A 144,179-nucleotide genomic window follows, 5' to 3' on the forward strand; every position below is an offset into this window, starting at 1 on the left:
GGACAGGGAGAGAGAGATGGGGGACAGGGAGAGAGAGATGGGGGACAGGGAGAGAGAGAGATGGGGGACAGGGAGAGAGAGAGGGACAGGGAGGGGGGACAGGGAGAGAGAGATGGGGGACAGGGATAGAGAGAGGGACAGGGAGGGGGGACAGGGAGAGAGAGGGAGGGGGCAGGGAGGGGGGACAGGGAGAGAGAGGGAGGGGAGACAGAGGGGGGACAGTGAGACAGAGGGGGCAGGGAGAGAGAGGGGGGACAGTGAGACAGAGGGGGCAGGGAGAGAGAGGGGGGACAGGGAGACAGAGGGGGGAGGGAGAGAGAGGGGGGACAGGGAGACAGAGGGGGAGGGAGAGAGAGGGGGGACAGGGAGACAGAGGGGGAGGGAGAGGGAGGGGGGCAGGGAGACAGAGGGGGCAGGGAGAGAGAGGAGGGAGAGAGAGGGGGGACAGGGAGACAGAGGGGGGAGGGAGAGAGAGGGGGGACAGGAAGACAGAGGGGGGGGAGAGGAGGGCAGGGAGAGGGAGGGGGCAGAGAGGGGGGTCAGGGTCTGGTTAGCGACAGTGCTCAGCTCACTCACTTGGATGGTCCGGGGGGGGGCTCACAGTCAGCGGCTTCCCGGTGAGTGTCACAAGCTTGCCCAGGCAGGCATGCTGGATGGAACAGTGTGCGGATCTCCCCTCGGAGGATGGAACGGCAGCGGCCATTGGAGGACATCTGTCCCCGCCCACCACCAGCGTGACCGTGACCTATCACAGTAGCCAAAGGAAGTTCTCCAAGGCTCTGTGCTACAGGTGGTGGGCGGGCCATCAACAGTAAAAAGCCGCCCTCAGGACTCAGGAGGAGGAGATACAGAAGACGCTCTCTGGCTGCTCTCTCTCTCTCTCTCTCTCTCCCTGCTGCTGTGGCTGGAGGCGGAGGTGGGTGCAACCAGTTAGGCAATGTTTATTGCCGCGGCTGTGTGTCTTTACTTCATTCCGGGACACTGTATTGTCCCGGAATGAAGGTGCCCGGGACACAGGTATCAATTAAGGGACAATCCCGGGCAATCCGGGACACGTGGGCACCCTAATTGGGGCTCATATTTGAAGAGATCTAAAGGTGCAGAAATTGGGTCTGATCTGAAGTATGCATATGAAGGTGCATATGAAATCTGAAGGTGCAGAAATTGGGCCTGATCAGAGTCCTAAAGTTACAGAAATTGGGTCTGATCTGAGGTGTGAAGGAGCAGAAATTAGGTCTGATCTGAACTGTAAAAGGTGCAAGCATCGAGGCTCATATGAGATCGGAAGCTGCAGAAACTGGGCCTAATCTGAGATCTGTAGGTGCAGAATTTGAGCCAATTTTGAGTTTTGAAGGTACAGACATTGAGTCTGATCTGAGGTGTTAAGGTACAAAAGCTGGGCCTGATCTGAGGTGTAACGTTGGGCTTGATCTGAGATATGAAGGTGCAGAAATTGTGGCTGATCTGAGGTGTGAATGTACAAAAATTGGGGCTGTGCTTAGGTGTAAAGGTGCAGACATTGGGTCTGATCTCTGGTGTGAAGGTGCAGAAATTGGGGCTCATCTGAGGTGCGAAGGTGCAGAAGTTGGGCCTGATTAGGGGTGTGAAGGTGCAGAAATTGGGGCTGATGTGAGTTCTGAAGGTGCAGAAGTTGGGCCTGATCTGAGTTCTGAAGGTGCAGAAGTTGGGGCTGATCTGAGGTGTGATGGTGCAGAAGTTGGGTCTGATCTGAGGTGTGAAGGTGCAGAAGTTGGGCCTGATCTGAGGTGTGAAGGTGCAGAAGTTGGGCCTGATCTAAGGTGTGATGGTGCAGAAGTTGGGTCTGATCTGAGGTGTGAAGGTGCAGAAGTTGTGCCTGATCTGATGTGTGAAGGGGCAGAAATCGGGGCTGACCTGAAGTGTGATGAAGTGAGTGCATGAATTGGGGCTCACATTAGAGCTTAAGGTACAGGATTTGCACTGCTCTGAGGTGTGTAGGCAGGGCCTCCATCAGAAGGGGTACAGGCATTACACCCGTAAGGGGCCCGCATATCTCCAGGGGCCCCGCCATTGCCCACCCGGACAATCGACTTGTTGCCAAGAGCACCACGCCAGCAACCTCCCCCCAATTATCAGCTGAGAAGGAGAGGAAAGAGGAAATGTGCAGATCAACGTGGCAGCACCACAACAACCCCTCCCCCCCCCCCCCACGCATCAGCTGAGGAGGAAAAGGAGACGAAAGAGGAAACGTGCAGCTGAGGAGGAGAAGGAGAGCACATAACTCCCCTCCCCCCTTATCAGCTGGCAGCTGAAGAGGAGGAGAGGAAACATGAAGGGATCACCCCCCTGCTTATTGGCTGGCTATTTTCTGCTTCTCCATCCCTGCGGAGGCAGAGCCTAATGATTTGCAATGATTTGCTTGGACTGTGATTGGTCAAGACAGGACCAGGGGGAGTGGCAAGCTCGTCGACAGTGACTCCAACAACAGATCAGAGAGTGCAGCATGGAGGGTAAGTCACAAATATTTTCATGTGTCCTGCTGACTGTGCCTTCATGTGCTGTTTATCTTCTTCTTGGATGGGACACCCTAAGACCCCTTTCACACTGTGCTGCCACCATCATCAGCGATAAGGCAGCCCTATTTTTAGCGCCGCTTTACCGTCGTTTTAGCGTGGCTAAATCTGCTCGCAAGCAGCGGTGGAGGAGCAGTGAGTTCACCACTTCTTCACCACTCCAAACAAGCTGCTAGCAGGACTTTTTGTAACGTCCTGCCAGAGCACCGCTCCAGTGTGAAAGCCCTTGGGCTTTCATACTGGAGTGAATGGAGCCACTTTTTTCAGGCGCTATTTTTGTTAGCGCTGTAGCACCTGAAAAAAGCCTGCAGTGTAAAAGGGGTCTTAAGCCCCATACGCATTATCCGATTTTCTGCTGGTTTTTCTCTTCAGATTTACCAAAACCATGTAGTGCAAGGGCCTGCCTGATTGCACAAAAATTTTAACTCTTAAGGTTTCACTTCATATTATATGGTTTTGGTAAATCTGAAGGAAGAAATCAGCAGAAAATCTGATAGTGTGTATGGGGCTTTAGGCTGACTAGCTGCCTATAATTAATTTGCATTGTGAAAATGGATGACTGTGGGTGCAAATGAGTTACATTTCGGAGAGCCCGCTGCCCGCCTCTTCACTATGTAACTCTCATCCCCATTCACAGTCATCCTCATCCATTTTCACAATGCAGCTCAATCATCTTCATCCGCACCCAGCATCTACTCCATCCCTCCAGTCTCCACAACACACGCATCCCCACCCACGCCGAGCACCATTCATCCCTCCAGTCTCCACAACGCACGCATCCCCACCCACGCCGAGCACCATTCCTCCCTCCAGTCTCCACAACGCACGCATCCCCACCCACGTCGAGCACCATCCATCCCTCCAGTATCCACAACGCAAGCAGCAGCGCTTTGCAGTGGATTTAACCCTTTCTCGGCCACTAGTGAGGAGGTAAAAGCGCCCGTTAGCGGCGGAATAACGCCGCAAATTTGACAGTAAAGCACCGCTAAAAATAGCGGTGCTTTACCGGCAGCGCACCCACCACCCCAGTGTAAAAGGGTCCTTACTGTTAAATATTGAACGCACTGATGACTTTTAATCCACTTTTCATATATTAAGGTGTAAGAGTGCTAAATTAAAAGTGGGTGCACCGAAGAACTTGTGGGATGGTCAGTGGGCCGATTCAATGGGACGACCAGTGGGCGGGCCCTGGAGAATATATAAAAAACAGTGCAGCGCTTAATGTATAACACGTGACTGAATGTAGTGAAACAATAAATCAGGGAAAGAAACGTTCAAAGTTAATGTTTTCAAAAAGTAAAACATCAATAATAAACAATACACATGTGCATAATGTGCAATAAACAAAAAATGGGCTATTGAACCAAAAAAGGATAAAAAAAAACTTTTAGAAGGAAAAAAATATTGTTTAAACTACAGCTTAGTGCTGTGAAGCACAACCTAGTGATTAAGTGAGAAAAACAAACAACAAAATTGAAAAATAAATCAAAACAAATCCCATGCTTTGGATAAATGAAGTGATTTACAAGGCCTCATAAATGTGAAGATATAAGTTCATTGGGTAGAACGTGAATGGAACTTTAAAGATGAACGTGAATGAAGCTTTAAAATTGGTCCCAGGTGTCACTGGTGTAGGTGCTTGACCACGTAAATTCTTTCACTCTACAGTTTAAGTAAGTAATAAAGGCTTACCAGAGCCACCTTTAGTGTGCGCAAATACGAACTCCCCAAATGTTGGGATCGGACAAGATCGTTCCTCCGACACTCCTCGTGTAGATGGATGACTCGAATCACCTTTCCGGATAGGAAGGTAAAAAATGACCCACACCTTCGGGTGCTCCTTGAACGTCGTCCGTTCCGGTCCGTTCGAGAAAAGTTGGCGTGTCACCAAATGGATGAGAAAGAAAAAAACGCCCAATCGTGTAATAAAGTCTAAAATATATGTACTTTATTTTCCAACCAAATAGGCGTTGAAAGATACAAGTGACTCAATGGAGTCGTATAAAATTGAACGAAAAAAAATTGCTAGCAAAAATGTAAAATAAAGCGGATAAAATTAGCACGAGATGTAGACGTATCTACCCGACGATCGTTTCGTCACAAATTGACGTCATCAGGGGTACGCCCACACCCTCGTGCTTAAGGTTTAAATAGCCTATGGGTGAGGTAGGGAGCCCTGCCATAGGTGCAGACCAAAACGTCCGTGCTTGATGGGATTAACCCACAAATGACCAGTCCCTTCGGAATGGTTACCACACATGGAAAAGAAGGAAAAGGGAAAAAAACGGTCAACGACCAGTTAATTCCAATGAAGTTTGGGTACCATCATAACTAAATGGTGGGACTCAAATGTACAATAGACTAGTAAAGGTGACCACTGAAAAAAGCAAACAATGAATTCTGTGATAAATCACCTTTGTTTGACAGATGGCCAAATACAATAATGATGGCTGTCTCACTGTGTGTATGTCTCAAAAAGGTTCAAAAATATACGAAAAGTATATGTGTGCAATACATGCGTATAAATTGCCATACAAAGAGATAGAGGAGAATGACCATAATATTGGGGCGGGGGCCTAAACAGCATTAGCTGCCCTCCATCACCCTTAGTCCAGTTAAAGAAATACATGGATGAGACATAACCAACAGGTTTAGAAAGAACATTACAATCACTCTATTATCATAAATACAGTCTCCATAAAAAATCATATAAACTACCTAGAAAACATTGCTACACAAATACAAATAATAATAGTGAAAATGGTATATAAGACACAGACTGAATACAAAATCAGTATAAAAAGGAAAAAAGGGGACTTTAAATCAACTATTGTTAATAAAACAATTAATGTCCCACTCGACGTTGAGCCCCCCAGGGATATGTGTCCCTAATTTGTGGATCCAGTTTGTTTCTGCCCTAGAAATAGTGCGCTTAGCGTTACTGCCGCGCCAGTGTGGGGTATATTTTTCTAAGGCCAGAAAGGTGGTACCTCTTGGATCCCGATTGTGTTTAAGATCGTAATGTTTACTAACGTTGTGTTTGTCAAATCCTTTACAAATGTTAGTAATATGTTCCCCCAGGCGCACATGTAACATGCGTACTGTGCGTCCCAGAGAATGTTGGGGGTCAGCTCCAGGGGGCCCAGGCCTAAAGCTGTGTAAGGGGCCCCAAAATTTCTGATGGCTGCCCTGTGTGTAGGTGAAAAAAAATGGTGGGGGTAGCCTTGGCAATGCTATCTGCATTTGGATCTATTTATGTGTGTTCATTTCTTATTATTCAGGTAGATTACAGGCAGCATGTACTTTATAAAAATACCTTTTCGTGATTGAGCGTGTGAAGTTGACATTTATTTTTTATGTAGCCGGCACTCTCAATTTCTTTGAAAACATTTTTTGGCACACCATGCTCAAAAGATTGCCTACCCCTGGTTAAGTGGTTAAACTGACATAATTTACAGACAAGAACTAAATGTTACAATGTTTCTCTATATCTCCACCTAAGCCATGTTGTAATAAACTTGGCAGGCTGCCTGTTTTTTTGTTTTTTTGACAGCTGTCAGCTGTGAGCAGAGAACTCTCTGCACTGAATCCAGGAAATTATGTTTTAAAGAGGAAATGCAGTCTGCTCATACATTTGAAATACAAACATCTTTGCCATTCTGAAGCTTCCCTCCAACCACTTTGCATATTTTATATATACTGTGATTCTGTACTTTCCAAATATGGTGCAGGAAATCTTCCTCCACTGAGTCTGTCTGCAACCATTTTAACTGTGGGCAGCTGAAGCTGCTGCCTGTTCACTTCCTGGATTTCCATAGACACACAGAGGCACACCTCCAGCTCTGCAGCCCTGTAGCTTTCATTGGCACTCTTATGACTCATCCTCCCTTCCTGGCAAACTTTCAAGAGAGAGTTGTGCATGATCTCATAAACCTAGGCTTTTTACCAGACTAGAAACAGAAAGCGGGCCGGGAGTTAGGTATTTACTGGCAGAAAAAAAGTTTTACTATCCAAAGTTAAAACAACAAGGGCAGAAGATTTAATAGATGGAAAGTTGAAAAAATGACTAAGGCTCGGTTCACACAGTAGGCGGCACGACATGCAGCGCCGCGACCTGCCGCGACCTCAGCGGCGACTTGCAAAACGACTTCTGTATAGAAGTCAATGCAAGTCGCCCGAAGTCGCGGCAAAAGTAGTACAGGAACCTTTTTTCTAAGTCGGAGCAACTTGAGTCGCTCCTATTAGAACGGTTCCGTAGTACAGAACGGGGCGCGACTTGTCAGGCGGCGAAGTCGCCTGGACAAGTCGCCCCTGTGTGAACCGAGCCTAAATGTCCACCTTAAGTTCGTGAGGAAGGTTGAATCGCGATCTTGATTCTTTAACGATTAGTCGTGCAGCTCTAATGCCTATGCTCATAAAAATGCAATAGGGTTGATTTGTTAAAGGCAAATGTGCACATTGCAAGTAGAGTTGCTCCAAAGCTTAGTAACTTGGGGGAATCTCTGCTGACTTCCATCATCCAATCATGTGCAAGCAAAAATGCTTTTTTTTATTTTTCCTTGTATGTGATTGGATATTCAGTGCAAAGTGAAGCGCCACCTTATTTACTAAGCTATTGAGCACCTGCACTTGCAGATTGCAAATCTATTTGACTTTAGTAAATAAACCCCAATGCAATGGAATGAAAATGCATATTTATGCACACGCAGTGAGTTTTCATGTGCAGTATGGTGTGAAAGGACTAAGGTACAACACAGACAGTTCTTATTTCAGTTTCTTCAATGCATCTAGATTGTGTTCAGTTTTATTTAAAAGGACATGTGCTGAGTAAGATCACATTGCAGTGCTGCTGTCAGCTGAGGCTGAGTCTTTGTGTACGGAAGTAGCATGGTGATTGGCTCTATGTAACATGTGATCTCGTGTAATGTTCATGAAACGAAACTCAAGCTAGAGAAGAGGAAATGAATAACATTCAGAAACACGGTGCAACCTTTGTCTGAATACCAGTCTTTAAAAAGGGGTCTGACAAGCCAGACGTGCGCATCGCTGTTGCTGATAGCAAGACAAGTAACGATTTGATAGATGTAAGTTGCAATTTCTATTTACTTATGTATGATTTTTAGATGCACTGATATTAGTAGGAATTAGAATAGGGTACAGGTACACATAGTGGGGGCAATTCACTAAAGCATTTTACGACAAGGACCGTGTTAGAAACTTCTGAACCAAAATGATAAAAGCTATTCTATTTCTGATGCATGTGACAAATTCAGGAAGTTGTTATGTGTGACATGTTTACATTCTGGTGTTATGGCTGCGACAAATTTGTTCAAGGATTGCCCACACCAGCCACTGTATTCCAACTCTGCGGCTGGTGTGCAATGCGGCGCTGCCGAGATCAGAGCAGTGTTTCTTTTTTTTTTTTGCCAGGAAATTACAAAGTAATATAAGCAAACAAAAAATAAAATAAAATATTATAAAAAAAATTTTTTTATATATTAATCTTTATTAAATTTTTCACAATTTATACAGACATCCTTTTAGTCATTTTAAAAATAACACAAAGTTACCAATAATCCAATACAAGTTCCTTCCGTTCAAGAGTCTGAGATTTAAGGAAGGGGGGAGTCATGTATATGTATCCATACTCCAATAATAAATAAAAAAATGAGAACAATATCTAAACAATACCATAACACCCCAACATCCCTCCTCAACTATTTTTCACTTCCTTAATTTTTCCTATTTAATTAACCCCCCCCCTCCTTTCCTCCCTTTCTATCCCTTCATCCCCCCTCCCCTCCCCTCCAGTGTTGTATTTATACTTTTGCCCTTCCATGTGTTTCTCTTCTTTGCTTTTCACCTTTCCCTTTAGAACTAATTTCTTAAAGTGATTCCAATACCCTTATCCCTCTCCTCCCTGCTCCCTCCCACCTCCCCCCCCCCCCCCACCTCATCCTCTTCCTTTGGTTATTGTAGTTTATACTGGGGTATGCATCTCCTCTATCCAATCTCGCCAGTTTTTATTAAACTCTTTTAAGTTATTTCGTTTTGCGTATACTGCTCTCTCCTTACATAGGTATTCATTTACAGCTCTCACCCAATCTTCTACTGTAGGGGGCTAGGTTTGATTGCCATCTCCTAGCGATCATCCTCCTGGCTTGAAATAAACATCTTAGGCCGCGTACACACGGGCGGACTGTTCGCCCAACTTTGTCCGCTGAACAGTGTTTGGGCGGACAGTCCGCTCGTGTGTGGGCTTTCAGCGGACAGTTTCAGCGGACAGTTTGACGAACAAGGATTTTCGGAATTTCCGAAAAACTGTCCGCTGAAACCTTGTTTCAGCGAACAGTCCGCTCGTGTGTAGGCTTGTTCGTCAAACTAAGTTCCGTGCATGCTCAGAAAGGATTTACACGCCAAAAATTATAATGCAGTGTATAGGACGTCGTATTTTTCGTCCCGTCGTACGTGCCGTTCACGTCATCGCGCACGGTTTCAGCAAACTGTTCGTTCGTCGTGTGTGGCCATGTCCATCCATGCTAATTTTGAGCGGACTGTTTGCCGAAACTGTTTGACGGACAAAGTTGGGCGAACAGTCCCCGCGTGTGTACGCGGCCTTAGAATTACAATGGTTACTCCCTTTCTCTCTGCTCTCTCATTTCTGTATCCTAAAATACACACCACAGCATTTAATTCTATCGCGGTCCCGAAAATTCTACTTAATGTCTCTACTACTTCTGTCCAATATCGGAATAATTTAGGACACTTCCAGAGCATGTGTATTAAGTTTCCCATCCCCCCACACCTAGGACAGCTGTCGTCTGCTCTTTTACCAAATCTAAATAGTCTCTGGGGAGTGTAATATGCTCTGTTAATCACCATCAGGTGTGATATCTTATGGGGGGGGGGGAAACCGAAATCTTTGGGCATGCCTCTAGAATCGTTTTCCACTGTGACTGTGTTATATTACCTATGTCTAGCTCCCATTTCTCCTTCTCAACCCTACTTTTCCTCTCACAATTAATCTGTTTATCTAACTGGGAGTAGAATTTAGATATTAATCCTTTGGTGGGTCCTGCTTGCGCTACCAGTTGTATCAACGGCAATTCTTCCCATACCAATAATACGTTTCCAAACTGGGTCTTTAGGGCATGTCTCACTTGTATATATGCATAGAATGAGTTTTGTGGTATCTTGAATTCTTTTTGCAGTTCTTCAAAGGTTTTAATACCCCTGCCTCCATATAAATGGTTCAACCTTTCAATACCACATTTTTCCCATTCTAAGATTTTACCAACCCGCCATAATTCTTGTAGCTTCTTATTATTCCAAAGAGGTGTGTACTTTGTTATTTCCCTATATCCCATTTTTTTTTTAACCATATCCCATATCTTTAACATCATTTTTACTGTAGGACATCTATACTGAAATGATTCTGCTTCCAAGGTCTCAATCAGCATCCTATGTGGGGAGCCTGTTAAGACAAGTCTCCCATTTGGGGTTCCTCCATTCACCACTTCGATTCCCCCTAGCTGTTGTAATTGTGATGACCAGAAATAACACTCCGGGTACGGGACTGCGAAGCCTCCTTCCTCTACCGGTAGCTGAAGCATCCGCAATCGCAATCTGGCCTGTCCTCCCTTCCATATTAATTCCCTGAACAACATCTCGATCTTATTGAACCAACTTCTATTAATCCATATTGGGGTATTATGCAGTATATATAGAAGTTGGGGCATCCAGATCATTTTTATCAGATTACATCTGCCAGCCACCGATAGAGGAAGTCGCTTCCATATAGCAATTTTTTGTTTAAACTTAACTAATAATGGGGCTAAATTATGACTTATAAATTGCTTGGGATCCTTTGTCAGAATAATTCCAAGGTATTTCAACTTGTCCACTATTGACATTTGGGGGACTCCCAGGGCTGTTTGTTGATCAACTGGGTCCATAGGGAGACATTCCGACTTTTCCCAATTAATCTCCAGCCCTGTGAAACCACCAAACTCCTGCACTATTCCTATTGCTTTTATCAATGAGTGTCTCATATCACCCAGAAATAACAGAATATCATCTGCATAAAGCGCAATTTTTTCCTCCCCAGTTTTTCTCAAAAAACCAACTATCTCCCGATTTGCTCTAATTGCACAGGCCAAGGGCTCTATAGCAAGGGCGAAGAGTAGGGGTGACAATGGACACCCCTGCCTCGTTCCTCTCCCCAACTCTATTTTATCGGAAAGCTCATTATTGATTTTTAGTCTTGCACTAGGTTTATCATATAACATCCTAATCCAACCGATAAAGGAGGGACCCAAACCAAATTTCTCCAATACTTTCCACATGTATCCCCATTCTACACTGTCAAATGCTTTTGTTACATCTAGTGCCACAACTGCTCCCGAGGTGTCATTATCTGTTGGGATCTGTAAATTCAAAAAGGCTCTCCTAATATTCATGCTGGTTGACCTATTGGCTATGAACCCTGTTTGGGCCATGTGCACTAATCTTGCTATAACTCGGTTAAGCCTAGTTGCTAATACCTTAGCCAGTATCTTTGCATCAGTGCACAGGAGAGAAATTGGTCTGTACGCTGCTACATATAATGGATCTTTGCCTTCCTTGTACAGCAAGATTATAACTGCCTCCATCATTGATAGGGGCAATTTACCCTCCCCACTTACTCCTCTTAGTGTCTCCAGAAGTTCAGGAAGCAGTATCTCGCCATAGTTTTTATATACTTCAATCGGCAGCCCGTCCGGTCCGGGCGATTTTTGGTTTGACATGCTTGCGACTGCTTCCTGAAGTTCTTTCAAAGTTATTGGGGCTTCCAATTCTTCTCTTTCTTCTTGTTTCAAACATGGTACCTCTAAGTAACCTAGAAATGTCTCCATCTGCTCATCCATCCCCACTTTCTGTGCAGTGTATAATTTTTTATAGTATTCTCTAAATGCTTGACATATACTCCCAGTTTCCGTTGTAACCTCCCCCTCCATTGTTCTAATCACCGGTATTGAAGATGGACCAGAATTACTCTTCACCAATTGTGCTAACATTTTTCCCATACTTTCCCCTTCTACAAAAGAGACTTGACGATAGAACATACGTTGTAACTCCGCTTTTTTCAAAGTCATTAACCTAAATTCTTCTTGTTTATCTAGCCAAATTTTTTCTTTTCCCAGGGTAGGGTCACTAATATAGTCCCTTTCAGCCTCTAACACTTCTCTCCCTATTCTTGCCTCCTGCTCTCTCGACTTTCTATTAATTTTTGCTATAGATTGAATCAGGAGACCCCTCAAAAATGCTTTCAGAGCATCCCATAATATCCCTGATGTTACTGTACCTCGGTTGTTTTTTAAAAATTCTTTTAGTTCCACCTGGATTCTCTCTGGGCCTTCTTCTGTCTCTTTTTTTATTAGTTCTAACCAAAACGGGTTCAATTTCCATACCTTCTGTCCCCTTCGTTCACTCATTTTTAAAGTTACTATCACTGGGGAATGATCTGATATCCCCCTGGGCTGATATTCAATCTTTTCCACCAACTGTAGGGCCAGGTCATTCCCCAGTATCATATCTATTCTGGACAACGTGGAGTGCGAGGCCGAACGGCAGCTATACTGCCTGGCTCCAGGATTCCCCGTTCTCCATAAGTCCAGTAGTCCTACTTCTTCCATGTACTGACCCAGCCTCCCATGCCCAGCCGGTTCCACCAGTATCTTTTCTGGAAATCTATCCATTTTAGTATCTAAAACTGTGTTGAAATCCCCTACTATTATAATAGGAATTCCATCTACCCCCAGTAAAAATTCATATAATTTAAACAGCACTTCCATTTTGAATGGTGGGGGGATATAGATATTTGCCAACACACATTCTCTGTTCTCAATTAAACAATGTAAAAATATATATTTACCCTTTTCATCTTGGCTGACCCGCTTACAGGCAAAATTCAACCCTGTTCTTACCATGACACTCACCCCTCTACTATATGGCGAGTATACAGAGTGATATTGATATTGATATTTTCTATTCTGCAGCCGATGTATTGTATCTCTAATTAAGTGAGTCTCCTGCAGACAGACCAACCCAGCTCCATATCCCTCCATCATGGAAAACACCGCTTTTTGTTTCACCTGTGTCCCCAGGCCCCTCACATTCCAGGAGCCTATCTTAATTTTCCCATCCTGCATTCACAGAGTATACAAACAGAAAAGGAAAAAAAAAGGAGAGAGGCAGAGATAACGAGGCGGGGAGTATTTCTAAAAAAGACAGAGATTAAAATCTCCTTATACCCCAGTTCCTTCCATCTCCCCCCTACCTTCTTTATTAAAGTGGTTTTGTACAGAAAATTGCAAGTTCGTCTTATTCAAATGGCTTTGGAACATAGATGCAGTTATGACCATTGAAATAAAATAATATGCAGTATTTACCTTTTATTTTTAATGTTTATGCCGACTTCTGGGCTCTCCTCCCGTGGGAGTAGGCGTGTTTATCGGCTTCGCAATGGTCCCTGGGAACTTTTTTAGCTATTTCCCAGGAATCCATGGGGGACACAGTCAAGCCGAAATTGCCATTTTGAAAGTGGGCAGGCAGCTCTATCAGCCATTGCCACTATAGCATAGGAGACAAAAGGAAGGAAAACAAAGAGGACACTCAATGAGCATGTGCGAGATGGAGCAGTGGATGCTGGGAGCTCAGTGTCATCGCATCCAGGAAGTAAATGCCTGTGGGCTTCAAACGCCCACAGTGAAAATGGAAACCGCCGGACTGCTTTTTTAAAAGATTTCCTTAGCAATGAAATCGTCACGCCGGGGGTTAAAAAGACGCTGATCGTGGCTGCAAAGACCCGGTAGGAATCGCCCAACAGTGACACAGGTAAAAAAAAAAAAAAAACGGCAGTGGAATCCCGCTTTAAATTATACCAAACTTCCAAAACCTTGATCCCCACTGAAATAACATATTTACTAACCATCACCGCTATTTCATCTATTATATATCTCCTAATGTGAGTTATGCTGTATAATTGTTTATTACAATTTTTCCCCGTGTAAACGATAAGTTTTCCTTGTTTTTTACTTCCCAATATTTTGTGTCTTTTCTTTATTTGAGTTATCTCCTGAACCCCATTCATTAATGCAAACACATTTTTTTTTCCCCCAACCTCCCCCATGTTTTTCCCTCCCCTGAGATTCTGACCCCCTTGTACAATATATTCCCCATTTCCCTTGCTTTCCGTAACAACACCACTTTATCTTTATAATTAAGTAATTTCATCAGTAATGGCCTAGGGCGACCCCCCTCAAGTGGAATTCTAAAGGGCACTCTGTGCGCCCTCTCTATGGAAAACGTTGTTGAGAATGAGTCCCTTCCAAACAAATCAATTAATAAATGTTCCATAAACTCAGTGGGGTTTACACCCTCGCTTTTTTCAGGAAGGCCCACTATACGCACATTGTCCCTCCGGAGTCTATTTTCCATTTCATCCATTCTTGTTCTATATCTAGTAAACTGCTCCTTCAAGCTTTCTAGTTCTTTAGTTAGGAAGGTTGTATCATCTTCTAATCTACTAGTCCTTATCTCAAGTTCTGCCGTCCTCTCCACCACTTTCTGTAAGTCTTGCCTTACCACCAGTAGATCCTCCTTCACTCCCTTCATTTGATTACACAGTTCTTTCAATGAGATGTTACATGCATTTACGGCCAATAACACATTCTTGATAGTTGGCTCTTTTTCTAACGGAAGAGGGTCACCTGTTGTAATCTCTATATTCTGTTCCCCTGCACCCGCATTCTTATTAACTGAACATTTTGCCACTGCTCCGGCCTGCGTATTAATATTAATGTTTGACTGTCCCATGCTTTTCCTTTTAGGCATTACCCCTTGCTGCCCCTTTGTCTGCCCCCTTTTTGGAGGGGTCTGAGATGACTGTACAGGGTTATGAGCAAATCAGACTGTTGCGTGCTTTTTTCCCCCCTTTCCTTTGCAGAGCGCAGGTGCTGCATCTTTCTTTCTCTTTCCTTTTCTCACCCCTTTCCTCCCCCTTCTCTTTGGGTGGTTCCTTCTCTATTTATCCTATTCCAATCTTCAGAACGATCCTAGATATCGTATTTAATAAATTTTTAACATTATAACTCAACCGCCCATCACTCAGTCAAAAGTTTAATGCAATATTAGCCGTATCTTATACCCAGTTCTCCAGTATTCACTTCATGTATCGCAATGACTTCCTGTTTTATTGCTTCACAACCGGCACTTATTTGCACGCACTAATTCAAAAATCAGTTGGTTTTTAGGACTGCCACCATCCCTCAATAGATCAATTAGTGCAACACTGATCTTGCCTTATAGCCAGTCCACAGGTACTCAATTCCAATATCACAGACTTCCTGGTTTCGCTGACCACAAGCGCCCGCCTTTACAGCAGGTAGTTAATTGCATATGCTACTCGGGTTACCATTCATTCATCTTAATGTGCAATACGAAGCAATGCAATCCAGAGAGGAAAAAGAAAAAAAGAGCTAAGAGTCCTCCTCACCCCCGGCCAGCGCTCCTATTAGCTTATTGCCAGTTTTCAGACATCACTATGTCCACAATTTACGTTGCCAGACCTCCGCCTGCTATCCCCCTCACACCTCCGTCTTCTTCCCCCCTCCCGCAACACAGCCGCTTACCTCCTTCCTCCTATCGCGGCTTGCGGGCGGGCGGGAGAGCTTCTTGATGTCCACTGTGTGCGGAGTTATTCGGCAGGGCTCGGAGGCTCGAGGGCATTCGGCGTTGGTCGGGGGTGCTCGTATGTCTTCGGCCGTATTCGCTGGGGTTCGGAACCCGGAAGTAAGCGGAGATCCCCGAAGGCTCGGCTCGGCTCGATAATACGGTCGTATGCCGTCACTCCTCCTCCCATCCGGCTTCGGTGAATAGCTCCAGCCCTCCTCACACTGCGTCCAGCCGTAACATTAACCACACCACGCTCTCCTCATGGGGTCTGGGAGGAGGTTACACACGGCGTCTCACATCTCTCACTCCACCTTACACATCCGGTCACGCCCCCCGTTCATTAAAAAAAATATTATAAAATTACAAAGAAGAAGCTATAAAAAGCAATCTGATGGCACAAGTGCCAATATGTGTTCCTTTTAACATTTCAAAAGGTACCAGTAGCAAAATAATATCTAACTTTGGAGATATTACTGTTTAGTCTCAAAGCATGGAAGAATAATGTACTAAGGTAATGTCCATAGTATTACAGTGGTTGTAAACCATTTACAACTACTTTTTACTACAGGCAAGCCTATAATAAGGCTTACCTGTAGCTACACTGGATATCTCCTAAACCTGCACGTCGGCATGTGCCAACGTCATCAACACATGTGCACTGAAGCAATAGCAGTATGTGTCGTTGCTTCAGTTAGACTGTGCCATTAACGGCGGCTCCCACAGGAGTGACATAATTGTGGCTCCAGCCAATCACAGCTGCGATACCCAGAAGTAACTCCGGGGAGAAATGTCGCCAGCTGTGTACGGGCAGCGCAGCGGGGGCTTTGATCTGAGGTAAGTAATTCATAATGAGTTAGTATGCTATGCATACTAGCTCATTATGCCTTTGTCTTGCAGGTTTTTTTTTTTTTTAGGGTTTACAACCACTTTAAGATTGCTTTAGTAAGGCATGTATAACAGGATGCTCATGGCATTAAATAGGTGAGGGGAAAAAAAAAATCGAATTAAAATCAACTCTTGCATACCTTGTCAAGCGTTGGCACTGTGCCAGAATAGACTCATATACAGGCAGTCCCTGAGTTACAAACATTCAACTTACATATGTCTCATACTGACGAATGTACGGAGACAACAGGGAGTGAGAAGATCTACACCTAGAAAGGGAAATTTACTCCTGTAAGCTTTATCACCAATCCTTGGTTTCCACAACAACCCAAAATTTTCAAAATCCAATTGTCATAGGGATAGAAAGTGAGGTGAAATCTTCTGAACAGGAACACAGACAGCAACAGGGGTGTTAACCCTTCCTTATACTATTCAATAAACGTAAAAAAATAATTTTTGCCTAGAGTTATACTCAAAAAATTTACCTGTTCAAGTTTACATACAAATTCAACTTTATAACAAACCTATAGAACCTGCTTGTTTGTTTTCCAGGGACTGCCTGTAACAATTACATGAATCTGTCATAATTTGCGCCATTTGTTGCACAGATCGGAGACAGATTTGTAATGAGTGTCTATGATGCTCTTTATGAATTCCAGGGATTTGCTGTAACCAGTAGCAACCATTCTATAGTAAGGTTAGTGAAGCATAAGGTTGCCACCAGCCTAAGGACTAAGGACTCAGACTATTGAGTTAGAAAATGTACATGTGTTTTTCTAAAAAGGGCATCATGCATTTTTAGAGCATTTTAAATGCATTGCGATAAGATGTAGCACAACACAAGACCAGGGCGGACTGACCATTTACGCTCTCGGGCGCTGCCCGAGGGCCCAGGCCAATAGGGCGCCCCATCAGGATGTCCAGCCTCAGTAAAACCAGGGACAATATGTAAAAAATCAGTTTTTTTACATCTGTCCCTAAAAAGGTCCCTTACTGATATACTTTTGATGTAAATATTCTGAGATTATAGCTGCTCCGCCTCTCCACTGCCTCCTCAGCCAATGGGAACACAGTGTACCTGCCCCTTTCTGCAGTGCGGCCTATTTGAGATATGAGCAGGAGATGCCGACAGCCGGAGGAGAGGAGAGGGGGAAGGGGACAGCCTCTAGTCTGATACAAGGTAAGCTAACTGAGCTGAATGTATACTTATCAATGATTTACCCTGGTGAGCAGGAGGGAGGGGGTGGCTGTGTTTCCTCTAGCATGGCTCCTCCTGTCTCTGAAGCAGTTAGATCGATTTTCTGTGTGAGAAGTGCACTGCTTCTGGAAGAAGGACATGCCCTGAATGTCTCCCTCAATCTCCACTACACCTTCCTACTCATTACCTGCCCACCTGTACACAGGCACAGTCCCCGCTCCAGTGGCATAGTGTGGGAAGGCCAGGGGGGCCGTTGCCCCGGGTGCAACATTTAAAGGGGAGCAGCGGCAGGTTACCTGCAGCTCTTCTCCTGCGCTGCGCACTCTAGGAGACTGTGAGCTCTTCCTCTTTGCTATGAGGAAGAAGTTGCGGTGCAGTCCTGGCTTAGGCTCCCGCGGTGACACTGACACTGCAGTGAGTAACTAAACACTGAAGACCATCCATGATGATCCCAGGGATTGTGACCGTGCGGAGACTGAGGGGAAGGAGGAGGACAGGCGACCCACTAGGCATCCTCTCCATTACATGCCACTCCCCAAACACGAGGTCCAGGATCCCGCTCGTGCGACGTGCTGTCCATCCACTTAGCCCGCCCCACAGCCTGGTCTTCTGCCGTCACTTCTCCTGAGTCCTGCCTCTGCCTGTCAGTGTGCTGTTATGTGGCCCGGCACTCTGACCCTACACCAACCATGCCAGGACTGGAGGAAACTCAGGCCAGGAGGAAGAGGATGAGGCATCATCCACACAGACAGAAGCCCCTCCTCATCGACAGCCTGCACAGACACTGAGTACTACCCTAAAGAGGAAAGCTATGTATGGGATGGTGGCAGCTGGAGGGGAGGTGGCTGAGCTTTGAACTGGAATCTGTGGGAAAGAGAGCTTTGTATTGGGGGGTGTACACAGCACACCCCCCTCAACCTTGCACACCGCACACAGGGCACCCCCTCAACCCTACACAGTGCACCCTCTCAACCCTGCACACCGCACACAAAGCACCCCCCTCAACCCTGCACGCTGCAAACAACGCACCGACCTCAGCCCTGCATGCCACACACAGCACACCCCCTCAACCCTGCACGCCACACACACAGCATACCCCCTCAACCCTGCACACTGTACACAGCGCACCCCCTCAACCCTACACGCTGCACACAGCACACCCCCTTTAACGCAGCACACAGCGCACCCCCCTCAACCCTGCACTCCATACACAGCATACCTCTGAACCCTGCATTCCATATACTGCGCACCTCTGAACTCTGCATTCCGTACACAGTGCATCTCTGAACCCTGCATTCCATACAAAGCGCACCCCTCAACCTTGCACTCCATACACAGCACATCCTTCAACCCTCATTGCTAATAATTAGTTTTACTTCTTCTTTTTGTCTATTAGTTGGTCCTGTCACGTCCACAGTCTGTGGTGTGCAGGCAGTGAGATGATGTGCTGTAACCTCTAGCAATCAATCAGTGAGCTGTAATGATGTGCTGCAAAGTCTAGCAACCAATTTGGAAGCATTAATAATGTGCAGTAACCTCTAGCAATCAGTGAACAGTAATGATTTGCTGTAATCTCTAGCAAGCAATCAGTGAGAAATAATAATTTGCAGTAACCTCTGGCAACCAATCAGTTTTTAGTAATGATGTGTAGTAACCTCTAGCAACCAATGGGTAAGGAGCAATTATGTGCAGTATCGTCTAGCAACCAATCGGTGAGCAATAATAATGTGTGTAGTGGACAGTGTAGGAATCATGTAGTGTAGTGGTCAGTATTGGAATCAGGTGGGTCAGTGTAGTGGACAGTGTAGAAATCAGGTAGGTAAGTGTAGGAATCAGGTAGGTCAGTGTAATGGTCAGTATAGGAATCAGGTAGTTCAGTGTAGTGGTCAGTATACAAATCAGGTAGGTCAGTGTAGGAATCAGGTAGGTTAGTGTAGTGGTCAGTATAGGAATCAGGTAGGTTAGTTTAGTGGTCAGTGTAGGAATCAGGTAGGTCAGTGTAGGAATCGGGTAGGTCAGTGTAGTGGTCAGTATAGGAATCAGGTAGGTTAGTATAGTGGTCTGGTAGGTCAGTGTAGTGGTCAGTATAGGAGTCAAGCAGGTTAGTATAGTGGTCAGGTAGGTTGGTGTAGGAATCAAGTTGTTCAGTACTACTGTACTAATGGAAGGGACTCAGGGAGTTGTAAAAGTCCGTGGGTTAGGTGGAGCAAATTTCTTCCCCTGCCAACCCACGCTATTCCACTGCCCCCCACCCTTGCATTACTACTTCCTGTGTCTGTGAGCTGCTGGTGCTCTACAAGTCCCAGCATGCCAAGAGATGGAGGCAGCAGCAGTGTGTTCCATCAGGCAGATTTTTGGGTGAAAAGTGCTGATGTGTGTATAGTGTGTATATGTATACTGTATTTATGTGTGTGTGTCTGTGTGTATACTGTGCATGTGTCTGTCTGTGTGTATACTGTGCATATGTATGCCTGTGTGTATACTGTGCATGCGTCTGTGTGTAGTGTGCATGTGGGTGTACTGTGCATGTGTGCATCTGTGTATATACTGTGCATGCGTGTGTCTGTGTGTACTGTGCATGCGTGTGTCTATGTGTATTGTGCATGCGTGTGTCTGTGTGTACTGTGCATGTGTGTCTGTACTGTGCATGCGTGCATCTGTATGTATACTATGCATGCGTGTGTGTACTGTGCATGCATGCATGTGTGTACTTGGCATGCGTGTGCCTGTGTGTGTACTGTGCATGCGTCGGTCTGGGTGTATACCGTGCATGTGTGTGTGTATACTGTGCATGCATATGTGTGTGTGCTGTGCATGCATGTGTGTACTGTGCGTGTGTACCATGCGTGTGTGTGTACTGTGTAAATGTATACTGTATGATCCATGTGTGCCCACTGCCGGTCAACAGAAGTCGATCTAACAATCCTGTACCCATGAAAAATGCCCTTGTTGCCATTCGGAGGCAGCTAAATGGGGAAAACTGCTAAGCTCAACCTCGGATCAGGCACCAGGGCAGGTCTGGGTGCACACCTGTGCAGTGATACCATGGCACACATCAAGCATGACTTTTATTCATTTGCCACACTGCCCGATCTGAGGCCAACCACAGGAGTTCACTGGCTGCCTCTACGACTGCACATGCGCAGTTCAGAGCCTGAAACATGTGGATTTTATTTTTTAAAAGCCTTTTCCCGCCAGCTGCCTCCCACACCAAGCACTAAAGTGCAAAGGTGTGTAAGGGGATACTGATGGAAGGTGACACTCTGGGGTCTGTGCTGTAGGGTGACGCTCTGGGGGCTGTGCCATAGGGTGGGGCTCTGCTGTAGGGTGGCACACGTGGGGCTCTGCCATAAGGTGGCACTCTGGGGGCTCTGTCATAGGGTGGGACACTGCAGACACTTTGATGTAAGAGAGGACTCTGATGTGAGCTTGGCACTCATCCTGACTGCTGCAATCTATATGTTGTTTTGTTTGTTACTTACTCCTGACACACATACTCTGTACATTATACTGTACATAGACCTGACCAAGGTGTTCATTGCCTTAACAGTTGCTGGTTTTAATTAAGTTCTTCTCTAAAGTTGCCTCAGTAAGACAAAAATATCCTTTTTTTGTGCATAAAAAACATTGACATTTTAAAAACAAATGATCCTGACTGTGATTTATTTGTGTCTGTGAGATTATCAGTCTCTAGACAGATAATTAGAATTTTATGGGTACAAAGTCTGTGGTATGTTTGCATTGTATACAGCAGGTACAGATTCTGTTCAATCCTCCTTTAAGATTCTCCCACTGGCCATGCCCATTGTTCACCATGGTGATCTATGCATGCCGCAAGTCATCATCTCCCTAGTAGGGGTCCCAGTGCAGTATTTTGCCCAGGGGCCAATGAGGTTGTTAAAGTGGCACTGCCCATGAGAGTCTCCTGGTGCCTTTACTGGGTCACCAGCTCTAAGTCTCCTGCCACTCTGCATGTCACCTAGCTTGGTGCCTCTCCCCTAAAAAAGATGGCTGCTGCGTGGCGGCCATCTGTAAGCCTGGGGGCCCCACAATCTTCTATTGCCCGGGGGGGCCCATAAGTTGTCAGTCCGCCCCTGCTATTTCGTAAAAGCCTTTCACCAGTACAGGTACCAACACGTGCAACATCAACCAGATTAAAGTAGTTCTTACTACTGCCACGTTCAGAATCCACCTCTATGGCTGAAACAAATTCTAAAAGAATTACCACTCCAGCAAACTGGCAGTAAATAAGACCTACAGAGGGATGGGTGTGTTGTGTGGTCATTACTTTATTAATGTGTTTGTGTTTTACATTCACAGCCAGGGTCATAAATCATTTTTCCTGGGGGGGGGGGGGGTTTGCTCTCTCAAACTGCAAGAGTGACACAAGATAGTGCCCCTTGCACCTGCTTAGTAAAAGGTTGGCTACGGGACTGTAGTTTAAAAGCAGTGGGCCTGTGTGCAGGATCATAAGAACCCTGCCTTTGAACATTGGGCGTGGCGTAAAGGGACTCAGAGTTCAGGGGTCAGTTGTAAGCGAGGCAGATTTCAGGGGTCAGTAGTTAGTGAGGCAGAGGGCAGATTTTGCCAACAGTGGGAGCTTAAAGGGGGACGATTAAACAGAATCTGTGCCTAGGTGCTGTAAATTTTGCACACATTTACCACAATCCTTACATTAGGATCCCTAGAGCTCCCCTTCTTTACACTAGAGCCCTCAGAGACACCCCGTCCCCTTACATCAGGGTCCCCAGCGCCAGCTTTCTTACATTGGAGTCCCCTGAACTCCCTTTCCTTACATCAGGATCCCCAGAGACACCTCCTTTACATCAGGGTTCCCAAAGCCCTCCTCCTTACATCACAGCCCACAGCTGCAAGTGAAAGCTGTAAGGCAGGGCACTGGCAGCAGGTCTGCAGGAGGAATTTTCCCCCTTCTTGTCTGAATGCTGGGGTGGAGCAAGCACTTGGTTGGTTGCTAGGACACTGGGCAGTCCTAACAATAAACTAATAGAGGTGACAGCGGCTAGAGGGAGGCAGAGTTGCAGTGGCGGGCAGAGTAATATAATGCATCATGAGGTCTGTGAGATGGAGGTGCTATGGGAGAGTTTAATAATATCCTTGCATCTCCCTGGTGTCGCCCCTGTGCGCTGTTGACAAGCAGTGCAAAAGCATTTGGCACTTACACAGGACACACTGGGTGGGGTTAACCCCCCCTGACCCCCCCACCCTTATCTATTCCTCTGTTTACAGCATAGGTTGCTAGGACGAAGGCTCCTTATGCCCTAGCAACCAATGAGGCAACTCACAATGAACTGACAGTCGGTAGAGCCTGATGGGAAACTCTGAGAAACTAGCTCCTCATCGGGTCGGCTTTACCTGTGATTGGCAGTGAGCAGATCCATAGCTGCTATTCAGTCCAAAAGCAGCTTTGGAATCTGCCCACTGCCACCCGCTGTCAATCACAGGCAGGGCGAACCTGATGTGGAAATAGTCTCAAAGTTCCCCATCAGGCTTCCCCACTTGACAACTCAAATTCACAATGCTGCACCTGTTGTGGTGTGAAGCCTGAAGCCTGATGAGAACTCTGAGTCTAGTCCTCTATCAGGCCCACCCTGCCTGTGATTGACCGCAGACAGCAGTGGGTAGATTCCAGAGCCTTCATTAGACTAAATAGCAGCTATGCATCTACCCACTGCCTGCTCTGTCAAGCAGTAAAGCAGACCTAATAGGGAACTAGTCTCTCAGTTCCCCTTCAGGCTAAGCCCAGCTCTAGTTTAAACTCCTTGGTCATGCCTTGTCAGTGTGACGGACGCAGTTGTCAGGAAAGGAGGGAGTACACTGAGGAAGGAGGTTTCAGTATGGACACTCCCCCCTCAGTGCTGACATGGACAGATTCACACATTTGGCTCTGGCATCTACATACCTCCCAACATTTTGAGATGGGAATGAGGGACACCTACTAGCAAACGTATGTAGGCATAGGACATGCCCCCCGACACACCCCCTTAACCTCCCTGGCGGTATGATTATTTCAGATTTTAGGTGCTGAAAGCAGTACAATTATTTTGCATGGAAATTTGGCGTTTTATATTGTAGTCCTGTAATTCTTAGGAATAACTCACTTAAATCTGTCCAAACCAGAGTCTAGCAGACATCCCGGGTATGATAAAGTTTGAAAAATGAAATCATAAATTATAATATAATAAATAATTATAAATAATTATACCAAATAATAATATAATAATAATAAAAATTATTCAATAATGTAATCAAATCAAAAACACTGAAATTTGCTCAGTTGCAGAATTGTCACTGTCATTACTTTTCAGTATTTGATGACGGATCTCCCCACAAATCACTATCGCTCAATTTTGTGAGTGATTCTAATTTATTATCGCTGTTTTCTAGCTGGTCTAAAATCATTTTTGATGTAAAGGGACAGTTTGGGTTGCTATGGACAATCTCCAGTTTCCAGGCATAAAGAACAGTTTTTATAATATAAAACTGCATGCAGGACACTGGGCAGATGACTAGGGACAAAGGGGATGTGAAATAATTCCATACAGCAATGTAATCTGTAAGATTACATTATACTGTATGTAATGTGTATGTTTTACTTTTTGAATTTGGTGCCTTTCTCTGTCCCCGTGCGTCGCAACGCTAGCATGGAACGGAGCCCGGCGATGTGATGAATCGAGTGGAGGACGAGCCGCTCACAGTGCGGGGAGACGTCGCTGGATCCAGGGGACAAAGTAAGTAACCTCTTCCTGGATCCAGCGATGCGATCCTGAGTCTGGCTTGGGGTTACCACTTTTGGTTCTGAATTTTTACCCCGAGCAAGACTCGGAAATACCGCCAGGGGGGTTAAAGGAGAATCAACCAAAAAAAAGGTTCAATTAATCCACAAATGCAGCAATTTAGAATTTGGTGAAAGGTTTAGCACTGTGAAACACTTTTTGGAAGATAAAAAGTGCATTTTATATACAATTATATAGATCAGACCAAAATGAGGGACAAATGAGGAGGAAAGAGGGACAGAGGGACATTGGTCCAAATCAGAAACAGTCCCTCGAAATCAGGGACAAGTTGGGAGCTATGCAGCTACATGAGTCACTTTTGTTGCTGCACCCAGACAGAATTTGAAAGGGTGTGTACAACTTCCTTTATTAAGTGCATTGTCAGTGCTTTTTCCATACGCTGCCATTGACAGTAATGCAATCTGTTATTTTAAAAACACAGTACATTGCCCTCTAACACATTGCATTGATGTGAAGAGTTGTAAAAATTATATTGGAAACAAGTTTTTATTTCCAGTGCACCTAAAACACAATGGTGTCAATGCTCTATTAGGTGCCTGCATTTTCTTGAAGTCATGGGGGGTTATTTACTACAGGAAAATCCACTTTGAACTGAAAGTGCACTTGGAAGTAAAGTCACTGTAGATCCGAGGGGGACATGCAAGGAAAATTAAAAACAGTATTTTAGCTTGCACATGATTGGATGATAAAATCAGCAGAGCTTCCCCTCATTCCAGATCTACGCCTTAGATTCAGAGTGACTGCACTTCCAAGTGCACTTGCAGTGCAAAGTGGATTTGCCTTTTGTAAATAACCCCCATGGTGTCTTCTTTCACTTCCCTTACCATGCCAAACAAGGAAACGATCATGTGCAAAATCTGTGTATTGAATGTATGCATGCTTGCTAATATTTAAAGTGATTTTCTTTATTTTATTCCCTAAATTATGAACAGATGGTGCATCAAAACCTGTGTCCTATGTTCAAGTCAAAATACTGAATATTCCAGTGAGTGAAGTTGATTTGTGCTTTCTTGTATTTGGTAAGTGCATGTTTTACATTGTCTTTGCTTTCTATATTGTCTTACTGAATAAAGCTAGCCATACACGGGTATATTTCGACCAGTTCCTTGTGAACTGGACAAAACTGACATCCATGTGTTGCCATCTCACCCCTCACCTGACAGCCTTTGATTGAAAGATCAAAAGAGGCTGGGTGAAAAATCGATGCCTGCATTCAGTCATCCAGTTTGCCAGGGGTTAATACAGTTAGGCCACTTTCACACAGGCCGGATCACTCAGCTGATCCATTTTGAGCAGGCGGATGAACGGTCCTATGCAGAGCAGACACGGATAGGGTTGCCACCTATCGAGCATTCACCTGGGCAGTCCAGGTTTTGAATCATGTGTCTGGGTTTCAGGCAGACTGGGCTGTGTCTCCCCAAGTAACCAAGCTAGTCACACACTAATCTGTTGCCATCCGGGAGCAACCATAGACAGGGACCCAGTCACACTCTCCTCTCCTCTATGGGTTAACCGGATTGAAACGGACCACCTGTCCATTTTCATTAGAGCCTATCGAATTCGATTTGCCAGACAGATGGAAAATAGGACCACCATCTGTCTGGATTTTGTGGACAGAATTTGTTTGGCTAGCGGCAGATGTCAGCGGACATGTCACCGCTGACATCCATTGCTCCATAGAGGAGATTGCAAGGTCCTAAACTGTGCAAGTTTAGGAGATATTTACAGTACCTACAGGTAAGCCTAATTATAGGCTTACCTGTAGGTACAAGTGGTGTAACAGAGTTTACAACCACTTTAAGGCAGCAAGATGAGTTTGCAGTTCAAATCTGCAGAGCAGCCTACTGTGAAAATCATGGCTTTTGAAACACATTCAGTGGTGTGAATGATCATAGCTACCTTAGGACAGGAAGTGAGTTGTTTGCAGGATAACCAGGAATAAAGATCTGGAAAAAAAAAACAAATACGGCTATCTGAGGACTGGCAAGCTGCAATATAGTAGTTTTGTTTTTGAGTTTAGATAAGCTTTAAATGGCACATACCAAAGAACACTGTGAGCCGACAGGTAGGTTTTGTTTATTGAAAAAGAGACATTGCATGTCTCTTCTGCAATAAAAGCCTGCCTGCTCACAGTTTTTAAAAGCAGGACTTTAGTTCCACTTTAAAGCGGAGGTCCGCCCACCAAAATTTAAAGCCAGCATCCGCACATGCTACAGCTGCTGACTTTTAATAATCAGACACTTTCCTGTCCTGGAGTCCAGCGATGTCAGCACCGCAGCTGATATTTCCATCAGCTGTCAGGTGCATGCCGCCTCCATTGCGAGTAAGGGAACCTGGCAGTGTAGCCTACTGCTCATGCGCATGGCTCCGATCCTCTCTTCTACTGGCCTGGTGAAATAACAGAACCAGCAGAACAGCAACAAGAAAACCCCCAAGGTCCTTCTAGGATCTGGACCGCCATCCTTTTTATAACACACAGGACCAGGGGTTGGACCCAGGAAAGACCAGCCAAGAAAAACCTGGAAAACACAACTAACTTCTAACTTCCAGGCTGGGGCAGCGTTAGCCAGTAACTGCTCACAGACTTCCCCTCTGTTCCTGTAGCGTACAAAGATATACATGTCACATATCCCAAGAGGCATTCTCACACACTCAATGAATGCAGTATTGTCCTGCTGTGATCCACCAATCTGTTGCTGTATGCTGGGTCTCACCCTGCCATCTTCCTTTCTGACACCATCAGGAGGTGGTTGTGTCTTCTGGCTTTAGGCAGCCACCCTACTAATGACATGCCATTAAGTCTGCCCTTCTCCATCTGCTGTGCTGAAACTCATGTTCGACTTGAACTTGAAGCTCATCCCTACTACACAGCATAAACAAAGAAAGATCTGACTGGCTGTTTAAATGTATCATACTTTATGCACTGATTTCTAATAAAATATCTTTTGATTGTATTGTTTATTCTTTTTTCATATGATTTAAATTAACAAAGGTTTTCAATTCTCTACAGTGTGTTTTTTTTATTATTATTATTATTATTATTATTATTATTACGCACAAACAATAATAGTGATCTTTGATCAGTTATTGGCCTTTAATTTAGTACAGACTGTTCCTATATTTCGTGTTTTGTTTTAGACTTCTGTCTTTACACTTACAGGGTGGTGATTTGAGAAATTTCTTAGGCTGAGCCATGGATGAGATTTTCAAGTCAGAGGTTATTCTTGTAGTGATGGAAAAAGAAGAAGGAGTTTCCTTTGAAGAATTTTCTGGACTCTTTCACCAGGTCCATGGATACCAGCTTAAGCTGACAAACTATGGGTACAAATCACTAAAAAACGTACTGGATGACATGAAAGATGAAGTTGAGATACTGAATGTTAATGGACAGCAACTGATAAAATGTCGACCACCTTGTCCACTTAATGTGATAGCTCCGAGTACGGATATTTCATTCCAGGAAAATGAACCTTTTGTGACAGAGCCTTGCAGTGCATCATCAAATAAAGGCTGGTCTCAGTCAGGTAAGACTTTATAAGCATTACATAAAGAATTTCCAGAAATCTCACTGGCCCCAAGCTCCTGATTCTATCCTCATATGTGGGGGGTGTTGGTCATTGGAGCCTGTTCCTGATCCATGCATATGCTGTACAAAAAAATGGAGGCAGCACATCACATACCGCTTCCTTCAAAGATCTTTATTTAGTCAAACATATCGAGAATTCCTGGAGACTTGCCTCTCTAATGCTTTTTAATTTTAACCATCCTGGCTTAGTTGTAGAGATGACAGTGATCAGGGGGAAAGTGCTAAAATGCATTGACCAATTGGCCACATCAACTTATTTAAAGAGACATACCAACACAATAAAAAACATTAGGTAACTATAGAGTGCCTTGAAAAGGTATTCATACCCCTTGACATTTTCCACATTTTGTCATGTTACAACCAGAAAAGTAAATGTATTTTATTGGGATTTTATGTGACAGACCAACACAAAGTGGCACATAATCGTGAAGTGGAAGGAAAATGGTTTTCAATTTTCTTTACAAATATCTGAAAAGTGTGGCATGCATTTGTATGCAGCCCTCTTTACTTTGATACCCCCTAACTAAAATCTAGTGGAACCAATAGCCTTCAGAAGTCAGCTAATTAGTAAATAATTTAATCCCAGTATTAATATAGCTGTTCTGTGAAGCCTTCAGAGGTTTGTTAGAGAGCCTTAGTGAACAAAGAGCATCATGAAGGCCAAATAATCAGACAGATCAGGGATATAGTTGTGGAGAAGTTTAAAGCAGGGTTAGGTTATAAAAAAAATCCTAAGCTTGGAACATCTCTCAGAGCACTGTTTAATCCATCATTTGGAAATGTAAAGAGTATGACACAACTGCAAACCTACCAAGACATGGTCGCCCACCTAAACTGACAGCCCGGGCAAGGCAATTAATCAGAGAAGCAGCCAAGAGGCCCGTGGTAACTCTGGAGGAGCTGCAGAGACCCACAGCTCAGGTGGGAGAATCTGTCCACAGGACAACTATTAGTTGTGCAATCCACAAATCTGGCCTTTATGGAAGAATGGCAAGAGGAAAGCCATTGTTGAAAGAAAGACATAAGAAGTCCTGTTTTCAGTTTGCAAGAAGCCCTGTGGGGGACACAGCAAATATGTAGAAGAAAGTGCTCTGGTCAGATGAGACCAAAATCAAACGTTTTTGTGTAAAAGCAAAATACTATGTGTAGCAGAAAACTAACACTGCACATTACCCTGAATACACCATCCTGACTGTGAAACATGATGGTGAGAGCATCATGTTGTGGGGATGCTTTGCAGGGACAGGGAAGATGGTCAGAGTTGATGGGAAGATGGATGGAGCCAAATACAGGGCAATCTTAGAAGAAAACCAGTTATGCCCCGTACACACGACCAGACTTTTCAACATCAAAAGTCTGACGGAATGATTCCTGCAGACTATTCGAACGTGTGTGGGCTGCAGCGGACTTTTGATTGGACTTTAGAAATGGAACATGTTTCAAATTTTTCCGACAGAACTCTGCCGGACCCAGAAATCCGCTCGTGTGTGTGCTAGTCTGACGGACTAAAACCGACGCTAGGGCAGCTATTGGCTACTGGCTATGAACTTCCTTATTCTAGTCCAGTCATACGTCATCACATTCGAATCCGTCGGACTATGGTGTGATTGTGTGTGGCCAAGTCCGTTCATTCGGAAAGTCCGTCAGAACTCTGTCAGAACTCCGTCGAAAGTCTGCCGGACTTAAGTCCTGTCGTGTGTATGCGGCATTAGAGTCCGTAAAAGACTTGAGACTGGGGTGGAGGTTCACCTTCCAGCAGGACAATGACCCTAAACACACCACCAGAGCTACAATAAAATGGTTCAGATCAAAGCATATTCATGTGTTTGAATTGCCCAGTCAAAATCCAGACCTAAATCCAATTGAGAACCTTGAAAATTGCTGTTCACAGACACTCTCCTTATAATCTGACAGAGCTTGAGCTATTTTGCAAAGAAGAATGGGCCATAATGTCACTCTCTGGATGTGAAAAGCTCGTAGAGACATCCCCAAAAAGACTTGCAGCTGTAATTGCAGCAAAAGGTGGTTTTACAAAGTACAGTAATACCTTGGAATGTGAGCATAATTCGTTACGGAAACATGCTTGTAATCCAAAGCACTCGTATATAAAAGCAACTTTCCCCATAAGAAATAATGGAAACACAGATGATTCAATCCACAACCATTTATTGATAAGTCCTTATTTACTATGTAAACACCTAAAATAAAATATAACTGCGCTACCAGAAATTCAAAACACAATACAAGCAGCCAACATTGACAATAATACAATTGCATAAAACATAGAAACCAAAAAATGTAGCGCTTAAAATTAAAAACACCTCGTGGAAAGAAGTGTTATTATAACACACAAAAATTATAAATGTAATAGATAGCGTAGCCAAGCTACACCAAATAAAGGCAAGTGCACTTAGTATAACTACACAAATGTGAAAAAGTCTTTGTGACTCGTGACATAAAAAAACAACCAAAAAGTTCAAATAATGGATGTACCAAATGGCCTGGGACTATACCAAGACCCTACATAAGAAAAAACAATAGTCTCTATAATCCTAGATGGTCACTTCACGGTAGAGAATAGCCAGGATCTGTTGCAATGCCACACGTCAAAATACCCCAGAGGTGAAGACAGGGAAGAGACCAGCAGCTGGATGTCACCCTTCATACAGATACCACGTTATAAACAGGAAAGGTAATAGATACGCTTACCCGAAGGTGTGGACCCACACACCTTGGTGGTGAGTCAATCAGACATTAAATTGCGATAGACAGCAATTCCTCCATCCAGGTGATGTAAACCTCAGTTATGCCAATACACCATCCAATCTCAGAGTATCCAATCCGGGACGTTTTTTTCAGCTCCAAGGTGATAAAAAGGACAATCACACCCCAAATAGGTGCGTAAAAAAAATGCAAACAGAAAAAGAGGGAAAAAAGAAAAAGCCTCTTCATAGAGCAGATTAATCCGATAGGAAATGTTTTATTAAAACAAATTTAAAAAACAAGATACATGTATGTACAGACCCTCAATGAAGAAGGGTACAAAAATACAGATATCAATAAAAAAAGCGTAGAAAGTCTCGCCTGCAGGTTATGCACCCAACATGTTTCGCAATAAACTTGCTTCAACTGCCCCACCTATGTTTACTATGTTCAGTTTGTGAAGGAACAGGAAGCCACTCAGCACAGAGCACTTCCCATTCATTTACAGCCCCATGCAGCTGAGGCTGCAGAGAAAGTCATGTGTGTTTGAGCTTTGGGGTGCACACCCTTATGCAATAGGCTGCGCACAGCTATGGTGATAGTTTGCATAACAATAAAATGTCCATCCACAAATGGAAGCCTCCACAAGAAGCAAAATCCATCAGGAGTTATAGAGTATATAAGAGAAGAGCGTCGCCTCTAAGTGTAGCAATATGGTTACATTTAATGAAGGTACAACATTTAGCAACTCACATGGTTGAAGACTAAGAGGTACATCTAAGTATACAGGCATCCAGGGTAAAGCTGTCCTCATAGACCTTCCTCCGCACCGCCGGCTTTTACCGCTGTCAGCCTGTAATTGTGAACGGGAAGGCTACCCTGCAGTAGAGCGAGCTGAAAGCGTGGCTTGAAGCGCTCATGAAGAGCAGCGTGGAAGGGATGATGTTGATGGCGGTGCGGAGGAAGGTCTATGGGGACAGCTTTACCCTGGATGCCTGTATACTTAGATGTGCCTGTTTTAATCATCAACCATGTGAGTTGCTAAATGTGTTGTTCCTTCATTAAATGTAACCATATTGTCTACACTTATGCCCCGTACACACGATCAGATATCGATTGGACATTCCGACAACAATATCCATATATTTTTTCCAATGGATGTTGTCTCAAACTTGTCTTGCATACACACGATCACACAAAGTTGGTCGAAAATTGCGAACATCAACAAAGCAGTGACGTACATCACGTAGGACGAGCTGAGAAAAATGAAGTTCAGTGCGGCTCTTCTGCTTGATCACGAGCATGCGTGGAACTTTGTGTGTCGGAATTGTGTACACACATCGGAATTTCCGACAACAGATTTTGTTTTTGTTTGTTCCATCGAATATTTTCCGTCATAATCATCTTTTTATTATTGTTCCGTCCGTTTTTTGGCTCTGCGTAACTTCTGCATACTTTCAGCTATTAAAGCCATTCAACTTTTAAAATGTTCAGCTCTTTCAGCTGATGTGTGTGCAACTTTTTCTTCTATTTATACTTTTTAAAATATTGAGCTTTTTAACACTTTTTTTTTAACATTGAAGTCAACTAGAAAATGCATTTCCTGGAAAAAATGTGTGGGAATGCTGAATGGCATCAAAACTGTCCCCTCATATTGCCCCCATTAAAACTGCCCATCATATTCCTCTATTATAAATCAGAACATGGTGTGTCTGTGCTCTCCTCCACCACCCATCATTGCATATAAGAAGCTTTGGTAACCATGGAAACAAAACAGACAACAAAAGCCTGGATGCCCTAAATTTAATGCAAATTTCTGAAATTATCACTAAACTTAAACAGCTTTTTCACAAAAACTGTAAAAGATATCCAACTGAAAAGATATGGCCAGATAACTGAATATTTTGTGAACATTTTAAAGTTTGTTTGGCATCTGTAGGTGAAAGTATGAAGGAGCTGAAACTTTTGGCAGCGGAAGAAGATTTTAAGGATTTTAACCACTAGGCGTCCGCGCTATAGCCGAAAGACGGCTACAGTGTGGACGCCAATTGACGGGAGGATGTCCCTGGATGTCCTCGTGTTTACTTCCACGATGTGCGCTCCCGCAAGCGCGCATCGGGGAAATTCTGTGCTGTCCGTGTCCCTTGGACACAGCCAGTCACAGATCGTTGTAAATGGCAAATCATAGCGCGATCAGCGTGTCCAATGAGAGATGATATCATATGTAAACATGTGGAAAGGCTGGCCAGAGGGAGCGAGGGGGGTCGTTCGTCCGGCCATCCATCCACAAATCTCCCCACAGATCCGTGGGGTCAGCAGGCACTCATGCTGTGGGGGAAGCGAGGGGGCCTGTCTGTCCGTTGATCAGTCCATCCATCCATCCACCTGGCCAGCATGCACGCCTGGTGGGGGGGGCAGTCTGTCCGTCGTTCAGTCCATCCATCTAACAATCTTCCCAGCTCCACCTGGCCAGCGTACACGCCTGGTGGGTGGGGGTAGTCGCCCGCCCACCTGCTCCTCTCCTCGTGTATGTCTGGCTCATGAGGGGGGTAGGCCGTCGGTTTTTCTCCCGATGCTCACGGGGGATGGGCAGCCTCTCATCAGTCGCTCCTTTCTTCCCCACAACTGGCATCTCTGTAGCTGTGTGAGCGGTTATCAGACCACCCACAGCGGCCATGGCAACGGCCAGACGCGAGGCCAGGTTTGCTGCCTGTACTTGTTGTTGTTACTGGGGTGGCCCTGGCCCCCCACCCCAAAGCACCTTGTCCCCATGTTGATGAGGACAAGGGCCTCTTCCCGACAACCCTGGGCATTGGTTGTCGTGGTCTGCGGGTGGAGGGCTTATCAGAATCCGGGAGCCTCTTTAATAAGAGGGCCCCCAGATTCCGGCCCCCTACCCTATGTGAATGAATATGGGTTATGATGTACTCCTACCCATACACCTGGGGAAAAAAGTGTTAATAAAAAAAACACAACACAGGTTTTTAACCACTTTCAGACCGGACCATTTTGCTGGTAAATGACCAGAGGTCTTTTTACAATTTGGCACTGCGCTGCTTTAACTGGTAATTGCGCGGTCATGCAATGTTGTACCCAAACAAAATTTGCATCCTTTTCTTCCCACAAATAGAGCTTTCTTTTGATGGTATTTGATTGCCTCTGCGATTTTTATTTTTTGCGATATAAATGGAAAAAGACCGCAAATTTTGAAAAAAAATGATATTTTCTATTTTTGTTATTAGAAAAATCCAATAAACTCAATTTTAGTCATACATTTAGGCCAAAATGTATTCAGCCACATGTCTTTGGTAAAAAAAAAGTCAATAACTGTATATTTATTGGTTTGCGCAAAAGTTGTCACATCTACAAACTGAGGTACGTTTTCTGGAATTTACGCAGCTTTTAGTTTACGACTGCCTATCTCATTTCTTGAGGTGCTAAAATGGCAGGGCAGTACAAAACCCCCCCAAATGACCCCATTTTGGAAAGTAGACCCCCTAAGGAAATTGATAAGTGGCATGTTGAGCCCATTGAATATTTTATTTTTTTGCCTCAAGCGATTGAATAATGACAAAAAAAAGAATTATTTTTTTTTTTTACACAAAGTTGTCACTAAATGATATATTGCTCACACATGCTATGGGCATATGTGAAATGACACCCCAAAATAAATTCTGCTGCTTCTCCTGAGTACGGGGATACCACATGTGTGGGATTTTTTGGGAGCCTAGCCGCGTACGGGGACCCGAAAGCCAAGAACCGCCTTCAGGTTTTCTAAGGGCGTAAATATTTGACTTCACTCCTCACTACCTATTACAGTTTTGAAGGCCATAAAATGCCAAGATGGCACAAAACCCCCACAAATGACCCCATTTTAGAAAGTAGACACCCCAAGCTATTTGCTGAGAGGCATGTTGAGTCCATGGAATATTTTATATTTTGCCACAAGTTGCGGGAAAATTACAAACTTAAATTTTTTTTAATTTTTTTTTCACAAAGTTGTCACTAAATGATATATTGCTCACACATGCCATGGGCATATGTGAAATGACACCCCAAAATAAATTCTGCTGCTTCTCCTGAGTACGGGGATACCACATGTGTGGGATTTTTTGGGAGCCTAGCCGCGTACGGGGCCCCGAAAGCCAAGAACCGCCTTTCAGGTTTTCTAAGGGCGTAAATATTTGACTTCACTCCTCACTACCTATTACAGTTTTGAAGGCCATAAAATGCCAAGATGGCACAAAACCCCCACAAATGACCCCATTTTAGAAAGTAGACACCCCAAGCTATTTGCTGAGAGGCATGTTGAGTCCATGGAATATTTTATATTTTGCCACAAGTTGCGGGAAAATTACAAACTTTAATTATTATTTTTTTTTTCACAAAGTTGTCACTAAATGATATATTGCTCACGCATGCCATGGGCATATGTGAAATGACACCCCAAAATAAATTCTGCTGCTTCTCCTGAGTACGGGGATACCACATATGTGGGACTTTTTGGGAGCCTAGCCGTGTACGGGGCCCCGAAAACCAAGCACCGCCTTCAGGCTTTCTAAGGGCGTTACAGTTTTGAAGGCCATAAAATGCCAAGATGGCACAAACGCCCCCCAAATGACCCCATTTTGGAAAGTAGACACCCCTAAATTTAGGGGTACACTAGTGAGACTAGGTAATAAATGGCGGGTGCCCTGAAACTATAAAAAAATAACTAACCAACCAGCGTCACCTGTAACCGTTATATGGTGATCACTGGTGAAAGGGTTAACTAGGGGGCAATCAGGGGGCTTTATGCGGTAGTATATGGGGGTCCCTGGCGCTATAAAAAGCTGCGGCGAACCTAAATACCTACCTGCCTAACTAGCGTCACCTGTGACACTAATACAGCGATCAGAAAAACGATCGCTTATTAGGCTGGGTTCACACTGGAGCGATGCAGGAACGCCACAAATCCGCGGCGGGTTCCCGCATCGCATGCCTCCCGGCGGCAGTTCACAATGCCCTATGCGAACTGCTGGGAGTGTCAGTGAAATGTTAATGACACCCCCAGATCAGTTCGCATATCGCAGTGCGATCTGCAAACTCGGATCGCATGGTGTGAACACCCATGCGATCCGATTCTGCTGCGGACCAAAAAAAGGGTCCCGTGCGAGTTTGCGGCGGGTGCGACACGAATTCAGCCATACTATCTGTATGGCTGAACTCGAATCGCACAGAGATCGGATGTGATTTGCACTGCAGTGCGGTGCGAATCACATCCATTCTCAAACCGCTGCAATGTGAACCCAGCCTTAGTGACACTGGCGACGGGGGGTGATCACGGGGTTAAACCTTTATTGGGGGGGTTAGGGGAGTACCTTAGAACTAAAGGGGGCTAACCCTAACTGCCCTAACAGTTATTACAGTCACAAATGACACCCGCCGGGTGATCAGGGGGTTAAACCTTTATTAGGTAATAAATGGCGAGTGCCCTGAAACTATAAAAAAATAACTAACCAACCAGCGTCACCTGTAACAGTTATATGGTGATCACTGGTGAAAGGGTTAACTAGGGGGCAATCAGGGGGCTTTATGCGGTAGTATATGGGGGTCCCTGGCGCTATAAAAAGTTGCGGCGAACCTAAATACCTACCTGCCTAACTAGCGTCACCTGTGACACTAATACAGCGATCAGAAAAATGATCGCTTATTAGGCTGGGTTCACACTGGAGCGATGCGGGAACGCCACGAATCCGCGGCGGGTTCCCGCATCGCATGCCTCCCGGCGGCAGTTCACACTGCCCTATGTGAACTGCTGGGAGTGTCAGTGAAATGTTAATGACACCCCCAGATCAGTTCGTATATCGCAGTGCGATCTGCAACATCGGATCGCATGGTGTGAACACCCATGCGATCCGATTCTGCTGCGGACCAAAAAAAGGGTCCCGTGCGAATTTACGGCGGGTGCGGCGGGTGCGGCGCGAATTCAGCCATACTATCTGTATGGCTGAACTCGAATCGCACAGAGATCGGATGTGATTTGCACTGCAGTGCGGTGCGAATCACATTCGTTCTCATAAACCGCTGCAATGTGAACCCAGCCTTAGTGACACTGGCGACGGGGGGTGATCACGGGGTTAAACCTTTATTGGGGGGGTTAGGGGGGCACATTAGAACTAAAGGGGGCTAACCCTAACTGCCCTAACAGTTATTACAGTCACAAATGACACCAATGCAAAAAAAATAAAAAATAATGCAATTGGTGTCATTGTGACTGGGGGGGGCAGGGGTAATTGGGGGGGTAAAGGGGGGTGTGAGTGTGCCTGGCATGTTCTACTGTACGTGTGGTGTGTTGGTGCAACTCACCGATCCTCTCTCCTCGGTGCCGGAACGAAAAATACCGACACGGAGGAGAGATTACATCACTTCCTCTCCTGTGTTTACATTACAGGAGAGGAAGTGATGTCACGGAGCATTTCTATTCGTCGGGAGCGATCGCGAGGGGGTGGCCATGAATGAATGGCCGCCCCCTCATCCCGGATCGCTCCCGAACGAATACCGACCATCGCAGGCACCGGGGGGGGGGGCCCGATCGGGCCCCCCACCCGCGGGAAGGCAGGGACTTATATTTACGCCCATATGCCTGCCCGTGCCATTCTGCCGACGTGTCGTGCGGCGGTCGGCAAGTGGTTAAAGTAATTTATTAATCAGCTCCGGGGGTCTTCTTCTGTCTTTGGGGTTCTTCTTCCGACTTCTCTGCTCTGTTCGACCTCTTCTCCCGAAGAACCGGAGAGATCGGGAGAAGATGCCAGAGAGTGGGAGAAGAGGCCGGACACCGGGAGAAGAGGCCACTTCTGTTTCCAATTCTCTGTACATAGCAAACCTGACTCCTGCACTATGTATGTTACCCTCCCCAGACACCTGCACCATGTACAGTATCTCACAAAAGTGAGTACACCCCTCACATTTTTGTAAATATTTTATTATATCTTTTCATGTGACAACACTGAAGAAAGAAACAAGATATTTGGGGGAACACCCTAAAAAAATGTATAAAGATGGTTCTAGAAAACGTTGAGGTGTTTATAAAAAGCCTTGCTGGAGGTAAATTTTAGTTTTGCATGTGTGCGCTGTAATATTTTTGTTCTGTTGTATGGTCTTATGGCAGCACCATCTTTATGCATATGTTTAGGGTGTGCCCCCCAAATATCTTGTTTGTCTATTGTATGGATTCTGACCAAATCCTTTTGGGTGGAGCACCCCACTCCCTCAGTAAGTACCTCTCATTAGTGACTACCTGTGTCATGATGGGACCTCATGTTCTCCCATATAGAGGAGCATAGCTCCCATGGTTCTGAGAAGCAGGATCTCCCAATCTATGGATAGTGTAGGACCTACTAATAATGGGGTACTCTGGGGGCGTGGCCGACGAGTGGAGTGGATGGACGCTTGAGAGAGAAGCTCCGCCGCACACTGAGCGAATAAGGCGAATTACAGCGACATCAGCCCTTGTTTTCAGCCGCAATTCTTCCCAGCACCTGCGGGCAACCTTCCTGATGCCATCTAGGAAGAGGAAAGGGCTCACAAAACCGGGCAAAATGCTGGATTTCTTCACCCAGCAGCGCCAGTTCCATGTCCAAGATGGCGGCCGCGCACGAGGCCAGCAGTCGCAGCGGGAGTGGACGGTCCGGCACACAGACCATGGCGACCCGCAGGCAGCGGTACCAGCCTCGCACTCTGTCTCCACCTCTGCATCTACCAGCCCAGCAAAAAGTAAATAAAGAACGGAGGCATACATGACTGACACAGAGGAGGTGAGTGCTTTTAATTCCTCCATGGATGACACAAGAGAGTTACAGGACTCTATTACTGAGTTTCCCACATTAAATCAGCCTGTATTGGACACCACTTTAAAGGACATGCTAGTATCCTAACGGTCAACCTTGCATGCAGATATAATGGCTATTACTCAGCAATTTAAATCAGAAGTGCATGCAGTCACTAGCAGAGTGTCCCATGTTGAAACAAAAATGGGGGAATTTGCCCAAACATTTAATGAACTTGTGGATGCCCACAACGACAGGGAAGAGGACATGGTGGCCATCAAAGCGAAATTAGCGGACCTTGAGGACCGGTCAAGGCGTAACAACGTCAGAATCCGTGGGATACCAGAGTCAATTCAACCGCAGGAGCTGAGAGAATTTTTTATTAACTTAATGAAAGTTGCACTCCCAGACACCTCTATGGAGGAGTTGGTGGTCGATCGCATTCATAGATTGTCTAGACCTAAGAGTATTCCGGCGCACTTGCCCAGGGATACGATAGTCAGGATCCATTTCTACCATGTCAAAGAGAGGTTCGTCCGAGCAACAAGGAGAAGGGAGGAACTACCTACTGAATTTAAAGAATTATCCTTTTTAGCCGACCTTTCGGCCTACACTATGCAGCAGCGTAGACAAAACCCCTGAATAACCACGAATCCCATACAGGTGGCTGTACCCGGCTAAGCTGCTCATCACGTACGAAGGGAAGTCGCATGTTGTGACCAAAGTCGCAGAGGGTATCCGCCTTTTAGAAGAATGGCAACTTCTTCTACCACCAAACACAGGTCCGACCAGGATGGGATCACCTCTCTCCATGCGTACAAACTCGGATGCTGAAACAAGTTGAGTGCATCTCATGATGATAGTACTAAATTCGCCTTCATGCTCAGGAACAGGACCAACTGGTTTACGTTTCGTTTGTTTTCTGTTGACTGGTTTTGAAGCGTGTTCTTTTTTTTTTCACTTACTGTTGATTTTACATATACCCGCCTTTACCCCCCAGGATCTAGCGGTATATCACCAGCACAGATTCCCCAGGGAATCGCTACCTTTTTATTTCCTGTCGTGCGGCGGTCGGCAAGTGGTTAAAGTAATTTATTAATCAGCTCCGGGGGTCTTCTTCTGTCTTTGGGGTTCTTCTTCCGACTTCTCTGCTCTGTTCGACCTCTTCTCCCGAAGAACCGGAGAGATCGGGAGAAGATGCCAGAGAGTGGGAGAAGAGGCCGGACACCGGGAGAAGAGGCCACTTCTGTTTCCAATTCTCTGTACATAGCAAACCTGACTCCTGCACTATGTATGTTACCCTCCCCAGACACCTGCACCATGTACAGTATCTCACAAAAGTGAGTACACCCCTCACATTTTTGTAAATATTTTATTATATCTTTTCATGTGACAACACTGAAGAAAGAAACAAGATATTTGGGGGAACACCCTAAAAAAATGTATAAAGATGGTTCTAGAAAACGTTGAGGTGTTTATAAAAAGCCTTGCTGGAGGTAAATTTTAGTTTTGCATGTGTGCGCTGTAATATTTTTGTTCTGTTGTATGGTCTTATGGCAGCACCATCTTTATGCATATGTTTAGGGTGTGCCCCCCAAATATCTTGTTTGTCTATTGTATGGATTCTGACCAAATCCTTTTGGGTGGAGCACCCCACTCCCTCAGTAAGTACCTCTCATTAGTGACTACCTGTGTCATGATGGGACCTCATGTTCTCCCATATAGAGGAGCATAGCTCCCATGGTTCTGAGAAGCAGGATCTCCCAATCTATGGATAGTGTAGGACCTACTAATAATGGGGTACTCTGGGGGCGTGGCCGACGAGTGGAGTGGATGGACGCTTGAGAGAGAAGCTCCGCCGCACACTGAGCGAATAAGGCGAATTACAGCGACATCAGCCCTTGTTTTCAGCCGCAATTCTTCCCAGCACCTGCGGGCAACCTTCCTGATGCCATCTAGGAAGAGGAAAGGGCTCACAAAACCGGGCAAAATGCTGGATTTCTTCACCCAGCAGCGCCAGTTCCATGTCCAAGATGGCGGCCGCGCACGAGGCCAGCAGTCGCAGCGGGAGTGGACGGTCCGGCACACAGACCATGGCGACCCGCAGGCAGCGGTACCAGCCTCGCACTCTGTCTCCACCTCTGCATCTACCAGCCCAGCAAAAAGTAAATAAAGAACGGAGGCATACATGACTGACACAGAGGAGGTGAGTGCTTTTAATTCCTCCATGGATGACACAAGAGAGTTACAGGACTCTATTACTGAGTTTCCCACATTAAATCAGCCTGTATTGGACACCACTTTAAAGGACATGCTAGTATCCTAACGGTCAACCTTGCATGCAGATATAATGGCTATTACTCAGCAATTTAAATCAGAAGTGCATGCAGTCACTAGCAGAGTGTCCCATGTTGAAACAAAAATGGGGGAATTTGCCCAAACATTTAATGAACTTGTGGATGCCCACAACGACAGGGAAGAGGACATGGTGGCCATCAAAGCGAAATTAGCGGACCTTGAGGACCGGTCAAGGCGTAACAACGTCAGAATCCGTGGGATACCAGAGTCAATTCAACCGCAGGAGCTGAGAGAATTTTTTATTAACTTAATGAAAGTTGCACTCCCAGACACCTCTATGGAGGAGTTGGTGGTCGATCGCATTCATAGATTGTCTAGACCTAAGAGTATTCCGGCGCACTTGCCCAGGGATACGATAGTCAGGATCCATTTCTACCATGTCAAAGAGAGGTTCGTCCGAGCAACAAGGAGAAGGGAGGAACTACCTACTGAATTTAAAGAATTATCCTTTTTAGCCGACCTTTCGGCCTACACTATGCAGCAGCGTAGACAAAACCCCTGAATAACCACGAATCCCATACAGGTGGCTGTACCCGGCTAAGCTGCTCATCACGTACGAAGGGAAGTCGCATGTTGTGACCAAAGTCGCAGAGGGTATCCGCCTTTTAGAAGAATGGCAACTTCTTCTACCACCAAACACAGGTCCGACCAGGATGGGATCACCTCTCTCCATGCGTACAAACTCGGATGCTGAAACAAGTTGAGTGCATCTCATGATGATAGTACTAAATTCGCCTTCATGCTCAGGAACAGGACCAACTGGTTTACGTTTCGTTTGTTTTCTGTTGACTGGTTTTGAAGCGTGTTCTTTTTTTTTTCACTTACTGTTGATTTTACATATACCCGCCTTTACCCCCCAGGATCTAGCGGTATATCACCAGCACAGATTCCCCAGGGAATCGCTACCTTTTTATTTCCTTTTCTGCCTTTGCTGTATTCGTCTATCCAGCTCCTATTCTATCATAGAACCCTACTGCGGTTCGCCCCTATATAATCCATCGAGGGAACAGATTTGATCTCATCCGCTTATTACTACTGATCTAATTGAAGAGCTATTGACTGCCCCTATCCTTAGGAGTGCTCCATCTGACCTCATAAGTATTGGAACCTGGGACCTGCACCACTCACTATGGCTTTTACAATCTCGTCGCTCAATGTTAAAGGGCTCAATAGCCCATATAAACGTCAAATGGCGTGGAAGGAGGCAGCTAGACTGCACAGTGACATAGTTTGTTTTCAGGAGTCCCACTTCATGGTGGGGAATCACCCTTCATTTACTAACCGCAAATTTCCACAGGTGTTCTTGGCTAACGGTCCCAAGAAGAAGGCTGAAGTGGTCATTGCAGTTAGGAACACCATCCCTTTTTGCCTTATAGACTCTCACCTGGACCAATCGGGCCAGTACATTATTCTTGTCTGTGAGATTGCCCAGGTGACATTCACCCTAGTAAATGTTTATCTCCCAAACTCCAACCAGCATGGCTTCTTGCAGAAAATTTTGAAAAAAGTCTCAACCATGAAAAGGGGACATGTTCTATTATGTGGGGACTTTAATGCTGTTATGCATAGTGATTTAGATATCTCTAACCCGCGAAACCGCAAGTCCCGTAGACCAAATTTATCTAAACTTTTTTTCGTCTGTGGACCTTTTTGACGTTTGGCGGTGTCAGCACGCGTCAGAAAGGGACTACACCTTTTTCTCAAATGTACACCATTCATACTCCCGTATTGATAGGTTCCATGTTGACAAATTTTTGCTACAGAAGATTGTTAAATCTGAGATTCATGCCATAACAATGTCAGACCATGCGCCCATTTCAGTTAGGGTGGGGGAGCAAGGCGCTGTCACGAGAGCAAACAGGTGGCGAAATGAGTTGTCCGTCATTTCCCATCCTGAGAATACAAAATACTTAAAGACAGCTTTGTCAGAATTTCTTCAGATAAATGCTTCGTCTGTGTCGGATCCCTTCACCCTTTGGAATACGCACAAGGTGTATATGAGGAGCTTATTAATCCAGTTAAGCGCCAAGGTTAAGAGGCAACGGACTGAACGACTCAACGGTTTATTAGAGAAGATAGAGAAACTGGAGTCCATAAACAAACAAAATACTACACAAAAAATTAGGGAGGCTCTGTTTGCTACTCGACAAGAATTGCGTACATTGCTGGTCTCCCAGCAGGAGAACCGCCTTTGTTTCCTTAAAGCTCATAGCTATAGATACAGCAACAAGGCGGGGAAACTGCTGGCGGACCAGCTTCGGGAAAGGATAGCACAACAAAAAGTCGGTTGCATGGTTAACCCTATTACGAAGCGTAAAGTGCACAACCCTAAAGAGATTGCGGACGCTTTCAGCGACTATTATGAGTCTCTTTATAATCTTAAGGATGACCCAGACACGTTCCAACCATCCGAACACTCGATTTCCGATTTTTTGAGTTTGCTTAATTTACCCAAAATATCTCAAGATGATCTGGAGGTGTTAAACTCACCTTGCACGATCCGAGAAATTCAAAAAATTATTAGCAGTATGCCCCATAATAAAGCGCCGGGTCCGGACGGCTATTCGTCAGAGTATTATCAATTGTTCCAAGCTGAACTATCACCATATATGAAACAGATTTTTGGAGCCGCGATGTCCAGTGCCTCTTTTCCGAGTGAGATGCTAACTGCATCAATCATTACTTTACCAAAAGCAGGTAAGGACCCCACACTTCCACAGAGTTACAGGCCGATATCTTTATTGAATGTCGATATTAAAATATATGCAAAAATGATTGCCAGTAGGCTGGCGGGATTGCTACCGGGGCTTGTTAATCATGATCAAGTGGGCTTTGTTTTAGGCCGGCAGGCCAATGATGCAACCAGGAGACTGATAAATCTAATTTACTCGGCTGAAAAGTCGGGAAGGCCTTCTCTGCTCCTTTCCTTGGACGCAGAGAAGGCCTTCGATAGAATTCATTGGGGTTATTTGACCAAGGTTCTCCAAAAATTTGGGTTGGCAGGACAAATACATCAGGCCATACTAGCGCTATATTCTTCCCCATCTGCCTATGTGTATACTGAGGGTATGTTTTCCAAACAATTCCATATAACAAACGGCACCAGACAAGGCTGCCCGCTATCTCCCATTATTTTTGCACTAGTAATGAAGCCCTTTGCCAAAACCATTAGACAACAGTTGGATGTGCAGGGCATCCATTCCCAAACAACGCAGCATAAACTTTCACTATTTGCGGATGATGTCATTTTGACACTCTCCGATCCCCTTAGATCCGTCATAGCAGCGCATAATAGTATTGTGAAATTTGGGAAGGCTTCATATTACAAAATTTATGAAAATAAGTCCTGTATTCTAGGAATCGGCATAGATGTTCGCCTAAAAGCACAAATTCAGGGAGCTCTCCCATACCCGTGGGCTTCAAATTCCATAAAGTACCTGGGCACTAACTTAACTCCCTCAACTACCCAGTTATTTCAGGCTAACTTCCCCCCTTTATTAGAATTACTTCAATCTGACATAAATAGACTTAAGAAACATCATATTTCGTGGCACGGACATTTAGCGGCTTATAAAATGCTTCTACTCCCCAAACTGACATATATGTTCAGGGCTCTTCCAATCCCCATACCTGACCACTTTTTTAAGGCTTTACAGAGACAAATGTTAGCATTTATCTGGGAGGGGAAGAGAGCTAGATTTTCTGCCACTCTACAGGGTAAGAAGAAGCATGTGGGGGGTTTGGGTGTACCTACACTACGGGACTACGCCACTGCTGCAGTCCTGGATCAGCTTCAGGGATGGTTTTCCACCCTGGAGCCGAAGCCTTGGTGTCAATTGGAACAGGCAGGGATACATTCTGGGTCGCTCCGCTCCCTCTTAATTGCATATAACTTTGAGCAATTCCACTTTAGTAATGACCATCCCACTGTGCAGGCTTCTCTACGAGCCTGGAAGAACCTAATTACTTCGTACCATACAACAAACACATTCACCTTGGTTCCTATCCCCATGGAATCTCTTCTTTGGTTGATTCCGAACATATCCCTGGCCGTGTGGCGTAGAGGTGGGATTTCCACTGTTCAGGACCTTGTAGAGGGCAACCACATCATGCTCTTCCAGGTACTTCAAAACAAATTCAATATACCCCAGACTGAATTCTTGACATATTGCCAAATTCTATCTTGGTTCCGGGAAAAGAAAATGTCAGGCACTCAGTTTATTACGGAAGTGTGGGATTTCCTGAACTCGCCCAAACCTAAACCTAAGGGAATTTCATTAATGTATGACTTACTCAACGCAAAGTCCTCTTTTTATCGGTTCGGACACTTGGAGAAATGGGAAACAGATATAGGTCAGAAATTTTCTGAACAACAATGGTTGCAGGCATTTAGAATTAATGCCAGTTTCTCGAGATGTTCGAACTATGAGGAACTGGCTGTGAAAATAATGGCAAGATGGCATCTCACTCCTTACATAATAGCTAAATTTTCGGGCGAAAGGTCTAGCGAGTGTTGGAGGGGATGTGGCCAGGTGGGAACGCTACTTCATATGTGGTGGAGGTGTCCGCACTTGCGGAGCTTCTGGAACGAGGTATTTAAACTGATTGCCCACGTTACGGGTGTCCTGATCAAGCCCTCCCCAGAAAAGACTTTGCTAAGTGTTGGTATGTCAGAATGTCCAGTACCCATGAGAACAATAGCTATGCACATTGTTTTCGCAGCCAGGACCTTGATAGTATATAAGTGGAAATCAAGGGATATTCCTAACATCTCGGAATTGATTATGAAAGTGAATGTTATCTCAGAATATGAGAAAATTCTAGCATTTAGAGATGGATCTAGAAAGAAATATTTGAATAATTGGTCTGTATGGAATGCATCCTCAGGGAAAATGAATATGTAAAGTACACTTATGTGATGGGTCATCTATATTTCATTTCTGCACCCTCGACTCCATTATTTCAAATCTTACACTTCACACTCTCTTCTTTCTTTATTCTTCCTATCCTTTCCTTTTCTCTTTAGTTTCTTTTACCTCACTTCTTTTTACTAATCTTCAATCAAGAAGGTTCATTATTGTTCTATACATGTTCAGACTAGGATGCGGTATGTTATATGCGGCATAATCTTTACAATTAGTGATATGTCTAAACTAATGGAGACTTTTGAAATGTGTAATACGTATGTATTGTGTTTACTAGGTATTCAGTTTATATAATGTCCTTTTGTATGATATATTTTTACGCATTATAGCCTGGCTTGGGCTTGTACTTGTTCACTTTCTTGTTCGTATAATCTCAATAAAAATCATTTGAAATAATAATGGGGTACTCTGTAGCAGTAAGTGGGCTTACGCACCATATAGCAATATGGTGTGACCAAATCCCCATATTTTTTGATAATGTTTTTTGAAAATGTCTAGGTGTTTTTAAAAAGCCTTGCTGGAGGTAAAATTTTTCTTCTGTAACACTGAAAAAATGACACTTTGCTACAATGTAATGTAGTGAGTGTACAGCTATGGGTACCAGAGTTAACCCCGTCCTTACTCCACTCCCATTCCCAGGAATTCTGATTTTCAAACGTTCCTTGGCATGGCAACCATCTGTAGCTGATCAGTCAGAAATTGCCTTGAAAAAGGTGGGTTCCGATTTACCAAAATTCTGCTGATCATACTGTCCTCCTTGTTCTTCTATGCAAATCCATGGGAGTCCTTTGAGCGATTATATTTATATATATATATATATATATATATATATATATATATATATAATTATAATGTGTGTGTGTGTGTGTGTGTATATATATATGTATGTATGTATATGTATATATGTGTGTGTGTATATATATATATATATATATATATATATATATATATATATAAAAATTGTAAGCTAAAATGTATTATTACAATGTAAAACCCACAACTTTGTTTTTGTTTAGTCTCGGATATAGTGGTAAAGGTGGGTTAGAAACCCTGTTTTTATTGCTGATTCATTCTTTCTATATTACCTGATGACCATTGTCACTAGGAATGAAAGTAACGCAATATCCAAATGTTTGCATTGCTACCAGAAAAGGAATAGAGAAGAAACCTTTCAATACTTGTTTAAAGTGGTTGTAAACCCTTACAACGCACTTTGACCTACAGGTAAGCCTAGATTAAGACTTACCTGTAGGTCCAAGAAATATCTCCTAAACCTACACGGTTTAGGAGATATTTGCCGAAAGACAGGCACCGCTGTCGCACCGTGCGCATGCGCGGGAGTGACGTCATCGCGGCTTCGCCAAATGACAGCAGCGGAGCAACGAGACCCACCGAGAAGATGGATGCGCCGGACTACAGGGGACAGCGGTGACTTCGCTGGCTCCTGTGTCAGGTAAGTGACACATAATGGACTACTATGCGATGCATAATACATAGTAGTCCATTATGCTTTACCTTTGCAGGGAATAAAAGAGGAAGTAAACCTATCAGGGTTTACTTCCTCTTTAAATAACAACTATCTGAAAATGGATTTCCCTTTCTTTAGACTGTGTTTTTCCTTTTTTTTTTGTTCATTTCGTGTTGTATCTACAGGGCATTAAAATAATATATAATATAATATATAATAAGTATTTTACCCAGATGGCAAAAACAGGGGTCTTAACCATTCCCTGCTTTAACCAAGATAAAAACAACTATCCAAGAAGTTTATTGAGAAAATGTAAAAAAAATTATACTTGTAACACTTGTCTGTAGATACTCAACTGATTAGCAGAGCTAACCATACACAAATACTCCACACAGGGGATAATCCACTTGATGAGTTTCCGAAAGAGCAACCATCATGCAAACCAAAACAACCAGGAATAAGATGTCACAAGTTGTTGCATCCTGCAAAACAAAGCACACTACAATCTGAGGACTATTCGACCAGAGAAGCTTCCTGTACCGAACACACATGCCATACAAGAAAGCAAATGCCGTCAAATGAAATTGTTAAAATAATTTCCCAAAAAATTAGAAGTCACCATACAGGACTGGGAGCTGCAAAACTGAGACAGTGCATTCTAGAACAACATAAGATTGATTTGGAACTTTATAGCCAAAATCTAGGATATACAGACATGCTGAGCATGTTGATAGAGATACCAGTCATTAGATTTCGAAATACCTCAGAAAAAAACATAATAATTGAATCAAATCTATTTGAGGATCAGGACTTGCCTTCAGCAAAAGTAGAACTTTGTAATGCTGGTCCTTCCTCCACTTCAAGCTTAGCATCATCAGCTAAACATTCAGCACAACCTGATGTTTCCAGCAAAAAGAAAAATGGGCCACATGATCCCGGTTCTAAGACAGGTAAGAAATGAAAATGCTGGAAAAAAGAATAATTCTCACTGATCAGCTCATATCAAATATTGGAGGTATTCAATATATAAAGGCAGACAGCAATGATAGCAACCAATCTTATTTTTAGGAGGCACTAATGGACACTGATAGGAGGCGCTAATTGGCACTCATAGGAGGCATTGATGGGCTTTGATCTGAGGTGCTAATGGGCACTGATAAGAGGCATTGATGGGCACTGATATGCTGCACTGATGAGCACTGATAGGAGGCATTGACGGGAACAGATAGGAGGCACTAATGGGCACTGCTAGGCTGCATTGATGGGCACTGATAGGAGGCACTAATGGGCACTGATAGGAGGCACTAATGGCCACTGTTATGAGACACCAATGTGTACTGATAGGATGCACTGATGGACACTGATGGGAGGCACTAATGGGTACTGATAGGCTGCACTAATATGCATTAATAGGAGGCACCAATGGGCACTGATAGGCTGCATTGATGAGCACTGATAAGAGGCACTAATGTGCACTGATAGGCTGCACTAATGAGCACTGATAGGTGGTATTGATGGGCACTGATAGGTGGCACTGGAGGGCATTGAGCACTGATATGTGGCGCTGATAGATACTGATAGGTGACATTGATGTGCACTGATAGGTGGCACGTATAGGTGCTGATGGGCAGCATTGGTGAGCACTGATAGGCAGCATAGACGAGCACTGATAGGTAACACTTGTAGGCAGAATTGATGGGCACTGATATGCAGCACTGATAGGTGGCATTGATGAGCACTGATAGGCAGCATTGATGGGCACTAGTAGATGGCATTGAAGAGCACTGATAGGTGACACAGCTGATTAGGGCACTGATTATCAGTGTAAACAATTTCTTGACATTCTTGACAGTTAACTGCAGTCCTTTCCTCACACAGACACAGCATGGGAAGAAAGGGTTGCAGATAACCGGCAAGTCTGGTCACATGTGATCAGCTGATCACATGGTAAAGAGCCACTATGATTGTGCTGAATGCATGTCCCAAGGGGCACACTGGAGGCAGGGTTCTGGAGGATGTCCATGGACACCCTCCCAAAATTGGAAGCCTGAGCTCGGATGGGGGTGTGGGCTATGGGGCCCCTCATGGTTTCTTGCACCGAAGATCTGAAGGTTCTAGTTACGCTTCTGATTCAGACCCCCCTCACTTTTTTCAATTTTTTTATGATGCAGCCTGATACTACAGTTGTTAAAACCCTTCTTTTTTTTATTTATCTACGCTCTGTACCCCATAATGACAAAGTGAAAACAGAATTCTCAAAATGTATAGAATTTAGAATTTATTAAAAAGAAAAACACCTGAAATATCACATGTACTTAAATATTCAACCCTTTACTCAGTACTTTGTTGAAGCAACTTTGGCAGCAATTACAGCCTCCAGTCTTTTTGAGTATGATGCGAAAAGCTTTGCAAGCTTTGTGGGGGATGTTATGCCATTCTTCTTTGCAAATCCTCTCAAGATCAAGTCAAGTTGGATGGGGACCAGGGACAGACTGACCATTCGGGCACTTTGGCACCACCATAGAGGCTTCACCACTGCACTGCTACCTGTTGCAGAGCACCATTCATACTTTATCAAACTGTAGATCAGTGACATGTGATCTTCCTCCCTGCACACACAGAACCCTTAACCTGTGGATAGGATGGAGACAGTGTGGAGAGCCCCATGCATGGTAAGCCCTGCCCCTTCTCTGCTGCTCAGCTACCGGGCTCCCAGACCTGCTCTGAAGCCCTGATCTCCCATTGATTCTGTTGTGTCCCCTGCTTGGACTATCCAGAGATGATCTAGTTTATGGATGGAGTATGTCCAATTGCATAAAAGAATATTGGACCCCTGTACAGTGCACACACTGCTGTGAAAGGGGCTATGGAGGCGGCATATTTAACACAGCAGCTCTAGATCCTGGCTGCCTGAGCCCCCCCTCACTCGCCCTCCCTTTCTGTCAACCGCCTCTCTTTTTTACCCCACTATCTCTCAACCCCCCTCAAGCACCCCCTCTCTCTAAACCTCCTCTCACCCCGTCTCTTCCCCCCTCTCTCTATCTCATCCCCCTCGCATCCTCCACTTATCCCCCTCAATCTCTCTCACCCCATTCTCTCTTTCTTATCCCCCTTTCACACCCTCTCTCCCCCCTCTATCTCTCACCCCCTTTCTCATTCTCACCCCTCTCTATCTCTCACTCTTCCATTTTTTTTCACCCCCTCTCTCTCACCTCTCCTCTCTCTGCCCCTCTCTCTCTCACCCCTCCTCTCTCCTACTCTGTCTCTCACCCTCCCCCTCTCTTCCCTCTCTCTCTCTCACACACCTTTCCCCCTCTCTCTCACCCCTCCCTGTCTCTTTCCCTGCACACACAGAACCCTTAACCTGTGGATAGGATGGAGACAGTGTGGAGAGCCCCATGCATGGTAAGCCCTGCCCCTTCTCTGCTGCTCAGCTACCGGGCTCCCAGACCTGCTCTGCAGCCCTGATCTCCCATTGATTCTGTTGTGTCCCCTGCTTGGACTATCCAGAGATGATCTAGTTTATGGATGGAGTATGTCCAATTGCATAAAAGAATATTGGACCCCCGTACAGTGCACACACTGCTGTGAAAGGGGCTATGGAGGCGGCATATTTAACACAGCAGCTCTAGATCCTGGCTGCCTGAGCCCCCCCTCACTCGCCCTCCCTTTCTGTCAACCGCCTCTCTTTTTTACCCCACTATCTCTCAACCCCCCTCAAGCACCCCCTCTCTCTAAACCTCCTCTCACCCCGTCTCTTCCCCCCTCTCTCTATCTCATCCCCCTCGCATCCTCCACTTATCCCCCTCAATCTCTCTCACCCCATTCTCTCTTTCTTATCCCCCTTTCACACCCTCTCTCCCCCCTCTATCTCTCACCCCCTTTCTCATTCTCACCCCTCTCTATCTCTCACTCTTCCATTTTTTTTCACCCCCTCTCTCTCACCTCTCCTCTCTCTGCCCCTCTCTCTCTCACCCCTCCTCTCTCCTACTCTGTCTCTCACCCTCCCCCTCTCTTCCCTCTCTCTCTCTCACACACCTTTCCCCCTCTCTCTCACCCCTCCCTGTCTCTTTCCCACTCTCTCTCTCTCTCTCTCTCTCTCTCTCTCTCTCAACCCATTTCTCATTCTGACCCCCTCTCTGTCTCGCCCTCCCTCTCTCTCACCCCCCTCTCTCTTACCCCCCTCTTTCTCTCACCCCCCCTCTCCCTGTCTTTCTCTCACCCCCTCTCTCATTCTCACCCCTCTCTCCAACCCCTCTTTCTCACCCCTCCCTATCTCTCCCCTGCTTTCTCTCACCCCCTTTCTCATTCTCACCCACCCCCTCTCTCTGTTCTGTCAGTTTCACAAGGCAATTAACCCCTCAATCATGAATCATCTTTGCTGTATTAAACAACCAGCAGGTGCTACCTACAGCCCCCCAAAACCATAACCAATATTTGTCACCGCGTGCTGCGCATGCCGCACTTCTTTCTCTAGCATTAGTCTCAGTCTGCTAATTAAAGAGAGTGGTTAATTGTTTACAGGTGTATATACATTTTTAAGAAAAATACAACTTCTCCTGCGCTCTGGTGTCCCGGTCTTCAAAGTGTGATACCAACAGTTTAAGATGGTAGTGTCAAAAGGTCTTGCAGCCCTCCTTAGAATATTGGGTATTCAAATACTGGAAAACCAAAACAAGAAAGGAAGGCGCACTGACCTAGTGCATTACCATAAAAAAGCTTTATTCAGAACAGAACAAATAGCAAAATGACTACTCACTAACGAATATTGATACAAGGCATGATTAATACAAATGGATCCATCGCACCAAACATCGACACATCCAGATCTGATGTCAGGTATATTGATTGATGAATACCCCAACGTAAATGGCTATAAACGGCTGACGCGTTTCGGGGGAGAGCCCCTTTCTTCAGAGCCAAAACAAGCAATGGTTCCTCGCTGGAGGCTCGCTTTATATATATGTGTGGAGGTTTCTGAAAACATGTGGCCTGAAGGTCATAGAGCTCCACCAAAAAAAAAAAAAAAAAAACAGACAGCACACATCTCGCTTATTGTAATTCTTATTTCATTGCAGTATTTTTTTTTTTTTAACCTTTGTCTCAGTCTGTTTTGTTCTATTTTATTTTACATCTGTAAAACAGGTTTTTTTTGCTAGAAAATTACTTAGAACCCCCAAACATTATATATTGCATTTTTTCTAACACCCTAGAGAATAAAATGGCGGTCATTGCAATACTTTTTTCACACAATATTTGCGCAGCGGTCTTACAAGCGCACTTTTTTGGGGGAAAAATTCACTTTTTATGAATAAAAAAAATAAGCAGCAGGAAAATTAGCCCATTTTTTTATATTGTGAAAGATAATGTTAAGCCGAGTAAATTGATACCCAACATGTCATGTTTCAAAATTGCGCCCACTCGTAGAATGCGTCAAACTTTTACCCTCAAAAATCTCCATAAGCGACATTTAAAAAATTATACAGGTTGCATGTGTTACGTTACAGAGGATGTCTAGGGCTAGAATTATTTTTCTCGCTCTACCGATCGTGGAGATACCTCACATGTGTGGTGTGACTACCGTTTTCATATGCAGGCGCTACTCACTTATGCGTTTGCTTCTGCGCGCAAGCTTGTCGGGATGGGGTGTTTTAAAAAAATATTTTTTTACTTATTTATTTTACTTGATTTTATTTATTTCTACACTTTTTTTAAAAAAAAATTATCACTTTTATTCCTATTACACGGAATGTAAACATCCCTTGTAATAGAAAAAAAACATGACAGGTCCTCAGATCTCATATTTGGACTTAAGTGCAATGAAAAAACAAAAAAAAAAGTAATTTGAAAAAATGACATTGAAAAAAATTTACCTTTAAGAGGTATGGGCGGAAGTGACGTTTTAACGTCGCTTCTGCCCTCCTATGGTATAGAGATGAGTGTGGGCCAGCTTAGCCTCACTCATATCCATACTCAGCAGAGGAAAGGACCCAATCGCCTCTGCCGCTACCGACGGCTCCGGTAAGCGACGGAGGGCGTGGGAGAGCAGAGGGAGGGGGGATGGCACCTCTCCCGCCGCCGATAACGGTGATCTTGCGGCGAACCCGCCACAGAGACCACCATTATCGTAAACAGGAACGCCTCCTGTAAAGAGGGATATCTTGGTTGTGGCAGCAGCTGTTGCTGTTACCGAGATATCCCTCTTCAAAGTACCAACGTATATGTACATGAGGCGCTCCTTAAAGGGTAAAACTGTACAAACCTATTACAAGACAATTTTATGGTACAGTTCATAGAGGCCACACTAGGAATGATGCTCTGTTGGACTTGATCATTTCAAAACATACAGAGCTTATTACTAATGTATATATAAAATAAAATCTGGGTAGCAGTGACCATAAACTCTAAGAGAGCAAAGGGCTGCTCTCCAAGACTTAGACTGTGAGGTAATGGTGGCATCATTGAACACAGAACAGCAATGGGAAATCTTCAAAGCGACTGTGAACTCACTACAAAGTATATTCCCATGGGCAATAAGTTAAAGGGCTAAAAATAAAACCTATGTGGTTCACATCCAAAGTTAAAAATGCTATAATAATAAGAAAAGAGCTTTTTAAAAATATAAAAACAAAGGAACACTATTATCGTGTAAATGTTACAAGGAATATAACAGAATATGTTAAAAATAAATTAAGGACACAAAAATTCAAAACGAACGACAGATTGCAAAAGATAGTAGGACAAATTCCCAAAAATTCTTCAAATATATTAATATTAAAAAGGTCAGGTCTGAGCATGTAGACCCTTTACAAAATAATCTAAATTGGGTGACTGGGGACAAGAAGAAGGAAAATTTATGAAATACTTTCTTCAATAAAGGGACAAAAGGAGCATGGGGAGCTCATGTCCATAATAAGGACAGTATTGACACAGGCCTTAAGGGAACCACTATGGCTCAAAATTGATATGGTCCATAAATATTTAGACAGAATAAAGGTGAATAAAGCACCAGGACCAATAACATTCACCCACAGATCCTAAAAGAATTGAGCTCTGTCATTTCAAAGCCATTATTTCTAACTTTTAGTGACTCTTTAATGACTGGAATAGTACCACTTGATTGGCGTAGGGCCAATGTGGTGCCGATATTTAAAAAGGGATCAAAGTCTTTACCATGTGGTGCCGATATTTGGTGCCGATATTTAAAAAGGGATCAAAGTCTTTACCAAGTAACTATGGACCTGTTTGTTTAAAGGGGTTGTAAACCCTCAAGTTTTTTCACCTTAATGCATCGTATGCATTAAGGTGAAAAACACCTGGTAGACCCTACCAGACCCCTGATATCTCCCCCTTGAGACAGAGAAAGAGACGAGGATAGCGATTTCCCAGTCATTTTCTCTGCAGCCTCAGCTGCACTGAAAATGAATGGAGAGAAGACAGCGGCTCCTCTCCATTCATAAACTGAGACATCGTAATCACAGGAGGTTACAATGTTTCAGTTATGTGAATGGACAGAATCAGTGATCACTGACTCTGTTCATACAGAAAAGGAAGAAGGAGGACATGGAGAGGGACAGCAGAATGGAGGGGGACACGGAGGAAAACTGGAGGGGGACAGCAGCAGAACGGAGAGAGGCAGCAGCAGAATGGAGGGAGACAGCAGCAGAACAGAGGGGGACAGCAGCAGAATGGAGGGGGACAGCAGCAGAAAGGAAGGGGACAGCAGCAGAACGGAAGGGGACAGCAGCAGAATGGAAGGGGACAGCAGCAGAACGGAGGGGGACAGCAGCAGAACGGAGGGGGACAGCAGCAGAACAGAGGGGGACAGCAGCAGAACGGAGAGGGACAGCAGCAGAATGGAGGGTGGACATGGAGGAAGAATGAAGGGGGACAGCAGAACGGAGGGGGGCACAGAGGAAGAACAGAGGGGGACAGCAGAACAGAGGGGGACACGGAGGAAGAACGGAGGGGGACAGCAGAACAGAGGGGGCATGGAGGATGCAGTGACAGTCAGCGGTGATCGTGTGTGGGAGAGTTACAAGCACCGATCACCACTGTATAGATTTCACTAAAGCAGCTGAAAGACACGGGGGGAAGCTTGTAACTCCCTCACGCACCGATCATTGCTGACTGTACAGGTATCGGGTGAAGCATCGGGAGCACTTGCCTGAGTACAAGTACTTGGGTAAATGATACTAGTATCGGTATCGGGACAACCCTATTTTTAACATATGTATATATATAATATTGGGTCTGGGATAAAAAGCACCATTTCAGTGTTTGCAGATGACACCAAGCCAGTGGTGTACCAACGGTGGGGCGATCCGCCCCACGTGGGTTGTCAGCAGGGCTGGCGTTCTGCCAAAAACTGTCCCCCATCGGATAGTGTCTGCCTCGTACTGCACAGGCGCAGCGCTTGGGCAGTAAGGAGGACAAGAAGACTCCGAAAGTCTCCGAAGATGAACGGCGCCTGCGCACTTGCTAGTACCTTCTGCCTTCAAGTCCCACCATGCAATTGGACATATATAGCACTTAATAAGAGACCCACTGGCGTTCTCGCTTCGGGCACGGCCTCAATTCGCTCGGCAATTTTATATTCTAACTCTATGTCTACTTGGATGGTGGGGCTTAAACCTGGACTCAGTGCGCAGGAGCCGTTCATCTTCAGAGACCTTTGGACTCTCCTTGTCCTCCATGTCCTCCGCGCAGTACAGGGCAGACACTATCTGACAGGGGATAGTATTCGACACAACACTGGCGCAACCATTCCCCCTTGATTGGCAGCCCTTCACTTGCCAATGAATGAACGCTAAATCCTGCTAGAGCAGTGACCTTCCTGGGAGGGGCACGCTAATGTGGCAGCACCCCCCTGCACAGCTTCTGCGTGGTGTTTGCTGTCCCACGTGATGTCAGCTCAGCTTTTTATGGCAGCCATCATCAGTGCCATGCCGTTGAAACCCGCCCCCTCCTACGCCTCCTCTGCTCTGATGTCTTCTGTGGACACATGCAGGAGCCGGGGAGGAGACGAGACGCTGCTGTGCATGTGCGGCTCATCTGAGGTCTATCATTAACACACAAACACTATATGACACTTGGGCGGGGGAGCTAATATAAATTAACACCTGCAGTGATTTGGGTGTGGGTGTACTGCATGTGCTAGGGGGTGTTTTAGGAAAATCTGCCCCCCCCCCCAAAACACAAGCCTTACCTTGTCCCAAAGTGCCCCTTAGCACATGCAGTACCAACGCCCCCCCACCCCTGATTCAAAGAGATGCTGGTTGCTACACAGGGGACAATCATGGCATCTGGGTCCCTGGGCACCCCGCTAGACATGCAGGCCAATCGCCTCAGGTGTTTACTAGTGCACCCCTGCCAGGCAAGTAAGTGGAGCCAGATGGCAGAACTTTTTCCAGCACTGGGCTCCAGGACTCAGGGCCGGTTCACGCGATGAATCACACAGGATCATGCTGTGCGTTCCTGTGCGATTCACATGTTTTCCAGGTGTAGTACAATTTCAACCCATTCATTTGAATGGTCTGAAATCATGCTGGACCACACCAAGAGTTAGAAGATGCACAGGAACTGGATTGAATGGTACTACTGTAACATACGATCCAATGCAGGTAAAAGCATTACATTTGGGACCTGCGTTTATGGTGTCATTAAGTTAACACTGACACCCACTGCAGATCAGTGATCACAACTGGAGTGCATTTCGAATGCACATGGAACACAGGGATGCAGAAGTGTAGGGGGGCTGTGTAATTTAAAGGGGTCCAGAGGTATGGGGGTTGTGTAATGTAAAGGGGCCAAGAGGTATGGGGACTGTGTAGAGAAAACTTTCAGAAAACAGGAACATTATTTTTTGGGGGGAGGGTGACACCATGTTTTACTGTACCAGGTGACACCAACCCTACTGATGCCACTGGCAGTAGCACATAAGTGTGCTGCTGCCAGTTACACATATTCCTGTCTGTCAACAGTTGCCCAATGACAATCCTCGGGTCAGTCAGCACCATTTTTGCAGAGGAGGAGGAGGGACCTGGCCGCAGTGCACAGAGGCCCAACACGTGACGTGACTTGACGCTGACGTCAGCACATCGTTATGCAGTGCACAGCCTGCCTGCCTGGGGGGTGCCAGATATAGGATCCTCCGAGTGCCAAATGCACTAGGTACGCCCCTGCACAAAGCTATGAAGTGGAATAACGCCCTTACAGGATGTCTTCAACTTGCAAGCCGACATCAATGCACTGTTTAATTGGGCAACTATGTGACAGATGAGGTTTAATGTTGATAAAATTATGCACTTGGGGGCTAAGAATATGCATGCATCATACATACTAGGGGGAGAAAAGCTGGGGGAGTCAATGGTGGAGAAGGATCTGGGTTTTTTGTAGATCATAAGCTTAATAATAGCATTGTCAATAGAATGTCAAGCTGCAGTTTCCAAAGCGAGCAAAATCATTTTTTGTATTAAGGGAGATATGGACTGCAGAGAGATATAATTTTGCCCCTGTACAAATCATAATGTAGCACTGACTACCGAAGGAGCAGCTGGTTTGATTTGGGCCTGCACTCTAGTAACAACACCCCACTAACTTGGCTCAGTCCCCTTGACACAGCTGTGGTGCAATACAATACAATACAATATAATATATCACAATATACCTGTATTGTCCTCTCAGGATCCACTGGCTCCACCTGCTGGGAGAAAAAAATACTCCACACAGCGAGGTATTTAACCAAAGTATATTTTACTATATATATTTGTAAATAGGTGATTACAGAAATTGCACTGTCATCCAACAAAGATTGACAGGACAATGAACTTTGATAAAATAGTTGCAAACAATATATATATATATATATATATATATATATATATATATATATATATATATATATATATTATAGTATATATAGGAGCTACCCTGCTTTTATAGCTATGCGTGAGATCTTACTTAAAGTACTCAGTCTATATCTTCGGATCTTCGCTAGCAAGGGTGACTCCATATAAATTTGTAATCCAAGGTTAATTAAGGATGATCCTAGTCTTGCTTCCACAAATATAATACAGTGCTTGAAGTGTGATAGTAAGTAGGCCTTATGCCTGCCTAGCATCAGTTGCTATACTCCTCCGTGGGACTAAGTATCCCAGCAAGGCCTGTATATAAGTCTGATTAGGTGCAATGGTTTAGAAAACAGTGGGTAGCAACACGCTCATCAACTGGATCGGAAACTTGGTATGGTAACTTTGGTCCGGTAGTTTCAGCTTGCTTCTGCGTCAGCCGGCTCCGTCACTCCGTCCCGTTCCGACAGGTGGACCTGGTCTTCCGATGCTCAAATGAATGTCTCTGGATCCTCTCAATCCGATCTCTGAGTTGCTGGCACTTCAGCTCACTCATGCAACCGAGCAGGTTTGCGCTCCGCACAGGCAATAAGTCTCTTCCTCTGGGAGGACTCTGCACAAATCCTCACAGGCAGACCATGCGTTCCCAAGAGACCTAAAATGGCCGTTCAGGGTCCTTTTATCTCTTACCCAACATGCAATACAAGAGAGGGTGTTCATGGGTAGGTCACTCAGCATCCTGGATAAAGGGGTCAACTCTCCAATGTAAATAACAGTCACTTCCTGTAAATAGTTCAATGCTTGAAAACCAAATGTCATTTAAGTTCATTTTCAGTATTTGGCCGCTAGATGGAGCCAAACACTAAGCTATAGAACCGTCCATAAACTTTCATTATAATTAATGCGAATACACATCAGAAGACAAGGGTATCAGCACTACAATTAGAACTAATCTGGAATATGCAGTTCAGTTTTGGGCACCAGTTCATAAAAAAGATATCGGGGGAACTGGAGAAAGTGCAGAGAAGAGCAACCAAACTGATAAGCGGCATGGAGGAGCTCAGCTATGAGGAAAGATTAGAGGAACTGAATTTATTCTCTCTGGAGAAGAGGAAATTAAAGTGGTTGTTAAGACACTTTGGTGCCTCCTTTCGTCGTATGTGGTTAATATTGTAAGGAGCCCCTGTTTCTGTGCATTTTAAAAATAATGCAGCTATATACCTGATTTCAGAGTACCCCTCAGCACTCACATGACCGGCTACCTCTCCCCTCTCTGGATGTGAGAGCTGCAGCAGGAGGGGCCGAGAATCCCCCGCTGATGTTGAGAGGAGAGGATTAGAGAGGCCACCAGTCACATGAGAGCCGAGCGGAGCTCTGAAATCAGGTTTATAGTAACATTATTTTTATAATGCACAGACACAGGGGCTCCTTACATTATTAAACACAAAGGATTGTATGAGAAATTAAATGTTATTTCAGCAGCATGAGTGGAGGGGTGGGCACTGTCACTAGCTGAAAGGCAGGGCAGGGAGGGGGGAGAGGAGGACAGAGGAGAGACAGGAGAGCTGTGGATGAAAGAGGCACATGAACTGACCACTATGTCAGGGCTCAGCAGCCATGAAAAGCCATGTCTGTATAACATGCTTTAAAAGCACAGGATCATTTTTTTTGGGGTAACAGATGCTTTAATGGGGGGTTATGATCAACATGTACAAATACATAAGTGGTTCACATAGTGAACTTGGCGTTGAGTTATTCACTTTAAGGTAATCACAGAGGACAAGGTGGCCCTCTTTACACCTGGAGGAAAAGAGATTTAATCTCCAAATACACTTAGAGCTGTGAAAATGTAGCATAGACTTCCTCAAGAGCTGGTTCTGGCCAACTCAGTAGGTTGTTTTAAAAAAGGCCTGGACTAATGTCCTGGAGTAAATGTGCATACCAGTAACATTACTGGATACGATCATTTATAGGTTTAGAAGTTTATCCAGGGAATAACCGATTGCCTCTTGAGGATCGGGAAGGAATTCATTCCCTTGCTGGAGCAAATTGATCATGCCTTGCTGGGGTTTTTTCGTCGTCCTCTGGATCAACTGTAGGTATAGGATTGTATATATGTATATATATATATATATATACAGTATATATATATATTATAAGGATGCACCGAAACATTTCAGGCGAAAATGGCCTTTTCGGCAATTTGACGAAAGAAAAAAACGTCCAATAATGGAGCCAGAAATGGGGCGGGGCTCCGTCCCCCACCCGTGGTGCCGCCTATCAGGGGGACTTCCTATAGCATAAAAGAGAGGAGAGCCGCCGCTACCGCCTGTTTGATTAGAGCGCCGGGAACATCACAGCATCCATTTCAATAGCTGTGTGTTCCTCTCTGCACGCGGTCACATACAGCCCCTCCCCCTTGTCTGGGGAACTTTGATAGACAGATCACCTGTCCCAAGATTGGGGTGAGATTTTTGGTTTTCAAGATGAGATTAATTCGATAAAAGGTGCAAGGAAGTGTGTTTTAGGTACCGGTGGTCTGTAGCACAGTAATATGTGAAAGGTGTCCTGGGTGTTGTTTGACATTGAAGTGTGATTGTTTCCATGAATGGCAGTGAGCTCTGTAAAGTTGGTTTTGTGAATGTGAGGTGAGATTTGTAGATCACTGCTAGGCCGCTTCTTCTTTGTCCGACTCTGTGCTCAGTTAGGATGCGGTAGTTCTCAGGCACTAACTCTGCTAAAATGGTGTTACAGTCAGATGTAGACATGTGCAATTAGTTTAGTTCCAAATTAGTTTTTCAACGAATTTAGACAAATTAGTGTATTTCGAATTTAAAAATTTGCGAAATTACAAATTTCTGAAATTTCCGAAATTCTGAATTTCCGAAATTCTGAATTTCCGAAATTCCGAATTTCCAAATTTCTAATTTTCAGAATTTCGGATTTCCGAATTTCCGAATTTCCGATTTTTGGATTTCTGAATTTCTGAATTTCCGAATTTTTCGAATTTCGCATTTTCGGAAATCCAAATTTTCAGATTTTCAGAATTCGGGAATTCAAAGATTTGAAAGTCTAAAAAATTTGAAAATCTGAAAAAAAGAAAGAAAATCTGTTTAATGAATAACTACCTATTAAATTAACGAGTATGAATTTATCCGAAGTTACTAATTATCTGAAATAACAAATGGCGCATCTAAACAAATGGAGGGGAACAAATTAGTAATAAATAATTAATAATCATTAATAATAAAAAGGTTTTATTATTATTAGATTGTTATATTCCATTTGTTTAGATGTGGCATTCATTATTTCTGATAATTCGTAACTTCGGATAAATTCATACTCGTTACGTTCACTAACAGACAAATTTGAAAGGGAATTCCAATACCTATAATTTAATAGTTAGTTATTATTTAGAATTAAACAGATTTTCTTTCTTTTTTTTTCTGATTTTCGAATTTCCTAAAATTCAGAATTCTGAAAATCCGAAATTCGGAAATCCAAAATTTGGAAATTCAGAAATTCGGATTTTCAGAATTCCAAATTTTCTGAAATTGGAAAATCGGAAAAAAAGAAAGAGAAAATCTGTTTAATTCTAAATAATAACTAACTATTAAATTATAGGTATTGGAATTCCCTTTCAAATTTGTCTGTTAGTGAATGTAACGAGTATGAATTTATCCGAAGTTACCAATTATCTGAAATGAAAATGCCACATCTAAACAAATGGAACGTAACAATCTAATAATATTATATAATAAAACCTTTTTATTATTATTAATTATTTATTATTAATTTGTTCCCTTCCAAATTTGGAAATTTGGAAACCGGAAAAATTCGGAAATTTGGAAAATCGGAAATTCGGAAATCCGAAAAATCAAAATGTGAAAATTCCCGAAATTTCCGAATGTCCAAATTTTCGATTTTCCAAATTTCCGAATTTTCGATTTTCCAAATTTCCGAATTTTCAATTTTCCAAATTTCCGAATTTTCGATTTTCCAAATTTCCGAATTTTCGATTTTCCAAATTTTCAAATTTACGAATTTTCTGAAAAAAATCAAACAAACGAATGAAATGAAAACGAAAATGAACAAATTTTTTGTCAGTGCACATGTCTAGTCAGGTGTTAGCCAGCTTTCTGTGATGAAGAGACAGTCTGTGTTGAGTGATAAAATCATGAATTTCGTGTTTGTGCTTGACTGCTGATCTAGTGTTGATCAGGGCACGATAGGTGTTGATAGTTGTTGTCCTGGATGTGATGTATTCCTGTTTTGGATGGTTGGTTTCAAATTTGTTCTTAAAAGTTGTTCTTTTTGTAGTATTGTTTTGGGTGGTAGTTGGTAATGTTGTAGTGGTATTCCTTAGGCTGCAGAGGCTGTCAAATGAATAATTGTTGGTGCACCTGATGGGAGAGTGCTCTGGGGTGCGTGTTATGAAGTGATTGGCTTGAGGTGCCATGGCGCCACTCGGGCTATATCCTGGAGCAGAGTCGGTATGGCGGTGATCTGTTGTGTGGTGGTGGAAGGGGTAGCGGCAGCGGATGCTGCAGGCTGGGGCAACCCAGTCAGGAGACGATGTCCATTGAAAAGCTAAAACGTTAGAGTAAAAAAAATTTGGACAAAAGTTTAAAAGTTTAAAAGTCTTAAAGTTAGTAGAATTCTATGTCCTTTTTTCTGTCCAGGGTGTAGCAAGATGGCCACCGACACTTTCTATGTCCTTTTGGCTGGTCCGGGTATAGCAAGATAGCCGCCATCAGCCCAGAAGAATGTAAGATGGCAAACAGCCAGATTTATCCAGCAATCACTCAGGCAGACTCAAAATACAGAGCAGGACCCGAGCAGGGGATGCTGATGTACCATCTGTGTAAGCAGGAATGCCCTCCGGACCAGCAGGTGTAAGGATGGTGCTAGATTGAGGCACCGGTGGTCAGCAGACCACTATTGAGTGGAGCTGATGGCAGCCAGGTAATTCAGCAGGCATGCTGAAAAATATAGGTACTGACCTGAGCAGGGGATGTAGATGTACAGTCTGTGCAAGTAAGAACACTCCCTGGGCCAGCAGGAGTGAGGATGGTGCTGGATTGAGGCCTGAAAGATGGGCCGCGATTGGGGGTAGCCAGCAATGGCCAGATTTGTCCAGCAACGGGGAAGGCAGGATGAAAAATACAAAAAATAAAGTTAAAGGAATACTGCGCTGTGAACCTGCAATCTAGCAGCCAGCACCGCCTGTAGACAAAAAACAAAAACTGTGAATAAATATGTAGCGATGACACTTTGGACAAGGTGTCTGTTGTGTACAAATTTAGTTTTTCCTCAGAACAGTAAAGGGGTTCTGAGGGTTAATTATGTAGGTTTAACTTTGACATCAGTTTGGCTGGGCTGTGTTAGAGTTCTACCTGGTCATATGTACAGTTGAGTGCACATGACAGGCTCAGAACCAGGCCTGGTTGGATGCTTTCGGTATCAGCGTTCCCCAGAGCCAATCAGTGAGTGCGTCTGGCCCCGCTGAGGAGTCTGAGGAAGGGTACTTAAGATGTTGAAGTCACCTGTTCCGGGGTTCGTTCGTGAGGCCATAGCTGCCTGTTCCTGATTCTGGATCAGGGTAGCCCTGCGAGGGGTCCCGGTCACGGGAGCGTGTGTTGCTCCACAACATGGTTCGGGTGACTGACCCCAATAGACCCTCCTGGTCTGGGGTAAGGATCCATCTGTTCCCGAGTCTTGGAACCGGCTGGTCCGAGGCGCAGTAACTGAGGGAGGATTCAAGGCGTCTGGGTGTGCTCTCGGCTTGGAGGGTCACTGCAGCTCGTATAAGCAACCGGGGGAGGACTCTTCGGAGGAGGGCCAACAAGCTGGCATCCCAAGAAGTGCCTGGTTGCTGGGTTGTGAAGGACATTAATGAATCCACACTTTTCCAGTACTGCCAAGGAGACAGAGAATGTTCCAGGTACTGAGGAAAAGGTTCCCGTTCACTTTCTGTTACCAATTGGGGTGTTAATATTGTACAGAAACACATCAAGTGCCAGGAGGGATATATCATGCAATGAAAAGATGGGCTAACATAGCGCGATACCGTATAAACAAGGCAATTTATTAAAAATAGGATAAAACACTCACATTTAGAAGAGTAGAAAAAAGCATGTATATAACAAAGCAATGCAAACAGGAGGTCTCCCCGACTTGCATCACGGTTGTATGATATATCCTTCCTGCCATTTACCTTCCACCCTCCTCACGATGATTGGAGCCGTCAAGTCACTATTCAGTGACAGTCCAAGGTCGATTGATTGATACAGATCTAGGACCAGTTTTTTCCAACAAATATGTTCACCTAATAAGCTCTGCAGACTTGGGTGGTGTAAGCCCCGCCAAGTCAATAAGATCTGGTAAGCCTCCCCCTGTTTACAGTGGTAGTACTTCTGTTTTTCCCTTCACAGTTCATACCAGTGATTGGAATCCCCCATATGTCTAACGGGACTGCACATCTAATTGGATTTCTTTGGACTTTATAATTCACCATTTTCGTTTTTTGGATTTTGCTTATTGTGCAGTTAATATACTAACACATTATTATACTAGCAAATTTTTTTTACTACTCTCATTTTTTATGAGTTTGGACTCATTCATCATGTGTTAATCCTTGTTTATTTGATGTGTTTCTGTACAATATTAACACCCCAATTTCTATCTCTCACCTTATTTATGGTATAGTCACCATACTAGCACATTTTTCACCATACCTGCATTTTTTTTAGAAATGTCACTTTTTCTTTGTTTGATTCACATTTCACCATGTATGAATCTCTGTTTATTTGATATATTTATGTTTAAGTCACATTTATATCATTTATTTATGCAAAGGATGAAAAATACAGGTCAGGATTGGTTCAGGGGAGGCCGATGAACAATCTATTGGAGTAGGAATGCTCCCCAGGCCAGCAAATGCACAGATGGTGCAGGATTAAATCAGGATCATTGGAGCTCCTTCACATTGCATCTGCTAAATGGAGCTGTCATCCGGCTGTCATACTATGTTTAAAGAAATATATATATATATTATCTCACAAAAGTGAGTACACCTCTCACATTTTTTAAAATATTTTATTATATCTTTCCATGTGACAACACTGAAGAAATGATACTTTGCTACAATGTAAAGTAGTGAGTGTAGAGCTTGTATAACAGTGTAAATTTCCTGTCCCTGCAAAATAACTCAACACACAGCTATTAATGTCTAAACCGCTTGCGACAAAAGTGAGTACACCCCTAAGTGAAAATTTCCATATTGGGCCCAAAGTGTCATTACTTTGTGTGGCCACCATTATTTTCCAGCACTGCCTTAACCCTCTTGGGCATGGAGTTCACCAGAGCTTCACAGGTTGCCACTGGTGTCCTCTTCCACTCCTCCACGACAACTTCACAGAGCTGGTAGAATTTAGAGACCTTGCTTTCCTCCACCTTCCATTTGAGGATGCCCCACAGATGTTCAATAGGATTTAGGTCTGGAGACATGCTTGGCGAGTCCATCACCTTTACCCTTAGCTTCTTTAGCAAGGCAGTGTTTGTCTTGGAGGTGTGTTTGGGGTCATTATAATAAATACTACCTTGTGGCCCAGTCTCCAAAGGGACGGGATCATGCTCTGCTTCAGTATGTCACGGTACATTTTGGCATTCATGGTTCCCTCAATGAGCTATAGCTCCCCAGTGCCAGCAGCACTCATGCAGCCCCAGTCCATGACACTCCCACCACCATGCTTGACTGTAGGCCAAACAAACTTGTCTTTGTATTCCTCACCTGGTTGCTGCCACACATACTTGACACCATTTTGAGTGGACAGCAAATTGACACTGTTATAAAAGCTGTACACTCACTGCTTTACATTGTAGCAAAGTATAATTTCTTCACTGCTGTCACATGAAAAGATAATAAAAGACATGATAATACAATATTTACAAAAATGTGAGGGGTGTACTAATTTTTGTGAGATAATGTGTGTATGTGTATGTATATATATATATATATATATATATATATATATATATATATATATATATATATATATATATATATATACACATTTATTTATTTATTTTATTGGTTGAACTAGATGGCCTTATGTTTTTTTATGTCTTGTGTCTTAAGTGAAGGGGGCTGGAATACTTTATAAATGCACTGTATGTATGCAAGAGTTGAAGAAACACTTTTACTATGCCTATTCAAGCCAAAGTGACTATTTCTGCCCAAAAAATAACCCCCCCCCCCCCCCCCCCCTTAATAGCAAGGTATACTCACCATTCTGTTGTACCACCTCCCAACTTTATCAGACCACTTGCTCCATTGTTTTAACAGAGCAAGGCTTACAGTTATGGGGAAGTATGTGATAATGCTCCAACCTGATTGGCCAAGCACCAGGCTCAAACAATATGTTATGTGAGCAGGGCAGTAACGTCATCCATCCTGGTAAGTGCCACCACTGGGCTTATCTGCGATGAACTCCTGCAGTGGAGAGATAGTCATGGAACCTGGATTGGTGAGTATGCTGTACTGGCAAAGGCAAGCTATAAGAAGGCACTGTCATTTTGTACTGAAAATTAGCAAAGATAAGTAAGAACCCCAGCTTCTTACTTTACCTGGGCCATGTTCTGTGAAATGTTTACGTCTTGTCTGGCAGACATTTTCTTTGGCACTAAGCTCTCATAGACTTGTATGGGACAGTCCCAAGAAGAAGCTCCAGCATCTAAGAAGGTCCCAGTCTATGTTCAGACATGCAGAAGAGGAATTATGGCACAAGAAGTAAACATTGCACAGGGGATTGCTCTAAAACGGAGGTGAGTAAAACATTGGGGTAGTGGGTGTTAGTGCAGGTTAACTCAGGAGTGGTGGATTAGAGGAATTTACCAAAAAATTACAGCTGTCCTTAAACTACAATGTCAAAGTATATGTAAACCTTAACAACAAACTTCTCTTACTTGCTTGGTTTTTTTCTGTTAAAAATGTAAAGTATTTTATGATATTATTTGTTAAATGCAAAAGAAATGTTTATCTTGCCAGGAAATCAGAACTATCCATTTGTCCTGTCCCCTTTATCTACTGTATGTTATGGCATAGATTCTATGCAGCCATTCCAGTTTTTATCATGTGGCTACTAGTTGTTTGGCTGCCTATGCTTTGGGGATAAAGACAGTGGGTGTGACTGAGTAGTTTAGCAAAAGACAACCTCAAATAGACAAAAGACTTCTGTTCTATTGACAGAGGCCAGCTAAGGAGATTTGGTGTTTTATACTCCATGAAAAGCTACCTTTAAAGCTAATGAAGGCAAATCTAATTAGGTAAAATGCCCCGGGGAAGATCCGGAATCCACAATGTTTGAACAATATATTTAAAACAGTTTGCTTTAGCTTCCAATCTTAAAACAGGGAAAGAGAAATCTGGCTCAACCTGCTCTACTACCTTTTATAAAACACATAAAAATCAGCAGACTGCACGATGCATTTGTATGTGATGTGTACACTGGATATTATAATGTACATGTTAAAATTCACGTATTATATCTTTTGTTCAAACTTACTAATATTTAATAATATTTTGCTCTGTAGAGTTTACCAGGAAAGTTAACCACACAAAACCTATCTCATCTCATGAAGATCCAACGCCTATCTTGACGATTGATGGTAATGCAGAAAAGAAAAATAACCATACACAGAAGTACAACAATTCACAGCTCGAGCCACCCAAAAAAGACCTATTTTTCTTGAACAATGTTGCTGATTTTTTGAGGGGGTTTCCTTCAGGACTAAGGATTGAAAAGTTGAAGCAACATGTCCTTAACACTCATCACATTGACTTAGAATCATTAAGCAAAGAGCTTGGTTATAATGATATGCCAAGCATGCTAAAGCAAGTACCAGGCATCACATCTTTAAATGGTGATGTTTTCTTTTCTTCAGCTATTCCAAAATCTAAAGAACAACTTAAACAAGTCAAAAAAGTCAAATTCTCTGAGAAACGTCTGGTTGATTATTTGAAAATGTTTCCTTGTGGGCTAAAAGTTGATACCCTAAGACAACACATGAAAAACCAATACAAAATTGATTTGATGAAATATAGCCAAGAAAAGGGCTCTACAGATATGGTTGACATGTTGCAAAAGGTACCAGGCATTAAAGTTTTAAACAAAGACCTTGTTATTGCTTCAGATGTTTATAAAAAGTCTAACAATAAATCTGAGGCAACCATTAAAACCACATCTGTCAAATGCCCAATTAGTGCTACCCCCGGTGTGACAAAAAGTCTTCAGGTAAAAATAAAGACACCACAGGTCAATCTGGCTGTCACAAAACCTAGTACTTCAAGGCCCACTGGAACCAGTCAACAATTATCTCTACCTACTCACCATATTCCATTTACAAATGCAACGATTAACAGCCCTCAAAATGTGCATCAGGGATTACGTCCAAATATGTCCTATGCTTCAGCCTGTGCAAGTAATTTGGGAACAAATCAGGTTAATGTGCAGAATCTCCAGTGCCCTCCAACCTTCAATGTGCAGAAAGCTCACAGTGCCAAAATAGCACAGCCTAATCACAGGGAAGCTCCCAAAGATGTAATACAAAGTTCCAACATCAAAGATAAACTTCAGCTACTATTGAAGTCTCATTCCAATGGACTATCCATCTTCCAGCTGAAAAAAATATTTCTTCTTAAATTCCAACAACCACTTGCTTGCCGGGGAGTTTCAGTGAGAAAAATCTTGAAGAATATGGAGGATGTAGCATACATAAAAGGAGTAGGAGTCCAAATGAAGGTGTTTCCAGTACTTTCAGAAGACAATCCATCAGCAAACATATGTAGTGGTAAGTAACACTTGCACCATGCGAAAAAAATTATTTTACAGCGCCAATAGTAGTATTTGAGAGTAGAACCTACAAACTATCTAATATTAAAGAAAATCATAAACTGCTGCTTCTCTGAATTGGATACACTGTCAAAAACAGTATTAAACCATAGAAAAAAGGAAAGCAGCGCTGGCTAAAGACTAATCCCTTAGTTGGTCACCCCCTAAAACAATGATAGTGTTATGAAACCAAACCATCTCTGTTAAAAAACCTAGCGAAAAAAATAGTGACTATTGAAATTAATATTCCTACGGAAATACTGTATTTTTCGCTCCATAAGGTGCACTTTTTTCCCCCAAATAATGGGGGAAAATGGCTCTGCGTCTTATGGAGTGAACACTGACCAGGCCTCCCCCCCATTGCCGCCTCCATGTTACAATACCAGGCCAGCGGCAGCATGGGCATCTCCCGCGATCGACGGACGATCTCCCGCTGGGCCTGTCACTCAACCACAGACAGAAGACAGAGCAGCCCGAGCGGCCAAATGGAGTACGGCCACAGCGGCCGCTCTGGCTGCTCTGTCTTCTATCTGAATGACAGGCGGATGCATACAGGAATGTCAGTCTGTGTGAGGTGGAGATGGCACAGGTAAGGCAGCATTTCATGGCACTGTTCAGGCTGCATTTCATGTGCACTGGTGAGGCTGCATTTTATGGGCACAGGTCAGGCTGCATTTTATGGGCTCAGGTCAGGCTGCATTTTATGGGCACTGGTCAGGCTGCATTTCATAGCCACTGGTAAATATTTTAGTACACCATTTGGGTAGCAAGAAATACGGTATAAAAATGCAATACTATAGCAATAGCTAATATTATGAAATTAAAAATATGCATACAAGTAAAATGCTAGTGCAATGCAAAATGATGTGACACAATATAAACCACGTGTGCAATATGCTTATATCATAAGGTGCAATATATGCAAAAATAAAGTGCCAGTGCAGTGCAAAACTACAGTATAACTCAAAAAATATTCAAAAAAGTTCATAAAGTAAAAAATCAAACAAAGTCCTTAGTGGTGAAAAATAGAAAGTCCCAAAAAAACTCAAAGAAAAAGTGATCAGTCTTTTTTTTTATTGTTTATTTGTAACATTTTTAGAAATCTTACAATACTGTGCATAAAGTGAGGCATTACAACGAATAAAGATAAAGAGCATTACATATGCAAGTGAGTAAGACATATCAAGAGCATGGTATAGTTAGATAATAAAGTTGATCTTTGATCAACTACGCATATTTATTATACCATACAAAATAATAAAATAAAGTGGAACATCAATAGGTGTGAAAGACAGCATATCTAAGCCCTTGTACACAGTCGGAAATTCCGACCACAAAATCCGTTGGATTTTTTCCGACGGATTTTGTCCGAAACTGATGTTGCATACACATGGTCGGACAAAGTTGTCGGAAAATCCGATCGTTCGGAACGTGATGACGTTCATTCGTTACGATGGGACTACGTTCAGGCTAGTAGCCAATAGCTTTTGTCTCGTAATTTGATCTGAGCATGCGTGGCACTTTGTCCGATCGGAATTCTCTACAAACGATCGGACAAAATCTGATCGGATCATGTTGTCGGGAAATTTTATATCCAGCTCTCAAACTTTGTTGGTCAGACATTCCAACAAAAAAAGTCCAATGCAGCCCGCACATGGTCGGATTATCTGACAACACGGTCCGATCGGATATTTTCTGTCGGAATTTCCGACCGTGTGTACAAGGGCTTAGTTAGCTCCAGGAGGGTCGGGAAATTCAAGTGTCATCAGAAATATAACATGTAGTATAGGTGAAACCTGGCATTCAAAATGTATTGTTTTCGAGGGAATATTCAGAATCATCCCAAGCTTTCCATATCTTATGAAAAGAGGGTAATGAGTCTTCAGTCATTGCAGTCAGGTGTTCCATCCTATGTATTTCAGCCATTATAGAGAGAAATTGATGGAATGTGGTGGGAGAAGTGGACAGCCAAGTTCTAGGTATAGCTCGTTTTGCAGCTAGTAGAATGAAAGACGTTAGCTTCCCTAATCCTTTAGAGGTACCCGAAAGAGAAAGGCCTAATATAAATGTATGTGTATAATGTAAGTGTATTGGGTTAAGAGGTATGGAGGTGTTTAATAAATTTTGCAAGAGCTCTTGGATTTGTATCCAAAAAGGGCCGATAGAAGAGCACTCCCAAAAAATGTGGAAGTGAGTGCCCGTAGTTTCATTACACCTCCAGAATTGTCTAGGGGCGGTTGGGTTGTGGGCGTGTAGTATGTCTGGGGTTCTATACCAGAAAAGCAAAATCTTAATTGCAGTTTCTCTCTGCACTACACAGCGTAAGATTTTTGATGAGGATTCCCAAATTTTTACCCAGTCTATTAAAGATATTGGTCGTTGTAATATATGGGACTATTTTTTCATATAGCTATGGGTGGACTCCGTTAAACGGGGGGATTCATGTAAGATTTTATATATGGATGAGATTAGTTTGGTTTCATATGGTTCATTGACGCATAAAAGTTCGAAGTTGTGGGCTTCTCTAGAGATAGAGATAGTGAGGGGGATTTAGAGAGGGAGAAGTGTTTAAATTGTATATATGAGTACAAAAGTGATGTAGGGAGTTGTTTCACAAAAGACAGGAGTCTACGTGTCACTGGGTGTTCAAGTTGTCACAATTGAGATTCCTGCATGAGTCCATGGGAGCATCCGCACATTGGATAGTCCATCAGGGATGTCCATATTAAAGAGTAGATTAAAAAATGGAGGGCAGGAAGAGGAGAGGGAGAACAACTCCAAATAGATAGGGTAAAAGCATTGGAGCCAAGCATAGGGATCTTAGTTGAGGCATGTATTTGGTTGAGAGGGCCATAACATGTAAAATGGATGTATCGGGACAGTAACCTCCATTTCAATCTCAGCCCATCTATTTGGGGCCTTCCTAGATATCCAGGAGATGAGATGCATAGTAATATTTAATGATGTCTGGGGTGGCCAGACTTCCCCTATTATTTAAGCCTAGGGCTACTGAGCTTGCAATCCTATGGGAGGCGTTATTCCATACAAAATGGAGACATTTCCTTTGGAAAGGCTTCAATTGCGGCATTGGAACTGAGATTGGGAACGTCTCAAATAAGTATAGGAGTTTGAGAAGAATCGACATCTTGAGAACGTTAATTCTTCCAAGGAGAGATATAGGGAGAGAGGTCCATTGATTTAAAAGACAAGTTATTTCTGTGAACATAGGGGAAGTTAGCTTGATATAGGGAAGAGTAAGAGGGTGTGATATGGATAAGTATTTAAGTGTGGAGGTGCACCAACAGTATGTTTTGGAGAAGACTGAGTTGGTCCGGTGGGATGTTCATGGGTAGAGCCTCCTTTTTGAAGGATTCATTTTAAACCCTGATATGGCTCCAAAGGAGGCCAGGGTGTTGTGTAGGGAAGGTAAAGAGTTATGGGGTGGGTAAGAGTCAGCAAAATGTCATCAGCAAAAAGTGATAGCTTATATTCCTGCTGTCGCACCCCCTAATGTCTGGGTGGGACCTGATGGCCAAGGCAAGGGGTTCCAGACTCAAAATAAAGAGCAGGGGTGACAAAGGGCAGCCCTGTCTGGTACCATTATTTAGGGGGAACCTCTGTGAGGGATGAGAAGACAGCTGTACCTGGGATGAAGAATTAGAGTATAAAGCCTGTAAGGCTTGGATAAATGGGCCTGAGAACCTCTAGAAAGAACTGCAAACATAAATGGTCAACTTAGGCAGTCAAAGGCTTTTTGTGCATCTAGACTAAGGCCGCGTACACACGCGGGGACTGTTCGCCCAACTTTGTCCGTCAAACAGTTTCGGCAAACAGTCCGCTCAAAATTAGCATGGACGGACATGGCCACACACGACGAACGAACAGTTTGCTGAAACCGTGCGCGATGACGTGAACGGCACGTACGACAGGACGAAAAATACGACGTCCTATACACTGCATTATAACTTTCGGCGTGTAAATCCTTTCTGAGCATGCGCGGAACTTAGTTTGACGAACAAGCCTACACACGAGGGGACTGTTCGCTGAAACAAAGTTTCAGCGGACAGTTTTTCGGAATTTCCGAAAAACCTTGTTCAGCGGACTGTTCGCTGAAACTGTCCGCTGAAAGCCCACACACGAGCGGACTGTTTGCCGAAACACTGTTCAGCGGACAAAGTTGGGCGAACAGTCCCCGCGTGTGTACGCGGCCTAAGAACAATGGCGGGATGTTTTAGTCTTGGTCAAGAGGTCTATCAGGTCTATTGTCCATCTTGTGTTGTCCCCTGCATGTCTTGTCGGTACAAAGCCTATTTGGTCTCTGTGTATTAATGTTGTCAGCAACAGTGAAAATCTATTGGCTAATATTTTAGTGAATATTTTGTAATCTGAATTTAATAAAGCGATGGGTCGGTAGATGCCAGGCAATGAGGGGTCCTTACCCGGTTTAGGAATAATGGTTATAAATGCATGCAGAAATTGTGAATGTGGGATGGTGCCTTTGAGCAAGGAGATAAAAAGGGTCATTAGGTACGGGGTTAAAATTGAGGGGAATGTTTTGTAGCAGAAATAGGGGAGCCCATCTGGTTCTGGGGATTGACCACCTCTGTTATTTCCTCTGAAGTAATAGGTGCATGAAGTATGAAATTTTGTTCAGGAGAAATCTTAGGTAAGTTCAACCACTTCCAGACTGCCGCACGGCATTATATGTCCTAATTTGAAGAGGGATATCTTTGTTATAGCAGCAGCTAGCTACCATAACCCTGGCATCCTCTTCTTCGGCAGGCGGTCCAGTCTCCGATAATAGTGGTCTCTGCGTTGGATTGGTTGTAAGATCGCTTTTATCGGTAGAGGGAGAGGGACCCCCCACCTACAGTTTTCTCCTGGAGATGTTGACTCGACGAGCTCTCCGGCCGGAATGCCAGGGACACGCTCCGCTGCCACTTATATAGTGACAATGGGGCGGTGTCACATGGTATATGTCACATGGGTTGGTCACATGGGTTGATGTCACATGGGGACTATGACATCGTAAGGGGGCGGGGTCACCATGTGACCAACCCATGTGACATATACCATGTGACACCGCCCCATTGTCACTATATAAGTGACCGCACAGCGCGGCTCTGGCATTCTGGCCGGAGAGCTCGTCGAGTCAACATCTCCAGGAGAAGAAGAAGAACAAGAAGAAGAACAAGAACGGAAGGCGGCGGCGGCGGCGACGACAGCGGCGACAGAAGACCGGGCCACCGCCTGTAAAAGAGCTACAAGAAGGCGCGGTGGCCCGGCAGAAGAACCGAAGGCGGCGACAGAAGAACGGAAGACGGCGACAGAAGACCGGGCCACCGGACCAGGCGCGGTGGCCCGGCAGAAGAACCGAAGAGGGGGACAAGACCCCCGAAGTCGGGAGAAGAGGCCGGCGGCGGGGAGGAAGAAAGCCGGACTCCTCCGCTAGCAAAAGAGCTACACACACATAGCGGAGGAGTCCGGCGAGAAGACCCCCGAAGACCCCCGGAGCTGTGCAATAAAATGTTTTTTCTCTGTGTTGTGTTTTTTATTGTACTTTAGTTCACAGGTGAATGGGTAGGGGTACATTGTACCCCATACTCATTCACATAGGGTGGGAGGCCGGTATCCGGGGCCCCCTTCTTAAAGGGGGCTCCCGGATTCCGATAAGCCCCCCGCCCGCAGACCCCGACAACCAACGGCCAGGGTTGTCGGGAAGAGGCCCTTGTCCTCATCAACATGGGGACAAGGTGCTTTGGGGTGGGGGGGCCGCGCGGCCCCCCCTTCCCCAAGGCACCCCCCATGTTGAGGGCACGCGGCCTGGTACGGCTCAGGAGGGGGGGCGCGCTCGCTCGCCCCCCTTTCCTGGCCGGCCGGGTAGCGTGCTCGGACAAGGGTCTGGTGTGGACTTGGGGGGAACCCCCACGCCGATTTTTTTCGGCGTTGGGGTTCCCCTTTAAGCCCATTCCAGGCGGCGGAGCCCGCGACGTCTCCTTCGCGGGCCCCGCCTACCTGTACACGCGCTCGAAATGGGCGGATTTGCCTCCGCCTTACGTGGGCGAGTCCGTTCATTTCAAAAGTTGAGCGAACTGTTTGCCCAACCTTGTTCGTCAAACAGTCCGCTCGTGTGTGGGCAAGTCCGCTCATGCAAATTTTGAGCGGACTGTTTGATGAAACTGTTTGCCGAACAAGGTTGGGCGAACAGTCCGCCCGTGTGTACGCGGCCTTACTTTTAATGTTGTCTTATTTTTTAATTCAAAAAAGTGTATTTTTTCCAAAACAAAGTGTGCTTGTAAGACCGCTGCGCAAATACGGTGTGACAGAAAGTATTGCAACGACCACCATTTTATTCTCTAGAGTGTTAGAAAAAAAAGTATACTGTTTGGGGGTTCTAAGTAATTTTCTAGCAAAAAAAACAGTTTTAAACTAGTGAACAGCAAATTTCAGAAAGAGGCTTGGTCCTTAAGTGGTTAAGGAGGCCATAAAGTCATCAAAACTTTGCCTGTGCAAATTGGGGAGTAGATTTGGAGCTCAAACAATTATAAAGTACCTGGTAGAAGTCGCCAAACACCTTAGACATGGCCTTGGGACAATACGTGGGAGTACCATCTGGCTGCATTAGGTGATCAGGGATTGATAGGAAAGGGTGTAGCTTAAGTCTATTAACCAGCATCCTATGTGGTTTTTTGGCATACTCGTAGAATTTTTATCTGAACTACAATAAAGATTTGGATATATTGCTTATGTCGAATGACTTAATGCGGTCGCGGATCGTGATAACAACTCTCAATCGTTCCATAGTGGGAGATTCAAATAGGTGCATCTTTGCGGCTCTCAGCTGGGAGATGATTTCAGCTTTCAATTTAGTGGAGTCCCATTTTAAACAAGAGCCCGCAGATATGCACTCACCTCTGAAAAAAGCCTTATCGGCTTCCCACAGGGTGGAAATCTCCGACACCGAACCTTCATTCAATTAAAAAAATTCAGACAGTTTTTGTTGAATCTCTGGGTTTTGTATCAAGGATTCATTAAGATGCCAATGACAGGTTTTGGGCATTGTGGTGGGCAAAACAATATCTAAATCAATGGGTGCATGGTCCGACCAAGTGATAGGATTTATCTCTGATGACACTACATGGGATAGTAGAGGGGCAGTTACAAAGAAATGGTCTAGCCTAGAATATATCTTGTGAGGGGGAGAGTAGAATGTGTATCCTTTCTGAGTAGGTTGTTTCACTCTCCACATATCATAAAGGTTGTGAGATCTAGTCAATTTACAGAAGGAGACGGACAATTTCTCAGTTTGGATCCATGGGGCGTCTTGAGATCTATCCTTTAATGCACACATTAAAGTCTCCTCCTATTATCATAAAAGGCTGTGAAAAGGATTGCAGCTTCTCAAACACCTTTGTCCCACAACCAATCTGTCCCACTTTCGGGGCATAGATATTAGCCAGGATAAATGGAGTATTTTGGTGACTACAACTCAGGAGAACAAATCAACCATTGGGGATCCAGATAGGAAGAAAGGACATGTATTAGGCTGGTACGTTTAATGAGAATTGCAACTCCAGCTTTCCCAGAGGGATCGGAAGCCATAAAGGCAGTAGGGAAACGTTTGGAGGCAAACTTAAAGGAACCGCCAGGTCTGAAATGGGTCCCCTGAATCATAATCACCTCCGCTCTGAATCACCTAAATTCCATTAAAGCTAGCCATCTTTTTTGGATGGAATTCAGGCCCTTCACATTGCAAGAATAAATCTTAGCCATGATACATAAAATAGGTATATAGCTAATGGGCTACAGAGTGTGAACAAACAGATTTTGATCCGTGGTGCAATAAACACAAAGAAATTAAAGCGTATATGTTAAAATGGTGCTAAAAAAAGCACTGAAAACCAAAAGAAGGTTAAAAAAAAGACCTGGAAATGAAGAAACCAACAAAAAAAGAGAAAAATTGAAAAAATCATATACATTTTTTTTTAGATGCCTGAAGAGAAAAAATTCTTCAGGGATCCAAGGCAAGGGCCTAGGACATTGGTGAGGCTGCCTGCAAGATCTGACCGTGGGGTCCCTTCTCCTCTGAGATAGTAGGTCACAAATTAAGTGGGAGGCAACCAGCATAACTAAAGGTATAGTAAAAACTTCAAAAATTTCTAATGTTAGTACTTCAAACAGCTGGAAAGAAGAACCTCTAAGTAGAGGAATTTGACTCCCGTAGTGGAGTCAGTGGCATAGACAAACTAATCGTTGTCTGTTTATAGTAATGAGAAAAAATCTGCTGGAGGTGGTAAGTTCTCATGTTGGGAATCTGGAAGGGTTAGCTCGTTGAGGGGTTGAAGAGGCCTTCTGCGATCTCTGATGAACTGGGGTCCAGATATTGGCTGGTGTCGTGAGTGGTTTGGGGTTTGAGACAGGAGGTTGGAGTTCATCCTCTTGGATGGGTGGGAGTCCCAAATTGCAGATGGAGGAATCACTTTCATAGAGGTCTCTTAACAAGAACTGGACACCATCTTTAGAGGCAGACAGACGAAAGGGGAACCCACATTGATAGGGTACTTGATGCTTCTGTGGATGAGTGATGACAGGACAAAGACTGTGCCTTTTAGCCAATGTGATGGGGGAGAGGTCGCTGAAATTTTTTGTATTAGTGTGTTTAAAGTCTATGCAAGATTTGTTACAGTTTGTGACAGTGATAGCTTCTTTGCTTTCATAGTAGTGAAAGCTCTGTGGTTAGAGCCAAGGGGAGGCTTGGGAGCCAGGGATCTGTGGGCTCTGTGAAGACGCCAATCGATGTCTGGGATGTGGGTTGCCAGGTGACAAATAGGCCCAGGAGGTATGAACGCAGCTCTTTGTCACTAACAGACTCAGGGACTCCACAAATCCTTATGTTTTGACTGCGTTCCCTATTTTCCAAATCCTCTTGTTGTAGTTGGAGTTGTGAAACCGTGTTGGAGTTGTAAAACCGTGTGTTTCATGGCAGCAGTGTCTTCCTCTAAAACATGTACATACTGAAGTCATTCATCAAATTTGTTTTCTAACGTATGCGTTCCCCAAGTAGATCTATCTCCCCCTGAGCCTGTTGTGTTCCGGTGGGCCGGCCAAGCTACTCGAGGCTGGGGATTGCGGCCTATAAAGGAAGTGCTCCATGAGGTGACTGGGCAGGATCTTTGACAGCGGGATAAATCTGAGGTATATACCTTTTTGGAAGCCAATCTTTCCAATAGGATGCCTGGGGGCCACTTTCTGTCGGTGGGGTTGCTCCTGAGGCTTAGGATGCTATATTAGCAGTGCAGGAGCTGTGGACAAGAAGACGGGGACTGGAGCTTCCACCATCTTTCACACCGCGCATGTGTCTCAAAGTGATCAATCTTGTAAGAAAGTGCTATATTCCAACAATATAGATGACACCCAGTAAGATTCTTCACCGATCAACCTAAATTAACTCACCAGAGTTAATGGTCTTATAAAACCAGCTACTGTGCTTATTACTGATACCTTTAGACTAGTAGACTGCAAGATGCTGGCTCCCAGTATGATCCTCTTTCAGTGGGTCCTTACATCCAGGTCCCAATCAGGCATATAGGTCAAGTAAAAGGAAGTAAGGCTCTCATAGTGTAAATCCATAAAATGCACAAGCTTTTTAATAAAATTGTTTAGGAACACTCACATTTACAACAAAAGGAGGAAAGAAATGGGACTTTATATGAGGCTAGTCACTGAATGCATACCTTATTCAGTTCATTTATAAAATTATTTATTAATAACAAATCACATTATAGATGGTGTCAATCTGAAATACAGGACACCGTATAATGTAATACATTAGCATAAATATGTAATAGTTATACAGAGTAAGATAAAATGTAATAAGCATTATAGTTACAAAAGGACACTCATCCGTTCATAAAAGTTCAATGAGCATAATCGATTTTTCATGGTGAGCCAAAATTGTCTAAGCATCAGTTAGATGTAACTTGATGCACATTTCATGGCTCATGCCAATCATCAGGAGTAAAATGCTCTGAAATTAAATCAGTGATATCTATAAGTATAGGATATCCTTTAAACGGAGAACAATCTCTCAAAATAAAAGTGTGTATAGCGATGTGACTCCCATGCGCATGGGTGGGAGTTGAATAATTTCTGTCCAGCCTATCAAATGGCGAAAGACATTGAAGCCGGAAGGAAGACTGGGTAAGTTTGTCATAATTTATTAATATGCTGTTCATACTAGCGCATTATGGCATAAGCCACCTGGGGGCCCCTAAAAATAAAATGATATAGCAGAGTTTACTACCACTTTAAAACCACTTATCATAATTATGTCAAAGGAAACACCCATTCACATACACTATTAGATACACTTGTAAAAAAAATTGGGGTCACTTTTATTCCTATTACAAGGAATGTAAACTTTCCTTGTAATAGGAATAAAAGTGACCCATTTTTTTTTTAAACAAAAAGTAAAATAAATAAGAAAAAAAAAGTAAAGCACCCCGTCCCGCCAAACTTGGCGGGACGCGAACGCATACGTAAGTTATGCCCACATATAAAAACAGTTTTCAAACCACACATGTGAAGTATCACCACGATCGTTAGAGCGAGAGCAATGATACTAGCACTAGACCTCCTCTGTAACTCAAAACTCGTAACCTGTAGAAATTTTTAAATGTCACCTATGGAGATTTTTAAGGATAAAAGTTTGTCACCATTCCCACGAGTGGGCGCAATTTTGAAGCATGATATGTTGGGTATCAATTTACTTGGCATAACATTATCTTTCACAATAAAAAAAAGGGCTAACTTTACTGATGTCTTATTTTGTAATTAAAAAAAGTGTATTTTTTCCTGAAAAATTGCGATTGTAAAATCGCTGCACAAATACAGTGTGACATAAAGTATTGCAACGACCACCATGTTATTCTCTAGGATGTTTAAAAAAAAATACATAATGTTTGGGGTTCTAAGTAGTTTTCTAGCAAAAAAAAATATTTTAACTGGTAAACACCAAGTCTGAAAAATAGGCTCGATCCTTAACTAGTTAAGCTGAAAATACACATACATTATTTTCATTCAGACTGTAGGCTGAACAAAAATGTTAACAGATTCCTCCATCCACCCTAAACAATGTGGATGGATGAATCTTCCAAAGCAGCCACTGTACTCTGACACAGGGCTGCTGTTAGAAATCATGGAGCCCCATACAGCCTATCTGACAGCCTACCTGAAAAGAGGCACAGATCCTAGTACTGATCTTCCTGCAGCGCAGCCAGACAGAGAAAGAGGAGTATAAGCCGGAAGCACTGCGGGGGGATCCACAAGAGTCAGCAATAAGGCAGCACAGCTGGCCCTCCTGGTTTTCAGGTGCCCAGGCCACCCTTCTGCCCCCTTCTGAACTAATAGGACCCAGACTCAATACAGAAGGGTCAGCAATACTGCCTTATCAGCTGCCTTGACAGCTGGTAGCATTGGAACATTTGATGAATGCCGGTGCGGTTGGTCCTGTCTCCTACAAACTTTTAATCGAAAGCTGTAGAGCAGGAGGGAGTTAACAGGGCACAGAATATCGGGTTCATCAGAAATCAGCCAAAATGTGCTCCTTGTATGGCCAGATTTATGCACAAATTGGAATATTTGCATAGTGTTGTAGTAGTAAATTACTGTACAGCTCTGAATGATTCTTAAAAAACATAATCATTGAAATTATTTATTTTTCAGATTCCACACCACAAGGAGCTGCTGTTTCAAGTCCTTTGTTGATAAAGAACAATACAGAGCATATAAAACATAGTGTACCAGTGCTCCTATCCAGGCAACCGCCTTCTTCTGGATACAGTCATACAGATTTAACCGGGGGACATGTTCCAAAGTCTAGTACGGGAGATATTAGTCATAAACAGACCCTTTGTCACACAACTGAAATTTTTAACAATAAATGGGACACAACAACCATTTCACATCCAGCTAATAATCTTCATCCTGCTGGAGATGCAGAAAACATCATTGATGCCCAATGGCCTTTATTACCTCAGAGGTTGAATATTTTAAAAGAGATCAAACAGAGGGCCAAGGTGTCTGATCAACTACCTGAAAATATCCCAAACAATGATCTTTGTCTCAAACTGAATCCAACTGCAACATCCCAGCCTCAGGGGAAGGACAACAGCGCACAAAGCTTGTTAAAAGCACACCAGGATCCATCTAAAACCCACTGCAAAATGAATGATAAACAAGAGCCTCAGACTTCAGAACTAGCTCATCCCAAACAACAACCAGGCTTTTCTTTCGTATTGGAAGAGACGGGCTTCTCTTTTTTGATGGGAGAGACAACGGTAGATAAAGACAAAAATCACATGGAAATGAGCTTGGTTGGTCCTCCTCCTAACATGTTCACAGATTCAACACAAGTAGTTTTTGAGCTTTCTGGAAAAGATGCAAAAAGGAATACACATGCTACACCCGTACAACCGAACCAGTCTGCTCATTGTAACATGGCTGCTCCAGAGGCTAGGAGACATTCTGTAAATGTTTTGCCACAACAATTGATGTCTGATTTCAGTTCAAAAAATGTGCCACAACAAACAGACACTCATCCCGTGGCTTCTGAACTTTCAACTCCAAACCAGAAAAGTAACAATTCCCAGTCACAACAAGGCCAAACCCATAACAATAACAACATTTTTGATCCTTTAATTTTGGACCCAAAAAGACAACAGGTGACACATACACAAACACATTTTACATCTTTGCAGGCACAAGGCATACCGCCTAGCTCTTCCAGTGTGCAAATGGTATCTATGCCTTCTAAGGGACAACAGGAAACATCCAGTTCCAAAAGTGTTTGTGAATTTGTACAAAAAAGGTCTACACCATTGCCAGCAAAGCAGGAAGTGACTAAGTCAAATCTAAATAATAAAAGTGGGCTGACTGGGTCTACTAAATCACAGACCCCGGAAAAGGCTCCTACTTCAAAAACCAAAATCAAAGCTGGAAATCAGCATGAACCCACAGAAAAGAATCTTACAGGGGTACAGACAGCTAGCAATGGTAGTCAAGCATTTTCTTCGGTATCACAAATTCAGCAAGTGCCAACAAACCCTTCTGTAGACACCAAAGGAGCTCCTATATCAGACACACTACACAAAGATGTCGATTTTAATGCTGTCAATGGAATGTCAATTTTAGAAACGCAAAAAAAAGAACATTTACAAACCAGAGTTGTTGGAACAAAAACACCACCTTCATCAAATCAACAGAAAGCTAATACCGGCTGTGTTTACACACGTGAGCAGACAGTAACTGAACCTTTCCAGACGCAACCAAAAGTCCCTGATCCACACACAAGTTCATCAATGGAGCAGAGCAGATCCTCACCTAGAATACACCACTACTATAATGGCACTGCTGGTACAGCACCAGAGCAGGAAAAAAGATTTACTTCAAAATCACACCAGCATGTTTCACATTGGGATCATAGCGTTCCTCCCGTTCTGTCTGCACATCCGATTACACCAACTAACCAGCAGGACAGTTCAGACAATAGTTCAGAAGAAAGTACTCAAACATGGCAGACAGATAGTGATCGATCTTGCTGCATATTATGATTTCCCTCCACTGTACAAATAAACTCACAATTTTCAGAATTTAGGTGGTTTTGAAAAATGTAAGAAGGGTGCAAAATGTAATTAAAATAAGTCAGCAAATATGGAATTTGTTAAAGTATAACTTAATGCAAAACTTTTTTTTTTGGATAGAGCGGAGAGGGATTAAAGCACCTGCCAGGTATTTATTGCTGTCTGTGTCACCTTTAGTGAGTTTCATCCTCTCAATTTGCCCTGTTTACCATTATTGTAAGTAAAATCCCAAATTTTGGGTTGTCTTCTGAAAAGGAAAAGAGAGGAAACTTCCAATGGGGACACTAGTTCTGGTGACAACTAAGAATTCTCTCACTTTAGAGGGATTCCCTCACTTCCTGTTTTGGCTATTGGAAAAGAAGTGAACGAAAATCTCCCCAATGGGACACAGGTGGTAAAAAATCTGACAGGGGTTATAACGCTCCCCCATACACTATCCAAAATGAAAGAAAAAATATTGCCTTAATTTCTACTTTAAAGTGGATGTAAACCATTACATATACCAGGGATATGCAATTAGCGGACCTCAAGCTGTTGCAAAACTACAAGTCCCATCATGCATCTACCTCGGGGTGTAATGCTTGTGGCTGTCAGAGTCTTGCTATGCCTAATGGGACTTGTAGTCCTGCAACAGCTGGAGGTCCACTAATTGCATATACCTGACATATACTCACTGAAATGACAAACCTCAGGTTATACACAGAGATTACACAAATCCTCCTACATAAATTGTACCTGTTTATCTGTAGCCCTCTTTCCTCTGCAGCCTCCCAAAGCACACATTTTACACAGCATCTCTGAGCTTAAGAGACAGGGGGCTGGCACCCCATGTCACACACTGCACAGCACAAAGAAGAGAGTTGAGTGTAATCTGAGACCGAATTGGATGGAAAGGCACACACCCCTCCACACAGTCCCATAGGGAAACTATGGGCATCCCATAGGATGTTAAAGTGGTTGTAAACCCTTACAAACCACTTTGACCTATAGGTAAGCCTAGATTAAGGCTTACCTGTAGGTCCAAGAAATACACGGTTTAGGAGATATTTACTAAAAGACAGGCACCGCTGTCTACGGCGCATGCACCACTGTGAGTGGCCGGAGCAGCGATACCCGGAAGAAGATGGATGATCCATGCTACAGGGGACAGTGGTGACATTGCTGGCTCCTGTGTCAGGTAAGTGACACATAATGGGCTACTATGTGATGCATAGTAGTCCATTATGCTTTACCTTTGCAGGGAGACAAAGAAGAAGTAAACCCATCAGGGTTTACTTCCTCTTTAATCAATATTTGTGTGCTGGAGGAGGGGTGGGGCTGTCCCTGGGGTTCTGTGGTTCCAGCATAGCCTGTCACAAGTGACTCATGTGATAGCAGAGGAAGAGAGAGGGGACAGGAAATACACTTGGTGCTTTGGATTAAGGCCAGTACGAACTATAGCGGGATATGCTGTGTTCATTTCTTCAATTCAAAGGTTTACAACCACGTTAAGCCTCACCCCCAATTTTCCCAATTTTGTACATTACACAGACGATTGGACAAAGAATTGCTCTCTATCTGTTTTTTGTAAGATTGTTCCTTATTACTTTATATTTACCCTCAATTTTTCACTGTGCTGTTTCCCGGTTTCAGATGACATACCATAGTACTGACATATATCAAGTTTTAAATATTTACAGCTCTCAACAGCATTTTGGCTGTGGACAGAACTATTTTCTTCATTACTTACTTTACTCTAAAAAAAATTTTTTTTAAAAGTTATCTTTCATATGATACTATTGTTTGGAATTGTGTTCCGTTTTAAAGGATAGGTGCACTTTCAGCATTAATACATTAATACATTAATAATGATATACTGTATATCAGCTACAAAGGGAACCTGTTTACTATTAGGCAGTTTCCAACAAGGCCTGCAGCCTGGCAGCAATGTACGTTATTTGCTCTTTTATGACATTGACTACTCCTAAAGATTACTAGGGGAAGTAGATGGATATGAGAGAGATGAGCTACTTATCTACTGTATCCCTTGAAGGCCTTATGTCTGAAATTGCTAGTCATCAGAAAACCAAGTCAACCGTTGCAGCTGATAGGTAAAATGAATAGTTAAGTTGTGAAAGTGTGCATATTCTTTCAACATGGAGTGAATTCTTCTGAGAAGCTCATTCATATGTTGGGAAATTAATGATTAACTCAGGGATCATACCTATGTGGTTTTGACCTGTATGCAATATTTCAGGAGCGTACTTTTCTTGTACAGACACATCAGGCGAGGAACCATCCAGCCTGCCATGGGAGATGGGATGATTATTTCCCATTAAAGCACAAATTCAGGTCTGAGAAGACAGGGAGAAGGACATGTGTAGGCAAAGAGGACCATGGTTTATCTCTTTGCCTACACATGTCCTTCTCCTTGTCTTCTCAGACCCGGTTGAATTTGTGCTTTAATGGGAAATAATCATCCCATCTCCCATGGCAGGCTGGATGGTTACTCTCCTTATGGCATCAAGCCCTGGCCTCGCAGATTACTAGCTAAGAGGTACTGAAATGACAAGGAAGGGGTTTTCAGTTGGAAAACATCATCAGCAATTAGAGCATTTCATTGCTGTTTTTCCTCTTCTTTCTATAATTTGACATAATTATACTATTGAAGAAGGACAGCGCTACTATAGTGTAGTAGCATACAGTTTATACACAACACAGTTAATAACTTTACCATAAAAATAGCATTTCATTGAAAAAGGAAAATGTTTTGCTGGAATAACTGCCAAACTTAATTTGCTACATTAATAAAATAATTCATGCTGTTTTAAGTGTAGAATTGTGTGTGTGTTTGTGGTGCACTTTTATACTTTTGTGAAACAGCTTTGCAAATTATGCTGTTGAATATGTTTGGGTCTTCTGATTTTTGAAAACAAAGACTTCTACCAGAATTCAAGGCCAGGTACTCGGTAAAACTAGGGAAGGTCAATTCTTGATCCAAGATCATGCAAAATCCATAAGTATTGATTGTAACTTGATGATCAATCAGTGATCATCTTTTTCTCCCTAAAAAACTGGAGGGACAATTGTTGGTCACAGTGAACTGTAGGGGGCCTAAGAATGTGAAAATTGATTAGCTGCTTTGGAAATGCTCCATGGATCAGACTCATTTAAGAGGTTGTAGGTCAGGCAGACTTGCAACCAGATCAGTAGTAAATATTAAAGTAGAGTATGTAAACCCAACATTTCATATCCCTGACATACTATATTGTCAAAAGTATTGGGATACCTGCCTTTACACGCACATGAACTATAATGGCATCCCAATCTTAGTCTGTAGGGTTCAATATTGAGTTGGCCCACCTTGTGCAGCTATAACAGCTTCAACTCTTCTAGAAAGGCTTTCCACAAAGTTTAGGAGTGTGTCTATGGGAATGTTTGACCATTCTTCCAGAAGTGCATTTTTGAGGTCAGGCACTGATGTTGGACGAGAAGGCCTGGCTCGCAGTGTCCACTCTAATTCATACCAAAGGTGTTCTAACGGGTTGAGGTCCGGACTCTGTGCCATCCAGTCAAGTTCCTCCACCCCAAACTCACTCATCCACTCTATATTGACAAAAGTATTGAGCCACCCCTTCAAATCATTTGGTGGAGGGGGTTTATGGTGTGGACTTGTTTTTCAGGGGCAGGGTTTGGCCCCTTAGTTCCAGTGAAGAGAACTCCTAAAGAGTCAGCATACCAAGACATTTTGGCCAATTTCGTGCTCCCAACTTTGTGGGAACAGTTTGGGGATGGCCTCTTCCTGTTCCTACATGACTGTGCATTAGTGCACAAAGCAAGGTCCATAAAGACCTGGATGAGGGATTATGGGGTGGAGGAACTTGTTTGGCCTGCACAGAGTCCTGATCTCAATCCAATAGAATCCAAGACTGCGAGCCAGGCCTTTTCTTCCAACATCAGTGCCTGACCTCACAAATGCACTCCTGGAAGAATGGTCAAATATTCCCATAGACACACTCTATGGAACTAAGACTGGGATGCCATTAAAATCCCAATACTTTTGACAATATAGTGTATGTGTCTGCTGTACCATGTACTTGTAAGAAGAGTATACCGTTCTTTTTGTATTTCTTGCTTTGTGTGAAATTCCTGGTGTTCCTGCCAATCCCTCTGCTTTCCCGTTAAAAATTGACCGCACTAGGCATGAGAGCATCACGTGGTCAGTTCTCTAGCTGTGCTGAGAACACAGCCTGCTCTTAACAGAGAGCCCCCCCCCCCCCCAACAGAGACGTACACTGGGAAGACTGCTGTTTCACCTCCCTGCAGCTGAGAGCAGAGGGTAAGTGATCACTTACAAGAAAGGGGGGAAAAGGCATTTAAAATATGTGTATATATGTGTGTGTGTATGTATATAATATATATATATATATATATATATATATATACAAATGTATTTCCTTTCGATTTTATTTTAAACTGAATGGGTTGTTTTACAAGGTGAGGGTTCACATAAACTTTAACTTTTTGGATCATTAAAAGCATTAAAATGCACTTGCAAGCCTTTAATGATAAGGATCATCAAGGGTTGCAGAATAGAGAACATCAACCAGCTGTGGCGGCTGGCTTGTACTACAGCTGCCAACTAGAAGATACTTCAACTGCTATATATGACTTCATCCCCTTCCTGTCAGGTCTCGGAATGCATTTCTGGGGCTATTTCCCCTTTCAAAACCAATTACAGTACATCTTGCTCCTAATGTACTAAAACTGATATCATAGTAATGCCAGGAATAGGTTTGGTTACAAACTGAAAGGGAGCTTGTGAATAGTTATTTAAAGTGTTTGTAAACCCTGTACAACCACTTTTACATACAGGTAAGCTTATATTAAGGCTTACCTGTAGGTACTGGAAATGTCTCCTGAACCTGAACTGTTTAGGAGATATTTACAATATACGCTTGCGCCAACGTCATCGGTGCATGCACACTTTAGAAAGGGCACGATCGTGCCCTTTCTAAAGGGATCGCGCCGTGACTGCAGTGATGTCACGCGACTCCGGCCAGTCACAGAGCCAGAGTCCATGGCCCTGGAAGGAAGAGGGCTGTAGATGGACGCTTTCAGCCAACGGGGACAGCAGTGACATTGCAGGCTTCTCAGGTAAGTGACACATAATGGGCTACTATGTGATGCATAGTAGCCCATTATGCTTTAACTTTGCAGGGAACTAAAGAGGAAGTAAAACCCATCAGAGTTTATTCCTCTTTAAGGGCGGTAAGAGCACAAGACCTTTCTCTCCTTCCCTTCCAGAACAACAACCCACCTGCTTGGGGCTGTAACCCTCTGCCATCTTGTTCCCCCTCCATGACAGAGGCCTCCTCCACCATTCCTTTATATTCCCAAGGAAGGAATATCCAAACATAAATAGGATTACTGCACTTTACTGATGGAATGTTAAAAGATGACAAATACAGTCATATCACATCAACATACTATCAGGGGTCACTCATCAGTATATTGTCAATCACATATAGTAGACGATCCAAGTCAGTCACACGTGAAAGCATCCAGCAGCACATATAGCAATCCATCTTCCCTAGCTCAGTCTCTCTCCACCTGGGATCATTACTACTCACTGGTTTGCCTTAAGTTGTCCCTCTGAGATAAGATCACTGCAGACCCTCTAGCTGGGTACACCTCTACCAGGTCCTCCAGGGGAATAATCTCACTCCAGGGAATACTCCCTAGGGAATACCCTAGCCTTCACCACCATAAGGGTCAGAAAGTCTACAGCCAACTCTTCTGGGTTCAGGTCTACCACCCCCTGTCCTCCAGCCCTGTCCAGGACCTCCACTTGCTGACTACATCTGCCTAATGATGGTGTCTCTGACTTCCATGCCCCAACTCCCAACCTGGCATATATTTGGGCTCTGACTCACCCATGATGTCAGTACAGAAGGGCTCTAGCCAAAAGGGAAGCTACCACTTGCTTATAACCATAGGTGTGCACAGCTATTGCATTAGTGTGTACATTCCAAAGCTCAAACACATATGCATGTATGTGAGTGTGTATATATTGACAGTGTCAGCAGAGCAGTGGACAATGTCAGTAGGTCAGAGACTGGTGTCAGTAAGGCAGTGGATGCTGTCAATAGTTTTTATTTTTATTTTTTTATTTTTATTATTTAAAAAATACATTTTGATATATATTTTTGCAATGTTTTTTAGGAGCCCCATTATGGGAGTTTAGTGAAGTATCAGGGGTCTAAACACCAGGAATCTGCACCTCACGAGGTGATTAGAGTGTGCCCAGGCACACCTGGCACACCCTGTGCGCATGCCTATTGCTATAAAATTCCTCTATACAGTCTATAATGGGAACAGAGCCATCTAGTGGGCAGCCAGTTAACTGCATCTGCTTACACAAACTACTACACACCCTTTTTATGGGCAAGGGTTTAAATGTATACGTCTAATCATTAGTGTATTAAAGATGAGGACAAATAGCAATTATTTAGCTTCATAGTACATATATCCAATCTATGAACAGGTACTATTAGCAAAGGCCCAACAAGAGTCCTGGTAGAATTGTGCATACACACCCAGTTATTAATAGAGATACCTCCAGAGGAATCAAATAACAACATAAAAGAAAACAAATAAAGACATACAGGCCTAGTGCACTATCTATGGCACCATTTATTAAAATAATAACAGTTCCTAATATACTGTTTTATACCATCACTGGATACCAATAGTACCCTGCACTAGTGCTGATTGGCTGACCCCATGCCTGGTTGATAGCGGGCTTGAAGAATTACTGAGTCCTACCACACTAGTAGTATTTAAGAGAGCTAAGGGAAAGAACACAATCAGCTCCGAGGAAGAGGGTATACACTCAAAATGCGTCAATCTCTGATAAACGTTATTGAAAGCCATCTGCATAAGTTCAGGGCCAGGAAATGTGGCTAGGTATGAGGTTTTTCTCTGGTTTACACAATGAGCCTAAATTCATGTTTTTGTAAGTATAATTGTCTACTACTTTTAGAATTTTTATAAAGATAGCTGCAAAGGCTAAAAGCACCTGATGACCTGTATAAATCAAAGCCTAAATCCAAGAATATATATACAGTACCTTGCGAAAGTATTTGGCCCCCTTGAACTTTTCAACCTTTTGCCACATTTCAGGCTTCAAACATAAAGATATAACATTTAAATTGTTTGTGAAGAATCACCAACAAGTGGGACACAATTGTGAAGTGGAACGAAATCTATTGGATATTTTAAACTTTTTTAGCAAATAAACTGAAAAGTGGTGCATGCAAAATTATTCGGCCCCTTTACTTTCAGTGCAGCAAACTCACTCCAGAAGTTCAGCGAGGATCTCTGAATGATCCAATGTTGTCCTAAATGACTGATGGTGATAAATAGAATCCACCTGTGTGTAATCAAGTCTCTGTATAAATTCACCTGCTCTGTGATAGTCTCAGGGTTCTGTTGAAAGCGTAGAGAGCATCATGAAGACCAAGGAACACACCAGGCAGGTCCGTAATACTGTTGTGGAGAAGTTTTAAGCTGGCTTTGGATACAAAAAGATTTCCCAAGCTTTAAACATCCCAAGGAGCACTGTGCAAGTGATCATTTTGAAATGGAAGGAGTATCAGACCACTGCAAATCTACCAAGACCTGGTCGTCCCTCTAAACTTTCAGCCCAGACAAGGAGAAGACTGATCAGAGATGCAGCCAAGAGGCCCATGATCACTCTGGATGAACTGCAGAGAACTACAGCTGAGGTGGAAGAGTCTGTCCATAGGACAACAATCAGTCGTACACTGCACAAATCTGGCCTTTATGGAAGAGTGGCAAGAAGAAAGCCATTTCTCAAAGATATCCATAAAAAGTCTCATCTAAAGTTTGCCACAAGCCACCTGGGAGACACACCAAACATGTGGAAGAAGGTGCTCTGGTCAGATGAAACCAAAATCGAACTTTTTGCCCACAATGCAAAACGATATGTTTGGCGTAAAAGCAACACAGCTCATCACCCTCAACACACCATCCCCACTGTCAAACATGGTGGTGGCAGCATCATGGTTTTGGCCTGCTTTTATTCATCAGGGACAGGGAAGATGGTTAAAATTGAGGGGAAGATGGATGCAGTCAAATACAGGACCATTCTAGATGAAAACCTGTTGGAGTCTGCAAAAGACCTGAAACTGGGACGGAGATTTATCTTCCAACAAGACAATGATCCCAAACATACAGCAAAATCTACAAAGGAATGGTTCACAAATAAACGTATCCAGGTTTTAGAATGGCCAAGTCAAAGTCCAGACCTGAATCCAATCGAGAATCTGTGGAAAGAGCTGAAAACTGCTGTTCACAAACGCTCTCCATCCAACCTCACTGAGCTCAAGCTGTTTTGCAAGGAAGAATGGGCAAGAATTTCAGTCTCTCGATGTGCAAAACTGATAGAGACATACCCCAAGCAACTTGCAGCTGTAATCGCAGCAAAAGGTGGCTCTACAAAGTATTAACGCAAGGGGGCCGAATAATTTTGCACGCCCCACTTTTCATTTTTTAATAGTTAAAAAAGTTCCAAAAATCCAATAGATTTCGTTACAGTTCACAATTGTGTCCCACTTGTTGGTGAATCACAAAATAAAAATGTTACATCTTTATGTTTGAAGCCTGAAATGTGGCAAAAGGTTGAAAAGTTCAAGGGGGCCGAATACTTTCGCAAGGCAATATATATATATATATATATATATATATATATATATATATATAACTGTATATATATATACTCTATATATATGTGCAGAAGCTTATTTTTGTTTTTTTCACCTCCAGATGAATGTTTCAGCAAACTTAGGTTGCAGGGGCCCCACAGGATGACCACAGTGTGGCTTTCGTTCTGGTGTCAGACACCTGAGCTCAAATTAGCTATAGAATCCCAGACCATGTGGTACAGGGTTAACTAGAATAACAGGAGATGCATATAAACTCTATTGCAATAAATGGGTTCACCTACTAATATAATGGAAGGTAAAAAAGAGTAAAAAATGCTCCTGGGTAAGGATAAGCCGAACACCCCCCGGTTCGGTTCGCACCAGAACCTTCAAACGGACCGAAAATTCATACCAACTTTAGAACCCCATTAAAGTCTATGGGACTCGAACGTTCGAAATCAAAAGTGCTAATTTTAAAAGTTAATGTGCAAGTTATTGTCCTAAAAAGGGTTTGGGGACCCGGTTCCTGCGCCAGGGGACACATGGAGCAATGCAAATTTTTTTTTCAAAAACTGCCATTTTTTGGGGAGCACTGATTTTAATGACGCTTAAAGTGAAAAAAAAATATATTCCTTTAAATATCATGCCTGGGGGTGTATATAGTATGCCTGTGAAGTGGCACGTGTTTAGAAAAGTCCCTGCACAAAATGACATTAAACAGAAAAAAAGTAATTTAAAACTGCTTGCGGTTTTAATGTAATGTCTGGTTCCAGCAATATGGATGAAAATCATTGAGAAAAATGGCATGGGTAGCCCCCCTGCCCATTACCAGCTCCTTTGGGTCTTGTACAGATATTAAGGGGAACCCTGTACCCAAATTAAAGAAAGGAAAGGTGTGGGGCCCCCAGGCCCTATATACTCAGAACAGCAGTATACAGGAGGTGCAAACAAGACTGTATAGGTTTGTTGTGTTAGGTAGAATCTGTTTGTAATTTTGAACTGGTATATTTTTAAAGTGTAGCTCCAGTCAAAAAATCTTAAGCTTTTTGGAAAACATAGAGAAGGGTTATCACCCCTGTATAATTTTTTTGGCCGTCCATCTTTTTTCATCTCACTTCCTGTTGTCTCCTTCCGTTTGCAAGTAGGAGACGTTTGTAAGTTGAATGTTTGAAAGTAGGGGCCTGCCCTATATGCTCTGCAGAAATTTGGCCCTAAGGTGTTGGTGTTGCTACAAGTTAACACTGTAAGCCCTCAAAGTGACTCTTGGTGGGCGCTGAAGTGCCCTGCTGTGAACTATTATATCAAGAATTGTAATTACATGCCATTGTTGAACAGTGGTAGAAAAATTGGGCCTTTGGTGGTTGTGGTGGTGCTGGTGCCACAACACTGTAAGTCCTCACAGCTACTCTTGGTGGGCGCTGGAACGGGCCCTGCTGTGAAATATTATATCAAGAACTGTTAAACAGGAGTTGAAAAATTGGGCCTTAGGCACTGGCGCCACAACACTGCAACACCTCACAGAAACTCTAGCTGGAGAGCAGGAATGAGCCCTGCTGCAGAGTATTGAATCAAAAATTTTAATTACACGCCCCTGTTAAACAGGGGCCAAAAAATTGGGCCTTAGGCACTGGTGCTGGTGCCACGACATGGCAACCCCTCACAGATACTCTAGTTGGAGCACAGGAATGAGCCCTGCTGCAAAGTATTGCATCAAAAATTGTAATTACACACCCCCTGTTAAACAGGGGATGAAATATTGGGCCTTAGGCACTGGTGCTGGTGCCACAACACTGCAACATCTCCCAGATACTCTATTGGAGTGCAGGAATGAGCCCTGCTGTAAAGCATTGCATCAAAAATTGTAATTACACGCCCCTGTTAAACAGGGGCTGAAAAATTTAGCCTTAGGCACTGGTGCCACAACACTGCAATCCCTCACAGATACTCTAGTTGGAGTGCAGGAATGAGCCCTGCTGCAAAGTATTGCATCAAAAATTGTAATTGCATGCCCCTGTTAAACAGGGGCTGAAAAATTGGGCCTTAGCCACTGGTGGAGGAGACGGAGGATAGTCAGTCAACATAACAAGATAGTCACTCAGCATCAGCATAGGCAGTCTTGAGGGGATGGGACATTTAAAAAAAAATGATTCGGTTACATCAGCTTCAGGTGCTTGGTAGCTGGGGGTGATCCAAGACTGATTCATCTTTATGAAGGTCAGTCGATCAACCGAGTCAGTGGACAGGTGCACCCTGTGATCACTTACAAAGACTTCAGCAGCATTGAATAAGCGTCCGAAAGAACGCTGGATGCAGGACAGGCCAGTAGCTCAGTTGCATATCGTGCAAGCTCTGGCCAGTGATCCATCCTCAAGACCCAGTAACCCAGAGGATTTTCGGTGGGAAATGTGTCCAAGTCAGACCTTGTCCCTAGGTATTCCTGCACCATGTAACTCAGACGCTGGCAATGGTTGCTGGAACCGATCATAGCTTGGGGCTGCGGACTAAAAAATTGTCTGAACGCATCGGTCAGACGGCCACCTTCTCCACCGCTCCTTCTGTGACTGACCGAAACCTCAGCAACACGTTGTCCAGGACCAGGAGTTTGTAACCTCCCAGTCTCTGGGAACACGTTGCACAGACCTTTCTGCAAGGCCTCCCGGAGATGCCTCTGCTCTCTCTGTGATGGCAAAATAAGGTCCTCAACCTTACCCTTATACTGTGGATCAAGGAGAGTTGCCAGCCAGTAATAATCTCCTTGATCCGAAGAATACGAGGGTCCTTCGACAAGCTTTGCAGGATCAGGGAGGCGATGCAGCGTAGGTTAGCCGAGGCATTTGGTCCAGAGTCCTCTGGGTCACTAAGGACAACATGATCCACAGCCACCTCCTCCCAGCCACGTACAAGTCCACGGGTTTCTTGGGACTGTAAATCATCCCTAAAAGACTGCTGATGCTGAGTGCCAGGCTCTACCTCCATGCTGACACAATCCTCCTCCTCCTCTTCCTGTGTGATCAGCAGGAACACTGTCTGGATAAAGGGGGCCTTGAGAGGCAAGGAAGTCCTCCTCTTCCTGCCTCTGTTCTCCCTCAGGTGCCCTGTCCATTATTCCATGCAGCGTATGCTCCAACAGGTGGACAAGAGGTACAGTGTCACTGATGCATGCACTGTCACTACTCACCATCCTCATGGCATCCTCAAATGGTGACAGGACAGTGCATGCATCTCTGATCATGCTCCATTGGTGTGGGGGGAAAAAACGAGCTCCCCTGACCCTGTCCTGGTGCCGTAGTCGCACAGATACTCATTGATGGCCCTCTGCTGCGTGTGCAGCCGCTGCAGCATGGCCAACGTTGAGTTCCACCTGGTGGGCATGTCACATATAAGACAGTTCTTGGGCAGGCTCAACTCTTTTTGGAGCTCAGCCAGCCGAGCACTGGCATTATATGATCCGCGGAGATGCACAAAGACTTTCCTGGCCTGCCTCAGGACATCCTGTATGCCGGGAATATGCCCAAGAACCGCTGCACCACCAATTTAAGGACGTGAGCCACACAGGGCACATGGGTCAGTTGTCCCTGTCGGAGGGCAGAGAGGAGGTAGGTGCCATTGTCGCAAACCACCATTCCTAGCTTAAGCTGGGGTGGCGTCAGCCACCTCTCAGCCTGCCCCTGCAGAGATGACAAAATATCTGCCCCAGTGTGGCTCCAGTCCCCCAAGCACACCAGCAAAAGCACGGCATGTAGAGTAGGGGTACACAACACTTCCCTTTCCTGCTTTTTCTTTTATCGCTCATGAATGCGCTATCAGACAGGAGTAAAACTTTGAGGGTTATAGCCCAAAATCAAACACACAGCAAACCCACCCTTCCTCACCTTCCCCCCAAATACACACACACAGCAAACCCAAACTGCCTCACCTCCCCTCCCCTCCCCAAATCCACACACATTGACACAGCAAATCCGCACCCTACCTTCTCAATTCCAAACACAACCCAAGTATAGATCTGGAAAGGTCCTACCTTTCGAAGAGGATTAACTTCTTCCTTGCTTGGGCAGAGAAGATACTTCTAGCTCTTCTGAGGGAAAATCTCAACTTCTCCTCCATGCTCTGATGAAGCAGTCTGTGCAACACTTTTCTCGTTTTCTGTCTTTTTGCTCGTGTGTGCACATATGATGGTCCTGATATTTCAGAGCTTAATGTCTGAGCCATTGGTCAGCTATCACATTCAGTTGGCCAGCGATGCGCACGATTTTAAGGAAGTGCTGGCTTCACCCCTAAGCACATTAGGGGTACACAACACTTCCCTGTCCTCCTTTTTCTTTTAAAGCACATGAATGTGCTATTAAATAGGAGCAATACCTTGGGGCTTATAGCCCAAAATCAGACACACAGTAAATCCACCCTTCCTTACCTCCCCTCCAAATACACACACACAGCAAACCCAACCTCCCTCACCTAACCTTCCCCAAATCCACACACATTGACACCGCAAATTCACACCCCACATTCTCAAAATCAAACACAACCCAACTATAGCTCTTTAAAGGTCCTACCTTTTGAAGAGGATCAACTTCCTTCCTTGTGCAGAGAAGATTCTTCTAGCTCTTCTGAGCGAAAATCTCAACTTCTCCATGCTCTGATGAAGGGGTCTGTGCAACACTTTTCTAGTTTTCTGTCTTTTTGCTCGTGTGTGCACATATGATGGTCCTGATAGTTCAGAGCTTAATGTCTGAGCTATTGGTCAGCCGCAAAATTCAGTTGGCCATTGATGCGCACAATTTTAATGAAGTGCTGGATTCACCGCTAAGCAGAGTAGGGGTACACAACACTTCCCTGTCCTCCTTTTTCTTTTAAAGCGCATGAATGTGCTATTAGATAGGACCAATACTGTGGGGCTTATAGCCCAAAATCAGACACACAGCAAATCCACCCTTCTTTAACTCCCCTCCAAATACACACACACAGCAATCCCAACCTCCCTGGCAGAGTTCGAGGGCGTGGGATCCGCCACAAACTCCCTTTCCAGCTCCCCCAGCGTCTCCTCAGCCCCCTGTTCAACTAGCTATGAGGAGTCCCTGTGGCGGCTAATGCGAGTTGACAACATCATGCGAGCATGTAACTTAAAAGCCTCCCACACCGAACCAAACGAAGCCGAACCCGCATTGGTCTGGAAATAGTAGGCCCACTCCCTTTGGACAGCATCCAGATCGGGAAGGACCGTCAGCCAAAACGGAATCAGCCTCCACAGGCGAGCAACGGGGACAGTTGGTAGACCAATACAGGCCCAATAGGGTGAGTGGTCTGATAGGGTCCTGGCTCCAAAACCCACGTCCCGTAGATACGGAAGCAGAGTAGGGGAGAGCAGGATCATATCTATATGGGACATGGCATTGCGTGCTGGCGTAAAGCAGGAATATGCTTTTTGGGTGGGGTGCTTATATCTCCATGTATCTGTCTAGGCAAGCTCAGATAGGAATCTTCCGAATCTTGTGAGTGAGGGGCGGGGCAGTTGCGCATCAGACTGTGTGACCCTGTCTAGGATGGGATCAATCACTGAATTGAAATCACCCACCCATATGGTAGGAAGCGTGGGGTGCTGCAGCATATATTCGACTCCCTCCCGAAGAGCCCCAAAGTGGAAAGGGGGGGTATATAGAAGGCCAACAGGAGGAACTCCAGACCCCCCACCGTGACATGGACATAGAGAGCCAGCCACCCCCACCCCCCCGGGACCTCTCCCACACCAGATAAAACAAGAACAGATATAACAGAACAGCACATCGGCAGTCAGACACAATGATGAGAATAAAAACAGACATATAATGCAAGTAGTAGTGAAATATAAACTAAGCCAAACGGCTAAACATTGCAAATAAACGGCGCCTACTCTGGACCGGCAAGGCAACTCGAGCTCCACGCATCCCTCCATTACCGCGTGGGCCGAGGCCGGCCAGGGAAACTCAACTTGAACAGTCAGCGATGCGTGCATCCGGCCACAGCAGATATTTTGGAAGACACAGGATGACAGTTGGGGATGAAGGCCGGGCGCACCCATCACCAGCAAGGGGGACGAACAAAAGTTAACTATGCTGCACAGCCAGGTAGAAACATACAGCATCCAATGCCAACGAAGATTGGAGTTCAAGAACCCGGCTGACAAAACTGTCCACAGAAAGAAGGGACCAAAACAAAATATAAAAATAAAAGGGGATGAAATGATAAGCGTGGGGTACATAGCATGGAATGGACAGTCAGCGCCAAGAGCCAGGGTTTCCATACCGTTCTAGTCACAGGAGGAGAGGGAGAAGGACAGCAGTCAAAGGTTACTCACATAGTGAACAGTGACCATCTCCCGCAAAGTCCGGTGGGTATAGGGCAGCATATGGATCAAAAGTACCTTGGAAGTAGCAGGTTCAGGCTCGGGCATCATCCGGGTTCTGGTCCAGCCAGGAGAGTACCGCGGTGGGAGAGTACCGCGGTGGGATCTTCAAAGAAGTGTGTTTTGCCATCTCGGATAACCCGCAGCCTTGCAGGGAACAGCATCGCACAAACCAAGTGGCGAGCACGGAGCCAGCGCTTCACCTCAGAGAACTGCGCCCTCCTCCTCTGGACTTCTGGACTTCGGCTGAGAAATCTGGAAATACTGCAATGCGCTGGTTCTCATACGGGATATTGCCCTTCTCCCGGGTGAGGCGCAAAACCACATCCCGGTCTCGATAATTCAGCATCTTCGCGATGAAGGTACGGGGCGGAGCACCCACCGGTGGGGGTTTGGAGGCTAAGCAGTGTGCTCCAGTAGGTGCTCGAGGAATGCAGGGGGGTCCGATCCTTCAGCCCTTTCTGGCAGTCCCATGAACCGGAGGATACAACGGCGCAGCCTATTTTCAATGTCGTCTTGTTTACTCAGTACAACATTCAACTGATGCTGCAGCCGTTCGGTTGTTACTTGGAGGGGTGGGATGTCATCTTCCACCTGCCCAATCCTGCGTTCCGTCTCGCCAACCCGTTCCCGCAGTTTGTGTAGGTCCTGTCGGATAAGGGAGATGTCAAACTTAACCTCCCCTATTCTGGAGGTAAGAGTAGTGCAGCATAGCGTAACGGCCTCCAGGATATGAGCGGTAATATCCGATGGCGGAGTACCCTCGCTCGGTCCCGACGCGGCGCCATCTTCCTCCATGAGGTCTGGGCCGTCCTCCCAGAATTTGCCAAGCTTCGCTATCGCGCTCTGGGCTCTCTTGGTCAGCGACATGCCCACAAGGTATACGCTGAAAGGAGGTAGTAGAACGTGCCCTCAAGTGGGTCAAAATCGGTCCATTAGGATAAAGTCAGGATACTAGACAGCCGGAGCTCTCTCTAGATGCGTCCTACGCCATGCAGCTCCAGGCCACACCCCTTGATGCGCACAATTTTAATGAAGTGCTGGCTTCACCTCTAAGCAGATTAGGGGTACACAACACTTCCCTGTCCTCCTCTTTCTTTTAAAGCGCATGAATGTGCTATTAGATAGGAGCAATACATTGGGGCTTATAGCCCAAAATCAGACACACAGCAAATCCACCTTTCCTTACCTCCCCTCCAAATACACACAAACAGCAAACCCAACCTCCCTCACCTCCCTTCCCCAAATCCGCACACATTGACACGGCAAATCCACATCTCACATTTTCAAATCCAAACACAACCCAAATATAGATCTGGAAATGTCCTACCTTTCGAGGAGGATCAACTTCTTCCTTGCTTGTGCAGAGAAGTTTCTTCTAGATCTTCTGAGGGAACATCTCAACTTCTCATCCATGCTATGATGAATGGGTCTGTGCAACACTTTTCTCATGTTCTTTCTTTTTGCTTGTGTGTGCACATCTGATGGTCTGGATAGTTCAGAGCTTAATGTCTGAGCCATTCGTCAGCCACCACATTCAGTTGGCCAGTGATGCGCACATTTTTAAGGAAGTGCTGGCTTCACCCCTAAGCAGTGTAGGGGGAACACAACACTTCCCTTTCCTCCTTTTTTCTTTTATCTCTCATAAAGGCGCTATCAGACAGGAGTAAAACTTTGAGGGTTATAGCCCAAAATCAGACACACAGAAAACCCACCCTTCCTCACCTTCCCCCCAAAAACACACACACACAGCAAACCCAAACTCCATCACCTCCCCTCCCCAAATCCGCACATAATGACACAGCAAATCCAAATCTCACATTTTCAAATCCAAACACAACCCAAGTATAGATCTGGAAATGTCCTACCTTTCGAAGAGGATCAACTTCTTCCTTGCTTCTGCAGAGAAGTTGCTTCTAGATATTCTGAGGGAACATCTCAACTTCTCATCCATGCTCTGATGAAGGGGTCTGTGCAACACTTTTCTCATGTTCTTTTTTGCTTGTGTGTGCACATCTGATAGTTCGGAGAGTTCAGAGCTTAATGTCTGAGCCATTGGTCAGCCACCACATTCAGTTGGCCAGCGATGCACACATTTTTAAGGAAGTGCTGGCTTCACCCCTAAACAGAGTAGGGGGAACACAACACTTCCCTTTCCTCCTTTTTCTTTTATCGCTCATGAATGCGCTATCAGACAGAAGTAAATCTTTGAGGGTTATAGCCCAAAATCAGACACACAGCAAACCCACCCTTCCTCACCTTCCCCCAAATGCACACACACAGCAAACCCAAACTCCCTCACCTCCCCTCCCCAAATCCACACACATTGACACAGCAAATCCACATCTCACTTTTCTCATGTTCTCTTTTTGCTTGTGTGTGCACATCTGATGGTCCGGAGAGTTCAGAGCTTAATGTCTGAGCCATTGGTCAGCCACCACATTCAGTTGGCCAGCGTTGCGCACAATTTTAAGGAAGTGCTGGCTTCACCCCTAAGCAGAGTAGGGGTATACAACACTTCCCTTTCCTCCTTTTTCTTTTATCGCTCATGAATGCGCTATCAGACAGGAGTAAAACTTTGAAGGTTATAGCCCAAAATCTGACACACAGCAAACCCACCCTTCCTCACCTTCCCCCCAAATACACACACACAGCAAACCCAAACTCCATCACCTCCCCTCCCCAAATCCACTCACATTGACACAGCAAATCCACACACCACCTTCTTAATTCCAAACACAACCCAAGTATAGATCTGGAAAGGTCCTACCTTTCAAAGAGGATCAACTTCTTCCTTGCTTGGGCAGAGAAGATTCTTCTAGCTCTTCTGAGGGAAAATCTCAACTTCTCCTCCATGCTCTGATGAAGCGGTCTGTGCAACACTTTTCTCGTTTTCTGTCTTTTTGCTCGTGTGTGCACAAATGATGGTCCTGATAGTTCAGAGCTTAATGTCTGAGCCATTGGTCAGCCACCACATTCAGTTGGCCAGCGATGTGCACAATTTTAAGGAAGTGCTGGCTTCACCCCTAAGCAGAAGGGGTACACAACACTTCCCTGTCCTCCTTTTTCTTTTAAAGCGCATGAATGTGCTATTAGATAGGAGCAATTCTTTGGGGCTTATAGCCCAAAATCAGACACACAGCAAACCCACCCTTTCTCACCTTCCCCCCAAATACACACACACAGCAAACCCAAACTCCCTCACGTCCCCTCCCCAAATCCACACACATTGACACAGCAAATCCACATCTCACATTTTCAAATCCAAACACAACCCAAGTATAGATCTGGAAATGTCCTACCTTTCGAAGAGGATCAACTTCTTCCTTGCTTGTGCAGAGAAGTTTCTTCTAGATCTTCTGAGGGAGCGTCTCAACTTCTCATCCATGCTCTGATGAAGGGATCTGTGCAACACTTTTCTCATGTTCTTTTTTGCTTGTGTGTGCACATCTGATGGTCCGGAGAGTTCAGAGCTTAATGTCTGAGCCACTGGTCAGCCACCACATTCAGTTGGCCAGCGATGCACACATTTTTAAGGAAGTGCTGGCTTCACCCCTAAACAGACTAGGGGGAACACAACACTTCCCTTTCCTCCTTTTTCTTTTATCGCTCATGAATGCGCTATCAGACAGGAGTAAATATTTGAGGATTATAGCCCAAAATCAGACACATAGCAAACCCACCCTTCCTCACCTTCCCCCAAATGCACACACACAGCAAACCCAAACTCCCTCACCTCCCCAAATCCACACACATTGACACAGCAAATCCACATCTCACTTTTCTCATGTTCTTTCTTTTTGCTTGTGTGTGCACATCTCTCATGAATGCGCTATCAGACAGGAGTAAATCTTTGAGGGTTATAGCCCAAAATCAGACACACAGCAAACCCACCCTTCCTCACCTTCCCCCCAAATACACACACACACAGCGAACCCAAACTCCCTCACCTCCCCTCCCCAAATCCACTCAAATTGACACAGCAAATCCACACACCACCTTCTCAATTCCAAACACAACCCAAGTATAGATCTGGAAAGGTCCTTCCTTTCGAAGAGGATCAACTTCTTCCTTGCTTGGGCAGAGAAGATTCTTCTAGCTCTTCTGAGGGAAAATCTCAACTTCTCCTCCATGCTCTGATGAAGCGGTCTGTGCAACACTTTTCTCGTTTTCTGTCTTTTTGCTCGTGTGTGCACATATGATGGTCCTGATAGTTCAGAGCTTAATTTCTGAGCCATTGGTCAGCCACAACATTCAGTTGGCCAGCGATGCGCACAATTTTAAGGAAGTGCTGGCTTCACCCCTAAGCAGAGTAGGGGTACACTTCCCTTTCCTCCTTTTTCTTTTATCGCTCATGAATGCGCTATCAGACAGGAGTAAAACTTTGAGGGTTATAGCCCAAAATCAGACACACAGCAAACCCACCCTTCCTCACCTTCCCCCCAAATACACACACACAGCAAACCCAAACTCCCTCACCTCCCCTCCCCAAATCCACACACATTGACACAGCAAATCCACACCCCACCTTCTCAATTCCAAACACAACCCAAGTATAGATCTGGAAATGTCCTACCTTTCGAAGAGGATCAACTTCTTCCTTGCTTGGGCAGAGAAGATTCTTCTTGCTCTTCTGAGGGAAAATCTCAACTTCTCCTCCATGCTCTGATGACGTGGACTGTGCAACACTTTTCTCGTTTTTTGTCTTTTTGCTCGTGTGTGCACATATGATGGTCCTAATAGTTCAGAGCTTAATGTCTGAGCAATTGGTTAGCCGCCACATTCAGTTGGCCAGTGATGCGCACAATTATTTTTTTTAACCAAAATGAAGTTTATTGAGTATATAAACAAGAATGATATTATACATATGCACAAAAACTAGTGCAACAAGCACCAACCAGTGTGTAAGAAAAACAAAATATACACCTTATGTCTGACATACAAAGTCTAAATGCACCATCTGCCGCACATGATGTCATCATACACGAGTGTGGTCAAGAACAAATGCTCCGAGAGTCTAGGGCTCAGGCAATGCCTGAAGGGCGGGGCCGGGCTCGCCTTCAGTGTGTAAAGTGTCCCTCAACTTGAGCAGCTATAGGAGCTCCCCATCCACCTGTCCCATATTTTCCGGAACTTCTCTGGGCACCCACGGTTGGAATAGATAACTTTTTTATATAGTAAAACATTGTTCACAGCCCTCTTCCACTGCTGGATCGTAGGGGAAATAGGCCTGAGCCACAACAAGGCTATCTGCATCCTAGCAGCGAAGAGGGTCTCTGTAAAAATGTCCCAAAGTGTTTGTCTTCCTCAGGAAGAGGAAGAAGGCCAAGGATGCACTGCCGTGGGCATAATGTGAGGGGGGAGCCCATGTGGTCATGGAGGAACTTAACAACCTGTGCCCAGTATCTCTGAACAGGCGGGCAGGACCAAATGAGATGGTAAAAGGAACTGTTGGCATCTCCACATCTGGGGCATGTGGGGTCAAAGTCTAACTTAAATTTGGACAGGCAACCCGGGGTAAGATATGTGCGGTGGAGCATATAGAGATGTGTCAGCCTATCCGACATTTTAGGAGACACCACTGTAGACACTGTCAGTATGTCTCCCCATTGGTCATCCTCCATACTCCCAACATTAGCCTCCCATCGTGCTTTCAACTGATAAGCTCTAGTTGTGGCCTGAGGGGTAATAAGGTACTTATAGAAACAAGAAATCAGTTTCCTCGAGTCATCCCCAAACACCAGGTCCGTTAGGGCCGTGGAGTCCAGAGATGGAGAGGAACACCCAAATTGAGCCTGAGCTGCGTGACGGACTTGCATATGGTTGGGAAGGTCGTATTCCTCCTTAAGCACCTGAAACGTCTTTATGCCCTGAGCTCCGTATAGCTGAGACAGATATACTATTCCCCTACATATCCATACCTTGTAATCTGGCACACTCAGCAGATCGGGAAGGAAGGATTCTCCCACAGAGGTGTGTGAGCGTGCAGGATGGGAGCTTCAGTCAACTTCTGTGCCCCACGCCAAATTCTGTTATGATGTATAAGCATGGGTTGTCCAGCCTCCGAGCGCGAAAGCCCCCTATGATTACAAAATAAAATCTGGAAGGGGTGCGCCACTACATCTGTGATCGCTGTGCACACTAGAATGGAGTATCGAAGCCTATCATAGGTATTGATATAGTAAAAGTGGGATAGCTGGGAAGCCATATAATAGGCTGCTAGGTCAGGTAATGCCGCTCCCCCCAAATGGGCAGGACATTTGAGAGTCTTCCAGGCCAATTTATGCCTGGAAGAGCCCCAAATAAATGAGTTTAGGATCGATTCCATGTCACACAATATATGGGCTGGGATATACATTGGAGTGTGCCAGAAAATATAGAGCAGATTAGGGAGGAGGATCATTTTCACAAGTCCCAGACGTCCCATGACCCCAAGAGGAAGCCTAGACCAGACCTGGGTCCTGTATTTTAAAAAGGAAAAGAGTGGTTTTACATTCAAGCGGCTGTAGTCCATAAGGGAACGGGAGCACTGTACTCCCAGATACTTAATCCGGTCCGTACGCACAAGGGGAAGCGCTGCTTCCGTCGATGTGGGGGCAGTCACATCTATGGGGAGAATTTGGGATTTAGACCAGTTAATTCGGAGCCCCGAAAAATTACCGAATCTTTGTATCAATGCCAAAACCGCTGTTAATAAAGGGCCATCATCTTCGAGGTACAACAGCATGTCGTCAGCGTATAGGCTGAGAACCTCCGACAACCGCCCCCTACAGAGGCCCGGAATATCTGGGTGCGCTCTGATGGCAATAGCCAGAGGCTCCACAGCCAGCGCGTACAACATAGGCGAGATAGGGCAGCCCTGGCGCGTGATAATGGAAAAGGGGTCAGAGATCTGTCCATTCACCAGTATACGGGCTGTGGGGGCCTGATAAAGGAGCTGAATCCAACGCACAAACCTAGGGCCAAAGCCAAACCTGCGCAGGCACTCCCACAAATACTCCTACTCCACTGAGTCGAACGCCTTAGCGGCGTCCAAGCTAACCACTACTCTGGCACCAGGGTTATAATGGAGGGCCTGTAGGTTCATAAAGAGCCTCCGCAGGTTAAACGCTGTATTTTTCTAAGGCATAAAGCCAGTCTGGTCTGTGTGAATAAGGTGAAGGATTACTTTATTAAGTCTAAGGGCAAGAATTTTGGCTAATATTTTAATATCTAGTTGCAATAGGGAAATTGGGCGGTACGATTCGGGGAAAAGGGGATTTTTGTCTGGTTTCGGGATGAGGATGATCAAAGCCTCCCTCATGGTACGGGGGAGGGATCCGGTATCAAAAACATGGGAATAGAGCATATGGAGTTTAGGAAGCAATACCTCCTGAAACTGGGAATAAAATTCCCAAGGGAGGCCGTCTGAGCCTGGGGCCTTGGCCGGCGCCAAGCACGCGATGGCCTCGGCTATACATTCCTCAGTGATGGGGGCATCAAGAAGTTCAACCTGAGAGTCTGTGAGAACGGGGAATTCTATCTCGTCCAACAAGGCCCGCAGCTGTTCCGGAGAGCCGCTGGCTCCCGAAGCATAGAGATCAGTATAGAAGCTTCGGAAATCCTGGGCTACCTCTACTGGGTCAGACAGTTTCGTCCTGTGGCAGAGGTCAGTTGAACAACCCCTGGGGGACTATGGTCCAATCGGGTCATGTAGGCCAGTATCTTCCCCACCCTCTCTCCATATTCATAGGTTTTTTGCTTGCTATAAAAGATGGTTTTGACAGATCTTTCGTAATGTAAGTGGTCTGTAAGTCTAGAATGTAGGTGCAGCCTGGCAGAGTTCGAGGGCATGGGATCCGCCACAAACTCCCTTTCCAGCTCCCCCAGCGTCTCCTCAGCCCCCTGTACAACCAGCCATGAGGAGTCCCTGTGGCGGCTAATGCGAGTTGACAACATCATGCGAGCATGTAACTTAAAAGCCTCCCACACCGAACCAAACGAGGCCGAACCCGCATTGGTCTGGAAATAGTAGGCCCACTCCCTCTGGACAGCATCCAGATCGGGAAGGACCATCAGCCAAAACGGATTCAGCCTCCACAGGCGAGCAACGGGGACAGTTGGTAGACCAATACAGGCCCAATAGGGCGAGTGGTCTGATAGGGTCCTGGCTCCAAAACCCACGTCCCGTAGATACGGAAGCAGAGTAGGGGAGAGCAGGATCATATCTATACGGGACATGGCATTGCGTGCTGGCGTAAAGCAGGAATACGCTTTTTGGGTGGGGTGCTTATATCTCCATGTATCCGTCAAGGCAAGCTCAGATAGGAATCTTCCGAATCTAGTGAGTGAGGGGCGGGGCAGTTGCGCATCAGACTGTGTGACCCTGTCTAGGGTGGGATCAATCACTGAATTGAAATCACCCACCCATATGGTAGGCAGCGTGGGGTGCTGCAACATATATTTGACTCCCTCCCGAAGAGCCCCAAAGTGGAAAGGGGGGGTATATAGAAGGCCAACAGGAGGAACTCCAGACCCCCCACCGTGACATGAAAAAAGATGTATCCCCCACCTGTCCGTTCTCAGACTATGTAGTTGGAACTGGGTATTCTTAGCCACCAAAACGGCGACCCCCCTGGAGTTGTTCGTGTAGGGAGCATGATACATCCAGCCCACCCACTGCCTCTTGAGGGACATCTGTAGCTGCCCTGTCATATGAGTTTCAACCAACACAACAATGTCTGCACGCATCTGCTTAATACATGACAGGACAGCCACATGTTTCTGTCTGGCCCCCAGTCCCCGCACATTCCAAGTAACCAGTTTAAGGGTACCCATCTATATCTGTGTACATTATACAAAACAGGCGGATCATCTGTAGGCCACCCAAAATTGAAGCCCGCAAACTCGTCTGCACATAAAGAGCCAGCCGCCCACACCCCCCCCCCCCCCGGGACCTTTCCCACACCAGATAAAATAAGAACAGATAAAACAGAACAGCACATCAACAGTCAGACACAATGATGAGAATAAAAACAGACATATAATGCAAGTAGTAGTGAAACAAACTAAGCCAAACGGCTAAACATTGCAAATAAACGGCGCCTACTCTGGACCGGCAAGGCAACTCAAGCTCCACGCATCCCTCCGTTACCGCGTGGGCCGAGGCCGGCCAGGGAAACTCAACTTGAACAGTCAGCGATGCGCGCATCCGGCCACAGCAGACATTTTGGAAGACACAGGATGACAGGTGGGGATGAAGGCCGGGCGCACCCATCACCAGCAAGGGGGACAAACAAAAGTTAACTATGCTGCACAGCCAGGTAGAAACATACAGCATCCAATGCCAATGAAGATTGGGGTTTAAGAACCCGGCTGCCAAAACTGTCCACGGAAAGAAGGGACCAAAACAAAATATAAAAATAAAAGGGGGATGAAATGATAAGCGTGGGGCACATAGCATGGAATGGACAGTCAGCGCCAAGAGCCAGGGTTTCCATATCGTTCTAATCACAGGAGGAGAGGGAGAGGGACAGCAGTCAAAGGTTACTCACATAGTGAACAGTGACCATCTCCCGCAAGGTCCGGTGGGTATAGGGCAGCATATGGATCAAAAGTACCTTGGAAGTAGCAGGTTCAGGCTCGGGCATCATCCGGGTTCTGGTCCAGCCAGGAGAGTACCGCGGTGGGATCTTCAAAGAAGTGTGTTTTGCCATCTCGGATAACCCGCAGCCTTGCAGGGAACAGCATCGCATAAACCAAGTGGCGAGCACGGAGCCGACGCTTCACCTCAGAGAACTGTGCCCTCCTCCTCTGGACTTCGGCTGAGAAATCTGGAAATACTGCAATGCGCTGGTTCTCATACGAGATATTGCCCTTCTCCCGGGTGAGGCGCAAAACCACATCCCGGTCTCGATAATTCAGCATCTTCGCGATGAAGGTACGGGGCGGAGCACCCACTGGCGGGGGTTTGGAGGCTAAGCAGTGTGCTCCAGTAGGTGCTCGAGGAATGCAGGGGGGTCCGATCCTTCAGCCCTTTCTGGCAGTCCCACGAACCGGAGGATACACCGGCGCAGCCTATTTTCAATGTCGTCTTGTTTACTCAGTACAACATTCAACTGATGCTGCAGCCGTTCGGTTGTTACTTGGAGGGGTGGGATGTCATCTTCCACCTGCCCAATCCTGCGTTCCATCTCGCCAACCCGTTCCCGCAGTTTGTGTAGGTCCTGTCGGATAAGGGAGATGTCAAACTTAACCTCCTCTATTCTGGAGGTAAGAGTAGTGCAGCATAGCGTAACGGCCTCCAGGATACGAGCGGTATCATCCGATGGCGGAGTACCCTCGCTCGGTCCCGACGCGGCGCCATCTTCCTCCATGAGGTCTGGGCCGTCCTCCCAGAATTTGCCAAGCTTCGCTATCGCGCTCTGGGCTCTCTTGGTCGGCGACTTGCCCACAGGGTATACGCTGAAAGGAGGTTATAGAACGTGCCCTCAAGTGGGTCAAAATCGGTCCGTTAGGATAAAGTCAGGATACTAGACAGCCGGAGCTCTCTCTAGATGCGTCCTACGCCATGCAGCTCCAGGCCACACCCCCTGATGCGCACAATTTTAATGAAGTGCTGGCTTCACCTCTAAGCAGATTAGGGGTACACAACACTTCCCTGTCCTCCTCTTTCTTTTAAAGCGCATGAATGTGCTATTAGATAGGAGCAATACATTGGGGCTTATAGCCCAAAATCAGACACACAGCAAATCCACCCTTCCTTACCTCCCCTCCAAATACACACAAACAGCAAACCCAACCTCCCTCACCTCCCTTCCCCAAATCCGCACACATTGACACAGCAAATCCACATCTCACATTTTCAAATCCAAACACAACCCAAATATAAATCTGGAAATGTCCTACCTTTCGAAGAGGATCAACTTCTTCCTTGCTTGTGCAGAGAAGTTTCTTCTCAACTTCTCATCCATGATATGATGAAGGGGGTCTGTGCAACACTTTTCTCATGTTCTTTCTTTTTGCTTGTGTGTGCACATCTGATGGTCTGGATAGTTCAGAGCTTAATGTCTGAGCCATTCGTCAGCCACCACATTCAGTTGGCTAGTGATGCGCACATTTTTAAGGAAGTGATGGCTTCACCCCTAAGCAGTGTAGGGGGAACACAACACTTCCCTTTCCTCCTTTTTTCTTTTATCGCTCATGAATGCGCTATCAGACAGGAGTAAAACTTTGAGGGTTATAGGCCAAAATCAGACACAGAAAACCCACCCTTCCTCACCTTCCCCCCAAAAACACACACACACACAGCAAACCCAAACTCCATCACCTCCCCTCCCCAAATCCGCACATAATGACACAGCAAATCCAAATCTCACATTTTCAAATCCAAACACAACCCAAGTATAGATCTGGAAATGTCCTACCTTTCGAAGAGGATCAACTTCTTCCTTGCTTCTGCAGAGAAGTTGCTTCTAGATCTTCTGAGGGAATATCTCAACTTCTCATCCATGCTCTGATGAAGGGGTCTGTGCAACACTTTTCTCATGTTCTTTCTTTTTGCTTGTGTGTGCACATCTGATGGTTCGGAGAGTTCAGAGCTTAATGTCTGAGCCATTGGTCAGCCACCACATTCAGTTGGCCAGCGATGCACACATTTTTAAGGAAGTGCTGGCTTCACCCCTAAACAGAGTAGGGGGAACACAACACTTCCCTTTCCTCCTTTTTCTTTTATCGCTCATGAATGCGCTATCAAAGAGGAGTAAATCTTTGAGGGTTATAGCCCAAAATCAGACACACAGCAAACCCACCCTCCTCACTTTCCCCCAAATGTACACACACAGCAAACCCAAACTCCCTCACCTCCCCAAATCCACACACATTGACACAGCAAATCCATATCTCACTTTTCCCATGTTCTTTCTTTTTGCTTGTGTGTGCAGATCTGATGGTCCAGAGAGTTCAGAGCTTAATGTCTGAGCCATTGGTCAGCCACCACATCCAGTTGGCCAGCGTTGTGCACAATTTTAAGGAAGTGCTGGCTTCACCCCTAAGCAGAGTAGGGGTACACAACACTTCCCTTTCCTCCTTTTTCTTTTATTGCTCATGAATGCGCTATCAGACAGGAGTAAAACTTTGAAGGTTATAGCCCAAAATCAGACACAGCAAACCCACCCTTCCTCACCTTCCCCCCAAATACACACACAGCAAACCCAAACTCCCTCACCTCCCCTCCCCAAATCCACACACATTGACACAGCAAATCCACACAACACCTTCTCAATTTCAAACACAACCCAATTATAGATCTGGAAAGGTCCTACCTTTCGAAGAGGATCAACTTCTTCCTTGCATGGGCAGAGAAGATTCTTCTAGCTCTTCTGAGGGAAAATCTCAACTTCTCCTCCATGCTCTGATGAAGCGGTCTGTGCAACACTTTTCTCGTTTTCTTTTTTTTTGCTCGTGTGGGCACATATGATGGTCCTGATAGTTCAGAGCTTAATGTCTGAGCCATTGGTCAGCCGCCACATTCAGTTGGCCAGTGATGCACACAATTTTAATGAAGTGCTGGCTTCACCCCTAAGCAGAAGGGGTACACAACACTTCCCTGTCCTCCTTTTTCTTTTAAAGCGAATGAATGTGCTATTAGATAGGAGCAATTCTTTGGGGCTTATAGCCCAAAATCAGACACACAGCAAATCCACCCTTCCTTACCTCCCCTCCAAATACACACACACAGCAAACCCAACCTCCCTCACCTAACCTTCCCCAAATCCGCACACATTGACACAGCAAATCCACATCTCACATTTTCAAATCCAAACACAACCCAAGTATAGATCTGGAAATGTCCTACCTTTGAAGAGGATCAACTTCTTCCTTGCTTGTGCAGAGAAGTTTCTTCAAGATCTTCTGAGGGAACATCTCATCTTCTCATCCATGCTCTGATGAAGGGGTCTGTGCAACTCTTTTCTCATGTTCTTTCTTTTTGCTTGTGTGTGCACATCTGATGGTCTGGTTAGTTCAGAGCTTAATGTCTGAGCCATTGGTCAGCCACCACATTCAGTTGGCCAGCGATGCGCACAATTTTAAGGAAGTGCTGGCTTCACCCCTAAGCAGAGTAGGGGTACACAACACTTCCCTTTCCTCCTTTTTCTTTTATCGCTCATGAATGCTCTATCAGACAGGAGTAAAACTTTGAGGGTTATAGCCCAAAATCAGACACACAGCAAACCCACCCTTCCTCACCTTCCCCCCAAATACACACACACAGCAAACCCAAACTCCCTTACCTCCCTTCCCCAAATCCACACACATTGACACAGCAAATCCACACAACACCCTCTCAATTTCAAACACAACCCAATTATAGATCTGTAAATGTCCTACCTTTTGAAGAGGATCAACTTCTTCCTTGCTTGGGCAGAGAAGATTCTTCTTGCTCTTCTGAGGGAAAATCTCAACTTCTCCTCCATGCTCTGGTGAAGCGGTCTGTGCAACACTTTTCTCACTTTCTGTCTTTTTGCTTGTGTGTGCACATATGATGGTCCTGATAGTTCAGAGCTTAATGTCTGAGCCATTGGTCAGCCGCCACATTCAGTTGGCCAGTGATGCGCACAATTTTTTTTTTTAAGCAAAATGAAGTTTATTGAGTATATAAACAAGAATGATATTATACATATGCACAAAAACTAGTGCAACAAGCACCAACCAGTGTGTAAGAAAAACAAAATATACACCTTATGTCTGACATACAAAGTCTAAATGCACCATCTGCCGCACATGATGTCATCATACACGAGTGTGGTCAAGAACAAATGCCCCGAGAGTCTAGGGCTCAGGCAATGCCTGAAGGGGGGGGGGCCGGGCTCGCCTTCAGTGTGTAAAGTGTGCCTCAACTTGAGCAGCTATAGGAGCTCCCCATCCACCTGTCCCATATTTTACGGAACTTCTCTGGGCACCCACGGTTGGAATAGATAACTTTTTTATATGGTAAAACATTGTTCACAGCCCTCTTCCACTGCTGGATCGTAGGGGAAATAGGCCTGAGCCACAACAAGGCTATCTGCATCCTAGCAGCGAAGAGGGTCTCTGTAAAAATTTCCCAAAGAGTTTGTCTTCCTCAGGAACTAGAGAAAGGCCAAGGATGCACTGCCGTGGGCATAATTTGAGGGGGGAGCCCATGTGGTCATGGAGGAACTTAACAACCTGTGCCCAGTATCTCTGAACAGGCGGGCAGGACCAAATGAGATGGTAAAAGGAACTGTTGGCATCTCCACATCTGGGGCATGTGGGGTCAAAGTCTAACTTAAATTTGGACAGGTGACCCGGGGTAAGATATGTGCGGTGGAGCATATAGAGATGTGTCAGCCTATCTGACATTTTAGGAGACACCACCGTAGACACTGTCAGTATGTCTCCCCATTGGTCATCCTCCATACTCCCAACATTAGCCTCCCATCGTGCTTTCAACTGATAAGCTCTAGTTGTGGCCTGAGGGGTAATAAGGTGCTTATAGAAGCAAGAAATCAGTTTCCTCGAGTCATCCCCAAACACCAGGTCCGTTAGGGCCGTGAAGTCCAGAGGTGGAGAGGAACACCCAAATTGAGCCTGAGCTGCGTGACGGACTTGCAGGTATCGGAATAGCATATGGTTGGGAAGGTCGTATTCCTCCTTAAGCACCTGAAACGTCTTTATGCCCTGAGCTCCGTATAGCTGAGACAGATATACTATTCCCCTACATATCCACACCTTGTAATCCGGCACATTCAGCAGATCGGGTAGGGAAGGATTCTCCCACAGAGGTGTGTGAGGCGTGCAGGATGGGAGTTTCAGTCAACTTCTGTGCCCCACGCCAAATTCTGTTATGATGTATAAGCATGGGTTGTCCAGCCTCCGAGCGCGAAAGCCCCCTATGATTACAAAATAAAATCTGGAAGGGGTGCGCCACTACATGTGTGATCGCTGTACACACTAGAATGGAGTATCGAAGCCTATCATAGGTATTGATATAGTAAAAGTGGGATAGCTGGGAAGCCATATAATAGGCTGCTAGGTCAGGTAATGCCGCTCCCCCCAAATGGGCAGGACATTTGGGAGTCTTCCAGGCCAATTTATGCCTGGAAGAGCCCCAAATAAATGAGTTTAGGATCGATTCAATGTCACACAATATATGGGCTGGGATTTATATTGGAGTGTGCCAGAAAATATAGAGCAGTTTAGGGAGGAGGATCATTTTCACAAGTCCCAGACGTCCCATGACCCCAAGAGGAAGCCTAGACCAGACCAGGGTCCTGTATTTTAAAAAGGAAAAGAGTGGTTTTACATTCAAACGGATGTAGTCCATAAGGGAACGGGAGCACTGTACTCCCAGATACTTAATCCGGTCCGTATGCACAAGGGGAAGCGCCGCTTCCGTCGATGTGGGGGCAGTCACATCTATGGGGAGAATTTGGGATTTAGACCAGTTAATTCGGAGCCCCGAAAAATTACCGAATCTTTGTATCAATGCCAAAACCGCTGTTAATAAAGGGCCATCATCTTCTAGGTACAACAGCATGTCATCAGCGTATAGGCTGAGAACCTCCGACAACCGCCCCCTACAGAGGCCCGGAATATCTGGGTGCGCTCTGATGGCAATAGCCAGAGGCTCCACAGCCAGCGCGTACAACATAGGCGAGATAGGGCAGCCCTGGCGCGTGATAATGGAAAAGGGGTCAGAGATCTGTCCATTCACCAGTATACGGGCTGTGGGGGCCTGATAAAGGAGCTGAATCCAACGCACAAACCTAGGGCCGAAGCCAAACCTGCGCAGGCACTCCCACAAATACTCCTACTCCACTGAGTCGAACGCCTTAGCGGCGTTCAAGGTAACCACTACTCTGGCACCAGGGTTATCATGGGGGGCCTGTAGGTTCATAAAGAGCCTCCGCAGGTTAAACTCTGTATTTTTCTTAGGCATAAAGCCAGTCTGGTCTGTGTGAATAAGGTGAAGGATTACTTTTAGTGATGGACGAACTTCCGACGGGACGTTTCGCGAACGCGGACCGCGAAATGGAACGTTCGCGGCGGGCCCCATTGACTTCAATGGGAGGCGAACTTCGCAAACCTTTAGGTCAAATTTGCAGCCACAAAATAATTATTAGCTGGGCAAACATAGTCCCACCACATGGCCAATGACATAACACATGTATGAGGTGAATTTGGGATGGATAACTACAAGCATTCTTTTTTTATATGGGAAATTGTTCTGACAATTCAGGACTGTGGAGCGCATGAAGGCAATGGAGGAGAGGGAAGGTCAGGGACCAGGGTAGGCAAAGAAGAGGGTGCAGGAGATGATCACCAGCAGTGTGACATACAGCAATGACACCTGCACTGTGATAGAGTCATCTGACAACAGCACCGTGATAGAGAGCACTGACATCAGCAGCGTGACTTAAAGCATTAACACCAGCACCGTGACATACAGCATTGACAGCAACACCGTGATAGAGAGCACTGACATCAGCAGCGTGACATTAAGCACTCACACCAGCACCGTGATATACAGCACCGACAGCAGCAGTGTGATATACAGCACTGACAGCAGCACCGTGATAGAGAGCACTAACATCAGAAGCGTGACATACAGCACTGACATCAGCACCGTGATATACAGCACTGACAGCAGCACCGTGATAGAGAGCACTGACATCAGCAGCGTGACATTAAGCACTCACACCAGCACCGTGATATACAGCACCGACAGCAGCACCATGATAGAGAGCACTGACAACAGCAGCGTGACATTAAGCACTCAAACCCGCACCGTGATATACAGCACTGGTAGAAGCACCGTGATAGAGAGCACTGACATCAGCAGTGTGACATTAAGCACTCACACCAGCACCCTGATATACAGCACTGACAGCAGCACCGTGATATACAGCACTGACAGCAGCACCATAAGCAGCCCCAGGAGGAAGTCAGCACAGCACAGGGATGGTGTGATCCCCTCATAATAAGAACCCCCAGGAGGAAGTCAGCACAGCACAGGGATGGTGTGATCCCCTCATAATAAGCAGGCCCAGGAGAAAATCAGCACAGCACAGGGATGGTGTGATCCCCTAATAATAAAAACCACCAGGAGTAAGTCAGCACAGCACGGGGATGGTGTGATCCCCTCATAATAAGAACCCCCAGGAGGAAGTCAGCACAGCACAGGGATGGTGTGATCCCCTCATAATAGGCCCAGGAGAAAATCAGCACAGCACATGGGATGGTGTGATCCCCTCATAATAAGATCCCCCAGGAGGAAGTCAGCACAGCACAGGGATGGTGTGATCCCCTCATAATAAGAACCCCCAGGAGTAAGTCAGCACAGCACAGGGATGGTGTGATCCCCTCATAATAAGCAGGCCCAGGAGAAAATCAGCACAGCACAGGGATGGTGTGATTCCCTCATAATAAGAACCACCAGGAGGAAGTCAGCACAGCACAGGGATGGTGTGATCCCCTCATAATAAGCAGGCCCAGGAGAAAATCAGCACAGCACAGGGATGGTGTGATCCCCTCATAATAAGCAGGCCCAGGAGAAAATCAGCACAGCACAGGGATGGTGTGATCCCCTCATAATAAGCAGGCCCAGGAGAAAATCAGCACAGCACAGGGATGGTGTGATCCCCTCATAATAAGAACCACCAGGAGGAAGTCAGCACAGCACAGGAATGGTGTGATCCCTCATAATAAGAACCCCCAGGAGGAAGTCAGCACAGCACAGGGATGGTGTGATCCCCTCATAATAAGAACCACCAGGAGGAAGTCAGCACAGCACAGGAATGGTGTGATCCCCTCATAATAAGCAGGCCCAGGAGAAAATCAGCACAGCACAGGGATGGTGTGATCCCCTCATAATAAGAACCACCAGGAGGAAGTCAGCACAGCACAGGAATGGTGTGATCCCTCATAATAAGAACCCCCAGGAGGAAGTCAGCACAGCACAGGGATGGTGTGATCCCCTCATAATAAGAACCACCAGGAGGAAGTCAGCACAGCACAGGAATGGTGTGATCCCCTCATAATAAGCAGGCCCAGGAGAAAATCAGCACAGCACAGGGATGGTGTGATCCCCTCATAATAAGAACCACCAGGAGGAAGTCAGCACAGCACAGGGATGGTGTGATCCCCTCATAATAAGCAGGCCCAGGAGAAAATCAGCACAGCACAGGGATGGTGTGATCCCCTCATAATAAGAACCACCAGGAGTAAGTCAGCACAGCACAGGGATGGTGTGATCCCCTCATAATAAGAACCACCAGGAGGAAGTCAGCACAGCACAGGGATGGTGTGATCCCCTCATAATAAGCAGGCCCAGGAGAAAATCAGCACAGCACAGGGATGGTGTGATCCCCTCATAATAAGCAGGCCCAGGAGAAAATCAGCACAGCACAGGGATGGTGTGATCCCCTCATAATAAGCAGGCCCAGGAGAAAATCAGCACAGCACAGGGATGGTGTGATCCCCTCATAATAAGATCACCCAGGAGGAAGTCAGCACAGCACAGGGATGGTGTGATCCCCTCATAATAAGAACCCCCAGGAGTAAGTCAGCACTGCACAGGGATGGTGTGATCCCCTCATAATAAGCAGGCCCAGGAGAAAATCAGCAAAGCACAGGGATGGTGTGATCTCCTCATAATAAAAACCCCCAGGAGTAAGTCAGCACAGCACGGGGATGGTGTGATCCCCTCATAATAAGAACCCCCAGGAGGAAGTCAGCACAGCACAGGGATGGTGTGATCCCCTCATAATAAGCAGGCCCAGGAGAAAATCAGCACAGCACAGGGATGGTGTGATCCCCTCATAATAAGATCCCCCAGGAGGAAGTCAGCACAGCACAGGGATGGTGTGATCCCCTCATAATAAGAACCCCCAGGAGTAAGTCAGCACAGCACAGGGATGGTGTGATCCCCTCATAATAAGCAGGCCCAGGAGAAAATCAGCACAGCACAGGGATGGTGTGATTCCCTCATAATAAGAACCACCAGGAGGAAGTCAGCACAGCACAGGGATGGTGTGGTCCCCTCATAATAAGCAGGCCCAGGAGAAAATCAGCACAGCACAGGGATGGTGTGATCCCCTCATAATAAGAACCACCAGGAGGAAGTCAGCACAGCACAGGGATGGTGTGATCCCCTCATAATAAGCAGGCCCAGGAGAAAATCAGCACAGCACAGGGATGGTGTGATCCCCTCATAATAAGAACCCCCAGGAGTAAGTCAGCACAGCACAGGGATGGTGTGATCCCCTCATAATAAGAACCACCAGGAGGAAGTCAGCACAGCACAGGGATGGTGCTATCCCCTCATAATAAGCAGGCCCAGGAGAAAATCAGCACAGCACAGGGATGGTGTGATCCCCTCATAAGCAGGCCCAGGAGAAAATCAGCACAGCACAGGGATGGTGTGATCCCCCAATAATAAGCAGGCCCAGGAGAAAATCAGCACAGGGATGGTGTGATCCCCTCATAATAAGAACCACCAGGAGGAAGTCAGCACAGCACAGGGATGGTGTGATCCCCTCATAATAAGAACCCCCAGGAGGAAGTCAGCACAGCACAGGGATGGTGTGATCCCCTCATAATAAGAACCACCAGGAGGAAGTCAGCACAGCACAGGAATGGTGTGATCCCCTCATAATAAGCAGGCCCAGGAGAAAATCAGCACAGCACAGGGATGGTGTGATCCCCTCATAATAAGAACCACCAGGAGGAAGTCAGCACAGCACAGGGATGGTGTGATCCCCTCATAATAAGCAGGCCCAGGAGAAAATCAGCACAGCACAGGGATGGTGTGATCCCCTCATAATAAGAACCACCAGGAGGAAGTCAGCACAGCACAGGGATGGTGTGATCCCCTCATAATAATCAGGCCCAGGAGAAAATCAGCACAGCACAGGGATGGTGTGATCCCCTCATAATAAGAACCCCCAGGAGTAAGTCAGCACAGCACAGGGATGGTGTGATCCCCTCATAATAAGAACCACCAGGAGGAAGTCAGCACAGCACAGGGATGGTGTGATCCCCTCATAATAAGCAGGCCCAGGAGAAAATCAGCACAGCACAGGGATGGTGTGATCCCCTCATAATAAGCAGGCCCAGGAGAAAATCAGCACAGCACAGGGATGGTGTGATCCCTCATAATAAGCAGGCCCAGGAGAAAATCAGCACAGCACAGGGATGGTGTGATCCCCTCATAATAAGAACCCCCAGGAGTAAGTCAGCACAGCACAGGGATGGTGTGATCCCCTCATAATAAGCAGGCCCAGGAGAAAATCAGCAAAGCACAGGGATGGTGTGATCCCCTCATAATAAGCAGGCCCAGGAGAAAATCAGCACAGCACAGGGATGGTGTGATCCCCTCATAATAAGAACCCCCAGGAGTAAGTCAGCACAGCACAGGGATGGTGTGATCCCCTCATAATAAGAACCACCAGGAGGAAGTCAGCACAGCACAGGGATGGTGTGATCCCCTCATAATAAGCAGGCCCAGGAGAAAATCAGCACAGCACAGGGATGGTGTGATCCCCTCATAATAAGCAGGCCCAGGAGAAAATCAGCACAGCACAGGGATGGTGTGATCCCTCATAATAAGCAGGCCCAGGAGAAAATCAGCACAGGGATGGTGTGATCCCCTCATAATAAGAACCCCCAGGAGTAAGTCAGCACAGCACAGGGATGGTGTGATCCCCTCATAATAAGCAGGCCCAGGAGAAAATCAGCAAAGCACAGGGATGGTGTGATCCCCTCATAATAAGCAGGCCCAGGAGAAAATCAGCACAGCACAGGGATGGTGTGATCCCCTGATAATAAGAACCCCCAGGAGGAAGTCAGCACAGCACAGGGATGGTGTGATCCCCTCATAATAAGAACCACCAGGAGGAAGTCAGCACAGCACAGGTCTACTGGTCACATGTGTTGAATTCCTCCGAGATCCATGCCTCATTCATTTTTTGAAATGGGAGGTAGTTAACACTGTCGTGAGCTAGGCGAGTACTCTTATCGGTCACGATCCCCCCTGCTGCGCTGAACGTCCTTTCGGACAGGACACTGGATGAGGGGCAAGCCAACAGTTCAATTGCAAATTGAGCAAGCTCTGGCCAGAGGTCAAGCCTGCCCACCCAGTAGTCCAGGGGTTCATCACTCCTCAGAGCGTCCACATCGGCCGTTAACCCAATGTAGTCGGACACCTGATGGTCTAGGCGTTCCCTGATGCTGGATCCGGATGACACCTGTCGATGGGTCGGCTGAAAGAATGACCTCATATCCGAAGTCACCAACACATCTTCAAACCGGCCTCTTCTTGCAGGCGCTGTTGGATTGGTACCCGCAACTCCTTCTCTGGGAGTGGGAATTGCTCCTCTGCCAGCGCACGCAAAAGCAGAATGCAGCATTTCTCGAAGCAAGGCCTGGAAGTGCTGCATTCTGACAGCCCTCTGCGATGGCGGTAACATTTCCACCATTTTGTGTTTGTACCGGGGGTCTAAGTACGTTGCCACCCAGTACTGGTCCTTGACCCTTATGCTTTTTATACGGGGGTCCCTATTAAAACACTGGAGCATGAGCACTAAAGTGGAAGCGGTGTGGTGGCCTGGCTCCTGCTCATCATCCAGGATAATGTCGTCCTCTTCATTCTTCTCTTCCCATCCACGCACAACAACAGGGATCCCAGAAAGGTTTAAAGCATGCTCTTCTTGCTCCTCCTCATCCGCCCCGGCACCATCCTCCTCTGACTCCTCTTCAGACTCCTGTTGTTGACTTGTCTCAGATAGAGTAGCCCCCCCTGGGAATTCATCCAGCATTGCGACTTCCTCATCTTCCCGCTCCTGCTCCTCCACAGCTTGATCAATGACACGACGCAATGCACGCTCCATAAAGAAGGCATAAGGTACCAAACAGCAACCTTTCCCTATAGTGACAGAAGAAAGAATGTAAAATGGCCGCCGGATCGGGTGTATTTATAAGTTAGGGGGAATGTCCAAGTGTCCATGTGCTGTCATGTCTCAATTGGCTCTCCTGTACCCCATGATGGATGTGTCATCAGGTCAAAGTTCCTTTACACAGTAAAAATACGGAAGTCCGCCGGGCGAACGACGCCAATAGTCCGCCGAACTGGCGGACCGCGAACAGCCGAAATTCGCCGCGAAACGACCGCCGAGCGAACTGTTCGGCCATCCCTAATTACTTTATTAAGTCTAAGGGCAAGAATTTTGGCTAACATTTTAATATTTAGTTGCAATAGGGAAATTGGGCCGTACGATTCGGGGCAAAGGGGATTATCTTTGTCTGGTTTCGGGATGAGGATGATCAGAGCCTCCCTCATGGTACGGGGGAGGGATCCGGTATCAAAAACATGGGAATAGAGCATATGGAGTTTAGGAAGCAATACCTCCTGAAACTGGGAATAAAATTCCCAAGGGAGGCCGTCTGAGCCTGGGGCCTTGGCCGGCGCCAAGCACGCGATGGCCTCGGCTATACATTCCTCAGTGATGGGGGCATCAAGAAGTTCAACCTGAGAGTCTGTGAGAACGGGGAATTCTATCTCGTCCAACAAGGCCCGCAGCTGTTCCGGAGAGCCGCTGGCTCCCGAAGCATAGAGATCAGTATAGAAGCTTCGGAAATCCTGGGCTACCTCTACTGGGTCAGACAGTTTCGCCCTGTGGCAGAGGTCAGTTGAACAACCCCTGGGGGACTATGGTCCAATCGGGTCATGTAGGCCAGTATCTTCCCCACCCTCTCTCCATATTCATAGGTTTTTTGCTTGCTATAAAAGATGGTTTTGACAGATCTTTCGTAATGTAAGTGGTCTGTAAGTCTAGAATGTAGGTGCAGCCTGGCAGAGTTCGAGGGCATGGGATCCGCCACAAACTCCCTTTCCAGCTCCCCCAGCGTCTCCTCAGCCCCCTGTACAACCAGCCATGAGGAGTCCCTGTGGCGGCTAATGCGAGTTGACAACATCATGCGAGCATGTAACTTAAAAGCCTCCCACACCGAACCAAACGAGGCCGAACCCGCATTGGTCTGGAAATAGTAGGCCCACTCCCTCTGGACAGCATCCAGATCGGGAAGGACCGTCAGCCAAAACGGATTCAGCCTCCACAGGCGAGCAACGGGGACAGTTGGTAGACCAATACAGGCCCAATAGGGCGAGTGGTCTGATAGGGTCCTGGCTCCAAAACCCACGTCCCGTAGATACGGAAGCAGAGTAGGGGAGAGCAGGATCATATCTATACGGGACATGGCATTGCGTGCTGGCGTAAAGCAGGAATACGCTTTTTGGGTGGGGTGCTTATATCTCCATGTATCCATCAAGGCGAGCTCAGATAGGAATCTTCCGAATCTAGTGAGTGAGGGGCGGGGCAGTTACGCATCATACTGTGTGACCCTGTCTAGGATGGGATCAATCACTGAATTGAAATCACCCACCCATATGGTAGGCAGCATGGGGTGCTGCAACATATATTCGACTCCTCGCGAAGAGCGCCAAAGTGGAAAGGGGGGGTATATAGAAGGCCAACAGGAGGAACTCCAGACCCCCCACCGTGACATGAAAAAAGATGTATCCCCCGCCTGTCCGTTCTCAGACTATGTAGTTGGAACTGGGTATTCTTAGCCACCAAAACGGCGACCCCCCTGGAGTTGTTCGTGTAGGGAGCATGATACATCCAGCCCACCCACGGCCTCTTGAGGGACATCTGTAGCTGCCCTGTCATGTGAGTTTCAACCAACACAACAATGTCTGCACGCTTCTGCTTAACACATGACAGGACAGCCACACGTTTCTGTCTGGCCCCCAGTCCCCGCACATTCCAAGTAACCAGTTTAAGGGTACCCATCTCTATCTGTGTACATTATACAAAACAGGTGGATCATCTGTAGGCCACCCAAAATTGAAGCCCGCAAACGCGTCTGCACATAGAGAGCCAGTCGCCCACATCCCCCCGGGACCTCTCCCACACCAGATAAAACAAGAACAGATAAAATAGAACAGCACATCGGCAGTCAGATACAATGATGAGAATAAAAACAGACATATAATGCAAGTAGTAGTGAAACATAAACTAAGCCAAACGGATAAACATTGCAAATAAACGGCGCCTACTCTAGACCGGCAAGGCAACTCGAGCTCCACGCATCCCTCCGTTACCACGTGGGCCGAGGCCGGCCAGGGAAACTCAACTTGAACAGTCAGCAATGCGCGCATCCGGCCACAGCAGACATTTTGGAAGACACAGGATGACAGGTGGGGATGAAGGCCGGGCGCACCCATCACCAGCAAAGGGGACGCACAAAAGTTAACTGTGCTGCACAGCCAGGTAGAAACATACAGCATCCAATGCCAACGAAGATTGGGGTTCAAGAACCCGGCTGCCAAAACTGTCCACGGAAAGAAGGGACCAAAACAAAATATAAAAATAAAAGGGGGATGAAATGATAAGCGTGGGGCACATAGCATGGAATGGACAGTCAGCGCCAAGAGCCAGGGTTTCCATACCGTTCTAGTCACAGGAGGAGAGGGAGATGGACAGCAGTCAAAAGGTTACTCACATAGTGAACAGTGACCATCTCCCGCAAGGTCCGGTGGGTATAGGGCAGCATATGGATCAAAAGTACCTTGGAAGTAGCAGGTTCAGGCTCGGGCATCATCCGGGTTCTGGTCCAGCCAGGAGAGTACCGCGGTGGGATCTTCAAAGAAGTGTGTTTTGCCATCTCGGATAACCCGCAGCCTTGCAGGGAACAGCATCACATAAACCAAGTGGCGAGCACGGAGCCGGCGCTTCACCTCAGAGATGCGCTGGTTCTCATACGGGATATTGCCCTTCTCCCGGGTGAGGCGCAAAACCACATCCCGGTCTCGATAATTCAGCATCTTCGCGATGAAGGTACGGGGCGGAGCACCCACCGGAGGGGGTTTGGAGGCTAAGCAGTGTGCTCCAGTAGGTGCTCGAGGAATGCAGGGGGGTCCGATCCTTCAGCCCTTTCTGGCAGTCCCACGAACCGGGGGATACACCGGCGCAGCCTATTTTCAATGTCGTCTTGTTTACTCAGTACAACATTTAACTGATGCTGCAGCCGTTCGGTTGTTACTTGGAGGGATGGGATGTCATCTTCCACCTGCCCAATCCTGCGTTCCGTCTCGCCAACCCGTTCCCGCAGTTTGTGTAGGTCCTGTCGGATAAGGGAGATGTCAAACTCCTCTATTCTGGAGGTAAGAGTAGTGCAGCATAGCGTAACGGCCTCCAGGAGCGGTATCATCCGATGGCGGAGTACCCTCGCTCGGTCCCGATGCGGCGATATCTTCCTCCATGAGGTCTGGGCCGTCCTCCCGGAATTTGCCAAGCTTCGCTATCGCGCTCTGGGCTCTCTTGGTCAGCGACATGCCCACAGGGTATACGCTGAAAGGAGGTAGTAGAACGTGCCCTCAAGTGGGTCAAAATCGGTCCGTTAGGATAAAGTCAGGATACTAGACAGCCGGAGCTCTCTCTAGATGCGTCCTACGCCATGCAGCTCCAGGCCACACCCCCTGATGCGCACAATTTTAATGAAGTGCTGGCTTCACCTCTAAGCAGATTAGGGGTACACAACACTTCCCTGTCCTCCTCTTTCTTTTAAAGCGCATGAATGTGCTATTAGATAGGAGCAATACATTGGGGCTTATAGCCCAAAATCAGACACACAGCAAATCGACCCTTCCTTACCTCCCCTCCAAATACACACAAACAGCAAACCCAACCTCCCTCACCTCCCTTCCCCAAATCCGCACACATTGACACGGCAAATCCACATCTCACATTTCCAAATCCAAACACAACCCAACTATAGATCTGGAAATGTCCTACCTTTCGAAGAGGATCAACTTCTTCCTTGCTTGTGCAGAGAAGTTTCTTCTAGATCTTCTGAGGGAACATCTCAACTTCTCATCCATGCTATGATGAAGGGGGTCTGTGCAACATTTTTCTCATGTTCTTTCTTTTTGCTTACGTGTGCACATCTGATGGTCTGGATAGTTCAGAGCTTAATGTCTGAGCCATTCGTCAGCCACCACATTCAGTTGGCCAGTGATACGCACATTTTTAAGTAAGTGCTGGCTTCACCCCTAAGCAGTGTAGGGGGAACACAACACTTCCATTTCCTCCTTTTTTCTTTTATCACTCATGAATGCGCTATCAGACAGGAGTAAATCTTTGAGGGTTATGGCCGAAAATAGGACACACAGCAAACCCACCCTTCCTCACCTTCCCACAAATACACACACACACAGCAAACCCAAACTCCCTCACCTCCCCTCCCCAAATCCACACACATTGACACAGCAAATCCACACCCCACCTTCTCAATTCCAAACACATCCAAGTATAGATCTGGAAATATCCTACGTTTCGAAGAGGATCAACTTCTTCCTTGCTTGTGCAGAGAAGTTTCTTCTAGATCTTCTGAGGGAACATCGCAACTTCTCCTCCATGCTTTGATGAAGCGGTCTGTGCAACACTTTTCTCGTTTTATGTCTTTTTGCTCGTGTGTGCACATATGATGGGTCTGATAGTTCAGAGCTTAATGTCTGAGCCATTGGTCAGGCACCACATTCAGTTGGCCAGTGATGCGGACAATTTTAATGAAGTTCTTGCTTCACCCCTAAGCAGATTAGGGGTACACAACACTTCCCTGTCCTCCTTTTTCTTTTAAAGCGCATGAATGTACTATTAGATAGGAGCAATACTTTGGGGCTTATAACCCAAAATCAGACACACAGCAAATCCACCCTTCCTTACCTCCCTTCCAAATACACACACACAGCAAATCCAACCTCCCTCACCTATCCTTCCCCAAATCCGCACATAATGACACAGCAAATCCAAATCTCACATTTTCAAATCCAAACACAACCCAAGTATAGATCTGGAAATGTCCTACCTTTCGAAGAGGATCAACTTCTTCCTTGCTTGTGCAGAGAAGTTTCTTCTAGATCTTCTGAGGGAACATCTCAACTTCTAATGCCCCGTACACACGAGAGGGATTAAGTCTGACAGACCTCCAAAGGAGTTCCGCCGGAGTTCCGCCGGAGTTCCGACGGAGTTCTGGCGGACTTTTCGACCGAACGGACTTGACCACACACCATCACACCAAACTCCGACGGAGTCGAACGTGATGACGTACGACTGGATTCGACGTAGGAAGTTCCTAGACAGTAGCCAATAGCTGCCCTAGCGTCGGTTTTAGTCCGTCGGAGTAGCACACACACGAGCGGATTTTTCAAAGGGGACCGGGTCCGGCGGAGTTCCGTCGGGAAAATTTAAAGCATGCTTCATTTCTAAAGTCCGTCAGACTTTAGCTTCGCTAAAGTCCGTTGCAGCCCACACACGATCGGATAGTCCGCCGGACTCAGTCCGTCGGAGTTTGGATGTCGAAAAGTCCGCTCGTGTGTACGGGGCATTATCCATGCTCTGATGAAGGGGTCTGTGCAACACTTTTCTCATGTTCTTTCTTTTTGCTTGTGTGTGCACATCTGATGGTTCGGAGAGTTCAGAGCTTAATGTCTGAGCCATTGGTCAGCCACCACATTCAGTTGGCCAGCGATGCACACATTTTTAGGAAGTGCTGGCTTCACCCCTAAACAGAGTAGGGGGAGCACAACACTTCCCTTTCCTCCTTTTTCTTTTATCGCTCATGAATGCGCTATCAGACAGGAGTAAATCTTTGAGGGTTTAAAGCCCAAAATCAGACACACAGCAAACCCACCTTTCCTCACCTTCCCCCAAATACACACACACACACACAGCAAACCCAAACTCCCTCACCTCCCCAAATCCACACATATTGACACAGCAAATCCACATCTCACTTTTCTCATGTTCTTTTTTGCTTGTGTGTGCACATCTGATGGTCCGGATAGTCCAGAACTTAATGTCTGAGCCATTGGTCAGCCACCACATTCAGTTGGCCAGCGATGCGCACAATTTTAAGGAAGTGCTGGCTTCACCCCTAAGCAGAGTAGGGGTATACAACACTTCCTTTTCCTCCTTTTTCTTTTATCGCTCATGAATGCTCTATCAGACAGGAGTAAATATTTGAGGGTTATAGCCCAAAATCAGACATACAGCAAGCCCACCCTTCCTCACCTTCCCCCCAAATACACACTCACAGCAAACCCAATCTCACTGACCTCCCCTCCCCAAATCCACACACATTGACACAGCAAATCCACACCCCACCTTCTCAATTCCAAACACAACCCACGTATAGATCTGGAAAGGTCCTACCTTTCGAAGAGGATCAACTTCTTCCTTGCTTGTGCAGAGAAGATTCTTCTAGCTCTTCTGAGGGAAAATCTCAACGTCTCCTCCATGCTTTGATGAAGGGGTCTGTGCATCACTTTTCTCGTTTTCTGTCTTTTTGCTCGTTTGTGCACATCTGATGGTCTTGATAGTGAAGAGCTTAATGTCTGAGCCATTGGTCAGCCGCCACATTCAGTTGTCCAGTGATGCGCACAATTTTAATGAAGTGCTGGCTTCACCCCCAAGCAGAGTAGGGGGTACACAACACTTCCCTTTCCTCCATTTTCTTTTATCGCTCATGAAAGCGCTATCAGACAGGAGTAAAACTTTGAGGGTTATAGCCCAAAATCAGACACACAGCAAACCCACCCTTCCTTACCTTCCCCCCAAATACACACACACACAGCAAACCCAAACTCCCTCACCTCCCCTCCCCAAATCCACACACATTGACACAGCAAATCCACACACCACCTTCACAATTCCAAACACGACCCAAGTATAAATCTGGAAATGTACTACCTTTTGAAGAGGATCAACTTCTTCCTTGCTTGTGCAGAGAAGTTTCTTCTCGATCTTCTGAGGGAAAATCTCAACTTCTCCATGCTCTGATGAAGGGGTCTGTGCAACACTTTTCTCGTTTTCTGTCTTTTTGCTCATTTGTGCACATCTGATGGTCTTGATAGTTTAGAGCTTAATGTCTGAGCCATTGGTCAGCCGCCACATTCAATTGTCCAGTGATGCGCACAATTTTAATGAAGTCCTGGCTTCACCCCTAAGCAGAGTAGGGGTACACAACACTTCCCTGTCCTCCTTTTTTTTATAGCGCATGAATGTACTATCAGATAGGAGCAATACTTTGGGGCTTATAGCCCATAATCAGACACACAGTAAATCCACCCTTCCTCATCTTCCCCCCAAATACACACAACAAACCCAAACTCCCTCACCTCCCCACCCCAAATCAACACACACTGACACAACAAATCCACACCCCACCTTCTCAATTCCAAACACAACCCACGTATAGATCTGGAAAGGTCCTACCTTTTGAAGAGGATCAACTTCTTCCTTGCTTGTGCAGAGAACATTCTTCTAGCTCTTCTGAGGGAAAATCTCAACTTCTCCTCTATGCTTTGATGAAGGGGTCTGTGCATCACTTTTCTCATGTTCTTTTTTGCTTGTGTGTGCACATCTGATGGTCCGGATTGTACAGAACTTTATGTCTGAGCCATTGGTCAGCCACCACATTCAGTTGGCCAGTGATGCACACAATTTTAATGAAGTGCTGGCTTCACCCCTAAGCAGAGTAGGGGTACACAACACTTCCCTTTCCTCCTTTTTCTTTTATCGCTCATGAATGTGCTATCAGGCAGGAGTAAAACTTTGAGGGTTATAGCCCAAAATTAGACAAACAGCAAACCCACCCTTCCTCACCTTCCCCCCAAATACACACACAGCAAACCCAAACTCCCTCACCTCCCCTCCCCAAATCCACTCACACTGACACAGCAAATCCACACACCACCTTCTCAATTCCAAACACAACCCAAGTATAGATCTGGAAAGTTCCTACCTTTCGAAGAGGATCAACTTCTTCCTTGCTTGGGCAGAGAAGATTCTTCTAGCTCTTCTGAGGGAAAATCTCAACTTCTCCTCCATGCTTTGATGAAGGGGTCTGTGCACATCTGATGGTCCGGATAGTTCAGAACTTAATGTCTGAGCCTTTGGTCAGCCACCACATTCAGTTGGCCAGTGATGTGCACAACTTTAAGGAAGTGCTGGCTTCACCCTTAAGCAGAGTAAGGGTATACAACACTTCCCTTTCCTCCTTTTTCTTTTATCGCTCATGAATGCGCTATCAGACAGGAGTAAAACTTTGAGGGTTATAGCCCAAAATTAGACAAACAGCAAACCCACCCTTCCTCACCTTCCCCCCAAATACACACACACACAGCAAACCCAAACTCCCTCACCTCCCCTCCCCAAATCCACTCACATTGACACAGCAAATCCACACACCACCTTCTCAATTCCAAACACAACCCAAGTATAGATCTGGAAAGGTCCTACCTTTCGAAGAGGATCAACTTCTTCCCTGCTTGTGCAGAGAAGATTCTTCTAGCTCTTCTGAGGGAAAATCTCAACTTCTCCTCCATGCTCTGATGAAGGGGTCTGTGCAACACTTGTCTCGTTTTCTGTCTTTTTGCTCATTTGTGCACATCTGATGGTCTTGATAGTTCAGAGCTTAATGTCTGAGCCATTGGTCAGCTGCCACATTCAATTGTCCAGTGATGCGCACAATTTTAATGAAGTCCTGGCTTCACCCCTAAGCAGAGTAGGGGTACACAACACTTCCCTGTCCTCCTTTTTCTTTTATAGCGCATGAATGTACTATCAGATAGGAGCAATACTTTGGGGCTTATAGCCTATAATCAGACACACAGTAAATCCACCCTTCCTCACCTTCCCCCCAAATACACACAACAAACCCAAACTCCCTCACCTCCCCTCCCCAAATCCACACACACACTGACACAACAAATCCACACCCCACCTTCTCAATTCCAAACACAACCCAGATATTGATCTGGAAATGTCTTACCTTTCGAAGAGAATCAACTTCTTCCTTGCTTGTGTAGAGAAGTTTCTTCTAGATCTTCTGAAGGAACATCTCAACTTCTCCTCCAGCTCTGATGAAGGGGTCTGTGCAACACTTTTGTCATGTTCTGTCTTTTTGCTTGTGTGTACACATCTGATGGTCCTGATAGTTCAGAGCTTAATGTCTGAGCCGTTGGTCAACCGACACATTTAGCTGGCCTGTGAAGCCAGCACAATTTTAAAGAAGTGCTGGCTTCACCCCTCCGCAGAGTGGGGGTACGCAACCCTTCCCTGTCCTCCTTTTTCTTTTATAGCGCAAAAATGCGCTATCATACAGGATAAATACTTTGGGGCCATCTTACTTGAGAGATTCTATGCAAGTGATCAGTTTATTGGAGGATGTCTAATGGAAAGATTCCTTCAAATTTGCAACAGCAGATGTTTCATCCCTGTATACCATAATTTCCTACCAGCATGGTATGGAGGCTGTTGATTATTTTTTACAGCAAGATTCACTTCATTTCTAGCAAAGATCATTTATTATGAGACTTCTTGGCTATGCTATGGAACAAAATTATTTTTGGTATAATGGCTCTTACTATGTCCAGAAAAGGGGGGTTGCCATTGGGGCTAAGTTTGCCCCAAGCATGGCAAACCTGTTCATGGCAAAAATGGAAGGAGGATGTCATCTATCAGGAGGCCAGACCTGAGCTATATAGACAACATATTCCTCCTGTTGGATGGTAGCTTGGAATCGTTGAATGGTTTCATCCAGGACTTGATCAAGAATGATAGAGGTATTCTTTTAACACATGAGGCCGGTAGTCAAGAGATTCACTTCCTAGACCTAAGGATTAGGGCTGGGGATGGGAAGGTTGTTACATCAACTTATTTCAAGGAAACCGATTGATATGGTCTCATTAGTGTTGGGACTTGTCATCATAAAGCCTGGTTAGAATCTATAAAAAAAGGAAATTTTTGCGATTGCGGCGCAATTGCACCAATATAGATGACTTTTATAGTGAGTCAGTTATGTTGAGAGCATGTTTCCTTGAAAAAGGATACCATACTGAGACACTAGACAAGGCTTTTTCTTTGGCTTTGGAAAGGAACAGAGGTGACTTGTTAGTTGTTAAACCCAAAAAGGATGACAATTCCTTGAAGTTTTCCTTTGTTACAGGCTATTCTAGCCAACATTATGATATCAAAAACATAATGGAGAAGCATTGGAAAGTTCTTAGAGGTGACCGTGTTTTAAGTTCCATCTTACGGGAACGACCGAAAGTCGTATAACGAGGGGTTCCCCCTTTGAAATTGAAAGTTGCCCCTAACATAGTTAATCCACCAAAACAAGTATCTTTTTTTCAAAGTATGGGGGGTTTATACTCATGTAGAAGATGCCCAGTTTGTAAATTGAATGCTAACACCAACAGAAGGACTGATTCGTTTCAATCCACTTCCACTCAGGAAACATTTGGAATTAAGCTTTTCATCACATGCTCCACTAAATATGTGGTGTATGTGATAAGGTGTCCATGTTTAAAACAATATATTGGTAGGACCAAACAGATGCTTTAGGTAAGGCTAGCAGAACATGTAGCTAATATTAGACATAGCCTATCTAAACATTACGCTTTAAAGCACGATCGAAACTCAGAAGGAACAGCCTTCCTGAGTATTGACAAATTTTGCAGCCATTGGAGGGGCAGCAATATGATACTGGAAGTTTCACAATTGGAGACCAAATGGATACACCAGGTTCGGAGTTATACCTCATTCGGTATGAATATCGAATGGGATATTAACGCCTTTATTAATAATAGCTGAGAATATATTGTTATTGACCATTTGGTGCCATTTTTTAGTTATTGGGGAGGTATATGTTGTATAATTTTAAAATGTTTATGATATGTTTTATTATTATTTTGTTGTAAAAAAGTTTTAAAAAAAAATATGTTTTATTCATATGGTCTGTAGGTGACCATTAGGGAATGGCACTTACGATATCCGGATGCACTCACTGCCCTCTCCCTGATTTTAAATACAAGAAGACCCGTAAGTGGGTTGTATTTTTTTATGAAAGGTTGAGCCAGATAAACTTTATATTTGGCTTAACCTTATAAAATAATTTTTGTTTTTTGTCGGTGTTTATGAGTGAGTTTTTCTTTCTTTTCTTTTCTTTTCTTTTCTTTTCTCTGATGTGAACACATTTCTAGTGAACGCTGTATATAATTATTTGCATCTCACTGCCTGGAAGTAAGACTAAACCATTAGCTAATACCTGTTTTTGCCTTAGCATATTTCATTTCCGCCAGATGTGAGGTGGTAATACATCCACTTCCGGTTTTGTTTGCGTTCCGGAAATGGGGTTAGCATCATTTCCGATTATTGGAATGCAGGGAACGAAGGCCAGCCGAGGCGCATACGGAAGCCCTTTAACAACATTTCTGGGTAATGGATGTTTCCTTCATTGACATGGAAAATTTCACTTGTTTTGGGTAATTATCTTTCAATACATTCCCTATATAAAGATCTAATTTGCATGTCATAGCCATGTCCCTGAAGATGCACAATGGTGACGAAACGATGGGTGTATGAAAGACTAGTGACATGCTGAGGAGTTCGGGGGTGACTTCTGCTTTGGTGGTATGAAGTGCTGGTTACTCACTTACCTATATGCTTGCAAACTTTACCTAAAATGTGAGTGTATTTTTATGGGATTTTTTGGAATAACATTTCTTGTTTTTTTATGGTATTTGCGCAATGAGATTATATTTTCTTCATCCCTGCATATGGCCATTAAATTATCACTTGGGAATATATCTGTTGGAGTGTGGTGGAGCTAAGATCTATACACGTGCCATTTGACAATATATTGTGGATTGGATCTCTGAGTCAGGATAAGGAGGAGATAGGGGAGTTTGATTGTCCAGGAATGTACCCTATGTGCGTGAATAACATGCACTTATGGTAAGAGTCAGTGTTGTCGGGTGCTGGTGATGGTCTCTTTTTCTCACTTCTTTGGACTGACCCAGATGAACTTTTTCTTCATTTGAAGATTATACCATATAACAACATCTATAAACTCTGTATTTTATAGTTGGTTTAAGCACTACACTGAAACTTTTTAATACTTTGTATTGTGTCCAGCAATATTGTGTTAGCTGCTGCCTTGTTCTTTTGCTATACTGCGCAACAAATCTTTTTTTTTTTATTTTGCAAATTTTAATGAAGTGCTGGCTTCACCCCAGAGTAGGGGTTTACAACACTTCCCTGTCCTTTTTCTTTTATAGTGCATGAAAGTGTTATCAAACAGGAATAATACTTTGGGGATTTTAGCCCACAAATCAGACACACAGCAAACCCACCCTTCCTCACCTTCCCCACAAATCCACACACACAGCAATCCCAACCTCCCTCACCTCCCCTTCCAAAATTCACACACATTGACACAGCAATTCCATACCCCACCTTCTCAAATCCAAACACAGCCCAAATATAGATCTGGAAAGGTCCTACCTTTTGAGGAGGATCAACTTCTTCCTTGCTTGTGTAGAGAAGTTTCTTCTAGCTCTTCTGAGGGAAATTCTCAACTTCTCCTCCCAGCTCTGATGAAGGGGTCTATGCAACACGTTTGTGTTTTTGCTTGTGTATGCACAACTGATTGTCCCGATAGTTCAAAGCTTAATTTCTGAGCCATTGGTCGCTCAGCCATCACATTCAGCTGGCCAGTGATGCGCACAATTTTAATGAAGTGCTGGCTTCACCCCTCCACAAGGTAGGGGTGCACAACACTTCCTTGTCCTCCTTTTTCTTTTATAGCACATGAATGAGCTATCAGAGAGTAATGCTTTCAGACTCATAGCCCAAAATCAGACACACAGCAAACCCACCCTTCCTCACCTTCCCCCCAAATACACACACACAGCAAACCCAAACTCCCTCACTTCCCCTCTCCAAATCCACAACCCAACTTCTCAAATCCAAACACAACCCAAGTATAGATCTGGAAAGGTCCTACCTTTTCGAAGAGGATCAACTTCTTCCTTGCCTGTGCAGGGAAGATTTTTCTAGCTCTTTTGAGGGAAAATCCCAACTTCTCCTCCAGGCTCTGAAGAAGGGGCCTGTGGGACACTTTTCTCACTTACTGTCTTTTTGCCTGTGTGTGCACATCAGATGGGACCAATAGTTCCCAGTTTAAGGCCTGAGACATTGGTCGCCCAGGTGACACGTTCAGCGGGCCAGTGCTGTGCACAATTATAATGTTATAATTATAAGCTTCCAGGCTTCACAGCCGGTTTCCTACTGCACATGCGTGATTTGTGCAGCTCTTTGTAAATAATCCTGCAGTGTGTGTGTGTGTATGTGTCCCAGAAGACTGCGGAGGGAAGAAGAGGGACAGAAATACTCATAGATCGCTGTGGCAGTAATTCTAGGATACCTTAAAGAGACCCTGTTACCAGAACATTCATTTCAACAGAAATCTTCCCATAAGACAATACGTGCATTTTACCATATATTATGCAAGTTATTTACCAGTAAAAACCTCCCTGTTGTAGACAGCCAAAAGCCCTGAGACTAATGCTGGGTGTCCACATCTTGGATCTGATGTTAAAAGCCCCGGAAAAGTAGCGGATGGATTTTCCCTCTATGAGTCTGGCACAAGATTTGTATCTCTTTTTTTTTTTTTTTTTTTAGGGGAGGGTGGAGGTTAAGAAATATGCGTTTAGGGGAACCACACAAAATACAAGTTCTCTAGAAAAGTGTTGTCTCGGGATCCCTCCCTCCTTTTTCTCTTTTTTTTTTTTTTTTTGTAAAGTTGGGCGCAATGGCAGGCCAGCTCAGGCCAGCTCGGGCCTATGCTATCTAGTTATTATCTTAAGTGGAGGGGACGAGCGAGGATGAGAGGAGGTAGTCTGGGGAGTTCAGGTGTTTCCAGGTAAATCGGGGGAGAAGGGGGAGCGGGGTTGGGTGTCCAGGGTTTTTGAGAGTATGGAAAATCGGGCCACAATAGTGACCCCCAGGGGATGCCCTGATGGGCGGGTAGGGGGAGGGGGCGGGGGGGAGGAGGGGCGAGGGGGAGTGGGCGGGTAGCGGGGATGGGGGGGCACTTCGAGCGCGCACTGCTGGTATGACGGTATCGGGTGGGGGGGTGGGGCTATGGGGGCCCGTCGTGGGAGGACGGGCCCCCCCCTCCCCCCTCCCCCCGCCCGGTTTAGAAATTATTAACACTCATGGGTAGTGTACATATCATTTCATGGAATGTGAGGGGGCTGGGGGACCCAAAAAAGAGGGCAGCAGTCATGTTGGAAACAGCGAGGGGGGGCCCCGGTTTGCTTTTTCTCCAAGAGACGCATCTAACCCCTAGCACAGCCCCACTGTTAAACAATCGGAAATTTTTGGCATACTACCATTCCTTTTATACATCATATTCTAGAGGCGTGAGTGTCTTGGTTAAGAGGGGCACGCATTTCCTGTGTAAGGAGTCCTCTATTGACAAGGAGGGGAGATTTGTTTTCTTATATGGCCTGTTGAGCGGGCAACAATACATCTTAGCCAACATTTATATACCCCCTCCCTTCAAGTTGGAGGTAATGTATAAATTACTGGCGTTTTGCCTAGACAAGCTGGGTGTCCCATGGTTAGTATTAGTTAAATTCAACGAAATGCTGGACAGGCACTTGGACAGATTTCCTGTTCCAGATGGGGCTAGAATAGGGCGGCTGCAGGGCTTTGTCTCCGAAATAGGATTAAATGATCTGTGGCGAACACGTCATCCTCAAGAAAGGCAGTACTCTTGCTTTTCCAGTACCTATTGCACATTATCAAGAATTGATATGGTTTTGGGGAATAAAGAAGCGGCGGAGGTGGTACAGGATATAGAATATGGGGCAAGGGGGGGTCTCAGACCATTCCCCCCTGTCCATGACAGTGTTTTTGGGTGCTAGAACAGGCTTAAGGGAGTGGAGGATAAACCTTGGCTGGTTGGAACTAATGGGCGGCTCAAGCCCCTCTCAGGACAAGATAGGGGAATTTCTTCAAATAAATAAGGGCTCAGCTCCTCCTGGTATAGTCTGGGATTCCCTAAAAGCCTATATCAGGGGTATATTAATACAACAAGTCGCAATAATTAAGAGGAAAGCCCGAGAACAGGAGCTAGCAATAAGAAACAAAGTTACTCAGGCGGAGCAAGTATATATAGAAGCTCCATCGATTGCAAGCCAGAAGGAATGGTTGGCTAGTCAACAAGTTTATAAAATGGCTCTTCTAAAAAAGGCAGAGAACAGGCGGATATTTCAACGCCAGCATTACTTTGGTGAAGGAGAGAGGGTGGGCAGAGCCCTCTCCCTTTTGGTCCAAACTAATGGTGCTCCAACAGTAGCTCAGGTAATTAAGTCGCCAAAAGGCGATCTTGTTTCTAGTCCCCCTGCGATCATGAGGGTACTTCATGATTACTATAAAAACTTATATAAATCCGTCACTCAGGGGCGAGGTAATCTTGCCACTGACTTTCTACTTCAGACAGCAATTCCAACATTATCAGCAGAGGACAAACTGTCCCTTGAGTCACCGCTCACGCTGGAGGAGTTAAAAAACGCAGTAGCTGCAATGCCCAACGATAAATCTCCAGGGCCAGATGGCTTACCAGCAGAAATCTACAAACGCTATGGGGGAAGTGCTACTGCCGGAACTCTTGGCAACATTGAACTATGCATTGGAGGCGGGTGAACTCCCCGCCTCGATGCTAGAGGCCAATATTATCTTAACTCTGAAGGAGGGGAAGGACCGCCAGGAAGTTTCATCATACCGGCCGATATCCCTGCTATGCTCGGATATTAAAATATTAGCCAAGGCACTAGCAATTCGGTTAAACAAATATATTCACAAACTAATACATCCAGACCAGTCGGGTTTTATCCCGGGTAGGGCAACTAGCACTAACATCAGAAGAGTTTTTCTCAATACTCAAATACCCAGGGACAATGAGGGGATGGGAGCTATTTTAGCACTAGATGCCACCAAGGCCTTTGATAGCCTGGAATGGGGCTACTTGTGGAGGGTGTTAGAGAGGTTTGGCTTTGGCCCCTTATTTATCCAGTGGACAAAATTACTGTATAATAAACCTAGGGCCAAAATCAAGATGGGTACTGAATTTTCTGAAACATTCCAGCTGGAGAGGGGAACAAGACAGGGGTGTCCGCTGTCCCCCCTCTTATTTGTATTAGCTATGGAGCCCCTGGCGGTCCTGGCAAGATCTTGCCCGGACATTCAGGGATTCCGGCGGGGAAGGGAAGAAGAAAAAAAAAAAAAAAATCGCTCTATTCGCGGACGATGTCCTGTTTTTTATTGGAGATGTGGGCTCTACCTTGAATAGAGTGGTGCAGCTGATGGGAGAGTTTGGTCAACAATCTGGTCTAGAGATCAACTGGGGCAAATCAGCCCTTCTGCCACTGCCCAGACCTGGGGATCAAGGGGTGCTGCCAACGATTGCAGGCCTGGAGACGGTGACCAAGCTGAAGTACTTGGGTATCTGGGGATGTAAACCAATATGCCAATGAGAATCTAGCACCATTATTGCTGAAAATGAAGCTGAAACTTAACAGATGGTGCGGCCTCCCTCTCTCAGTGGCGGGACGCTGCAGCCTAATAAAAATGCTTTGGCAGCCTCAAATACTTTATATCTTACATAATTCCCCAATCTGGATTAACCAGAAATGGTTCCAAAGCATGGATTCACTTCCTTAATTTGGAAAAAGGGGCACGCCCGGATAGGGCTACATACGTTGCAGCTCCCCATCACGGAGGGAGGTTTGGCCATACCCCATCTGGGTGCATACTTCTTGGCTGCCCAACTCCAGCACTTAGCAGGGGTAGGGCTCCAAGAGGGGGGGTCTACAAATCATAAGCTGTTGTTGATAGGGGCACCCCATAAGTTAGTACCTGAAGCTCTAGAGGCTAATTCATTCACCCATAGTTGCCCCACTAATGTCTTAATGAGGAAGGTATGGCAGCAAGCAAAGCAAAAGATGGGGTACGTGGGAGTAACCGCTTACACCCCCCTATGGCATAATCACCACCTGTGCAAATTAAACAAGATAGATAGATCTCTGGAATGGGATAGTCAGGGGATTAATAGATTGGTGCACCTATATGAAGGGAACGTAATGAAGTCCTTTGAAGCTATTGGACAGGAATTCAATGTCTCTAACAGGACGTTCTATAAATATCTACAGCTGAGACATGGAATTCAAGCCCAATATGGGACACTCGCTATTGAGCGAACCGAAATCCCCCAGCTCCAGGGTCTTATGGACTGAAGGCAAGTAAAAGGCCAGATTTCTCGGTTATATATAAAGCTCAGGAGGAAGATTTTTGAAAGGTGAAGGCCCAGCTAAGAGTAGGCAGGGCTGTATAAGGGATGTAGGCCCGATATCCCAAGAACAATGGTATAAGACGCTTGAGCAGGGGCACCTGGCCTCTATATCTCCATCTCAGCGAGTGTCCCATCTGTTCCTTATATATAGGGCATATTATACCCCCTATAAGATGTGGAAAATGGGTAGGAAACCTAGAGACGAATGCCCTAGATGTGGGGCACCGGGAGACCTCTTCCATATGGTATGGAAATGTCCAAAATTGTATAGCTACTGGCTAGAAATAGTTCTTAAAATAAATAGGGTTTTTAAGACCACCCTGAAACCCGAGGCCAGGGCTTGCTTATTGGGGATATTTGAGGAGGATAGAATTTCTCCGCTAATTAAGCCATCTGTCCTGAGGTGTTTGTATCAGGCCAGGCGGCTGATAGCAATAAATTGGCAAGCCAAAAATCCCCCGGTAATTGGACAGTGGGTCAACGAAATCAACTCTATAGTATGGTGCGAGAGAGCAATGTTTATAAAACTAAACAATCTAAAAAAATTCGAGACATTATGGAACCCTTGGTTGATTGGCATGGGGTACCCTCCAGAGTGAGTCTACCACGAGGGTAGACTAGTACCCGTTTGGTGGGTGGAAGGGGGGGCTCTCCCCCCCCCCAGGCGGACTCTCTTATGGGAGGACCGTGGGGTGGGGTGGGGAAATTTTTTGCCCGTGTATAGCTATCTAGCCACGACCAAAGCGACCGGTGCCGGCGCTGCGTGCTCGAAGTGGGGTGGGGGGATGGGTCAGAGGGATGGGGGGGAGGGGGGGTGGAAAAGGTGCATCGAGGGTTGGTGTCAACGGGCGGGCTGGACATAGTTTCATTATTGCATTATCTAGCTTGTTATGAAGCCCGTTTTACATATTGTATAACATTGTTATCCTATATTTGAAAATGTCTCAATAAAAATATATTAAGTAAAAAAAAAAAAAAAAAAAAAAAAAAATATAACATAAGGATGATGTTAAAAGCCCCAGCAGACTGTCACTCAAATGACACTCTAAAGTAGTGGTGGTCAACTTTTTTGATATAGGGGGCCTCAGGTGTGACCCTCAACATCACCAAAAAGGCTGCACGTTAAATTCAGTTTCCGACTGCAGACATAAAAGGATATATATATACAAAGACTATGGGCATTATACAAAAGACTGAAAGCATGGCACAGGAGACGGTCAGGGGTTGTGGACATGATGCAGGAGACTATTAGAAATCTCTACAATACGAAGGCAATAGGGATATACAGTTTAATGTCTGCAGGGGCCCTGAAGGCTGTACAAAATATTCCAAAGGGCCACAGTTTGAACACCATGGCAGTAAAGTATGTCCCTTTGCTTCTCTCTGGCTTCTACATAAAAGATTATGCAGAGCTGAAGGGAAATGTGGAGGAGCTGGGCTAGCCCAGACAATATAAATACAGTCTCTGATGAATAGAAAAATATGGCGCCTCCAAAAAACTAAGTGAAAATCTTCAAATACAACAAGTGAATGTAGCTGCCTCTTTAAAGTGGAATATTCCACCTGCAAATTACAAAGAGTGATGAAAGAGTGGCACTCACATATATAAATAAATAAAAACATAAACAATAGCCAAGTGTCAAATATAAAAAAACATATAAATCAAAATAAAATGAGTAAATAAATGATAAAATCCAATGTGACAAATCCCAACACCAAAGTTTCTTTCAGCGTCAAATTCCTGTAATCTTCACCAGTTGTGGCCCACGTGTGAATGTACACTCACCAGAGATGTTTGACCACTTGTTTACAGATAGGTCAAAAAGCATGTTTGCCATCCAAGGCTGGGATTCCCCTGGTGTAAGGCTCCAATTTAGTCCTCCGGTTATTTATAAGTGTAGTATTTATTTAAAAATTTTGTTTAAAATATAAGAAATAGTATTGTAATCACATGTATAAGTGCCTAAATACCGGTACTTATATGTACAGCGTGTGCAGGAAAGGATGGCTTTGCCAGAGCTGGCATGCATTCCAATCATCGCTCTGGATTCCAGCCCAGAAGTGATGTCACACAGGACCCAGAAGTGACGGACCCCCCCCGCTTCAGCTTTTCGGGTGCTTGTATGTTGCTTTGCCTCTCGCCAAAGTATGACACGCCTACTTAATCTTTTTGCTTATTAGATGCAAGTATGCATGCCCATCTCTTACCAGAGCTGAACCCACCCCTTCAATCCTGTTTATTAATTAGTTGATCAGGTGTGAGCATTCAGCCCCCCTCTCGGCATAGCCACCCTTGGTTGTCAAAAATAAATAATGTGTCTGTGTAATCAGGGCCAGATTAAGAACATCATGGGGCTGGTGCTGAGGATTATGGTGGGGCTTTTTATAAAAAAAATAATAATAATAATAATTAAAAATGCTAATTATTTTTGTTATAGCTAAATTAAATTAGATAGAGAGAGGGAGTATGAGAGAGAGAGATAAAGGGGATGAGAGAAAGGTAAGGGAGGGAGGATGAGAGAGAGAGGATGCACATGAGCATGCGTGGAAGTGACAGAAACACAGCCCAGCCAAGGCAAGTGAACAAAGGCGCAGAACCCGGAAGGAAGACCGGGTGAAGATGGAGGCACCCGGGACCCATCGGATTGATCACAGCGCAGCACTGGGTGGCTCAGCCTGACAGGTAAGTGTACCCTAATGTGCTAATATGCTGTGCATACTAGTACATTATGGCATAACATACCTCAGGGCCTCTAAAAAGTAGTAATGTTAGCGAAATTTACTACCGCTTTAATATCATAATATCAGCCACCTACTGACCCGGTGGCCTGTGAGCAGTGCCCAAGTGCATAGTTGCCAATATTTCAAAAATATTTTCAGGGACATTTTTTACCAGTGGTATATTTAGAGTAGCTGACATCCCCTATGTTCCCCTATACATCACAGCAGTAATCACAAAATTAAATGAGTACTAATAATGGGCAGAAGAAATATGAGGACTGAGAAGATTTCCTTTAGTTGAACTAACAAAAGTGTGCCAATTCTAGAGCTGGTAAAGAACTGTTTGTGGGTAAGAGGCATAGGGGAGGAGTATGGATGGTATAAAAGTGGTGAGTATGTGCAGGTGAGGGAGAGGAATGTGGAGGGTATAACAGTGGGCACTATGTACAGCAGAGGCATGTGGAGGGTATGACAGTGGGCAGTATGCACAGCAGAGGAGTGTGGAGGGTATGCCAGTGGACAGTTAGTACAGGAGAGGAGTTTGGAGGGTATGATGGGGTAAGTATGTACATGAGAGGAGTGTGGAGAGAAAAATAGTTGGCAGTATGTACAGGAGAGGAGTGTGGAGGGTATTATGGGGCAGTATCTACAGGAGAGATGTGCGGAGGGTATTATGGGGCAGTATGTACATGAGAGGAGTGTGGAGGGTATGACAGTTGACAGTATGTACAGGAGAGGAGTGTGGAGGCTATTATAGGGCAGTATGTACAGGAGAGGTGTGTGGAGGGTATTATGGGGCAGTATGTACAGGAGAGGAGTCTGGAGGGTATGACAGTGGGCAGTATGTACAGGAGAGGAGGATGAAGGAATCTGGGAAGGAAAAATGTAAAGGTTAGTAGAAGGATGTTTACGGACTGCGTAGTGGTTAAGCGGCCATACATAGATTGAAATTAAGCCAATTAAGCAGAGACCAGCCATAGTCAATCTATGTATGGGCTAGCTGGTTGTACACAAGCCAATCTATTAATTGACTTGAGTACAACCAGCCTGTCAGGTTTTTTCAAAAACAATCAGTGCTGACAGCTATAGTTAGCAACACTGATCATTGTATTCTGTGGGTTGGGAAGGCTCCCCACTGGTAGAACACAATAACACTGAGGGAGTGATTCCCCCATTCACGGGTCAGTAGGTGAGAGGGTGTGTGGGGTGGTCATGGAGGGACATCAATCAACGGGTGGGGGGAGTAATTGGGAGTGATATGTTTTGGAGTAGGGTCTGTCATCTGCAGGTTGGAAAATGGTCACCTGTGATATAAGTTGAAGGGAGGTGGCTTATATGGGAAGTAGCTGGGGAGTGTCCTGGTTGGTGGTGAGTGTGAAATGGATGATGTGTTTTACATTTCTTTCACATTTGCGGTAATGTTTACTGCCCTCTTAAAAGTGATCTGTGGTGGATTGCTTTTCAACAAGTGGTATAGAAGCAGCCAACAGGCATTCATGAGGTTCCACTGCTGCCTCCTTGTTTTTTTTGTTTTTTTTTACATTACTGAATGGTATTTTTACACTGTTGGACTATGCTGCTACTGTGAGCGAGTTTGCCTTGCAGTTGCAGAGTGGCACCATGGAAATCAATAGGCGAGTTTGACAGGCGGTGCTGCCTGTCATACTCTGCAGGCTCCAAGCTGTTCATTGAGTTCAGTGCTTCTGACAAGAAGTGAGGAGAGGCATTGTGAGCTCATCCTCTCAGTCTGCTGCAAACAGAGTGTGCCAGCTTGTATTTAAACTGGCCGTTCTGTATGTAGCTTCTGACAGGCTGCACAAGGAGCCCCGTATCTCTAGAACCATATATAATAGGAGCCCCAAATTTTGACCAGTGGTTGAGTAGGTCTTCAGCTACCTACCTCCCCCCCCCCCCCACACCTCCAATTTGGGCTCTATGTGACCCCTGGTCATCGAGCCATGACCATCAAAATCAACAGATTTTTTTTTTGGGGGGGGGGGGGGGGTTTGTGTTTATTTTGTTTTTTAATGGGCCTATCTTAAGGTAAGTGGCCTGGAGCTGCAGCTCCAATAGCCTCTATGTTAATCCGGCCCTTTGTGTAATCACCATGTGCCATAGAATAACACAATGAGGGATATTTATAAAAAATGGTGCACCCAGAATCTGGTGCAGCTGTGCATGGTAGCCAATCAGCTTCTAACTTCAGTATATTAAATTAAGCTTTGACCATAAAATCTGGAAGTTGATTGGCCCTACTGGGGACACAGGCTGCACTACTGGGGTACCATATCCCCAGTCTCTGACCATCTCCTGTACCATGTCCCCAGTCTCTGACCATCTCCTGTACCATCTATGCAGTCTCTGACCATCTCTTGTACCATGTCCGCAGTCTCTGACCATCTCCTCAGTCGCTGACCATGTCCTCGGTCTCTGACCATCTCCTGTACCATGTCCCCTGTCTGACCATCTCCTGTAGCATTTCCCCAGTCTCTGACCATCTCTACAGTCTCTGAGCATCTCCTGTACCATCCCTGCAGTCTGAGCATCTCCTGTACCATGTCCCCAGTCGCTGACCATCTCCTGTATAAAAATATTTTTTTTAAATAAGTTTTGCTATCGGTCATTTTCGGTTTTCGGCCTAGTGTATTTTTCATTTTCGTTATCAGTTTCAGCACCAAAAAACCCATTCGGTGCACCTCTGCCAAAGGAGAGAGTGAGAGTAATAACACCAAATTTAAAAAAAACCTGCTCCCCATTCACACCTGAGACCTTGTAAAACTAATGTCTCATATGACAACAGGGGAGGGAAAATGGCTAATTGGGCCTAATTTGGCCATTTTCACTTAGCGGTGTACTCGCTTTTGTTGCCAGCTGTTAAGACATTATTGGCTGTGTGTTGAGATATTTTGAGGGTACAGCAAATTTACGCTGTTATACAAGCTGTAGACTCAATACATAAGAATGCAGAAAAGTGTTGATTCTTCAATGTTGTCACATGAACTGATAGTATAAAACATTTCCAAAAATGTGAGGGGTGTACTCACTTTTGTGAGATACTGTTTTATATATATATTGTAATATTTGGGGGTTATTTTAGCTTAAAGGTAGAGCTTACCAGTGAGCTGAGTCCACGCCAGATATGCCGTTTTAAGGGCTTGTAGGCCCACTTTTATTAAAGAAAGAAAAGTCCGATACCAAAATAGTTGCCCACACAGGGGTTTCAGCTTTCCACAGCAATAATGTACGTAGAACCAAAAATACCAAGCCACCTGGCTCTCTTTAGCAGCACTGCTGCTCAGACTTCTGCTGCAGCCCTCTTGGCTCTTTAACAGAGTTCCTGTACACCCAGTACCTCAGCACTCTTTACAAGCTTCTTTTTTTCAGCCCACAAGCTTGGACCCTCTGTCTGCTCTGACAGACCGACCTGTGCAGACATGCACACTTCTTCTCCCTTACACGCCTGGACTCCTCGGGAGGGTGGAGCCCAGAACCATGGTGTTGGCTTTGTTTTAAGCCCAAGACCCACCTGTGCAATCATCCAGCCAGACTGCTGGCTGTTCCCAAAACCCGGTGCCAGGATTGGAGATTCCGTACTACCACAATATATATATATATATATATATATATATATATATATATATATATATATATATTGCCATACATCAAGGCCTATCACATGTTTCTGCTCCTCACATACTCCTGAAGAAGTAGGAGACCACAAAACATGAGGAGCACAAAGATCTCCCTTTTTGGTTATCATCTTGGCTCCTTATTACAATGGCTGATCTTGTACAGTATATACAAGGGAGTTCTTCCTTCCATAAGTTATGTGAAGTTAAAATTCCTTCAGATTCTGTTTTATTTTTGTGATTGACATTCAATCAAACCTGTATGTTATTGTGATCCTTGGGGTGCTCATAAAGTCCAGTTATTCTACATATATATAGCTTCAATAATCAGGATGTGGCACCCCCTATTTTTCATAATATTGAGTCTCTGTTTCCACCCAGTAGGGACGTATTCTGGGTTTTGGCTTGATATCATATATAAAATGAGCGCCACGGTCTTGGCAAGGGGCCGCCCCCTCCTCAGACTCCCATAGCAACCATCTCCGCTCTCCTTTGTCCAAGTGGCCGGTGTTCTGTCAAAATAGCCAGTTCATCGAGATCTCCAATCACATCACCTCCGGTTACTGTAAACCATCAGTAATTGGAGATTTCGACGAGTTGCTGTTTTGTCACAACATCCGCAACCGTATACACTCTGATACACGATATTATGACAGGATGTTGTTAGTGCGGCTGAAACGAACCAACAAAATGGCTGCCTCCGAAGCGACAACTTTTTCCTCCTTACCTGCCGTTTTCTCAAAACAGCAAACCGTTTGTGTGCCGGAGTGTACACGCTTCCCGTGTCAAAACAGGAACTCGTCGCAGTCTCCAATTACTGATGATTTACAGTAAAAAGAAGTGACGTGATAGGAGAGCTTGATGAATTGGCTATTTTTACACAACACCGGATGCATTTCCTGTATAAACACATTTGTAGGAAGCATGATTTAATTCCTTGCAGGCAGAGTAGCTTATTTAAAAAAAAACTTTATTTAAACATCAAAATGACATACAAAGTAACATTACTTTATTTAAAGATTTGTACAATACACATTTGATATACACATTTTCCATACCATGCTGAAATCATATAATACATTGG

At 45.1% G+C, this 144,179-nt stretch overlaps 1 protein-coding gene across 2 annotated transcripts; it reads left to right on the plus strand.

Annotated features, from left to right (window-relative positions):
- The first annotated feature begins 7,474 nt into the window (after positions 1-7,474).
- LOC143934097 (uncharacterized) lies at positions 7,475-85,204 on the plus strand. 2 transcript variants are annotated; one of them, XM_077457410.1, is made up of 6 exons: positions 7,475-7,636; positions 25,097-25,183; positions 27,325-27,688; positions 47,408-47,962; positions 67,457-68,713; positions 80,479-85,204. In XM_077457410.1, exons 3-6 carry the CDS (start codon positions 27,358-27,360, stop codon positions 82,362-82,364), a joined length of 4,029 nt encoding a protein of 1,342 aa, XP_077313536.1. In that variant the 5' UTR covers positions 7,475-7,636; positions 25,097-25,183; positions 27,325-27,357; the 3' UTR covers positions 82,365-85,204. The 2 variants fall into 2 exon arrangements, with proteins under 2 accessions (XP_077313536.1, XP_077313537.1); XM_077457411.1 differs by lacking the exon at positions 47,408-47,962.
- Positions 85,205-144,179: the final 58,975 nt, after the last annotated feature.

Source organism: Lithobates pipiens, unplaced genomic scaffold, assembly GCF_037356315.1.
Source record: "Lithobates pipiens isolate NorthernLeopardFrog02 unplaced genomic scaffold, aLitPip1_a1.2 Scaffold_27, whole genome shotgun sequence".
NCBI classification, from domain to species: Eukaryota; Metazoa; Chordata; class Amphibia; order Anura; family Ranidae; genus Lithobates; species Lithobates pipiens.

Excerpts from the sequence above, each read along its gene's own strand:
- LOC143934097 (XM_077457410.1), top strand. The coding sequence starts at position 27,358 with ATGGATGAGATTTTCAAGTCAGAGGTTATTCTTGTAGTGATGGAAAAA. Across the intron at positions 27,689-47,407 it reads TAAAGGCTGGTCTCAGTCAG|GGGATAATCCACTTGATGAG; the intron begins GTAAGACTTTAT and ends TACTCCACACAG. Across the intron at positions 47,963-67,456 it reads TGATCCCGGTTCTAAGACAG|AGTTTACCAGGAAAGTTAAC; the intron begins GTAAGAAATGAA and ends TTTGCTCTGTAG.